General features: G+C 45.4%; 2 protein-coding genes across 3 annotated transcripts; one reads left to right on the top strand and one right to left on the bottom strand.

Annotated features, from left to right (window-relative positions):
- Nucleotides 1-28,657: 28,657 nt before the first annotated feature.
- FOXP3 (forkhead box P3) lies at nt 28,658-90,746 on the top strand. The gene is made up of 11 exons (XM_029607517.1): nt 28,658-28,836; nt 29,476-29,611; nt 29,950-30,184; nt 45,643-45,744; nt 58,319-58,406; nt 61,152-61,232; nt 62,529-62,700; nt 62,852-62,928; nt 67,684-67,785; nt 90,134-90,255; nt 90,460-90,746. Exons 1-11 carry the CDS (start codon nt 28,669-28,671, stop codon nt 90,533-90,535), a joined length of 1,359 nt encoding a protein of 452 aa, XP_029463377.1. The 5' UTR covers nt 28,658-28,668; the 3' UTR covers nt 90,536-90,746.
- Nucleotides 90,747-90,846: 100 nt separating this feature from the next.
- On the bottom strand, nt 90,847-136,471 carry CCDC22 (coiled-coil domain containing 22). 2 transcript variants are annotated; one of them, XM_029607493.1, is made up of 17 exons: nt 136,295-136,471; nt 118,380-118,557; nt 116,219-116,351; nt 115,865-115,971; nt 115,683-115,767; nt 115,255-115,424; nt 98,415-98,621; nt 98,103-98,174; nt 97,838-97,957; nt 97,592-97,711; nt 96,199-96,315; nt 96,004-96,105; nt 92,508-92,615; nt 92,271-92,366; nt 92,051-92,110; nt 91,868-91,942; nt 90,847-91,401 (listed from the first exon to the last, which is right to left on the bottom strand). In XM_029607493.1, the coding sequence occupies exons 1-17, from the start codon at nt 136,342-136,344 to the stop codon at nt 91,288-91,290; spliced, it is 1,914 nt and encodes a 637-aa protein (XP_029463353.1). In that variant the 5' UTR covers nt 136,345-136,471; the 3' UTR covers nt 90,847-91,287. The 2 variants fall into 2 exon arrangements, with proteins under 2 accessions (XP_029463353.1, XP_029463362.1); XM_029607502.1 differs by lacking the exon at nt 136,295-136,471 and having other exon boundaries at nt 118,430-118,557.
- Nucleotides 136,472-144,179: the final 7,708 nt, after the last annotated feature.

Raw genomic sequence — 144,179 nt, 5'->3', positions numbered from 1 at the left:
TTGTGTCCGTCGGTTCCCGACGCCCTCTCTCCGCCCTCCTTACCTCTTTGGCGCCTCCGTCTTCGACCGTGGGAAGATTGGCTGCCGCGGAGTCCTTCTGCCAAAGGCCTCTGGCGTCCCCAGACCGGATAGACGCTGCAACCCGCCATGTTTCTTGGAGGCCTAGGGGCGCGCGCGCGGCACAGCCCTGACTGAAGTACCGGCGATGGCACGAACCTCAGGGGCGTCCCCCTGAGATGACGTCACCCGCGACGGATATATAAGGTCTTAGAATTTGCTAACAGATTGAGTTAGCAAGGGTTACTCTATCTAAGCTACTCTGCCTCCTCGGACTTACCAGGGGTACCCGCTCCTCGGGGGCCTCGCTCCTTTGTTTTTCAGGTGACAGTCTGGCCCTCATTCCCAGACTTGCTCCGTATTCTCTTCTGCCTGGAAGTCATCACTGCCAACTATATCAGTGAGTTACCATCGCTCTCTCAGAGCTTTCCCTGGAACCACGCACTCGCTCCTCGAGGGCCTATACATTCCAGCTCCTGGGCTTCTATGAGACATTGTGTGAGTGTTACCATCAGGTTCGGTACATGAACTCTGCATACCCTGCCTACTCACTATATTTCAGTTTCTCTACAGCTCAGCCTCCAGGGATCGCTGTTCCAGTATCTGAGGGACTACAGTCCAGCCGGGCATTCCAGCTCACTACTGCCACCTCTGGTGGTTCAGTATACTGTCTAATAAAAAGAACTAGTGTGTGTCTGTCTCCTAACTCTGAGCCTGACTGGTGGTCCCTCTCGGGATCTTCCCCCGGGGGCGTGGTCATCTGCCACCGGTCCAAGGATCCACCCACAACTCTCCTAAATAACAACAGATTGCTAACTCCCTAGCAGACTGCTAACTCTGAACAGAACAGATTGCGAACTCCCTGCAACAGATAGAACAGATTGCTAACTCCATGGATCCGGCACAACTTAATGCCTTGCAGGCCATACCGGGCCTGGCTCAGCACACTTTGGAGCAGCAAGACACCTTGGAGAAACTTACTGCAGCATTTCATCAGCTATACACAGTACACACAGTAAGTTCAAGGAACAGCCTCCAACCAAGAAGGTCAGTTACAGGAGGTAACTTTGAAGACTGCTGTACCACTGGCGGCTCCAATCCACTTTTCCGGAGAAATCCAGAAGACCCAGGTCTTTTTGAACCAGTGCTGCATGCACTTTGCCTTACAGCTGTCTCTATTTCCTACAGCTCTCTCCAAGACTACCTACATCCTTTCATACCTGGATGGTAGGGCATTGTCTTGGGCATCTACCTTGTGGGAACGCAAGGACTCCATTTTGCAGGACATAGAAGGATTTATGGACTTATTTAAATCCGTCGGAAGACATTGAAGAAAATCTCCAGAAGGATTTTACTTAACCATCAGAGTCGCCAGCTGGTGCGGATATTTCTTTGGGGGAAAGGTAGATGATACGATACCCAGTGAATGTTCTGCAGTATGTCAAGACCAAGACAATACACTAACCAGTGAATGTTCTTCAATATCTCAAGACGAAGACAATACACTAACCAGGGAATGTTCTTTAATATCTCAAGACGAAGACAATACACTAACCAGTGAATGTTCTTCAATATCTCAAGAAGAAGATGATACAACTCCTAGTGAACTATCTTCTATATCTCAAGACTCACTTATCTTCAATACAGAAGACAAATTAGAACTCAAAGTCACAGAGATTCTGGATGTTCTTAAAAGAGGCAAGATTTCTGAATACCTTCTAAAGTGGGAAGGTTTCGGCCCCGAAGTAATCTCTTGGGAGCCTCAGACCAATATCCTGGACAAAGAGATGCTTTGTCAGTTCCACCTCGCGCATCCTTCAAAACCTAAGTCTGGTACCCAAAGAGGAAATCGCCCTTTGAAGGGGGGTACTGTTGTGTCCGTCGGTTCCTGACGTCCTCTCTCTGCGCTCCTTATCTCTTTGGTGCCTCCCTCTTTGCCCGTGGGAAGATTGGCTGCCGCGGAGTCCTTCTGCCGAAGGCCTCCAGCATCCCCGGATTGGCTAGACGCTGCAACCCGCCATGTTTCCTGGAGGCCTAGGGGCGCGCGTGCGGCACAGCCCCGACTGAAGTACTGGCGATGGCGCGAACCTCAGGGGCGTCCCCCTGAGATGATGATGTCACCCTCGACAGATATATAAGGTCTTAGAATTTGCTAACAGATTGAGTTAGCACGGGTTACTCTACCTAACCTACTCTGCCTCCTTGGACTTACCAGGGGTACCCGCTCCTTGGGGGCCTCCCTCTCTTCTTTGTTTTTCAGGTGACAGTCTGGAACCGATACTCGCTCCTCAAGGGCTCTCGTTCCCAGACTTGCTCCGTATTCTATTCTGCCTGGAAGTCATCACTGCCAACTATATCAGTGAGTTACCATCGCTCTCTCAGAGCTTTCCCTGGAATCAGGTACTCGTTCCTTGAGGGCCTATACATTCCAGCTCCTGGGCTTCTATGAGACATTGTGTGAGTGTTACCATCAGGTTCGGTACATGAACTCTGCACACCCTGCCTACTCACTATATTTCAGTTTCTCTATAGCTCAGCCTCCAGGGATCACTGTTCCAGTATCTGCGGGACTACAGTCCAGCCGGGCATTCCAGCTCACTACTGCCACCTCTGGTGGTTCAGTATAATGTCTAATAAAAAGAATTAGTGTGTGTCTGTCTCCTAACTCTGAGCCTGACCGGTGGTCCCTCTCGGGATCTTCCCCCGGGGGCGTGGTCATCTGCCACCTGTCCAAGTATCCACCCACAACTCTCCTAAATAACAACAGATTGCTAACTCCCTAGCAGACTGCTAACTCCGAACAGAACAAATGCTCTTCATTCGGACCAAGTGGGGAACGTGTCATATGGATTTGATGGCACTGAGGCAGAATGGCAAAGCACCTCGGTTTTACAGTTGCAGGCGAGAACACAGAGTATAAGGCAGGGGAGAATTCCAGATGATGACCGGCCCAGGGATTCGCCACCCAGGCCGGCCCAGGAGATACCACGTGGTCTGCCGAGCATGGCAGATCCCCCGATAGGCCAATCCACCCTAGTAGAAGGTATCAATGCACTGGTTCTACCGTGGCCACTAGGGATTCTCTTTTATGTATTTTCTACATGGCCATTCTTGGGCAAGGTGTTACTATGGATAGAGAGGCATTTGGGCAATGTGATTCTAGTGGCGACAGAGTGGCCTCGTCATCCGTGCTTCATGGACCTAGTAAACTTGGACAGTCCATTTCGGGACTACTTTGCCAGGGTCCAATATTTTTGGATCCTGCAGATCGCTTCTGTCTCACGGCTTGGCTTTTGAGAGGAAATGCTTGAGATGGAAGGGTTATCCTGAAGATATAATTGCCAGAAGACCATCCACATCCTTGGCCTATGTCAGAGTGTGGAAGGTTTTTGAGGCTTGGTGTGTCAGGTAGGGCATGGAATCTATTCGAGCTTCAGTTTCCCATATCTTGACATTTCTGCAAAAGGTTCTAATGAAAGGACTAGCCTTTGGGTGCAAGTGGCAGCTTTAGGCTGTCTTATGGGAAAGGTGCAGGGATTCTCCCTGGCATTGCATCTGGATATGGTTCGGTTTCTTTGCAGGGTGAAGCATTTGCAACCTCCCGTGCTGAAGCTATGCCCTTCGTGGAATCTTTATTTGGCTCTGAAGGGAATTGTGAGGCATAGTTTGAACAACTGAGGAAGGCAACTCTAAAGAATTTAACCCTGAAGGTGTTTTTTTGGGTGGCGAGTTGTTTGGCCAGAAGAATTTTAGAACTTCAGGGATTGTCTTGAAGGGATTTGTTTCTACAGATTACAGAGTCTGGGGTATCATTACCCATAGGGCCCTCCTTTCTTCCGAAGGTTGTTTCGGTTTTCATCTTAGCCAGAGAGTGGAACATCCCATGTTTCCTGATTTGGATTGATCAGCATGACATGCAAAGGAGCTTTGTGTGTTGGATGTACGGCGTGCATTGTTATGGTATCTCAAGGTGACTAATAGTTTCTGGAGATCGGATCATCTCTTCGTAGCTTACAATGGGCCCCAGAATTGGTGCAAGTTGTCCAAAGCTATGACTGGTTGAAGGAAGCAATTGCATCGGTGTACATTTGCAGGAGTTGTCCCATACCGGAAGGGTTAGGGCCTCATTCAACTCAGGCACAGGTGACCTCTTTGGCTGAGTGTCAACAGGTGTCTCTGTAAGAAATCTGTAGGGTGGCTACTTGGAAGTCATTGCACACTTTCACTAAGCATTACCATTTAGATGTTCGAGCTCTGGACTCCATGGGATTTGGGGAGAGTGCCCTGTGAGCGGGGCTATCATGTTCCTACCCAGTTTAGGGGAACTTGGGTACATCCCAGAAGCCTGGACTGATCTGTGGTATGAACATTAGAAACAGGAAAATTGGTTCTTACCTTCTAATTTTCGTTCCTGTAATACCACAGATCAGTCCAGAGCTCCACTCAGTTAGGACAGTCTGCTCATATTGGCAGTATGATGCTTGTTGGGTTCAATGGCATTCTATTTCAGGGTCCTGGAAGAACTAACTCCTTGGTGACTGCCCCACCCCTGGACCCCCCATAACTTTAGAAGAAATCCCTGGTGTCTTGTGGGCTCCAGGGCGCACCCTAGGCTCTGGGCCAGTCAATGACATTTTATAAAATGACACGGACCGGCCTTTGCCCCACAGGGGCATTTCACCCTTGGAGGGGAACAGCTAGTTTCTGGGCTACATTGGCCACATGGGCCTTTAATTTCAGCGTGGAAGCATCAGGATGTGTTAATGTCCCATGCTCCCATTGAAAAATTCTCTACAACTCTTAGCTACAACTCTTGTAGCTAATTTCTTGACAAATAATGCAGCTCTGGCAAGCTGCATTTTATTAGCATAGGATTAGCTATGTAGTAACTGCTTAGCTACTTTACATGCGTACAATTTTCTAATGTATGCAAATTTCAATAGGGGGTGGTTTTTAGATGAAAACATTGTGTGATAAACACTGTTTTTTTTGTGGCTTAGTAAATCTATCTATAAGTTTGTACCTGAGGCAATGGAGGGTGAAGTGACTTGTCCAAGATCACAAGGAGCAACAGCAGGATTTGAAACCTGGCTTCCCAGGTTCCTAACACGCTGCTGTAAACACTAGGCTATTCCCCCACTCCACTTCCATTGAAGAAATTTGCTAAGCTGGGCTTGATGGACCCTTGGTCTGACCCAGCATGGCAATTTCTTATGTTCTACTATCTCAAGGAGACAGTAACTTTGGAAAAGCAGTTCTACATGGCCCGTTCATCCAGTAGTCCACTCTTCGTCTGGTGGGGCTCGGTTGTCTTGTGTAAGTGCTTCCACTCTACAACTCTCCGCTCAGGTCTCCCCACGTGTAATGACTTATTCGTACCTGTTTGTCAACGGAGAAAGCAAGTTTCTCCTTAGCAGGATGAATTAGCCATTCTTAATACCCGCTTGCCTCCTTGGAGAATTGGCTACCTCACTGAAGTTTAAGCTCTGGAAGAGACTGCTGGACTCTTGAGGCAGCGTGTGCACGCAGGAACCCACACACATGCTTTATAAAGTCTTTACTGAGCTTTGAGCGTTGGGGCTGTGTCGTCATCTGATGACATCACCCACACATAATGGCTAATCCATCTTCCTGTCTAAGAAGAATGCTGTTTACAGGAAAGCCAACTTGATTTTCCAGGGCAACCCATCCTGTGTTTCATTGGCAGCTATTAGATTCTTAATACTTAGAGCTACTCCTCCCTGACACCTGTTCTCTATTGAAAGAGATTGTAGCCTGGGATAATTACATCCCTATCCTGATTTCCATTATACCAAGACTTCGTGATTACAACCACGTTAGAGTCTGCCTCTGCCATGTTGGCCTGCAGGCGGGTGCTTTTAAACACACAACCCTCCTGTCACCCTCTCTTTTGATGTCCTCTGATACCCTACCTGTCCTTTTCCATCTCCCTGTCTCCCTTTCATGCATCATTTCTCATCTCTTTTCCTCTTGTCCATCATTTAAACAGACGATGATGGCAGATAAGGCCTTGTAAGGCCCATCTAGTCTCTGCCCAGTGTCATTCCTGTTGCCTGGCCCTAGACCTTGGCGGATCTCAGTTCTTCATAGCTAGGGGCTATTTATGCACACGTTCCTCATTCTCATCTTTTTTTTTTTTTTTGCTTTATTGCTCTTTACTTCTCATTGCTTTTATTCCTTCTTCCCTCCCCTTTGCCGCTTTCTGTTTCTTTATGTCCCTTTTCTATCCCAGGAACTCTTTTTTTTTAATAGACTCAGAAGCTTGTCTTTTTTTTCCTCAGTCTCTCTTTTCTTCATCATAAAACCTTGCAAGCAGAGCTGACCCGTCCCAGGGAAGCATTCATGCAACAACGCCTGGCATTCTTAATTTTCTGTCCAGCTGTCGCCGTGTCTGAATACAGCAAGCAATTGCATAGAGTCTGAGTCAGTCACCTTAGCTGTTTTATTTAAAAAAGAAAAAAAACTCCATTGAACATTCTCTGCTGGAGGGGAATAAGCACCTACAGATGGGCTTATTTTTGTTTCAAAGTGCTGTTTTTTGTTTTTTTTTCTGTTGCTTGTTTTAAAGACTGAACTGCTTTCTGGGGTTTCCGCTTATGTTATTGTCACAGTACATTTCATGTTCAGCACAAAAAAAAAAAAATCACTAAAAGTTCATCTGCTGGTAAAACATAGCCACAGTAGCTCCACGTTTACTTAAATTGATAGAGGGGAAAATAAGGTGACTCTTTTACTCCGAAAAGTAGCCAATTACACAGAAGCAGTTGCTGTGAAAACACGGTGGCGGCTCGCTTTCTTGAGCGGCTTCAGTTACCGCCTGCGCCTTGGTCACACGTCATTCTCTCCTTCCCGCTCTCCGCGCCAGGCTCTGCGGCCGGGGCGCGCGCCATCTCTGACCTTTCAGCAGGATGCCACCCTGGGGCTGGGGGAGGGTAGAAATCAGCACATCTCAATCATCTAAGACTACTAGTATGTCTTCAGGCTGATCGGAATGAGCGAATGGGCCCAAGGTACTTCGTATGGTGTGAAAGTGATACCAGCACAGATACAAGCATTGGTACGGTGCCAACCCTCACGGCGCCGAACAAATTAAAGCATGCCTACATTCGAAAACAGGGTCACTGTATTTTTCTCCGAGCCTAATTTGGTGCTGTATAGAGGGGGATTTTGACGGGCGCCAAAGGCACAGTCCGCATTGGAATTGTAGCCCTGAGAGCTGCATGGACAGCCTTGCTCTTGCAAAGGCACGGGCAGGACTTGGTTTAGGCAAGGCAAGAGAGAACAGGAGAAGGAGAGCGACAGAGGCTAGGCGAGAGGTTTGTAAGGTAAATAAGACACAGCTGGGAGGAAACGAGGGAAAAAGGAGAATAAGCAAGAGAGGCCAAGACAGGCAAGCAGACAGTGAAAGGGAAAGAAAGACAGACAGAGAGGGGTAGAAATAGAGTGTTTTCCTTCTCTGGTGTGTCGTTTGGCAAAAACTGCCATCTTGGATTTGGGTTGCTTTCCCCCTTGATGCTAACTCCCTTTTGGTGTACATCAGCTGCCCTCATCTCTCTTCCCCACCACAGATAGTAAGCATTAAGGAGCAGCAGACCTCTGGAGCATGCGGTCCCACCTCCTCCTATGTCTCTTGTTTTGAGTTCCCCACTGCCCAGAATCGGATGGCGCTCACTGAAGGAATAACTGACCATGCTGTACCAGGCGCAGCAGGTCTGCCATTCAGTCCTTTGCAGACCACAGACGTGCAAGGTAAAGACATTTCCAAGGACTAGGGCTGGGCAGGCTAAAAGTATCGGAGGAAGAGGAGGGAAAGGAAGGAGGGGAGGAGAGGAGCTGGTTTTCGGGGACACAGAGCTGTGCCCCCCTCTCTGCGAGGGGGAGCTGGTAGAGGAGGAGAGGTCTATACGTCACAGCCTGACAGGATGAAAAGAGACCATTAAATAAAAGAGCTTGTTGTTTTTTTCTTTTCAGCTCTGCAGGAGCCCACATTTGTCAGAAGCTGCTGGTTGGGACGGGTTGCCCCTGCTGACATACGTTATGGAGTCAGTGCGAACAGGTCCCCTACGTGGAGCTGCAAGCCAGCCTGCAGCCGGCATGGTTTCCAGCAGGACAACAGAACAGGCGTGCGATGATGTGATGGGGGCTCAAGGGCTGCGCCAGCCCCCATCTGCTGAGGTGAGGGGGTGCATTTTTTGGGGGGACATAAAAACACTTTTTTGTCACTCCAGGGTCTGAAATGGATCCTGCCATGGTAAGTTAGAGTGTCTGGGTTACTAAGAAGATTCTCCCACAGCAAGGCACATTTGTTTTACAGGGCTTTTAAAAAGAAATGCATTATAGTTTTGTGATTGTACTTGAGGGTTGCAATAGGAGAGTTGACACCTCTACTCAGAGAGAATAAATATCCAGTGTCCCACTCAATGCCATTAACTAACACCAGTAGAGGCTGCCATGTGCCGACTGCTCTGGGGTCATTTATGCCCCTTCACCCTGAATCCTTTTTGTAAAGTATCTTCCTTCAGCTCCACATGGAGCATGTGAGAAAGATTCGAGGCTGTTTCAACACCTTCCTACTGCTCTCCAAGTTAGAGTGAAAACATCAACGGGAGGGATGCAAGGCATTGGCCAGACATGGAAAGAGCATTCTCTAGCAGTAATGAAAGAGCAACCAGAAGATCAGGAAGGAAAGCTAGACTCCCCCATCCCACCCTTCCTTCTCTGTCTCCTGCTCAGCCCGCAGGGTGAGAGAGACATATGCCTAGCACACAGCTCAGAACTGATCATTACCCAAAGCTAAGAATATAGATTCTCATCCCTCTGAAACTCTGCGGATACACTGTGGAACCACAAGGGAAAGGAGATGGAAACTGAGGTCTCCCATGTATTCACAGGACAGGTACAGTGGTGGAGAATGGGAAGGGAAGGGAGGCTAGCAGCTATGCCTCTGCCTCCAGCCAGCCATGGACCTGAGAGGGGTATTCGGCCTCCAGCAGCAGCCCACTCTCTCCAGCCACTCTGCTAACAGCCCAGGCCCCATTTGGCGCTGACGGCCAAGGTAGCGGCTTTGCCATCAAGCAATTAAACTGAGACCACGTCTATCAGGGCAGCAGACTTTGGGCCACCACTAAGGTTGAACCCGCTTGCTGGCTGCCACCAAGAGGCGACAGGCTAGGGATTCCAGCCAGCTCAGTCCCTCAGACGTGCTTCTCTCTGCACCTTTTACAAGTTGTGTTTTATCGCTAACGTCTTGGGTTTGATGGTATGAATATGCACTAGAGGTCTTTTTTTTTCCCTTATATGGTAACAGCAAAGGCTTTGCTGCTTGAATAACAGGTAGAATATGTAGCAGACGTGCTAATTCTCTCTTCCTCTACATTACTTGGAAATCACGCACATGCCCTTATTATAGCTGCAAATATAGCTTCCATCTGCCTGCCGCATGCACTGACCCAGGAGATGAATCCTACTTATTACCGAAATTCCCCTGTCACTACATGGCATGCACCGTGGAATTTCCCTGCCAATATACAGCCCCCCCCAGCCTGTCCTCGGAGCACCCCTGTTCATACATCACATAAAGTATAATTCTTGTCTTATGTAACACTATGAAGCTTTTAAAGATTTCTGGTACAGGCCAGAGAAAACGCCCGGCACAGATTGGGGGAGAATGTCTGGCCTCACCAGTGGGAGGCCACAGAAAGGCCGTATTCATATAATCGTGTGGGCAGTTGCCAGAGTCAGAAAAACAGCTGTCACCAGGGCTACTGACATTGTAAAGCAACTAGCTGAGGGAAAAGAGTGTGTCACAAAGTCTGGTGACCTCACAAAACAGTTGTCACAAAGACTGGTGACCTGCTGCTGTAGTAATAAGTTTACAGCAGAATCGCTTATGATTTCATAAAGCCTTTAAAACATTCTTCTGATAATTCCTCTCAGGCCCTGGGACGTTCAGGACAGGTAGAGCTGGAAACATCCCACTCTCTCAGGACTTTTTATATGGGCTGTGGGGAGCCCAGTGTCTGACGCTTACGTGAACAGAAGGCCTCGTGATGCTGAGATAGTGATTCTCTGCCCACCCGTGAATAAAGCCTAAACCTTTCTTTTGCTTTGAGCCTCATTATATTAATCTGATAATAGCGAGCCTTATAACGCTAATGATACAAGTCTTGCTCACGGCTGCAGTTCTTGGAGAGCATATGTGACAAGTTGCCACCAGCAGCTTGTAGTGCAGCAGACCTATCCCATGTGCCCCGAGACCAGCCTACCATTCCTCGACAGCACCTGCGTGGCGCCCTCTGTCGTCTTTATAACTAATATTGGGAAACAGCATTTCAAATAATGTTCCAGGGACTCAGGAGAGGGTAGCACTGTCCATCCTTTGTCTTTATTAACAGTACTTGATTTCATGCCAGAATCACCCACAAACTTCTAAAAGTTGGAGAAGAAAACCTAAGAGAGAGTTAGGGTAGAAGGGAGACATTAAGGTATATTTTAAAAAGCAATCTTTTGAGACCCTTTCCTCCAGCAGCAGTCTGAAGCCGAAGGTCCTTGTGTAGGCCGGGAGGAAAGAGCACAGGCTGAAAATGGAGAATGAAGGTCCCCTTGCCTTTCATTTTGTATAATGTCAGTGGGAATCTCCAGACCTGTCTGGAGGTAGCGCAGGAACTCATCAGCCTAATAATGGCTGTTACATGCACCATGTCATGGCACTTCATAGTTTATGTTCACTCGACCAAGTAGTTTCTTATATGAAATGGTGCAAGCTGGGCTCTTCATCAGGAAGACAATAGGGCTTATTTATTTGTTAAATTATTATTATTATTATTTATTTATGTATTTATTTATTTTTAGCAGGAAGTTTAGTGATCATGCTTTGGCAATGGTCATAATCATAATATTATCTTGTCCACAGTGGGGTCAGATAGCAGGGTTTCAACTTCTCCCTTCCTCCCTCAACAGCGATTGTCATTCAGCGGGCAGGTGAGCAGGGAAATATACCCGATTAAAGTTACCCAAATAGTTGTGCGGGTAGCTTCAGGGCAGTTATTTTTCTGACCAGACGTACCTGTCTAACTTAGCTAGATAGAAAATAGAAATAAAACAGTAGTGCTGAATACCAGCTCTTACCATCTGAGAGCCAAGAAAGCCTCCATCACTGCCTTTTCTTTTTCTGGCTACATTTTGTGCAGGTATTAAGTTACCCAGACAAAATTTAGGCGGATTGCAGGGGGGGAATTGAAATCTCGGGCTTTGTCCAGGTAACCCGAAAAGTTACCTGAAGAAACCCCCTGTGAATTTTGACCTCATAGTGTACAGATTCTCAGTCTAAGCCAAGGGGGCAAGAAGGGGCCGACCTTAGCTCATAACCCAGACCCCGTGCTTGCATCTTAAGCCAAAAAGAGGCCAAGAAGCTATGAGGTTCAGTGGCAGGACTGAATACTTGGCAACAGCTAGTGGTGTGTTTTTAAAGTGGAGGACCCCTTGACCCCCTTGACCTTGTGGCAGCCAAGAGTGTAGGTCCTCCAAAACGTTATTGAGTTTGGGGCGTGAGTGGGATGAGGATGAAGAGAACAATGCCCAAGTTAAACCAGGCTTGCTGGACCCCAATGCATCATTAACTGGTTTTGTAAAATGTCATATTTTTCTGTAACCCTGCCGCCTCTCATTTTTTCAAAACATTGCCTCTAGTGGTCTTTATTTCCAAATAGCTACTTGAGGTGAGAAGGAGCTGTGGGGCACGTCCAGCTGTCCATTTTAAGGATCCTCTACTTCAAGACTGTTGGTTTTCTTTAAGCAAATGCCAATTTTGACAGAGTGACACGTCTTCCCTCTTTCTTCTCCCTTTTTTTTCCTTTTGTAATTGAAAGTTTTTATTGGATGTCAGAAGAGCGAATACACAAGAAAAGAGAACGGAGTGTACAATGTGAACATCCCCAGTTTCCATAAGAAGCTCCCCCACCCATAGCCTTCCCAAATACTTGCAAGCAATCCATATGCATACATACAAACAACAGGGTATGACAAATACTTTCAGCGTCTGAAATATGAAGGAAAAAGACATCAAGCATTGAATGCCTGCGGGTACATATAAAAATAATATGAAAAGTACTAATGCAAAGGTATCTCTCACTTCTATCCAGCTCCCTCGAGAGAGCTTTAAAAAAGCTCAAGCACATAACGGAGAGACAGAATAGGCTTCAGGAAACAATAAAACTAAGTCTTACAGCGTTGGGAATCCCACCACTTGATACAAGGCCTCCCAGTCTTTTCAAAAGATGGCAACTGGTTATGACGTGCAGCTGTAAGGTAAGCCATATGATAATGGGCATGTAGTGTACGGATCACCGTCTGAACAGTGGGAACCTCTGGACGTTTCCAAGAAGCAGCAGTTTCACAAGGTGCTGCAATAAGCACCTGAGGGCAGAACTTTCTGACCATGTTTATCAAGGCCCCTCACATAGATCGGGCATCAAGCACCTTCCCCACGCTCCTTATATTTGAGACCCAATCTGTGATTTGCTCCCAAAGTGCAGAGACATCTTTACACTCCCACCAAATATGAAGTCGAGTGCCCGGTGCCCCACAATTTCTCCAGCAAGCAGCCTCTGCGTTAGCACGCATATATGCCAGAGTTTCCCCTTTATTTATTTAAATATTGATATTTCACAAGAGCTCTAGGGGACATACAAGCTAACACATAAATACAGGCAAGTAGAAAACATTAAAACACAGAATAAAGTCTTCCATATCTCTGGCTGCTGGAATAGATCATATATACCCTATTTCACATGACCTCAATGAAGTGGAGAGAGAGAGAGAGCAGAAACCACCGTGTGCCATTAAGTGACTGAGGTCTGTCTTATTCCTCTCCTCTTTAGACAGGGTTTAACCTTTTCTAACCATTTCCTCACTTGCCGGCTTACTCATGACTGAGAAGTCGGGGGATTTTTTTTTGGTTGTTGTTGAAGCAGGTAAAATTTTGTAACCTTTGTTTCATTTTGAGCATGGGTCTCGTGCGTGTGTGTGAGTGTGTGTGCTTCCTTGCCAGGGTGCTGGGGTTTGTCCGTGCAGTGTGCTGCCGTTTTGGCATGCCAGCGTTCCTGGCAGAGTGAATACTGAGATGTCAGGGTGGGTGGCCCGCTGCCCGGTCACCTCACCGTAAGCCACTCGTCGCGCTTTGCATTTCTCCCTTTCTCTGATCTTTGGGTTTGCGGTTTCTTAGACATGGGTCTTTCGCCGCTTACGTGGACCAATGTTGTCACCTCCCTCTGTTGTGGACTTTTAATTCTTGAAAACTTACCCGCACGCCCCGTCCAAAGCAAAAAAGAGGAAATTGAAATTGTGTTATTTTCATGTCTAAAAGGACAAAATTTCAGATTTCCGTTTAAGTCAGAGCAAAACCCACAAGAGAAACTTGCCGCTGATAAGCGAACAGATTTATTAAAGGTTGCGGCTTTTGTCTTGGGTGGGGGAGTGAAGGGGTGTTGGTTTCTCTATAAAAATGGAGTTGTTTTTCTCAGTTTTTTTTCACTGCATGCCTTGCAGTGTCCTGATCTGGGTGTTGCAGGCCAGGGGAGGTGAGTTCTCAGTGCCAGAAGCACCTGGCTTGAAGTTTGGCGGGGGTGAGTCAAATCTGTTAAAGGTTTTTTTTTTTAATTTTTTTTCAAAGAAGAAGAATTGAAAAAAAATGAAATGTGTATTTTCAACCTGCCTTTGCAATCAGGGGCAGATCTCCTCCAGGTGCCTCCTTTTCTTTCTGCTCCCTAAATGTAGCTTCTGTGCAGCACTTGGGATGTGAGGAATTTCACTGCCTTCTCTCTGTTCAGGCTAGTTCTTTTCTTGAAGGAACAAATAGGAAATGCATATTGCATATTGCTTCGGGCTGTGCTTTAACTGTTGGGGATTTCAGGGGGTTTGATGGCTTCAGGGCAGAGGCTGCCGTGCCCTTGAGAAAGTTTTCTCCCCATCTCACTGGCACTTTTGATGTCCTGCAAGGTCAATGTTTATTTCCTCTGTAACAGCTGGGGATATTTTAGGAACACTTTTCAAAAAATAATTTTATTATGCATTTGGAGGCCCAAGTTTTCAACAAGTGAGCAGCAACTCACACATGCACTGCCAACAGATTATAGGCACAAACCTTTTCTTGTATATCCTATCCCTGAAATATTTGTAAATGTTAAAAAAAAAAAAAAAGCATCTTTTCTGTTTAAGCCTCACTGTAGGTTGAACAATTAGTAATTAGGATTTTTCAAACATTTTTCATCCTAGTAAGTTTCTGAAGGTCTTTACCAGTGTACTGCTTCAGCAGCATGGATGCAGCCACCTCTGAGGTGGAAACTCTGGCCAGCAGTTTTGCATGCTTTGACCCCCTCCAGATAAAGGCAAAAACTCCAGGAGCAGAGGAAGTCAGAGTCTGTTCTTTGTGATCACAGATTGTGTACTACTTGCTGTAAGCATGGATAAAGCTATCTAGTGTAGGGCTGTTGGGGGAGGGGGGTTTGAGGTGTGGTGCTCTATCAAAACCATAGTTCTGCAGAGACCTGTCATAAGAAGTGCCATGCTGAGTCAAATCAATGATCCACTCAGCCCAGTATCCTGTCTCTGACATTGGCCAGTCTGGGTCATTTAGAAGTACAAGCAGATCCTAATGGGAAGATCCGTTCCCTGGTGGTCACCCCCAGCTCCCTAAAGTAAGAGATGGCTATGCCAGGCCTAGCTGGCTAATAGCTACTAATGGTCCTGTCTTCCAGAAATTTGTCTGAACCTTTTTTTTCTTTTTAAAGCCAGCTATATTACTGGCCTTGACTACATCCGTTATCAACGAATTCCACAGCTTGTGTGTTGACTGAAAAAAAATACTTTGTTGAATCTACTACCAGTTGGTTTCATAGAGTGTCCCCTAGTCCTAGTGCTATTTGGAAGGATAAATAACTGTTCCCTATTTACCTGTTGAATCCCACACATAATATTATAAACCTCTATCATATCCCCCTCTCAGTCATCTCTTCTCCAAGTTGAAGAGCACTAACCTGTGTAGCTTTCTTCATAAGGGAGCCATTCAGTTCCCTTTTATCATTTCTGTTGCCCTTCTCTATACCTTTTCTAATTCTGTATATCATTTCTATGTTCTTATGCTAACTACGCCTTCAGAGGTGTAGTTAACTTTGTTGTGTTAATGTAGAAAAGGTAATAGCAAACAGATAACCACACCGCCATAGGTGGCATCCTATAAAAATGCACCTAGATACGTCACATGATTGTTGTCGGAATGTTTGCTGCAGAGCCGTACTGCTGCTCCGATGCAGGACTAGAAACCTAGTTAGCTCTTTACCGACAGCTTCACTTTATAAGGTAGCACAATGTAAGTGTGTATGTGTGTGTGTGTAAATATATAATATATGCAGGTGTGTGAAATAAGAAGTGCCTAGTCCACCCAGTCTTCCCGTTAGTACCTGCATCCTATGCTGCTGGACCTTAGTTGATCTCTGGTCTCCTTCCTCTTGTCAAGATCCCTGTGTGTATGTGTGTGTGTGTATATATATATATATATATATATATATATATATATATATATATATATATATATATATATAAAATATTAATCTGAGACTTATCTTTGTATCTATCTATACATATCTATCTATACATTTATAACTATCTCTATATAGTGTATGCGTTGGAGCACTTCAGATCATTCAGTACAGTGCTTCCAGCTTTGGCATCAGAAATAGAAATATAGCAGTGTAGGCTATGATGGCAGATAAAAGCCTCCAGGCCCATTTAATAACTGCCCCATGCTCCTTTCCTGTTGCGGTATTGCACACCCTGCTTGATCTCCAGCTTTATCCCTCACTCCTCCACTGCTGAGATTCCTTTGTTCCTATGCCAGGTTTTACCCCTCATTCCCCCACCAGGGAGGATCCTCTGTGCCCATCCCAGGCTTTACCTCTCATTCCCCCACCAGGGAGGATCCTCTGTGCCCATCCCAGGCTTTACTCTATCACTCTCCCATCGCTGAGGTTCATCTCTATGAATTCCAGCTTTACTTCTCACTCCCCCACTACTGAGGACCCTCTGTGCTAGCACAGGCTTTACCTCTCACTCCGGCACCACTGAGGTTGCTCTGTGCTAGTCCTAGGCTTTAACTCTTGCTCCCCCAATGCTGAGGCTCCTCTGGGCCCATTCCAGGATTTACCCCTCTCTCTGCCACTGCTGTTCCAGGCTTTAGCCGTCACTCCTCCACCACTGAGGATCCTCTATTTATTTTTTATTTTATTTAATAATGTTTATATCCCGATTTTTCATGTGAACATATCAAATCAGTTTACAGTAGTTGGCAAATATTCACTTAAAAATATTTGCATTTCCAAAAGAAAAAAAAGAAGTAGATACATAGTTTCATAATGTAGATAAATAAAATAGTAAACTAAAAATAATAGGATAAATAATCATAAAATTTAAACAATTAGAGAGGCAGTATAGTAAGAGTGGAGATAATAAAATAAACATATATATACATTACCTTGGTATAAAATCAGTGGTTTGAAATCTGCCTGTGCCAGGCTTTACCCCTCAATCCCCTCAATCCCCCATTACCAAGGATCCTCTGTGCCTGTCTCAGACTTTACCTTTTGCTTCCCCACTGCAGAGGATTCCCTGTGCCTGTCTCTGGCTTTATCCCTCACTCCCCCACCACCTCTGTGCCACTCCCAGGTTTTACTTCTCATTTCTCCACAGCTGAGGCTCCTCTGTGTCTGTCCCAGATTTTACCTTTTGCTCCCCCACCATTGAGGATTCTCTGTGTTTATGTTTATTCAGTACTGATTAATTGCAAATCTTAAATCAATAAATCAATGCAATTTACAATAAAATAAGATTAAACAACAAAACATTTTATGTAATATATAATGTACATTTCCCAGGCTTTACCCCTCCCTCCCCTACCGCTAAGGATCCTCTGTGCCTTTTTCAGACTCTATGCCCCACCCTTCACTACTGAGGATCATCTGTGCCTGTCCCAGACTTTACTCCGCCATGACTGAGGATGCTTTGTGTCGGTCCCAGGCTTTATCCCTCACTCTGCTACTATTGAGGATTCCCTAGGCCTCTCCTAAGTTTTATCCCTCATATCCCCTGCCCTGGGGATCATCTAAGCCTGCCCCAGACTTTACACCCCCTCCCCCATTACTGAGGATAATCTGTATCTGTCCCAGGCTTTCTCCCTTACTCACCCACCATTCAGGATCCTTCATGCTTGTGCCAGGCTTTACCTGTCAATCCTCCACTACCAAGAATCCTCTGGGCCTGCCTCAGACTTTATCCCTTCCTCCTCCACCACTGAGGATCATTTATGCCACTCCCAGGCTTTTCCCCCCTCACTCCCCCACCATTAAGAATCCTCTGTGCCCTTCCTGATTTTACTCCTTACTCCCCTGCTGATGAGGATCCTTTTTTCCCCTTCCAGGCTTTCCCTCACTCCCCCACCTCTGATGATTGTCTGTGCATATCCCAGGCTTTACCACCCATTGCTCTATGGCTGAGGTTCCTCTGTGCTTCTTCCCGACTTAGCCCTCACTCTCCCACCACTGAGGATGATTTGCGTCTGCCCCTTGCTTTACCCCTCACTCTGCTACTATTGGGGATTCTCTTTACCTCTCCCAAACTTTATCTTCACCCCCCCCCCTCCTCACCACTGAGGATCCTCTCCCAAGTTTTCCCCCTCACTTGTCCACTACCGAGGATCCACTGTACCTATTCCAGACTTTATCCATCACTACCCAATCACCAGTGATCCTCTTCCAGACTTTAGTCCTCCACCACTGAGAATGTTTTGTATCTGTGCCAATGTCATGTAATGCCACAGCGCCACGCCTAATACCCACATAGGGTAACCCTGTGGCCACCTGGAGGGTCCTGCCAAGCACTGCACAGGCCCCACCTGCACACGTGTTCCTATATTGGCAAACTCCCACCTGCTACCTAGGGTTCCTGTTTGCCTTTGGGGAAGTTTCCCACCTGCAAGCTTTCCTCAGGTGGTTTCTAGGGACACTGGGACCCGACACAGTGCAACACAGTTCCTAGAAAAACACTGCATACCAAATACACACAATACCAGGATCATTAGTCAGTTCAAGACAGGCAGAGCTAACAAACTAATAAGTTTATTAAGAAAAAGTGGGAACAGTAAACAGATAAAAGATTTAAACTGCAAACAGAAACAGGTGAAACAACAAAGATTGAATAGTAGAAACTAGCTAAACACTTTTCACTACTTAATTAGTGCCTGGGGAGGAAAGGAAAAAGGCTGTCCACAGGAGCTGAACAGGGCCTTAGCACAGAGATTTGCTCTTTCTGTACTCCCAGCCGAGACTGGAGTGTTCTTTGTCTCCAAGGCCAATCAGAGCACACAGTATTAAGAGTTTGCCGATGGCACTGCAGGGTGTTTCAGTGTTACATATACTCAGGACTTCTGGGATGTACATGCTGATCAAGCCACCTTCAGTCAAGGCAGCATCCAAAGCCTCTGCTTGAACCACAGTACAGAGGTCAAACACCACCTGCAGGCCAGCATACAGGAAATGAGGTCTCTGGGGAAAAGTGTCACAGAGCAGAAAAATAAACTACAAAGCATACAAAAACCCTTATTCACCACTGCCAGGCTTTACCCCGCACTCTTCTACCATTGAGGGTATTCTATGACTCTCCCAAGTTTTACCCCTCTTTCCTCCTGCCCTGAGGTTAATTTAAGCATGTTCCAGGCTTTACACCTCATTCCCCTATTGATGAGGATCCTTTCTGTGCTTTCCAGGCTTTACCTCTCAGTCCCCCTCTACTGAGGATCCTCTGTGTCTGTCCCAGGCTTTCTCCCTCACCCGCCCACCCTTCAGGATCCTCTATGCCTTTGCCAGGCTTTATCCCTCAATCCCCTGCTACCAAGGTTTCTCTGTTCCTGTCTCAGAATGTATCTCTTCCTCCTCCACCTTTGAGAGCCCGCTGTGCTTGTCCTAGGCTTTACGCCTCGTTTCCCCACTACAGCACATCCTCTGTGCCTTTCCCTGTCTTGGTCCCTCACTCCCCTACAGCTGAGGATCATCTGAGCCTGTCACATGCTTTACCTCTCAGTCCCCAACCACTGAGGATCCCCTGTGTCTGTCCCAGGTTTTGCTTCCTCACTCCAGACTTTAGCCCTCATTGCTCCACCGCACAAGATCCTATTGGCCTGTTCCAGGCTTTACTCTCACTCCCCCACCTCTGATGATTGTCTGGGCATATCCCAGGCTTTACCCCTCCTTGCTGCACAGCTGAGGATCTTCCGTGCGTCTCCCAGACTTTACTCCTCGTTCTCCCACCACTGAGGTTGCTTTGTGTCTGTTCCAAGCTTCACGCTTCACTCTGCTGCTATTGAGGAGCCTCTTTGCCTCTCCCAAGCTTTACCCCTCACCCCCCCCCCCCCCCACCGCTATCTTCTATGCTTCTGTCAGGCTTTTCCCCCTCACTCCCCCCACCACTGAGGATCCCCTGTGCATGTCACTGACCTTCATTTCCCCCAAAGCTGAGAAACACCTGTGCCTCTCCCAGGCTTTATCCCTCATTCCTCCACTGCTGAGGATCCTTTGTTCCTGCCTCCGATTTTATCCTTTTGCTCCTCCCCTACTGCTGAGGATTCTTTGTACTTATTCCAGACTTTACCCCTCACTCCCAGACTGCCAAGGATCCTCTGTGCCTCTCCCAGGCTTTACCCCTCATTCCCAGACTGCCAAGGATCCTCTGTGCCTCTCCCAGGCTTTACCCCTCATTCCCAGACTGACAAGGATCCTCTGTGCCTCTCCCAGGCTTTACCCCTCATTCCCAAACTGACAAGGATCCTCTGTGCCTCTCCCAGGCTTTACCCCTCATTCCCAGACTGACAAGGATCCTCTGTGCCTCTCCCAGGCTTTACCCCTCATTCCCAGACTGCCAAGGATCCTCTGTGCCTCTCCCAGGCTTTACCCCTCATTCCCAGACTGACAAGGATCCTCTGTGCCTCTCCCAGGCTTTACCCCTCATTCCCAGACTGACAAGGATCCTCTGTGCCTCTCCCAGGCTTTACGCTTCACTCTGTGCATTTCCCAGTCTGTATTTCTCACTCTTCTACCACTGAGGATTCTCTGTTCCTCTTCCAGATTTTACTCCACCACCACTGAGTATGTTTTGTGTCTATTCCAGGCTTTACCCTTCACTGCTGCTATGGAGGATTCTCTATGCTTCTCCAGAGTTTTACCCCTTATTTCCCCGCCCTGAGGATTTACACTTCACTCCCCCATTGCTGAGGATCTCCTATGCCCATCCCAGGCTTTACCTCTCAGTCCCCCACTACCGAGGATCCTCTCTATGTCTGTCCCAGGCTTTACCCCTCAGTTTATTTTATTTATTTATTTATTTAGTAAATGTTCTTATAGTCCACAGCTTCCTCAGTGTTCAGTGCAGATTACAATCTTAACAAACATACAGCTCGATCCAGTAAAGTCCGCGGGAGAGCGGACGAACGCCCGCTCTCCCGGCGCGCACACCGGCCCCTCGCCGGTGCGCGCTATCCAGTATTTAAATGAGGCGACGCGGTGCAAACGGGGAAAAGGAGGCGCTAGGGACACTAGCGCGTCCCTAGCGCCTCCTTTTTGTCAGGAGCGGCGGCTGTCAGCAGGTTTGACAGCCGACGCTCAATTTTGCCGGCGTCGGTTCTCGAGCCCGCTGACAGCCACGGGCTCGGAAACCGGACGCCGGCAAAATTGAGCGTCCGGTTTTCGGCCCGACAGCCGCGGGCCGAATTCAAAATTTTTTTTTATTTTTTTTTTTACTTTTTTTTACTTTTGGGGACCTCCGACTTAATATCGCTATGATATTAAGTCGGAGGGTGCACAGAAAAGCAGTTTTTACTGCTTTTCTGTGCACTTCCCTGGCGCCGGAAGAAATTAGCGCCGACCTTTGGGCGGCGCTAATTTCTTAGAGTAAAATGTGCGGCTTGGCTGCACATTTTACTTACTGGATCGCTAGGGAATACCTAATAGGGCCATCAACATGCATTTGCATGTTGAGGGCGCTATTAGGTGCCGCGGGCGGGCCGCGTGTTTTCCTCCCCTTACTGAATAAGGGGTAAGGGAAAACACGCGTCCAGAGCAGGGTGACAGTGCGCTCCGACGGAGCACACTTTACTGGATCGAGCTGATAGTTTATTAAAGTAGAACAATTAATAAAACAAAAAACACAATGCAATAAAAAACAAGATTTAAAAAAAAATTACAAAATTCACATATTAATCCCCCACTACCAAGGATCTCTGTGTCTGTCTCAGCCTTTATCCCTTCCCCCTCTACCAATGAGGATAGTCTATGCCAGTCCCAGACTTTACCCCTTGTTCCCTCACCACCGAGGTTCCTCTGTGTCCATCCCAGGCTTTACCTCTCAGTTCCCCCACTACCAAGGATTCTCTATATCTGTCCCTGACTTTATCCCTCCCCCCCCCCCCGCCCACCCCCACTACTGAGGATCCTTTGTGCCTGTGCCAGTCATTACCCCCACTCCTTCCCATGGTTGAAGATCCTCTGAATGCAAATAATATATAGTTATGAATTTGGCCAATACACAGCACATATGGAGCTAGAGAAAGATAACTGACTTGTTCTGATGGAGCTTAAGTGTAGACAGATATCTACTGTCTCGCTATATAAAGCATGTGTGCAGCTGTAGGGGTTGAGGGATCTTCTGCCGCTGTATACAGATGCAGTGGAGATCTCACACACAGTGATGGCGTAGTGGATAATGTAAGGTCATTCTGCCCCTGTAACACAGCTAGGCTGGCACGGAAAGTGTCATGTCGTGTCAGCGAAAGTGGCACCAGAGTGAAAAAGCACAGTGCTGCGTAAATAAAATGAGAGTTCCAGCAAGTGGAGGCACGGAACGGGAAAGCGCAACATCTCTGATTCTAGCAGGGTTTACTTTTCTGAGAAATGGTGCACAAACAGAAGAGCCTGGTGCAAGCGAGCCCATCCTTCTGCTAATCAGCTTTTCATGGGTAGTCAGCAATGCATGAAGGAGATGTTCCACTGCACGTCCCCCATCACGCGTCAGAGTCTCAGTGATGGCACCGCTGTACCAACAGAGAAAAGGGCTGCAGATAAGGACTACAAGGTGCTTCCAGTCTGCCTTTTCCCGATGCAGTACTTGTTGTTTGGTTCTTGCTCTCATTTTCTTCTTCCCCTATGCTTATCCCAGGTTTTCTTCAATTCTCTTACAGTTTTGGCCTCCACCACCTCTCCTAGGAGGTTGTTCATGTATCCACCACCCTTACTGTCAAGAAATATGTGCCTTGCTTGATACAAACCCTACTATGCTATGACCTTTCTGTGTCATATATTTCTGATCTGTTGTAACATGCTTTGAGCACTCTTGATGGAGAAGCATGAAATATATAAATGATAATGAGGTTGATATTATTCTTGAATCTTGTTTCCGTTGAGCCGTGACCTCAATTTCTAGAGCTTTTTTTTCCATTGGAAAATGTTTGTGTCTTATGCCTTATTCATACCTTTGAGGCATTTGAGTGTTTCTGTCTTATCACCCCTATCTTGCTTCTCTTCTGAGATTGATACATTATAAGTCTCATCCCATAGTGCTTTTGGTGCTGAAGCTGCACTATTTTGGTAAGCCCTTCTCTCGACTGCCTGAATTCTTTCTGTATCTTTTTGGAGATACAGCCTTCAGATGAAGTTTCACCAATGATCTGTACAGAGATGTTATCACCTATTACTGGATTTCAATTTGGGGCGCACACTATATTTTTGTATGCGGATGACATTTTGATTTACTTATCAAACCCGAGGGTGTTTTAGGTCCGGCTCGAGTGGATGTGCTGGTGAGTTTTGGTGCTTTTGTCGGGTTACAAAGTTAACTATGAGAAGTCAGAGATCTTTCCCATTGGATCCAAAGTAACCATCCCAGTGTGCATGGAGGGATTTAAAGTTGTGAGAGAAGGCTTTGTATACTTGGGGGTGTATGACTCTAACAACTTTAAAAGCCTTTATTCACAGAATTATGACAATTTAATAACTAAGGGGAAAACTGATTTGCAGAAATGGGTGGGCTTGCCGATTTTTTTGGGCTGGGCAAATTCATCTTATTAAAATGAATGTTCTTCACAAATTTCTTTATTTGTTTCAACACATGGCCTGTGATATACCAGATAGGATATTTGACAACCTACATGACTGGGTGTCCCAATTTATCTGGAACTATCGTCGAGCATGTGTAAAGCTAAGTCAGTCGTGGCTTCCTAAGAAGCAGAGTAGGATGGCACTTCCTAATTTTAAAGTTTAGTATTGGGACACCCAATTAGTATCTCTTAAAATGTGGCTTGAGCATATGGAGGCATTTTGCCCACATCTGGAAAGATTGCAATCAGATGCTGTTGAGTTACCAATGTTACAGTTTCTCCAAACATGTCCCCAGTTCGAAGGCGAGTGACCAGAAATGGTCCTGTTCTAGCACATTCCTTGAAAGCATGGAGCCAAAAGTTAGAAGAGGGGAGTTTTGCTCCCCTGGCTCCTGTCTGAGTTAACTGTAATATATCAGGGCTTGCTTCCTGGCCCTTAAGGAATGGAGAGACTGCGGTTTGTGTAGTTTAGCTCAGCTTTCGGATGATAGACAATTTCAGACTTTTGAGTCCTTAAGTCTAGGAATCTGATCTCCCTGCATGTACACATGTAAATTACTTGCAATTACAGTAGACGTTATCTACAATTGTTGATCTCGATGTCCCTCCTTAAAGCACTTAATAGTATGGAAAAAATACCTTTCTGACCCGGAAGCTTCAGCGAAGGGCATTACTCTTATTTACTGGCGTATATTGATTAGGCAAGTTTGGGAACGAGACATCTGAGACATTAATCCATAAATGGAATGAATATCTGGGCACATCCTTAAGTTCTTGAGCGTGGAAAGCGATTTGGTTGAACGCACGCGCCACAGGTTCTTTATGTAAGCGCTGTGCTGTTCTTGAGGTACGTTTGCTTCACAGAACATTTTGCACGCCGATTTTCTATTCTACCTTTTCCCCAGACTATAGCACACCATGCTGGAGAGGATGTGGGAAAACTGGTTCTTACTTAACGTACGTAGTGGCACTGCCCAGGAGTCAGGCAATTTTGGAATAAAGTAATGGAAGAGATAGCAGAGATAATCTGTAAACCCTATTTAGATAGAGCCTATTGCTGGCTTATTGGGCCACTGGGAGGGTTCATTGATACCTTGTAAGCATAGAATTTTGGTTAGTCAATTATGACTTGCTGTGCATTTTACAATAGCCACCTTTTGGCAAAGAAATCCTTGTATTAAATATTGGCGTTTGCAAGTGCAAGATATGCTGATATTGAATGTTTACGCTGCAGTTTGAAACATGAGCAATGTAAGCACAATGTCATCTGGGGTCCTTTCCAACAGAACCTTGCAGAACAATGTAATGTCCTGCTTCCTTTTTGAGCGATTTGACTAATTGCCATGATGGTGTAATTTACCTCCTTCTTGACCGTCTATACTTCTTCAGTGTGATACATGGTGTCAAATGATATACTGTGTATAGTTGTATTTCGTGTTATGTTTGTATGCCAGAAAACTTTGTAAATAAAAAGTTATTTAAAAAAAGAGATGTTACCACCTCCTTTTTACTACTACCAGGACTGCTATTCCACTTCGGCACCTTTGACCTTAACATTGTTGAGTGCCTTTCTCTCTGCCACTGTGCTGTGCTTCATTGGAGCTCGAGTCCCACGCTTTTCGTTGGAGACCTGCCCCTTCTGATGTCTTTGGCAAACGCCCCTGTGTAAAATGGAAGCAAAAATGCCGGAGGCGCTTGCGCCTTTGGTGGCGCGCGCCTCTGTTGTGTGCACAAAGAAGCCTGCCCCTTTGTGCGTCCCTTCGGGCGTGCATGGAAAAACCTTTATTTTCTCTGTGCTATTCGGAAAGAGCTAAGTTTTAACTTTGTTTAATTTTATTTATATAATTTGATTTTATTTTAAGTAATTTTTGTCCTGTCCAACATGAGTGAACAGATTCCAGTGATATGGGGGGAGGGGGAGATATGCTGGGATTTCTTCTAAAAACTATACTAAAATGAATAAGGTGTTAGCTGAGTTCAAAAAAGATGCTTCATATTCTCAGCCTTAGTTCAGTGCCTTCTTAATTTATCTTATAAATATTCAAGTCATTCGAAAACAGATTCCCATTGTTACTGATCTAATTCAAAAATTTCAGCCAGATTTAGTTTGTATCACTGAATTTTGGCTGTTGGAGTCTGATGCATTTTTGTTGAACCAGCTTCAAAAAAATGACTATCAAATTTTTCTCAGCCAAGATCTTATAAAAGAGGACACATTTTAGACCTAGTTTTTTTTAAGACACTTTTTTCCCATTTTGATTCTTTTGGAGTAAAATGTGAGAAAGCCACTTGGTCAGACCATTTTTTAATTGACATTCATGCTAGAGTAAGGAAGTGTAATAGTGTTGCAAAAACTCCTAGTCACCCAATTAGTAAAAGGAAAAGATTCGAAGTTGATATCTTAAGAGATATTCGGAACCCAAAGCTTTCTGTCAAGACTATAGCTAACATTGAATATGCTGTATCATTATGGACTCTATCCTTAAATAATTCCTTAGATCAGATAGCTCAAATGTCAAAACTTGTACTTCAGAGGCACTATAAAAGTACCTTGGTTTGGACAGGAAATTATTACTAAAAAAAACAACTCAGAAATATAGAACGTAGATGGCGAAAATCTAAGTAAGAGATTGACCGAATAGCTTATCTAGCTAAACTAGATGACTATCAGAGAGAATCTGTTCAGTTGAAATGTCAATATATCTCAGCACAGATACAAACTGCACCTAAATCAGCCTCAAGAATTATTTCACATTGTGAAATCTTTAACATCTAGTTCTTCACACCAAATAGTACAGACAGAAGTAAATGCTCAAAACTTGGTTGCTTTTTTAAAAAATTTGAGACGATAATTACATCATTTCCTCACAATTCCTCAATAGAAATTAGTGATTCAGATATCCATTGGGAAATGTTTAAAACTGTAGGGTGATCTGAAGTTTTGGATTTTGTCAACAAGTTGAAGTCTAACTTCTGTCCATTAACTAGCTGTTCAAACGCTTCTTTTAAGTGTCTTCAGGCTGAAATATCTGTTTTTTTGAGTAAAATAAATTGTTCTTTACAAGGAGGGCATTTGCCAAAACCGTTAAAATCAGCAGTGGTTAGGCTTATATTGAAAAAGACTGCTTCTGATCCAAATGATGCCAATAATTATCGACCGATTTCTAACTTGCCTTTTCCAGCTAAACTCATTGAAAAAGTGTGTTAAATAAATTTCAGGATTTCTTGGATGCCCACCATATGTTGGATGACCATCAGTATGGTTTCCCTGCCAGTCATAACACTGACAAACCAAAATTACTTGGCACCTATAAATACCTTTTGGACATTCAATAGATAAACACTTCCAACTCTCTAAATAATGTCCAATCTAGATGTAATTTACTTTGTTTATTTAATTTTTTCCTTACTGTTATGAACAGTAAGAAAAACACTGAGACATTATTATCTATTTTTGATATTTTTAGGCAGGGGTTCGATTGTGGTACTGGATTTTTCCTTGTTCTCTTAGATTTAACAGCAGCTTTCGACACTAATGACCACTCTATTTTACTAAAACATTTATCCAATATCAGTAGCATGGGATATATGTAGTTTTTGGGTACTTGCCAGGTACTTGTAGCCTGGATTGGCCACCTCTGGAAACAGGATGCTGGGCTAGATGGACACTTAGTCTGACCCAGTATGGCAATTTCTTATGTTTCTTATATTACTGTTTTGAAGTGGTTTTCTTCTTTCTTGAAGGATCAAACTCAATCAGTCTATATCTAAGGAAAAAAAATCTGGTGAGTTTCAATTGATACAGGGGGTAATAGCTAATAGCCTCATCAACATGAATTTACATGTGATGAGCGCTATTAGCTACGCGCTGGTTTGGACGCGTGTTTTGGATGTGCTAATCCCCTTATTGCATGAGGGGTTTCGGAAGCGTGTCCAAAACGCGCATCCAAGCCCATGTAAAGCCATGTGCTCAGCCAAGCGCACTATATTACATCGGCCTGAGGGTGCACGGCTCGTGCATCTTGTTCACTTCTCTTATCAATGGGGAGGGAAAGAAGCCCGGTTTTGTGTCATTGAAAGTTCCCCAAGAGCATTACTACAGAGGCAAAGGCAGTGCAGCAGCGAGAGTCACTCATCCCAGCTGCGTATGCCCTGTAGGGACTGCCAGGCCTTGCTTGCAGTTTTTAAAGTTCTCACTGAGAAATGTTGTAGGTGTAGGGTAGTTGATGCTTTCAGAGTCAGAAGCACAGCAAGGTCCTTGGATTCTGAGCAGGGAGGGGGCAATCCCCTGAAAATATTGTTGCTCTGTAGTGTTGGGTCACTGCACAGAAACTGCAAGGAGTTTCCTGAGAGCTGCTTGGGGACAGAAGCCATCCACAAAGAACTGGAGGTCTGGTCTGGGGGGGGGGGGGGGGGGGGGAAGAGGGGTCCGTGGATGTGGTCGGAGGGTCGGTAGTTTTTGGTCTGTAACTCCGCAGCACTTGTCAAATCAGAAAAAAGGAGAGCGAGGAGGATAAGGGCTCCAGAAGCAAAACTGCATGAAATCTCTTGAGCCTATTCTCGATCAGGGGATTAGAATAAAGGGATAAAGAGAGAGTGACCACTTAGCACAATACAAGTGACAAGTTAAAGTTAGAGGGCATTGAAATAGATTTTATCATTGGGGGAAGGGACATGGACCCCTGCGTATATTACAAGTCAGCACCCTCAGTACTTGTGAATGAGGGGGTCTCACTATTACATATACGACAGGGTGTGCTGCACAGATGTGCAGCAATCTGTAAGGAGCTGTGATGCAAACACTTCCGCTCTGGTCCCAGAACTGGGCTGAGACCCCACCAACTCATTTCACATAGACCACCTCTATTTTTTGGCCCAGCAATTCCTTACTGCTTCTTTGGGCTTCCAGCACAAACAGGAGTGGGCCTTTACTATGCCTCTCCATGAGTCTTCATTTACAACTGCTTGGGGAGGGGGGAGAGGGGGGGATCCCATATTTTTATTTCGCCTCCCATCTCAGCCAGGTCATCATGACAGCTGAGAACCACAAACCAGGGCTCCCTTCGTAACCCTCTGATCATGGATCCAAAGTCTGGCTGCTAGCCGGCCACTGGTGGGTGATGACCAAGGCTCTCTCTCCCCATCCTTCTCCCCACCAGGGGCTTTGAACTCTGCAGCATCCCCAGCCCCAGCCCATGAAACAGCAGACCTGGTCCAAGAATCAAACCCAAGTTCTCCATCTGAACGTGGCACTGACACTGCCACCCATCCCACCGTTTTAGGCATTTGCTAACCTAAGCTAGATCTGAACCAGTGACTTAGAGATCAGTGAAGAGGACGGATACTCATACCTGCAAGGGTTCCTATCCTGTTTTCTCATTACAGCTGATTCTACAGCCTCCATGCCAAGCTCCAACCAGAGAACAGCACTCTCCCCTCCGTCCCAGGCTGCGCAGCCTGAGCTCGACTGCACGGTGGAAGGGAAGCGGCGGATAGGCCAAGATGAGGCATTGCGTAGCCGAGCCACTGTGGTTACCTCTAGCAGTGCCGTGATCTCCCAGCCACAGCAGGTACACCAGCGGCGTGGAGGGGGGGGGGGGGGGAGGGCTCTGGCCTAGGACCTCAGCACACAGCGGGAAAGATGGCGGCGAGGGGAAGTCTCTTTCTTTCACTTGCTGTGTAGGAAGCTCTGTTGGTTTCCAAGGCAAAGACCAGAAACATGTCTCGTGCAGATCTACGATGCATCTCCTGTTTCTTTCCCCTGTCTGCCCGGTGCTCCCTGCAGCTCTGGTGGGACTTGCTGCGGGAGGACAGCAAGAGGAAGACAGGCAGAAAGAGGAGCTTATCCTCTTTTCAGGCTTTGCTTCATTCCCCTTGCGGCCCATCCTTTTCCCCACCCAGAGGAGGAATAGCTGTTTGTTTAATAGGAGGTAAAGCTCTTTCAGAGAAGGGGCACAAACAGGAACAAAGTACCGAAATTGTATATTTCAGAATGACTGGGGGCTCTTTCTTGTAGCTCTCTCCCCATCTTGCAATGGTCACATCTACAGCATACTTCAGTGCCTTTCCACACCTCCAGGCAATGCTTCAAGAAAACCAGCAGTGGGTAGGTACTGTCTGCCTGTCCTGTGGGGGATTGGGGGTCTCTGCTGCACATCTTGGTCTATCCTGTTGTTGTTCAGTCACTGCTCTGACTGTGCTCTTGGCAGGTTTCGTCAGATGCCGGTTCTCGGCCATCCGTTCTCCAGGTGACGCCCCTCGCTCACCCGGCGCTGGTCAGCTTGAAGCCACCCCGAACCTTCCCAGTCAAAGCAGAGCCTCCGCCCCTGCATGTGCAAACTCAGGGTAATTATAACCACCATAAGGAGGATCTTCAGAGAGTCGCAGAAACTGTACAGCTGGTTCTTTCCTAACAGGCGAGACAGGCCTGCATCCTGGGTCACAGAATCCTCCCACCCGTTTCTCTGCTGGCCAATACCGTCAATAGACTACCCCCCCCCTCCCCTGCCTGCTGTGTCTTATGGATTTCTCAAGCATGCCACCGCGCACTTTTCAGTCTGTTCATATCCACCTCCGCCATTACTTTCTCCTGGACTGTCAGCTGTCACTGGCAAGCTCTCTTCTTGCTCTCTGCGGCACAGCAGCTGTCTCTGAGGCCCGTCTCTTCTTTATCTCCTTTGCAGGAATTAAACTCACCAACTTGGAGTGGATTCCGAAAGAGGCTTCTCTGACAGCACCCAGGGAGAGTGTCCTAAACAAGAGTGCGGCAGCAGCTTCCTCCTCTATCTGCTTCCTAGCCTCTCCACCCACCGCGGAATCCTGCAGAGTCCCCGCAGAACCCCAGAGGAAATCCCCCCTAGCTGGCCCTCGCAGCACTGGCAGTACACAGGATTTCAACCAGGAAAAGAATAAAGAGAGGTCAGTACTCCTGGACTGCTTAACCACTCTCTTAATCCAGAGCCCCACCATTTATCTCACCTAACATTCCTCCCGACATCCTTCTTAATATTTTTATTTTGCCTTTCTTAGGTCATTTAATGTACGTTTCTTTCCTTTCCGAGTCAATCCTCTCTGGAATTAGCATATTCCATTTCTGAGAGCGTGTTAGGATATGTGGGTGTGTATGGAGGTGGGGGGGGGGGGGGGGGGAGAGGAACGTAACATCTTTGGTTCCCAAACTTATTATCCCAGGACAAGCAGGATTCTAGCCCTCACATATGGGTGACATCATTGATGGGGCCCTATTGCGGAAAACTTTCTGTCAAAGTTTCTAGAAACTTTTGATTGGTTCTGTGAGGCCACTGAGCATGCCCAGCATGCCATGATATTCTCTGCCACAGGGGTCTCTCTTCAGTCTTTGTTTTCCACGCTGCTGTAGGCATCGCGGAGTAGGAGCCTTTGTGAGTTTCCTCACAGTTTTTTTGTCTGACTAAAATTCACATTTCAATTCATTTTCTCCCACATCGGGATCTCTCAGGTTTCCACCAGCTGGTGAGTAAATCTTTGTCTCGTTTTTACTCTCCGAGTAAAAATTTTTTCCTCTCACGTTTCCTTCTCATTTCATCGATGGCTGTCGACTTTAAAATGGCCACAGGATTTAAAAAATGTCCCATCTGTAATCGGACAATGTCCATTACAGACCCACACCTAGAGTGTGTGCTTTGTTTAGGGGAAAAACACGATGTAACAACCTGCCCCAAATGTGCAGAAATGACCGCAAAGGGAAGAAAGGCCCGCCAAGAAAAGATGGAGCATTTATTCCATCTACAACTTCTGTCATCTCCCTCGACATTGACTAAATTGTCTCCGGCCGGAGTCTCTAAATGCATAATTCTGAAAAACCGTCATCCAGAAGGGTCGGGGGACCTTCCATCGCCAACATCATCTATAGCATCGACGAAGTCAGTGATCGAACACCGTTCGAAGCACCGCCATCGGCACCGACACCCATCAATACCAGAGGCATTTCTCTCCCCAGAGGAATTGACCACAAAACGGCCAAGAATCCAGGAAACACCGGTATCTCCGACGCCGAAGCCTGCATCCCATGGAGACGCACCAGTTGTCGAACCTCCAAAGGGCTCTGTGAAAGGAACATCGACACCACCACCGGATACAGCTGCTCTGCCTGCACCAGCTGTTATGCAGGAATTGTCGGATTTCATCCGTCAAGCGGTGCACCAGGCCTTAAAGGATCAACAGATGTCTATTCCGGTGCCTTCACCGATGCCGGTGCCTGCACCGATGCCGGTTCCCGAATTGATGCCGGTGCCAGCACCGATGCTGACAACCCCGTCGAAGCCAGTGCCTGCACCGATGCCGGCACCACATCCTAAGTCGATGCCGAGGCAACCATCGATACCAACGCCGATTCCATCATCGATACCCGACCCGATGCCATCGATGCCGATGTCACCTGGGGCTCCAGGACATCCTGAATTGGCGCTGTACCAGCTTCTCATGAAGAGATTTGATGAAGTAGTCAGTGCTCTTCCATCCAAGCCATGAGAAGAGATTCCTGGACAGATAGCCCTCAATGATCCGCAGCCAGGTCCTTCAAGACTTCCTCGTCCACCAAGATCTTCTCCAATATCTCCACATCAGGATGATCCATATGATACATGGGATGATGGGCATGCAGACACTTCCTCTGAAGAATTTATGTCCGATCCTTCACCTCCAGACCAAAGGAAGAAATCTCCACTGGAAGATTTATCCTTCACAAACTTTGTTCAGGATATGGCGGACACCATACCCTTCACCTTGGTAACTGAGGAAGATGCCAGACAGCAAACATTGGAGGTCCTCCAATTTGTGGATCCTCCAATACAAGTATTAGCCATACCTGTCCATGCAGTCCTCCTAGACTTACAGCATAGACTCTGGGAGCACCCATGCTCAGTGCCGGCTGTCGATAAAAAAATGGATACAACTTATTTGATACAGTCTGTTCCTGGCTACCAAAAAGCACAGCTTCCACACCAATCAGTGGTTGTGGAATCCGCACAAAAGAAATCAAAAAGGATAAGGCCGCATTCCTCCACTCCTCCAGGAAAGGATCATAGATTCTTGGATTCCCTGGGGAAGAAAATTTATCAAGAAGCCATGTTAAATACAAGAATCTCATCTTATCAGTTATACATGACTCAATATCAAAGAAACCTGTGGAAACAGATGCAAGAATTGTCAACTTCATTACCACAGCAATATCAAGAAGCAGCCCAAGCAATCATTCACAAAGGACTTGAAGCTGGCAAGCACGAAGTCCGAGCTGCTTATGATAGCTTTGAAACAGCCTCCAGGGTAGCGGCCTCTGGTATAAGTGCAAGACGTTGGGCATGTCTTAAGGCCTCAGACCTCAGGCCTGAAGTCCAGGAAAAATTATTCGATTTACCATGTCTTGGTGACAACCTTTTTGGTTCTAAAGTGCAAGATGCTATAGCACAATTAAAAGAACACACAGAAACCCTGCGCCAACTTTCGTCAATTCCACAGGATTCTGCTACCCAGTCATCTCGTCGACCTCCAAGAAAGGAATCTAGATGACCCTTCTATCGGCAGAGGCATTATTATCCTCCAGCATCAAGGGGCAGATCTTCTAGGCCGCAGCAAAGAGCCCAGCCCAGACAGCCTAGGGCGGCTAGGCCTCAACCCCCGCCGCAGACGGGACCGGCTACAGGCTTTTGAGGCCTTTCCCAGGGACCAAAACCATCTCTTCAATCCTCATCCAGAGCTTCCGTTAGGAGGCCGAGTATCCTCCTTTTACCACCATTGGAAATAAATAACAACAGACCAATGAGTACTTGCAATAATATCTCGAGGATACCAACTCAATTTTGTCTCAATTCCAACGGATTCTCCTCCAAAATATTTTCCATTAAGCGAAAATCACATAATTCACCTACAAGTAGAATTATCCACCCTTCTGAGAGCCAGAGTGGTAGAGCCGGTGCCCCGGACTTAGCAGGGCAGATGATTCTATTCCCGTTATTTCCTCATTCCAAAGAAAACCGGAGGCCTACGTCCCATCCTAGACCTCAGAAATCTCAACAAATTTCTGAAGAAAGAAAAGTTCAGGATGGTTTCTCTAGGCACCATGCTTCCACTTCTTCAAACAGGAGATTGGCTTTGTTCTCTGGATCTGCAAGACGCTTACGCTCACATTCCAATATTCCCTCCTCATCGCAATTATCTGCGCTTCATGGTAGGTCATCATTTCCATTACAGAGTACTACCATTCGGACTTGCCTCTGCTCCCAGAGAATTCACAAAATGTCTGGCAGTAATAGCAGCACACTTACACAAGGAAAGTGTCCATGTCTTCCCCTATCTAGACGACTGGCTCATCAGAAGTCAATCTCATCAAGGAGCTCTAGCTTCTCTCAGTCGAACAATTACTCTACTTTACTCCATGGGCTTTCTCATCAATTATCAAAAGTCCCATCTCATTCCATCTCATCTACTTCAATTCATTGGAGCAGAATTGAACACCATCCTCTCAAAAACTTTTCTACCCGAGGATCAGGCAGACACACTTTCCCTATTGGCAAACTCGCTACACTCAAAGAAACAAGCAACAGCTCATCAGTTTCTAACCTTACTAGGTCACATAGCCTCCACAGTTCATGTCACTCCTATGGCATGGCTTGCCATGAGAGTAACCCAATGGACATTAAGATCACAATGGATCCTAGCCACTCAACCACTGTATTCTCCAATTCAAGTAACCCACCAACTACATTCATCTCTACTTTGGGCGAACAAGGACAATTTGCGCAAGGGCCTACCCTTCCAACAACCAGTCCCACAGATAACGTTAACTACAGATGCATCCACCTTGGGCTGGGGAGCTCACATAGACAATCTCCAGGCCCAAGGTACTTGGATAAAACTCGAAGCGACATTTCAAATCAATTTCCTGGAACTTCGAGCTATACGTTATGCGCTGCATGCGTTCAAGGACTGCCTTTCACACAAGACTGTTCCTATTCAAACGGACAATACAGTAGCCATGTGGTAATTGAACAAACAGGGTGGTACGGGCTCATATCTCCTTTGTCAAGAAGCCGCTCAGATTTGGGACTGGGCCCTAACACATTCCATGTTTCTCCGGGCCACTTATTTAGCGGGCATCCACAACATAGTTGCAGACCGCCTCAGTCGTCAGTTCCAACTATACGAGTGGTCCCTGGATCCCTCAGTAGAAACTAGGATATTCCAACGTTGGGAACAACCAACAATGGACCTCTTTGCATTACACCTGAATCACAAAGTGGACAGATTCTGTTCTCTACACAAACAGAAAAACCAGCCAGCCAAGGACGCCTTTGCTCGCCCTTGGAACTCAGGCTTTCTATACGCGTATCCTCCGATACTGCTCATAACCAAAACTCCAGTGAAGCTACAACAGGACAAGGGGTCCATGATACTCATAGCCCCATATTGGCCTCGACAAGTATGGTTTCCCATACTTCTAGACCTCTCGATCACAGATCCAATTCGCCTGCGTGTAGCTCCCACTCTCATAACTCAGGATCAGGGTCGGTTGTACCATCCCAACCTTCAGTCCCTATCCCTGACAGCATGAATGTTGAAAGCTTGATTTTACAACCACTCAATCTTTCAACCAATGTATCTCAAGTGCTTATCGCTTCATGTAAACCTTCCACATGAAAGAACTATTCTTCAAAATAGAAAAGATTTACTTTGTGGTGCAGGTAAAAGAGTATTGATCCTTTCTCCTGCCCCACAACTTCTCTACTAGACTACTTATGTCATCTTTCAGACTCTGGTCTACAGACTTCATCTATTAGAGTACATTTAAGTGCAATCTCAGCTTACCATAACAAGATGGGAGATGCACCAATATCCATACATCCTCTTGTCAGTAGATTTATGAGAGGTTTAATTCACCTTAAACCACCAATTCGGCCACCAGTCACAGAATGGGACCTGAATCTGGTCTTAACAAGGCTCATGCATTCTCCCTTTGAACCCATGAATTCCTGTGATCTTAAATTTCTCACATGGAAGACTATCTTCCTCATAGCCAATACATCGGCTAGAAGGGTTAGTGAGTTACAAGCACTTGTCACGTATTCACCTTATACAAAATTCCTACATGACCGAGTGGTTCTCCGTACACATCCAAAATTCCTCCCCAAGGTAGTTACGGAATTCCACTTGAACCAATCCATAGTTTTTCCCACATTCTTTCCAAGGCCTCATTCTCACCAAGGAGAATGGACTTTACATACCTTGGACTGTAAGCGTGCACTAGCATTTTACTTAGACCGTACTGCAGTCCATAGGAAATCCACTCAGCTCTTTGTATCTTATGATCCAAACAAACCGGGTAAAGCAGTGGATAAACATACTCTATCCAGTTGGCTAGCAGATTGCATACAGTTTTGCTATGAAAAAGCAGGCCTTCCTCTCCAAGGGTGAGTAAAGGCACATTCAGTGAGAGCGATGTCAACCTCAGTAGCACACTATCGTTCAGTGCCAATCCTTGACATATGTAAAGCAGCAACATGGAGTTCTCTTCACACCTTTGCAGCTCATTACTGTTTAGATAAAGAAGGATGACAGGATTCAGCCTATGGACAATCTGTCTTAAAGAACTTGTTTCCAGTTTAATCCCAACTCCTTCTACATCCAACCTGCTGTGATCTTCGGCTGCCTCATTTTCACCAACAATACTTCAGTGTTGCTTCACTACAAAATGACTCAGCCTCTAGCTTGCTAATCACTCATATGTGAGGACTAGCATCCTGCTTGTCCTGGGATAAAGCAAAATTGCTTACCTTGTAATAGGTGTTATCCCAGGACAGCAGGTAGTCCTCACGAAACCTACCCGCCAACCTGCGGAGTTGGGTCCGATACGGTTTATTATTTTATTTTTGCTAAAGCTTATTGCTACACATGAGACTGAAGAGAGACCCCTGTGGCAGAGAATATCATGGCATGCTGGGCATGCTCAGTGGCCTTACAGGGCCAGTCAGAAGTTTCTAGAAACTTTGACAGAAAGTTTTCCGCAATAGGGCTCCATCAATGATGTCACCCATATGTGAGGACTATATCCTGCTGTCCTGGGATAACACCTATTACAAGGTAAGCAATTTTGCTTTCTCAGGGAACCAACAGCAAGTCATGTTTTCTGGGTGTCTCCAGTGAATATGTGGCAGGCTACAAACCCAAAGATAAATCATATTAGTAAATATAATTTCTCTTGTGGTTCTCCCCACCCCAAGCATAGAGCTAATTGATAGTCCAGATCAAGGGGGGGAGGGGGGAGGGGGGCCCCCACACAGTGGAGGCACTGCTGGGATTGGAAATTTTTTTTCTTTGCCTAAGCCACAACAAGACCAGATAAGTAATATTCAACCACCCTTTGTGACCTACTGTAACCATGGCCTTGCAAATTCTAGAAAACTGGTGCAAGGGGGAGGAGGTTGATATGAGTAGTGCCTTTTTGGTGCAGCGTATCCCTTTGGGCACAGCATTGCAGGAGATTGCCAGCATTATAGAAACAACAACAGGTTGGCACAGTATAAAGTGATAGGCTAAACCTGCGACTCTGCACAGGAGAAATTAATGGCTTTTTGTATGCCATCACACTAACTCAGTCCAGACCCTCCCCATGAGATAAGGCCCATAGAAGGGTCCACCCCCATAGAAAATTACCCTGCAAGGGGCCCCTAGTAGAGAAAGTGATTCAACATCACGTGATAGCACTTTTGCAGAGGAGCTCACTGACTTTGGCTCACAAGGGAAAAACAGTTACAGAGATTAAGGAAATGTTTGCTGCAACAGAAACTGTTCCACAAGACCCTGCATCTCTTATACTGGCTGTAGGCAAAGTAATAGAGACAGCAAGAAAGCCCCAGAATGACCATAGCTTTTACAAACGATTGAGAACATTTTCTGGTAAGATACCTGTCCCTGGAGCAGGGCCAGTGCAACCGGTGTGCATACCGTGCATTTGCACAGGGCAGCACACCTGGGGGGCGGGGGCAGCAGTGGAAGCAGGCAGATTCATGGCAGCCTAATCCTCATCCTCCCGAGTCCTGCTTGGTCAATGTATTGAAGAGTGGCGCTCGATATAGTTAGTAGAAGCACCGAGTCATGGTGTAAAAATGCCTTGGAAAGCATGCCTCTCCCCCTTCTCCCGTCTGCCACTGAAGCCAGAATTTTTATTTTCGATTTCCCTGAGCCTCCCCAAAGCCTTGGCTGCTGCATCCAGCAGAGACATGCAGAGCAGCATCGCATAACATCTCTGAGCAGCTTGTTTTGATCTGCCAGTTCCTGTTCTGTGCCACTGGTGCCGGCTGAGAACAGCAGGGTAGGCAGAATTGTTTTCAGGCCTATTTAAGCCTGTAGGAGGGCTTATCCTGCAGAGGAACCGGTCAGAAGATTTAAAAAAAAAAAAAAAAAAAAGTAGGAGCAGCTGCAGAAGTTTTGAGCAAGGCGGGGAGCCCAGTAAAAAGCAGAATGGAAGCAGTAGTGTGTCTGTGTTTCTGTGAATGGAAGTCTGCCTGCGTGGGTTTTGTGTGTGTGTATATGTATGAATGGGAGACTTCCTGGGTTGTTTGTGTTGTGTGTGTATTTGTGTGAATGGGAGCCTGCCTGGATTGTGTACATGTGTATTTGTGTGAATGGGAGCCTGCCTGGGTTGTGTGCTTGTGTGAATTGGAGCTTGCCAGGATTGTATGTGTGTGTGTGTTTTGTGTGAATGGGAGATTGCCTGGGTTGTCTGTGTATTTATGTGGCTGGGAGCATGCCTGAGTTTTGTGTGTGTGTGTGTGTGTGTGTGTGTGTGTGTGTGTGTGTGAAGAAAAGTTTGTGCCTTCCTCACTAATTCACAATAAGCTCAAGGTAACAGTATATCACATTTTTTCAGGTATGGGGGATTTTTTCATTCTTAATTAGTTTTAATTATTGGGTATTTGATGTCTCTGTTATTTTGAAATATTTTATTGCTGTTTAGAAAAATTATTAACTTTTTATATGCATTCTTAATTATTGGATGTTATTCTATTTGTCAGCTCTTTGGTAATATTCTTTTTATTAGTATGGTTTATTATGCTTGAGTTATATTTTTTTAATTTATTATTTGATGACTTATGAGGAATGTTTCTGTTTTTCCATTGCTGCATTGCATAAATGGTCTGGTTTGTTGCAGTTTCCAGTTTGGTTTCTGTCTATCCATTACTATTTATTCTTTATGGTCTCTTTATTCTGTATTTGGTGAGGGGTCTGCCGTGTTCGGCATCTGTGACCGAGGTGACATATTCTGCTAGCACAGCAATTCTCAACCGGTGTGTCACGACATACCAATGTGTCGCCAAATAGTTGTGTCATGGCTCCCGGTGTCCCACTGCTTTGGTTGTGCTTCCCTTCAGTGGCTACTAAGGGAGGGCAAGGGGGGCGGTCCGCTCCGGGTGACAACAGGGGGAGGGGTGCCATTGCCACCAGCAGGAAAGTCCCGCGGCGGCTTGGAGAAGTGACGTGCCGGCGGGGTTCCCACTCCCCACAGCAAAAGCGAGGTCCTGCATAAGAGGCCAGCAACAGATGAAGACGAAGCTCTGCGGTGCTGTCGGCATTTCCCAGAGCCAGCAGCAGAAAATGAGGCCCTGCTGTGCAGCCAGCAGCCGAAGAAAAGCTCCAAAATGCACATGACAGAACGAGAGACTGGCCCTGTGAGAGTAAGTGCCTGTGTATGAGAGGGTGCCTGTGTATGAGAGGGTGCCTGTGTGTGTATGTGTATGTGTGCATATGAGAGGATTCGTGTGTGTGTGTGTATATGAGAGGCTGAGTGTATATAAGAGTGTACCTGTAAAAAAAAAATTATATATATATATATATATATAATGGCACATATGGGTGCATATGTGTGAGAGGGAGCCTGTGGGTGTGTATGAGAAGAGACGGCTGAGGGGGGATATGATAGAGATGTTTAAAATCATGAGAGGTCTAGAACGGGTAGATGTGAATCGGTTATTTACTCTTTCGGATATTAGAAAGACTAGGAGGCACTCCATGAAGTTAGCATGGGGCACTTTTAAAACTAATCGGAGAAAGTTCCTTTTTACTCAACGCACAATTAAACTCTGGAATATGTTGCCAGAGGAAGTGGTTAGTGCAGTTAGTATAGCTGTGTTTAAAAAAGGATTGGATAAGTTCTTGGAGGAGAAGTCCATTACCTGCTATTAAGTTCACCTAGAGAATAGCCACTGCCATTAGCAATGGTAACATGGAAGAGACTTAGTTTTTGGGTACTTGCCAGGTTCTTGTGGCCTGGATTGGCCACTGTTGGAAGCAGGATGCTGGGCTTGATGGACCCTTGGTCTGACCCAGTATGGCATTTTCTTATGTTCTTATGTTCTTATGAGAGGGTGCCTGAATGCGTGCAGGGGTAGGGGTGAGAGAGAGGAAGCATGTGTGTGTGGGGGACAGGAATCGTGAGAGATACAGTGGAAGCATGTCTGTGTGTATGGGAGAGACGGAGGAAACATATGTGTCTGTCTCACATATGCGCACACATACACACTCAAGCTCCCTTTGTCTCTCACCAAGTGTGTATGTGAGTGAGAAACAAGGCCTGGTCAGGGAGGTGACTGGTGTGTGTGTGAGGAAGAGACTGGTTCTGGGGTCTAATTGGTGTGTGTGTGTGTGACTGGTTGTGGGCCCTAAGGAAGAGTACCGTGAGGACAGAGCTTCAGCAGCCACTACTGCTTCTGGTGAATGATTTTGGCCTTCAAGGGAAAGGAGTAGGAGAGTTGCTGGGGAGGGTAAGAAAAGGGGGCTTTTAAAGTTTATTTTTCTTGATTGACTGCCATTTTAATTATTGGGTATTATGTGATGTGTCTGCTGTTTTGAAATATTTTATTGATATTTTTATGAGTATTTAATTGCTGGATGTTATTCTGTTCAGCTGCTGTTTTGTAACATTTTTTGTATAGCTTTACAATTATTTCTGTGTGGGGCTCTATAGCAGCTTGGCTTATTCATTTTTCCCAATAGGAAATGTATTATTTTTATATTCCACATTCAGGTACTGTAGGTATTTCCCTATCTCCAGAGGGCTTAAAATCTAACAGGCCGATACAATACAGTGCGCTCCAGCAGAGCACACTGTTAACCTGCGTTTGGATGCACATTTTCAACGTGTTAGCTTTACCCCTTATTCAGTAAGGGGTAATAGCACGTCAAAAACGCGCGTCTAACCCCCCCCCCCCCCCCGAAACTAATAGTGCCCGCAACATGCAAATGCATGTTGATGGCCCTATTAGTTATTACCGCGCAATTCAGTAAGTAAAATGTGCAGCCAAGCCACACATTTTACTTTCAGAAATTAGCGCTTACCCAAAGGTAGGTGTTAATTTCTGCCGGCACCAGGAAAGTGCACAGAAAAGCAGTAAAAACTGCTTTTCTGTGCACCCTCCAACTTAACATTCCAGTGGGAACACTGAGAGGAGAGGATCACCTTGCTGGTGGCTGAAAGGAATCAGTAAGTTTTTGCTTAGGACATTGTCTTTTTTAAAAGTATTGGGGCAAAGTTAACTATCTGGGAATATTATTTAGTGTGTTTGTGTGTTTTTGCCTTTAATAGTCAGAAAGGCAGTGAATAAACAAGTTAGACTGTTTGTATTTTTAAATAGTCAGTCAATAAGGTAGCTAGTAAGCAGTAGGTAGTGTGTTTATTTTTAAAAGTCTGCAGAACTGAGTGTTCTGCAGACTTTTAAAGAACTGAGTGTTTGTATTTAATACAAACTGAGTGTTTGTATTGAAAAAAAAAATACCCAAAAAGTAGCCAGAAGCTAGAAATAAGCTAGGAGCAGTGTATACCTAAGTAAAAAAGTTGAATAGTTCAGCTCAGTTACTCACCTTGGAAAGGTGTTGAGGTAGTGTGATTGGGTTTGAATAGGGACCAACATTTGTTAATCAAGAGAGCAGTGAGTCACTCAGGAAAACTAACTGAAATGTAAATCTCTAAAGGAACTGTTTTGTATTAATTTACCTTAGAAGCACATTATAAATTAGAAGGGAAGAACTCAGTAACCCACATTCCAGTGGGATAACTGAGAAGAGAGGATCACCTTGCTGGTGGCTGAAAGGAATCAGTAAGTTTTTGCTTAGGACATTGTCTTTTTTAAAAGTATTGGGGCAAAGTTAACTATCTGGGAATATTATTTAGTGTGTTTGTGTGTTTGTGCCTTTAATAGTCAGAAAGGTAGTGAATAAACAAGTTAGACTGTATTTTTAAATAGTCAATAAGGTAGCTAGTAAGCAGTAGGTAGTGTGTTTATTTTTAAAAGTCTGCAGAGCTGAGTGTTCTGCAGACTTTTAAAGAACTGAGTGTTTGTATTGAAAAAAAAAACCCCACAAAAAAACAAACAAACCCCAAAAAGTAGCCAGAAGCTAGAAATAAGCTAGGAGCAGTGTATACCTAAGTAAAAAAGTTGAATAGTTCAGCTCAGTTACTCACCTTGGAAAGGTGTTGAGGTAGTGTGATTGGGTTTGAATAGGGACCAACATTTGTTAATCAAGAGAGCAGTGAGTCACTCTGGCTGACTAACTGAAATTAGACTGTTTGGATTTCCCAACCCTTGCACCCCTTGCCCACCCACCCCTAGCTCATCCCTTAATTTATAGGCAGGTGCCACTTTCACAAAAAAAAAAATCAAAATTTATTGAGAATTCGATCAAACCCCGGTAGGTCACTACCAGACACATAGTGAATTCACTAATACATTTAAAGGACGTTAGACACATTCCTACTCCCATAGCAACCTAAAACTTAACTAGGAACTGATCAAAATTGAGATGAAGGCAGCAGTCCAGCAGTAAGAGGGTGGCTTCCCAGTCTTTTGCATAGAGTGTCACATGTATGATTTTTTACCCACCGGTGAGAAGTTGTACATGTACATGCGATGCAAAGAGCTCCTGGCTCTCAGAGAACGAGTCCGATCTCTGGAGGCTAGAGTGGCAGACCTGGAGGAGCTAAGGCAGACAGAGAGGTATATAGACGAGACCTTCAGGGACATAGTAGTCAAGTCCCAACTTCAGACTGGCAGCCCCGTGCTGCCTTGGAGGAAGAAGGTCTCATGATGGGAGAGCACCAACCAGGTGCAGCAGGAAAGGATCCTGTAGCAAGGACCTGCTCTCCAGGTGATGCATTGTCCTTTCACACTGAGGATATCTCCCCAAGGCCTACTGCCCAGGAGGGAAGGGTTAGGTTGGCCGTCATAGTTGGTGATTCATTTATTAGGAATGTAGATAGCTGGTGGGCGTGAGAATCGCCTGGTAACATGCCTACCTGGTGCGAAGGTGGCGGACCTCACGCGTCACCTAGATAGGATTTTAGACAGTGCTGGGGAGGAGCTGGCTGTCGTGGCACATGTGGGCACCAACGACATAGGAAAATGTGGGAGGGAGGTTCTGGAAGCCAAATTTAGGCTCTTAGGTAGAAAGCTTAAATCCAGAACCTCCAGGGTAGCATTCTCTGAAATGTCCCTGTTCCACGCGCAGGTCACCAGAGGCAGGCAGAGTTCCAGAGTCTCAATGCGTGGATGAGACGATGGTGCAAGGAAGAGGGATTCAGTTTTGTTAGGAACTGGGGAACCTTTTGGGGAAGGGGGAGTCTCTTCCGAAGGGATGGGCTCCACCTTAACCAGGGTGGAACCAGACTGCTGGCGCTAACCTTTAAAAAGTAGATAAAGCAGCTTTTAAACTAGAACAAAGGGGAAAGCCGACAGTCGCTCAGCAGCGCATGGTTCGGAGAGAGGTATCTTCAAAGGATACTAATGATGCATTAGAATTAGGGCATCCCGACAGTGAGGTTCCAATAATTAGAAAAATAGTCCAAGTGCCTGTAACTAAAAACTCACCTGAGCTAAAAAAATTCTAACTTATCCCTATCAATTAAAAAGCAGAATGAAAATACAAACAAAAAACAAACTTTGAAATGTTTGTATGCTAATGCCAGAAGTCTAAGAAGTAAGATGGGAGAATTAGAATGTATAGCAGTGAATGATGACATAGACTTAATTGGCATCTCAGAGACATGGTGGAAAGAGGATAACCAATGGGACAGTGCTATACTGGGGTACAAATTATATCGCAATGACAGAGAGGAGCACCCGGGAGGAGGTGTGGCGCTTTATGTCCGGGATGGCATAGAGTCCAACAGGATAAACATCCTGCATGAGACTAAATACAAAATTGAATCTTTATGGGTAGAAATCCCTTGTGTGTCGGGGAAGACTATAGTGATAGGGGTATACTACCGTCCACCTGGTCAAGATGGTGAGACGGACAGTGAAATGCTAAGAGAAATTAGGGAAGCTAACCAAATTGGTAGTGCCTTAATAATGGGAGACTTCAATTACCCCAATATTGACTGGGTAAATGTATCATCGGGGCACGCTAGAGAGATAACGTTCCTGGATGGAATAAATGATAGCTTTATGGAGCAATTGGTTCAGGAACTGATGAGAGAGGGAACAATTTTAGATCTAATTCTCAGTGGAGCACAGGACTTGGTGAGAGAGGTAACGGTGGTGGGGCCGCTTGGCAATAGTGATCATAATATGATCAAATTTGATTTAATGACTGGAAGAGGAACAGTGTGCAAATCCAAGGCTCTTGTGCTAAACTTTCAAAAGGGAAACTTTGATAAAATGAGGAAAATTGTTAGAAAAAAACTGAAAGGAGCAGCTACAAAAGTAAAAAATGTCCAAGAGGCGTGGTCATTGTTAAAAAATACCATTCTAGAAGCACAGTCTAGATGTATTCCACACATTAAGAAAGGTGGAAAGAAGACAAAACGATTACCGGCATGGTTAAAAGGGGAGGTGAAAGAAGCTATTTTAGCCAAAAGATCTTCATTCAAAAATTGGAAGAAGAATCCAACAGAAGAAAATAGGATAAAGCATAAACGTTGGCAAATTAAATGTAAGACACTGATAAGACAGGCTAAGAGAGAATTTGAAAAGAAGTTGGCTGTAGAGGCAAAAACTCACAGTAAAATCTTTTTAAAATATATCCGAAGCAGAAAGCCTGTGAGGGAGTCAGTTGGACCGTTAGATGATCGAGGGGTTAAAGGGGCACTTAGAGAAGATAAGGCCATCGCGGAAAGATTAAATGATTTCTTTGCTTCGGTGTTTACTGAAGAGGATGTTGGGGGGGGTACCCGTAATGGAGAAGGTTTTCATGGGTAATGATTCAGATGGACTGAATCAAATCACGGTGAACCTAGAAGATGTGGTAGGCCTGATTGACAAACTGAAGAGTAGTAAATCACCTGGACCAGATGGTATACACCCCAGAGTTCAGAAGGAACTAAAAAATGAAATTTCAGACCTGTTAGTAAAAATTTGTAACCTATCATTAAAATCATCCATTGAACCTGAAGACTGGAGGATAGCAAATGTAACCCCAATATTTAAAAAGGGCTCCAGGGGCGATCCAGGAAACTACAGACCGGTTAGCCTGACTTCAGTGCCAGGAAAAATAGTGGAAGGTGTTCTAAACATCAGAATCACAGAACATATAGAAAGACATGGTTTAATGGAACAAAGTCAGCATGGCTTTACCCAGGGCAAGTCTTGCCTCACAAATCTGCTTCACTTTTTTGAAGGAGTTAATAAACATGTGGATAAAGGTGAACCAGTAGATGTAGTATACTTGGATTTTCAGAAGGCGTTTGACAAAGTTCCTCATGAGAGGCTTCTAGGAAAAGTAAAAAGTCATGGGATAGGTGGTGATGTCCTTTCGTGGATTGCAAACTGGCTAAAAGACAGGAAACAGAGAGTAGGATTAAATGGACAATTTTCTCAGTGGAAGGGAGTGGACAGTGGAGTGCCTCAGGGATCTGTATTGGGACCCTTACTTTTCAATATATTTATAAATGATCTGGAAAGAAATACGACGAGTGAGATAATCAAATTTGCAGATGACAAAAAATTGCCCCGAGCGGGATAGGCCCCGCTTGCAGCACAACATGGCTGCTCTTCAGCACCCCCTACGGCTCGGCATCCTAGGCGACTGCCGAAGTTCGTCTAATGGACACGCCGGCCCTGCTCACGCTCCAAGACAGCACAGGTTGAAGGTCCTTGAGCCCATTGTCGCCCTGCTCTTTACCACATAGCATTAGTTCCTTCAGCCAAAGGTTATATGTCGAGCTGTGCTGAACCTAGATATAAGATACAAGCATGGCATGACAATTTATGACTGAGACACTCAATAGGAAAATCAGCTCATAGCAAAAGAACCCCAAGTGCCCCGAATCCTGTCCCTGGCAGGCATGTCCCCCATGGATGGGTAATTTTCAGCTATGATAAGTAATATCTGCCTTTCTCACTTCTTTGCAGCTCTCTTCTCAATGCCAAGTTTTTTCATCCGCTGTTTGCTAGCGGTGCATGCAAGTGGCCGGGCTGTAAGAAGATCTTTGAAGAGTACATTCAATTTTTGAAGTGAGTGAGTACCACAATCAGCAATAAATATATTGTCCCGAAAGGCATAAAGCAGAGAGCAGTCTGGGGAAATAATGGTCAAGATCTGGAAACATGGGTGACACGAAAAGGAAAATTGAGCACAGACAGAACTGGCACACCATAGTTACTTGCCAACTTTCATATCAGAGACGTCACCTGATAATGGTGAATGACACATGATGTGCAGTGCAACCCTGGCTACTCACATTTGTCCTCTTGCTGGTCTGTTCTCTCTTGGCTGCAGGAATGCACACTCTGAATAGATCAGGGGTAGGCAACACTAGTCCTGGAGTGCCAAAAACAGGTCTGGTTTTCAGAATATCCACTACAACTATGCATGAGATAAATTTGCATACAATGGAGGCAGAGCATGGAAATACATCTTGGGCATACTCGTTGTGGATATCCTGAAAACCAGGCCTGTTTGTGGCACTCCAAGACGGGAGGTGCCTGCCTCTGGAATAGATGCTCACATCTGATTCCCTTCCATTACTTTGGAGGGGAAGATGTGAGGGAAGAGGTGGAGTTTTCTGCTTTCTTGAGGTGTATCATTAAAACAAGATATTGTTTACATGTAGCAGCTTCACAGGGCATACCAGTGTGTGACTGTGTTGCAGACTGAAGAGACCAGAGAGTGGTTCTTCTGGGCTGGTGGTTCTCAACCTTTGCCATACAGAGTCCCTTGACAACTGCCTTTCAGCTATGAGCTTCCTCTGTTCCCTGTACCTCTCTCCTCTAAGAAAAATATGAAAAATGAGTGAGAAAAGTACAAAAAAATAAAAGCAAAAAGAAGTTAGACAGGACAGACATACCACATCTAGACAGAAAGACACAGACACAACACCCCCAGATAGAAGACAGACATGCAGAGGCAGAGCGAGAGAGGCATAGATACAACACACCCAGACAGACAAACACAGGCTGACGCAGCACCCCCAGACACAAAGAGAGACAAAGGCAGCCATTTTTTATTTCCCTGAATGTGCAGCCATTGTGCTCCCCTTCAGGATTGTTCAAGCTCACCCCGATCTAGAATTTCAGCTACTTTTCCTGACTCAAGAAACTTTGGATTTCTGTTTGTCAGAATCTTCTTCATTTTGGAATCAAATAAGCGATATCCTTTTCTGTTTATTTTATTTTTTTTTTATAATAACCAACAAAGTTTGTAGGTTTGCTCTTAACATCTGACTTCTTTGGATATTGCTTTGGAATCCAGGCATATATGGGACATCCAAACACATTGCAGTATCCCCTGGTTTTCCTGTAGTTCATGGTTCCTAAACCTGAACTGGGGGACTGCCAGCAATCGGGTTTTCAGCATATCCACAGTGAATATGCATGAGATAGATTTGCATGCACTGCTTCCATAGCATGAACACTTTCTCTAATGAATATTCATTGTGGATATCCTGACTGGCTGGGAGTTCTCCAGGATAAGTTTGGGGCCCTCTGATCTAGTTTTTCCATACTTCTGATGATTTTTCTTTCAGTAATTTGCTGTTACAACAGTTTCTTACATAAATAATTATATTGAGAGCTTCAGCCCAAAATGTAATAGCGTTCAGGTAGCATGTTCTGCAATTCCATTTTGGAATGGTGAATATGAAACTGCCTTCTCATAGTGAACTACATAAGCCTTCATGATATTCTCAAAGTTATCTGTGATAAACTCACTTCCATTGTCGATATGGACTTGTTTCATCTTCTTGGCTGTTTGGTGTTCTGTTTGGTGAAAATATTCAGGACTTCATCTTTGTGCATAAGGAAAACTTAATTCATGTCTATACATTCATTTATGATGACAAAAATACAGTGACTACCATTAATAGAATCCACTGACTTGGGGGCCACATAAGTCCATTATATTAGCTCCAATGGGTTTTTGCTTAGTTTATTGGCAATAGCCTTAAATTATTTTCTTGAATGTTTATCCCTGATGCAATCTTCACATGTATCTACAACTCTTTCTTCAAGTGAATATTTTTGCTTATAGATTTTAGAGCATCATAGTTCAAATGTGCAAGGCATTCATGCTGTAGTGTAGCATTAACTGCTTATGTGGTATTTGCGTGATCACTTACTTGGTGTAGCCTTGGTGTTCATCCGATAAAATGCCAATCTTTTGCTGAAGTGAACAAAAGTTATTTGTCCTTTTTTACTTTGCAGCTGTCTTTTTCAAAAATCGCTTTAAATTTAGCATCTTTTTATTTGGAAATATAAGATTATCAGCTAATTCAGGTACATCTTCATTTATGACTTTCTGGTTGCTGTCTCCAGATGGCTTGAATTGAATACTTCTTATTCTCACTACTTTCTTGGACCATCTACCACTGTTACAGATCTATCCTGTACTGAAGCGAAATTCATACTGTCCAGTTAAATGACTTGAGGCACCATAATCTACTGAAAGTGGCTCTGTCAATTGTCTCTTGATCTATATGATTTGTTTTTATGTGAAATGCATATTCCTCTGCACTCAAGCAGGCCAATCCACACAAGTGGGTTATGCACCTCTACCAGCAGATGGAGAAGGAGTAAAGCTGACTCTCTGATGTCACTGACATATAGCCCTGCCCTGACATCATCCTGCTAATATTCAGAAGGTGGGTATGCATCTCCGTACAGGGGATTGCTTGTAGTTAAAAGAAAGGAAAGAAGAAAGTTAATAAATCTTTCAGGAAGTCTGATCGTCTGTTTGTGCTCCATGGTGAAGGTAAACAGGGTGAACCAGCAACGTGGGCAACTATTGCCTGTTGGGTAAAAGAAGTCATCACAGCCGCCTATGTGGATGCTGATGTCCCATTACCTAAACAGGTCAGGGCGCATTCCATTAGGACTCAGGCAGTATCATGGGTGAAGCTTCAGTTGTCTCCTGTCAAGGTTTGCTGGGCAGCGACATGGTCCTCCTTACACAATTTCTCCAAGCATTACCAGTTGAACTTGCGGGCCCAGGAGGATGCGGCCTTCGCGCGTGCAGTGCAGTATTGAGACCGCGGGCAGCCTCCCGCCCTGTTCGGAAGTAGCTTGGGTACAGACCACTTATGTGGATTGACTTACATGAGTGCCGAGGAAGGAAAAATTGCTAATTACCTGTTAACTTCCTTTCCTCTAAGGTAGGCAGGCCAATCTACAACCTGCCCTGGGCTACCTACTTGTTTTTAGTTTGTCCCTTAGGTCGGACAATGAAGAGTGTTATTTCTGTAATTTCATTTGCTGGACTGGTAAGTTACATAACCAGCCTCTACGGTTAGTGCATGTTAATTCTTTTAACTGAGTTCAGTGTACTTATTTGGTTAAAATCATGAAGGGTTGTCTTTTAATAGTCATGTTCAATTATAATCAGTTTGTCCACAGTTTGGTTTTTCCAGAGAATACTGGTGGGCCGATGTCGAGGCAAGGCTATATTTCCGTGATGCCAGGGCTATATTTCCATGATGCCAGCTTTACTCCATCTCCATCTGCTGGTAGAGATGCATAACCCACTTATTTGGACTGGCTTGCCTTCCTTAGAGGAAAGGAAATTATCAGATAAGTAGCAATTTCTCCTTGTTTCTTGGTGTTCTCATTATTAGATGACTCTTGGCTATTTTTGCTCTCTGATTATTTTTTCTTTGATCCCTTTCACTGCTTCAAAAATATGATGTCAATTTTCAAAAACCCTAAAATGGATAATTTATCTAGTTAAAGTTAGCCAGATACATTATCAGGGATATTCAATGGGATAAACATCCTGCCAAATATCTTTGAATAAAGCTATCTGTTCAAAGAATAGAGCTGGTTAAGTAGCAATCCTCTGTGCAAACAAAATGAAAAAGCTCCCAAGCGGGTCCACTGGCCCGATCCCCCACCCCAGTGAAACCAATGCCAGACCTGCTAGCTGAACCCCCCAAAATGTACTGAAAATGTGCAGACTTATAGGCCCAGAAAGCCTTCGTCCCCTGAATAGTAAAAAACTAATTTAAATGAAGGTCCTCCCTTCCCTTTCCCCTCCCCTCTACCACTGTCAACTCTACCCTAACTCTCCTGCCCCTCCGGAATCTCCTAAACCCCTTATTCTGGCCACCAGCTCGGAACACATTTCCAGCTCCCAGCACATGCAGCATTGCTCTGATAGCAACCCTGGTAGCTTAAGCAATTTGGGGGGTTCCGGTCGGGGCAGGAAGAGGATGCAGTTCATTCGGATTTCCACTCCCCATATGCATGACTCTGCACTTCTTGGCATTGAATCTCAGCTGCCATATCTTCGACCACTCTTCCAGCTTCCTTAAATCCCGTCTCATTCTCTCCACTCCTTCCGGCGTGTCCACTCTGTTACAGATCTTAGTGTCATCCGCAAAAAGACAAACCTTACCTTCTATCCCGTCCGCAATGTCGTTCACAAAGATATTGAACAGGACTGGTCCCAACACCGATCCTTGCGGTACACTGCTTAAAACCGCTCTCTCTTCAGAGAGAGTTTCGTTTACCATCACACATTGTCTTCTGTCTGTCAACCAGTTTGCAATCCAGGCCACCACCTCGGCACTCACTCCTAAGCTTCTCATTTTATTCACCAGTTTCCTGTGCGGGACCGTATCAAAAACTTTGCTGAAATCCAAGTAGATGACATCTAGTGCTCTTCCTTGATCCAATTCCTTGGTTACCCAGTCAAAAAAGTCAATCAGATTTGTCTGACAGGATCTTCCCCTGGTGAATCCATGCAGCCAAAATCGATCGTTAAGACGATCGATCACACGATTCACACCCCAGGTAGTTACCAGCCTCTTCTCTGTTTCCACTCTTGTGAAGCGGGACCAGCACCGCTCTTCTCCAATCACTCAGCACCACTCCCGTTTCTGTCATTTTCTCTTAAGTGTCTCTGCCTGCACTATATGCTAGTTCAGTATCTGCTGCTCTTCTTGTAGCAGTGCATGATGGCCTCTTTCTGAGCTCAGTTCAGACATATAGTGTACATAGCAAAATTTCTGACCACTCCATTGTCTGCTTGAGGAAGTCCTTGAATTGCTTGTGATGCAACTTCTTCCTTCTCAATTGGATCTCCTAGGGTTCTGAGTTGTTCAGGCAATGATTCTGCAGGTTGCATGGATATAGTAGCAGGATCTTCTTTCTCCCGTTTCACAGTATTTATTTCACGTTTAAGGTTCATGTTTTCTTTTTCCCAAGGATACGTCTTCTATTTGCCTGTTCCAAATGTTGCCTGATGCCTTTGGCTTTAGTTTGATTAATAACCTAACTTGTTTGTGAAATGCTTAATATCTGGACAGATTTTCTCATGGTGGCCTGTTAATTTTTCATCTAGGCATTTATTTCTTGGGTAGCTGTTGGATCGGATTCTATGACTGTTTAAAGTCCCTTAGTTTTTAGAAGAATGATCACCTTAAATCTCTGGGTTGGATTATTGTTGGAATTCAATGTGGTTTGTAGCATTTTCAGACATTTTCTAGTTACTTTTCCCTTTCAGTTTGTTCACAGAAAATCTCTTCTAGACAGGCTGCTGTTTAGCAAATTATCTCTGCAACTCACAAAAAAGAAATCCTTTGTAGGGGTTTCTCTTTGCAGCTTGCTTTCTTTGCTTTGTCTTTACTGTTTGTTTTTTTCTTGTTTGGGAACTTAATCTCACTCTGCTGGGATATCTTCATCTGGGCCTGGCTTCCTCTTTTATCTTCTTTTACATAGCTGAGGCCCCTAACCTGATATGTGGCACCATGGATAAAAGAAAGCTTTCTGAAGAAAAACAAACAATCCAGGGAAGTTTTCTTCTTTAGAAGAATGGTAAGACAGCACTGCTTTCATAACAAGATATAATGGGTTGCCAGGTAGTCATGAAAGAACAAGCACTCTTTGCCAAAAAAAAAACCAAACCAAAAACCAAGCCCAAAACACATGAGATTAAAACTACTTTTGTTAGAATGTTTTGTATACACAGAAAACACTTTAAAAAATAATTTTGTAATTGTAATGGAGGAAATACAGAGGCTTGCAAAAGTATTCCATCCCCTAAAATTTATTTATTTATTTAGCATTTTCTATACCGACCTTCATGGTTAAATACCATATCAAATCGGTTTACATCGAACAGGGATAGAGAACTGTAACAGAACAACTTTTTTTATAATCAGAAGGAAAACAAAAGTTACAATAAACAAGGACTGTAAACTTGGAAGCTTGGACAGCTGGAAGAAAAGGCCCGAGGATGGCAATAACTTATGAACAAGAGAGTCATAATGGAATCCGGGCTAGTGCTAGATAGCTTATTAGAGGAGGTGCTAATGTATATGAAGTACTTATAGGAGGAGCGAGGTTCCATAGCTCGTGAACAGGTTAATCATCTAATGTGTATCCAACGGATCCGGGAAGGCTTGGCGGAACAGCCAAGTCTTAAGTTTTTTCTTAAATGTTAGGAGGCAAGGTTCCAGCCTGAGATCTGTGGGGAGGTTGTTCCAGATGGCTGGGCCTGCTATCGAGAAAGCTCGGTCCCTGGTCGAGATGAGGCGAGTAGCTCTGGTTGGAGGGGCTTGTAGCGCTCCTTTGTGGATTTCTCTAATCGGTCTGTTGGAGGTATGAAGTTTGAAAGGGATTTCAAGGTCGAGGTGAAGGTGGTTATGGATGGACTTGTGTATCAAGGTGAGTGATTTGTGAAGGACTCTGTGGTTGACTGGTAGCCAGTGTAGGTTTCGGAGGATGGGAGTAATATGTTCTCTCTGGTTGGTGTTGGTCAAAATTCTGGCCGTGGCGTTCTGTATCATCTGTAGTGGCAAAATGTCAGATTTGTGTGGATTACAAATGACACTTACACAGATTGTTCCAGACAGAATGTTTATTGCAAGCCAGTATGCTCTTAAAGTACATTTTCAAAGTCACAATTCATTCTTCAGTAATGGCTTCTTTCTAGCCAGTTGTGTGCAGAGCTCTTGATATGGGTGACTGGTGCACCTCCACAGCCACTCTCAGCCACTGTGGCTCCTTCAAAGTGATTGTTGGCCTCTCTGTGGTTTTCCTCACAAGTCTCCTTCTTGCTCTGACAAAAACATGTCAGGTATTTTCTGGTGACTGAAATCACAATTTTTTTCTAGCATGGCACTTTCATCCCATCTCTTCTTCATACCCCCAAATCACTCCTCAAGTACAACAAGCAGATGAAAGACATTCAGAACAGAAATGGCTTAGTGCGTGAATGATTTTCAAACTGTTCTGTGCAGTAAAACAACATTCGAGAAACCTTTTTGTTATTGCTAAATTCATAAAGGAAGGGTATGCGAAGCTCCTAGTATTACGACGCCTGAAGCCTTTACTTAATCAGAGTGATTTCCGTACTGGGTTGCAGTCCCTACTGTTTGGTAGTTTAGACTATTGTAATTCTTTGTTTTTAGGATTACCTGCGTCCACAACTCGACCTTTACAGGTTTTACAGAATGTAGCAGCTCACATTCTGACCGGAAAAAAGAAATCCGACCATATCACCCCAACTTTGATCAACTTACACTGGTTGTCAATTGTATCCAGAGTTAAATTTAAATCAATTTGCATTTTGCACAAATTAATTTATGGTGACCAGGTGGACTGGCTAAATGCTGCCATCAAATTACATGTCCCCCAGAGAAATTTACGTTCTGCCAATAAAGGTTTACTTACTATTCCAGCAGTACAACCAGCACGGCTGAATGAAGTGAGGGACAGGGCTCTGTCCCTGGCAGGTCCTAAATATATGGAACATACTCCCTGTAGAGATTCGAATGGAGACAAACTTCTAACAATTTAAGAGGGCTCTAAAAACTTGGCTTTTTAAGGAGGCCTACCCCAACCCATCTTAAATTCTGTTCTTATGTCATGATTTTACAGTTTTAACTATTTTTACCTGGTTTTATAGAAGGTGGGTTGGGTGTTATTGTTTCCACCATACATTGGTCATAAGATAGGAGGAGGGAGGGATAGTGGTTTGATAAGTTTATTTAATTGTTTTATGAGTTGTTTTTATTTGAATGGTTGTAATTTGTTTTATCTTTTAGTCCTAGGAAGTTGATTTTGGTATATTTATTGTGCATTATTATTTATTGTTGTGAACCGTTACGATGGAACCCGAGTATACAAAAACCAATAAATAAATCCCCCTTTTACCATAAGTGCATAAAGTGAGATACATTACATGTATTAAATTAGATCCTTCTCTTCACCCACCCCCCACCCACTGAAAAAAAAGACTAATAGTAGGTTGTAAATTTACAAATAAGAAAGTAGTACTGCCACACTTCCACAACTGGTTTTTTTTGTTTGTTTTTAACTGTTCACCTCCCTCCCTCCACCCCCTCCCATCCTCTTGCCTCTGCCGGCATTGCAATCATTTAAAAAAGCAGCTAAGCATGGTAGGGAAAAAAATCCCTCAGCCCTGGTCTCATGCGCACATGTGACTCCTCTGCCACCAGAACCGCCACATGCAAGGGAGCTCATGCACTGACCTTACTTGCTGGAGGCAGAACTCACATTGCTGTCACCTCAGCTGAGGGAGAACCACCGCAGGCCGGAGCACAAGAGAGAGACCGGAGGACCTCTGCTGCTTAGCACACGCAACATCTGTGCCGCCATGTCCACTTCCCAGCTCTTTCGCCCGCTGTGGAAACCAGAACCGACGGCGGGCCAGCCACTTCCAACCACCGCAAATCCCTGCAAGCGGGATGGCTCGCAGGGGTCCCAGGAAGATGCAGGCACTGCCTATTGGACAGGCCTCATTGGCAGAAGCAGCCAATCAGAGGTGACAGGAACAGCCGGGCAGAAAGACGAATTGCCAGATTGGTCAATTTGATTCACATGGAGATCCCCTTTTTTTTTTTGCCTCGCAGCAGCCAATCAGGAGGTGATAGGTTCAACAGAGCACAAGTCCCGCCCACCAAGCCCAAAAAAACCCACGATTTTGGGGGGAAAAAAGCCCAATAATAAGCAACCTGTGAACTGAAAAAATAAATAGCGAATCTCTATAAAAGCAAGCCCCAACTCACGGGAAATAAGCGAGGTTGGCAACCCTGAATTCAACTCACAAGAAGCTAGCAAGCATAAATGCAGAGCAGTATGGAAGCCCTGAAAAAACAGTTCAGTACTAGCTAACTCAATACAATCTCCCATAGTAACATGAGATATGCTTCCGACACCCACCACTATCTTTCTCATCGTCCAGTGGCCCAACCCCTTCAGCTCTCCATCTCTTTCTCAATTGCACCTTAGCCCTCTAACTCTTACTGGGTATTTTTCTCCCAACCAAGCTCCTGTTCTCTGGTTTCCTCCCTCCCAAAACTTCTACTTCTCTAGTTCTCCCTCCCCCCTTATCCTCTCTCATGACCTACACCCCGTTCCCTCCCCGCCACTGTGCTTTCTTTCACATTCTCTCCTCCCCAGCATGCCCCCTGAACTTTCTTTCTCCCCTTCATCCTTCATCCTTCTCCCATCATCCCCCCTTCCCCTTCATGCCCTCTCATGCTTTGCACCCACTCCATGCTCTTTAATGATCTCTACAAAAATTTCAAATAAACCCAATATATACAAGAAATGAGTAAGCACAAAATGATGAGATCTTGCTCATACCATAGAGCTATCTATGCAAAAATAGACTATGTAAATACTTGTTTTGATATCTAAATCTAGACTATATGAATGCTTTTTATCATCTCAAGTGACCATCATAAACCTCAGGTGGTTCATCAAACATGAATTTAACACACCCGATTTTTGTCTTTCAGGTTTATAATCATCAGTCACTTACTTGAGATGTATTATTGTTATTTACTATTTTTGTTGTTTTTTTATATATATGTTAATCGACAGTCACGTAACTTCGAGGTGCTGTATTATCTGCAACCTTCCTCATTATGTAGATTTCTTTTCTTCTCCGTGCACGTCATAAAGCTCAGGACACTAGGAGAAGAAAAGAAATCTACATAACGAGGAAGGTTGCAGATAATACAGCACCTCGAAGTTAAATGACTGTCGATTAATATATATAAAAAACCCAACAAAAATAGTAAATAACATTTATGGTCACGGAGGTAGGGAATATTTTCCAACAAATGGCCATGAGGGGGTATCTGGTGCTGTGGTCAGTTGTTTGATAATTGTAAATTATTGTTTCTCTCTCTCTCTCAGATAATGAATATTTCCAAACTTGAAGCATTGTGTTTTAAGCATAATACGGATAAGGGGCTTATTTCTAATATATATCAATGGCTAGGATCAGCACCTTCTGTTCCCAGTCTGAGTCAAAAGAAGTGGGAGAGAGATTGGGGGTTAACCTGGAATGAAACAATGGTCTAGTTGCCATATGAATATTGCCAAAAGCTCTATATCTGCTAGTGTTGTTGAAACTAACTATAAATTGTGTTATCGCCACTATCTCTCACCTGCTGAGCTGAGTAGGATATACCCTACTCGAGATAATAAGTGCTGGAGACAATGCAATCAAGAAGGCTCCTTCTAACATGTTTGGTGGCTGTGCCCTAAGATATCATTGTACTGGAGGTGGATTGAAGGAGTGCTTAAACAGGTGACTTCCATGGATGTACCATTTGTTCCTCAAACCTATCTTCTTTCGGCCTACCCTAGGTCGTGGGCGCCGAACTCGAGAGCCCTTATCAATCAGATCCTGTGTGTGGCTCGACAGGTGATTGCTAACCATTGGCACCAGATATCCTCACCTCCGGCGGAAGACGTGATACACCGGCTTTGGACTGTACATTATTGGGATTATTTGATAGCCACCCAGACTGACACAGTGGAGAAATATTTTCAAGTTTGGGAGCCGTTTTTGCGATGGTATAATAGTCTTTAATTCTTAAGTGAAGCGCCAGGCGTTCTCCCAGAACTTAAGCCGTACTGTACTCCAGATCCGTAAGCAAGAGGAGAATGATCTTTTTTGATGATCTCTTTTGACAATCTTTCATATAACATATTTGGCTAAGCCCAAGCTAACAAATATTACTATATTAGGGTTCTTACTGGACTTGTGTGACCATGTACATAAACTGGATGCCAGACCTCTCTCTACTAGAATGAGCCTGCTCAGAATCGAATCGAGTTGTGCAACGGAGGGAAGGGGGCACGAGGGTAAAATAATGTTCTCGTATTGGCGAGTTGTTGGTGGTTTAGGGAATAATAACATATGTTGTGTTGTGATATTGTGTTATATGAAAAATAGAGTTAATGTATACATTAATGCCAATTTGAATAAAAACTTCAATAAAAAAAATTAGTAAATAACAATAACACATCTCAAATAAGTGCCTGATGATTATAAACCTGAAAGACAAAAATCGGGTGTGTTAAATTTATGTTTGATGAACCACCCGAGGTATATGATGGTCACTTTGAGATAATAAAAAGCATTCATATAGTCTAGATTTAGATATCAAAACAAGTATTTACATAGTCTCTTTAATGATCTCTTTCATATTTGCTCCACCCTATCATCCCATGTCACACTCTCTATCCCAACCCCCTCAGGACCTCTCTCTTCTTCCCCTTTCACTGGTTCTCTCTTATCCCCTTCATTGTATCTTGCACTTACTTCCCCCTCCCCTAATCTTCTCTCTCCAGATGATGGCTTGCTCTTTTTCCACCACTGCAAATGGGCTCCAGATCTTTCCCAGGACAGCTGGGACCCTAACACTGGGGCAGCGGCTTGAATATAGAAGAGTGCGCCACATGCACTCAGGGTCCATTCATTGTCCTCCCCGTGGCAGACACTTCCTATTTAGAGAGGAAACACGCAGTTATAAACCGGGGCACTGCAGAGACTATGAGCACGTGTCTTTGTCTGTCCCCATGCTGCCATTGCTTAATTGAAATAAGTAGACCGAGAACTGGCTGCTTGCAGCCCAAGGCCGGTGCTTCCATTGGACAAACTAGGCGGTTGCCTAAAGAGCCAAAATTTGGAGGGCGGCAAAGACTCAGAGCCAATACCACTAAAGGGAGTGCTGTGCTGGAGCTACCATTGCTGGTAGGAGGGAGCGCTGTGCTGGAAGTTAATTGGTGGAGGTGGGGTGAATGACTGAAGGTTTGCCTAGTACAGCAAATACTCTTGCGCCTGCCCTGTTGCAGCCCCAGTGTTAAAAGTCCTGGCTGACTCGGGAGACCTGGGGTGGCAAGCGAGAGGAGGTGCTGACACATCTGGAGTTTCCTGGCAGAATTTGAGAAATGAGCTGTCTGCTGGTGGGGGGTCCCCTTTTGGGGTCTTGAGCAATTCCAATTGCACAAGTTATCCCACACCCCCAATGCCAGTCCTGGGCTGCACAAGCCAGCGGTCCCTTCAGATGGCCCTGGGGCTGTCATGTGCTCCCCCCCACCCCCAGTTTGAGAACCGCTGCTGTGCGATAACGGTTGAGGACTGACTGAATAAGTGGACTTGTGGTGAATGGTCCCTGCTAGGATAAAGGAACATAAGATGGGTGGTCCTAGTTAGGAGGAAGCAACCTGAAGTGGTGGTCCTTACAGTTGAAGGCTGACTTCCAAGAAAAGAGGAAACTGAAGGCGATATACTGACAGCGGTCTGACCATTTCTCTGCTTTTTCCCCAGACATCTACACAGTGACCACCGATTGGATGATAAGGGCACAGCACAATGCCTGATCCAGAAGGAAGTTGTTCAGAACCTAGAGCAGCAGGTGAGAAGAATCCAGAGTCAGAACTTAGAAGTTAACCTAGAAAAGTCAGGGTGAGAGGTAAGACAGACCCATCCCTCTGGAGAGAGAATTCCTAGGGCATTAACTCATTATAGAGAAAGGAAAAGAGAGAGAGCCCTAAATATTTCTCACCCTCCATTCCCCAGGTCTTTTTCTCCTGAAGTTTGTTCCCCAATCAGTCTTGCCCCTGAAAGAATGATTCTTACACAGATAGATGATCCTTGCTTTCTTGACATCCGCTCAGTCTCCATTGACAAGACTGAGGCCCTTTCTTCAAATTAAGTTGAGTGAGATGGCAACAACTGTTGGTAGCCAGTGGTATAAGCAGCTGGTGCTCCTAGTCTCACTCTTGCCCTACAAATTCTCTTTCATATGCAATACCTTCTACAGGCCCAGAGTAACTAAGCCAAAGATGACCTTCTAACGCAGCATATCCCTTCTTCAGAAGTCAGATCTGTGTGGTCTCAGAAGATCATCTTTAGCTTATCCTTACATTGAGCCAATACAAGATATCACAGCGTTGGTAAGGAGAAGGGTGATCTCAAGGAATTGGAAGAGAGTAAATTCAAAACTGGGATAGGAAATGGAGCAAGATCATAGAAAGGGAGATACTGTTGGTCAGATGTAGAGTCAAACACGTATCAATGCAAAAGAAATGGAGACAAATCCCTAAAAGATCCAAATTTTGTGCAGGAATGAAGTAACTATGAAAGCATGCCACTGATTGAAATGCTTTGGGGGGTTTGGGAGTAGGTAGTGGGGCAGGTGAGGGATGAGGCTGAATGTTAACTCATTACTGGGAAACAAACTGGTGCCCTAATGGAGTCCTCCAGTATGTATGCTCGCTTTTACTATCGGGCCGATACAGTAAAGTCTGCGGGAGAGCAGGCGAACGCCCGCTCTCCCGGCGCGTGCACCGGCCACTCACCGGCGCGCGCGATTCAGTATTTAAATTAGGTCTGGCGGTAGATCCGGGTAAAAGGAGCGGCGGCTGTCAGTGGGTTTGACAGTCAACGCTCAATTATGCCGGCGTCGGTTCTCGAGCCCGCTGACAGCCACGGGCTCGGAAACCGGACGCCGGCAAAATTGAGCGTCCGGTTTTAGGCCCGACAGTCGCGGGCCGAATTCAAATTTTTTTTTTTTTTTACTTTTTTTACTCTTCGGGACCTCCGACTTAATATCGCTATGACATTAAGTCGGAGGCTGCACAGAAAAGCAGTTTTTACTGCTTTTCGGTGCACTTTCCCGGTGCCGGAAGAAATTAGCGCCAACCTTTGGGTCGGCGCTAATTTCTGAAAGTAAAATGTGCGGCTTTGCTGCACATTTTACTTTCTGTATCACGCGGGCATACCTAATAGGGCCATCAACATGCATTTGCAGAGTGCACTGTACTGTATCGGCCTGAATGTTAGCATAGTTAAGGATGAGGCTTTGTTATTGTCAGACTTTGTATGCAAATTTTCATTAAGTCATGGGATATCAGTTATGTAGTTGAGATGTTAAAACAAAGTATTAACAGAAAAGGTGGTGGATGCATGGCATGCCCTCCTGCTAGGTGGAAGTTAAGACAAGAATGGTAATGGAATTCAAAAGAGCTTGGGATAAACACAGAGGATCCCTAGTGGTTAAAGGAGGGAAATGAAGGTAAGGGGTAATCTGCATTGGGGTAACCTGCAGGGAGCAGCAGTTACTACATTAGAAGAATAAAGATAAATAAATTCAAATAATAAATAAATAAAGCTTGCTGGGCAGACTGAATGGACCACTTGGGTCTTTTTCTGCTGTCATTTACTATCGGGCCGATACAGTAAAATCCGCAGGAGAGCTGGCGCTCCAAGGCGAGCGCCCACTCTCCCAACGCACGCCCAGGCCACTCTCCTGGGCATGCGATCAAGTATTTAAATGAGGGTACGCGGTAAAAGGAGCAGCGGCTGTCAGCAGGTTTGACAGCCGACGCTCAATTTTTATAGTGTCGGTTCTCGAGCCCGCTGACAGCCACGGGTTCGAAAAACGGACGCCGGCATAATTGAGAATCCGTCTTCTGACCCGTGGACCGTGGGCACATTTTACTTTTTTATTTTTTTTTATTTTTGGGGCCTCCGACTTAATATTGCTATGATATTAAGTCGGAGGGAGTACAGAAAAGCAGTCTTTTCTGCTTTTCTGTACACTTCCCCAGTGCTGGCCAAAATTAGTGCCTGCCTTTGGGCAGGCGTTAATTTTTGAAAGTAAAATGTGCAGCTTCACTGCACATTTTGCTTTCTGTATCGTGTGGGAATGTCTAATAGGCCCATCAACATACATTTGCATATTGCAGGCGCTATTAGTTTTGGGGGGGGGTTGGCCGTGCGTTTTTGACAAGCTATTACCCCTTACTGTATAAGGGGTAAAGCTAGCGCGTCGAAAATGCACGTCCAAACCCGGGCTAACAGTGCGCTCCACTGGAGCGCACTTTACTGTATCGGCCCGTATGTTACTAAGTAAGTATAATAGAGTTTCTGACTGTATATCTGTTGTGCACTTAGATTTAATAGAAGGCAAGTTAAAAAAAAAAAAAAAAAAAAGATATAATAGTGAGAGAGAGTTCAGCTTTTCATTAGGACCACTGGTAAATTGGGAACTGTCAGGCTGCAATGTCCTGGATGAGATTGTAAGGTATGAAAGTGCTCTCCCCCCCACCCACCCACCTAGGAGTTCTGAATCATTGTTTTTCCCTTCTTTTTACAGCTGGCCATGGAGAAGATGAGGCTGCAAGCTATGCAGGCTCAGTTGACAGGAAGGTTAAACGCACACAGGCTGTGCTTTGTGGTGAGCAACACTCCTCATCCGCTTTATTTCATGCTTGTGTCTCCTCTACTCTTGTGTTTGCTTTGGAACAGTTTTCCTGCATGCACAGGCGGTCGTGTCCACTTGCAGTTCAGGGATTAGCTAAACATTGCTGTGACAAGTTAATGGCACCGTAGCTGAGGTGATGACAATATCTTGCCGCGAGGAATTTTTCCCTTCGGGGAGCCTTGGCTGAGCCCCTGGTGCGGCGAATCCTTGTGACTGTGGTGCGGATGCGACTCATCTGTTGTAAGGAAGCTGGAGTTGCCTTGCAAACAGGGGCTATATCTGGGGCAGTACAGCCCAGGCAGACAGACGGGCCGATACAGTAAAATCGCGGGACAGCGTCCCAGCGCGTGCACAGGACACTCTCCTGTGCGCACGATACAGTAAGTTAATTTATTTAAATTAGGCCTGGCGGTAAAAAGAGGCGCTAGGGACACTAGCGTGTCCCTAGCGCTTCTTTTTTGAAAGGAGCGGCGGCTGTCAGCGGGTTTGACAGCCGACGTTCAATTTTGCCGTCGGTTCTCGAGCCCACTGACAGCCACGGGTTCGGAAACCGGACGCCGGCAAAATTGAGCGTCCGGTTTTCCCAGTCATCAAGCAATGGTAACACCTATTGGCTGAGCTTAGCTTCCATATTGCTGTGTCCTGGAGGGAGCTATGGCTGTGTGGCCTCTGGCTAAGGACCATTGCTCCACTGGCTGGGTTGAGCTAAGCAAGCAGGCAAAAAATAAGGGAATAAACCTGCCAGCCGCAGGCCCATTTAAAATTTTTTTTTTATTATTTTTTACTTTTTTAAACTTTCGGGACCTCCGACTTAATATCGCCATGATTTTAAGTCAGAGGGTGCACAGAAAAGCAGTTTTTACTGCTTTTTTGTGCACTTTTCCGGTGCCCGGAGAAATTAGCGCCTACCTTTGGGTAGGCGCTAATTTCTGAAAGTAAAATGTGCGGCTTGGCTGCACATTTTGCTTTCTGAATCGCGCGGGAATACCTAATAGGGCCATCAACATGCATTTGCATGTTGCAGGCGCTATTAGGTTCGGGGGGGTTGGACACGCGTTTTGGACGCACTATTACCCCTTACTGAATAAGGGTTAAAGCTAGCGCGTCCAAATGCTGGCTAACAGTGCGCTCCATTGGAGCGCACTGTACTGTATCAGCCTGAGAAAAAGCTGTACTGTATCGGCCTGAGAGAGAGCTGAGGTCCTGCCTCCTTAGGTCTCCAGAGATGATATCTAGACAGTTTCATGAAATTCTTTCTTTCCTGGTCAGAAATCTACAGAGCAGCGTGAGAGAGATGTGGCTTTCTATCCAGGGTCTATCGCAGTATCAACCTTGCCACCTCCGCATGCACCACTAACCCATCAGGACGGCTTCTCGGAGAGTTTCTGTGCTGTGCGGAGACACCTGTGGGACTGTCATCATGGAGCCACTCTCTTCCCAGGTTCATTCTCTTTCCTTTCCATAACAGTGCAGCAGCAGGCTTCACGTACACACATGCAACCAAAATGCAAGACCAGAGATGTATTCATATGATTCACCTGACGAACATTGTACTGGAACATTTTTCTGAGTTGTCTTTTTCTTACTGACAGATATGGCTCATAGTGTTGAATATTACAAAGTGAATACTGCAAGACCACCATTTACCTATGCCTCACTAATCAGCTGGGTAAGTGTGAGAGCTGCAGTTGGAGGGAAGTTGCTTAGGGATTGTGGCCATCAATTGGCTTTTACAGGGTTCCAAATTTGGCATGTATCCCTCCTGGGCTAGAAATTCAGTGGACCTCTGGGGGTGGCCAGTGGCTCAGTGTGGAGGACTTGGCTTCCATTCCCTGGGCAGGACTCTGCTCCACAAACTGTCCGGGGCCAAGGATGTTGCAGATGCAGCATTCACTGCCCCTGGGGAGGGGAGGGGAGGGGGGGGGGGTGAGAGGGGATATCCCAGTCATCATGCAACGGTGACATCTAATGGCTGAGCTTAGCTTCCATATTGCTGTGTCCTGGAGGGAGCTATGGCTGTGTGGCCTCTGGCTAAGGACCATTGCTCCACTGGCTGGGTTGAGCTAAGCAAGCAGGCAAAAAATAAGGGAATAAACCTGGGTAGTTGCGTTTGGAGGCTCGTGCTGCTGTATCCCAATAGAACTAGGTTCCGATTAAGGCAGAAACCCAAAGAAGGAGGAAACTGCTGCTGTCCTTTAGCCACCCGACACACACACATATGTATAGATAGATAGCTACTTTAAACATCATGTTTCAGTAATATCTTCTTCTTGTGCTGATGATAGTAGCATTTGCTGCTGTGTAATCCTGGGCCATATTCCATTTATCACAGCTTTAAGGGGGTTCTGGCAGTTGCACTGCTCAGGCGCCTGCTTTTCTGCAGAAGAATGTATTTATTTCTGCAGAATCTCTCCTTTATAATCTTTTCATATTAAAATACAGTTATTACATCAATAACTAAATTTGATTAAAAGCAGAACATTTCTCAAAATTAAAAGGATTCTGCAGAAACCAATTCAGCATTTCCAGGGACAGCAACAGGCACCTTTTAGCACATATATAGACGGACTGAACAGGCAGCCCAATTATGAGCATCTTAACAAAGCACAAAACTCCCTTCTCTAAAAGAACTAGAATGGAAGATTAATGCACTTAAAAGCCTAGAAGGCAACGGATGAAGAAAAAATAGAGTTTAAAATTAAATAATGCTTAATTTGTATACACAGCAACATTGAATGAATGTGGACACATCAAAGCAGTCTGCACTTCTTGGAGATCTGTATTTAAATACTATGTTAAGTTACATTTTCCCCCAGTTAAACTAGAGAGAGTATTTAAAGCAAACCCACATAGATCTATTGATTAGATTAGCTGTTCTTAAATAGCTTTAATAACTTAGCTTTCAATATTTAGTTAATAAAGGGAGCATTTTCCTTGTATGCAGTATCCCTGTATACTAATAGCAAACTCACAGGCCGACGCAGAAAGGTGTGTTCAGTTGAATGCACATAAGAACATAAGAAATTGCCATATGGGTCAGACCAAGGGTCTATCAAGCCCAGCATCCTGTTTCCAACAGTGGCCAACCCAGGCTACAAGTACCTGGCAAGTACCCACAAAATAAGTATATCCCACACTACTGATGCTAGTAATAGCTGTGGCTATTTTCTAAGTCAACTTGATTAATAGCAGGTAATGGACTTCTCCTCCAAGAACTTTTAAACCAGCTATACTAACTGCACGAACAACATCCTCTGGCAACAAATTGCAGAGTTTAATTGTGCATTGAGTGAAAAAGAATTTTCTCCAATTAGTTTTAAATGTCCCACATGCTAACTTCATGGAGTGCCCCCTAGTCCTTCTATTATCCGAAAGAGTAAATAACTGATTCACATCTACTCATTCAAGACCTCTCATGATCTTAAAGACCTCTATCATATTCCCCCTCAGCCGTCTCTTCTCCAAACTGAACAGCCCTAACCTCATCAGCCTTTGCTCATAGGGGAGCTGTTCCATCCCCTTTATAATTTTGGCCGCCCTTCTCCGTACCTTCTCCATCGCAACTATACCTTTCTTGAGATTCGGCGACAATTTCTACTTGCACTTAAGAAGTTTTGCACGTTCTTAAATGGGAACTGCTTAACACCCTCTCCTGGAAATCGCATGCATATGAGAGCAGGGAGATTGCAGTTGGCCAGCACCCCCTTTTTAGCTCTGGAAACTTAACTCCCAGGTCAGAGCTGGAGTTAACTTTCCAGCGCTACTAAAAAAAAAAAAAAATGGAAAAAAGATAAAATAAGGGAAAAAAAATGTTAGTAACACTCTGGGTAAGTGCCAGCAGTCACTGCCACTTAACCAGTTAAGTAGTGGATAAGTACTGAACTATCCAGTTAAGTAGCGGGAACTGCGCCAGATAGCCGCATAAGTACTGACTTATCCGGCTCTCTGGCAGCTGCTTCTCACTGCCAGATAAGTCAGTTCTTATTTGGCTTAAGTGGCAGTGGCGGCTGCCACCACTTACCTGGATAATGCCCTGTCAGGGATGCTTCCCACCCACCCCCCACCCCCCTTTCCCGAGTTAAAATGTGCGTTCAGCTTGTGCTGATTGCACATTTTAAAGTTTATGCAAATTTTTGTGTTTTTTTTAACGCTTGATGTATTTGCATAGCATTAGCTTACTGCAGTGGGAGTTAAAAAATATTTTAAGCTGCACACAATGTTTTAATGCTCAGCTACCTGCATTGGCCTTTCACAGGTCAATGCAATAGCCTGTGCATTAAGAGCCTGTGCGCTGAATTTCTGCACACAGTTTTTATGCACAGATTAAACATTTTTTCAACTCCCAATGCAGTAAGCTAATGCTATGATAATGCATCAGGAGTTAAAATGTGCATACATCAAGTTAAAATGTATGTTCAGCACAGGACAGGCGAGCCACCGCTGCCTGTCCTCATGAGTTGGGGGGAGCCCCAGCGGTGGATCCAGCATTAGAAACTTTACTCCACCTCCACCAGGAGTAAATTTTTAGCATTAAGAAAATGTGTGTGCTGCAAGCTCATCTCTCTGCATTGGGAGGGAATGTTTAATACCCTCATTTGCATGGAACTTCCAAGTGAGGGCACTGAGCTGAGTGCACATTTTGAAACATATTTTGTGCAGATAAAATTCCTTCCTGCACAAAATGTGTGTAAAACTGTGCGTTCAGGAGAATGCACTTTATTGCATTGGTCTGTCAGTCTTATGTGTGGACACCATTGCAGGTGACTTACTATGGTCACAGAGATATTAGCAAGGTGTCAAATTAAAACATGGAACATGTAGGTTTACCACAAATTAGTAGTTTTGCAAAAAATGTCACAGGATCACTGTTTGTCCTGGAGGGGAGAGAGATCCAAGCTAGGTGCCCAGGACCATCCTTGTGAAGGAGAGGTATGTGTGTGTGTGTGTGTGTGTGGAGGGAGGGGGAGCAAACTGGGATAATTGCCCCATGCTTTGCACTTTTGGACATCCCGCACGATGCTTTCCTCCAGCTGCAGGAAGAAAGACACAGCATCATTAGCCATTCTTCAGGAGGGTCAACATCATTAGCCACGTGTCGGTAGGTGTGGCATCAGTGTGTGTGTCTGCCAGCACAGAGGAAGGGGGCAGTGGCATCAGCGCACATCTTCCCACTTGGTGTACAGGAAGGGGCAGTGTCATCAGCTGCACAGAGGAAAGAGATGGACTGTCACCACCAGGTGCCTGGGAGAGAGGAGGGAGTGCTTGCTGGGGTCTTGGAGCCTGAGAGGAGGGGAGAGTGCTTGATGGGATCTAGGTGGGAAGAAAAGGGGAAAGGGCTTTATGGGGTCTTTTGCAGGGCAGCGAAATTGCATGGGAGGGAAGGGGAAAGGTCTTGATGAGGTCTTTTATGGGAGTGGGAGAGTGCAACCTCAGTCTTGAGAAGGGGGAACCTCTCCTGCTCTGGCTGATTCTCCAAGGGCTCTGCACCTCTCTAAGAGAAGCCCTGCAGGTGCCCTTAGCTCCAAGGAGGGGAGAGAGCTGAGTGCTCCAACTTCCAGGGAGGGAAGCCAAATCTGATCTAGGGCCTCTGAAGTCCTGAGATAGCGCTGTTATAAGGAACAGGCTAATCCATTTCTGGTTGTACCCCACTACATGCAAGGATTTGTAATTCTGATGTTCTTAAGGAAATCAGTGGGACAATCAGCACTACAAGTCCATGTATACAATAGAGTAAAACCAGGATTGGATGAGCTTGTTCCTTACAGCATGAAACCAAGTGGAAACCCCGTTATCCTGGAAAGGGAGAGAGATCTGAGGTCCCCAGAGGAAAGATTCAACCTCTTGTGGAATTAGTTGTGCCCAAGCTTCTGAAGCAGGACGTCAGACCATCATAGACCCTCCAGTCAAGGTCTTGTGGCATCTCCAGGATGATTATCTTATCTGTAGTTTTACTGCTTGTACTCCACTTTTTACCACTTAACAATAAATCTTTCTGTGAAGTTTTGTAGGTTTCCATCTGTATTTCACTATTTACAAGGCCCAGTCACTTCAACAACTGAACTTAGTGAGCTGAAATGATTGGAGAAACTGTAATTGCCATCTCTGATGCAGGGATTTGCCATTCTTACCTTCTTAGAGTCTGTGAGGCATGTTTCACCCGTGGAACATTGTTCCATAGAGGTGGATTTGCGTTCCTCTGTATCACCATTGTCAAGTCATTGCCTGAATGTGGCTAGCTTTGGGATGGTCTTGGAACCAAACTATTTAACCCCCTCACCCTTCAGGCAGGGGCAGGGTTAAGGAAGCATTGCCCAGAACCTTCTCCCCCCATCTGCAGGTCAACCATCGTCTCTTTCCATGACTTGATCCTTCCAGCGTGCATGCTTTGGCTTTTGCACTGTGCTGAAATCCTTTTCTTTCGCAGGCAATCCTGGAATCCTCTGAGAAGCAGCTGACATTGAGTGAGATTTACCACTGGTTTACCAGTAGGTTTGCTTACTTCAGACACAACACAGCCACTTGGAAGGTAGGATGGAAAACAAGATGTATGAACATTTCCTGATGCCTGGTTTCTTTGTTTGAACATAGGCAGTAACCAGTGACAGAGCAGTTTTTAAAATGCCTCCGTGTTAACCAGTGGCATGGCATCTTTAAAACAAATCCTTGATGGCATCATAGTATGCTTATCTTATCAGAACCAGGGCTAAAAACGAGCAACACAGTTACCAAATCCAGTAACTTTATTATTATTATAAAACCCCTGCAGTTATATTCATGAGGCATAACCAACTAAGACCTTCTTCTAAAGTACAGCAATAAAATATAGAAAGCATACCATGATCAGGAGTGATAAGTCAAACCAACCCCTCTCCTGACTTTTGGGAGCGCTGAAATAGCCGGAGGTCTCTGTGATATATATACAGTTTTCCTTGTGTATTACCCTACCTTCTTGTACTTTTTCACCAGCTCGCCAACCAGCCTCCCTCTTTCACTCCTCTTGTACCGGGCCATGAATTGTCTATAGGTCAGGCTTATGTACTATATGCAATTATTTCTTCAGCGTGCTACTGTCAGATTTGTGGTCCAGAGCATTCAAGAGACTCTTTCCTCCCTGCGCATTTTCTGCGGGATCTGCTGGACTTCCTCCAAGGTCACACAGCGGGCCCGGTCCGTAATTTCAATCAACAAAGCACATTGTAGTCTTAGCACTCCCCCCTTGATGAAATCATACCAGGGAGTATGTGTGAACCTTAAAAGCGGAGCTCCAGAATCTCCAGTCAGCAAAACGTTCACCTGACACAACAAAACAGGATAGTAGATGAGCATTGTGCAATGACTAGGCAACAAGAGATGAAGCAGACATTGCTTGACTGCATGAGCTGACAGAAAATCCCAGCAAAAACCAAAGTCCAAGTATGTTGCAACTGAAAAAACTCACAAAATTCAAAAAAATCGTGTTGCTGAATTAAATCATCAAAATTGCAATAAATAAATAATTTGTTTTTATAAGTTTGTTTTTGTGAACGGACCTTCATACCATCTAAGGAAAATGAAAAATTGATGTTCGTGATAACCAAGCTGGGTCTCATATAATCATCGGACCGAAAGATATATAATGTCTTGAAATCATGCCTCAAATAAATTAAATTAAATATACTTCCCCTTGCTTCCTTTGTTTTTTTCGTTTTTCTTTTCTAACACGATACCATGTTTCGCTGTCGCTTCTTCAGGAGCTATCTAAGAAACTTTTTTATAAACATAGATCTCAACGAGACAATTTAATTTTTTTGAATGCCGGACCAGTCTCTCAAGCGCTTTAAAGGATTTGAGGCATGATTTCAAGACATTATATATCTTTCGGGCCGATGATTACATGAGACCCAGCTTGGTTATCATGAACATCAATTGTTCATTTACCTTTGGTGGTATGAAGGTCCGTTCATAAAAACAAACTTATAAAAACAAATTATTTATTTATTGCAATTTTGATGATTTAATTCAGCATTCCCATCAGAGAGCAGTGACAGCAATCACCAAATCATTAGCAACATTTGTGGGCAATAGTCCTGTTACTGAGGTGTTCATGAATTTGGTCAGATTACCCACTTTTTCCCACAAGGGCTCAAGATCCAAAAATTGAGTTTCTTTTCAGAGCTTTTCTAAGACCTAGGTCAGAGATTTGACTGATAGGGGAGTTATAACAAGTCAAATCTGATATAATAAAAGCCAATGTGTATCTGTGTGTCATACTCCCATAAAAGGAGCAAGGCACCCTTACTCTCGAGTTGCTGATGGGCTGGTGGGAGGAGCACAGAGATGCATGCAGGGTGGCTGGCATAACATTGGCAAGAACATCAGCCCGTAGGAGTCAGCATGGAGGCAACGGCAGTAGTGAAATGTAGGGGAAAGAGGCAGGTGAAGGATCTCAGGGAAAAAGAAAGAGGGTGGTAAGGTGGAAAGAGCTGAGAGAGATTGGTTGGAAAGAGAGGGGAGAGAGACTGGGGAGACTGTTCAGGGGCAGTGACATTTGCATATACTAGCAAAAAGAAGAAGATTGGCCCATGGGGGTGGCATAGTGGTGGTGAGGGCGGCACGTGGGGGAGAATGGTGGGAATGGATGTCAGGAAGAGAGTGAAGCTAATGGGGGAAGAGAGATGAGAAAGAGGCCAGCAGCAGGGGGGGGGGGGGAACAGGGAAAGAAGAGGGGGCAGGGAAAAAAAGAGAGCGGGAAGATAGTAAAGGGAGAGAAGCTGGTGCAAGCTGCAGCATCATTGCCTGCTGTCCTGCCTCCATGCTTAACTGTGAAATCCTGGGTCATTTTATCTGCTTCTCTATAATCCTATATAATAGCCAGTGTCTGATTGTTTTTCATGCTCTGAGAAAAGAAGTCTTGTACCAAACCCACAATGGGCTGGGGGAGGGGAGAACATATGCAGAGGCCAGTGTGGTGGCAGCGGTGGTGGAAGCATGAAGCTGCAGTCCTTGGAATAGCTGATGGTGCGATTCAGTACCCACTTGGGGAAGGTTTTCTTTACCTCAGAGAGAATGAGCAAGTTACAGCTCAGGTGCAGCAGCTATTTCGACTGGCGGTGCACATGGTTTGGGATTATCTGCACGTCCTGGAGTCTACGGCTTCTATGCTGTAGTTAGTTCCATGAGCGTTTGTTCACATGCAGCCTTTGCAGTGAGTTCTTGTCTCCCGTTGGAGTCCTTTGTCAGAGGAGTTTTACCTGCCTTTACCACTTCATGGAGGTGTCAGGTCCAGTCTCTTGTGGTGGCTGTCTCTACAGAACCTGGAAAGAGGGGTGGATCTCGAACTTCCAGATTGGGTGGTAGTGACCACAGATGCCAGCCTCAAGGGTTGGGGGCTATATGCTTAGGGCAAACGCTCAAGGTTGGTGGTCACCAAAGGAAGCGACCTGGTCTATCAACCATTTGGAAACGAAAGTGGTTTGCAGAGCATTGGCTTCCTTTCTTACGCAGATCCGAGGTCAGATAGTGCGGGTATTCTCGGACAATGTGCGATGGTGATGTATATCAATCATCAGAGCGGAACAAAGAGTCGCTGGCTGGCTCACGAGGCCCTGGTTTGTGGATACAATTCATCTAGCAATGGATGGACCTATCTAATTCGGTCATCGGCAAGGGCCCATATTTTCAGATTGGGCAGATCGTTTTTGTCTCGCAGCTTGGTTTTTGAGAGGAAGCGATTGCGTCTGAAGGACTATTCGGAAGCAGTGATTGCTTCCATGCTTCAGACTAGGAGACCTTCTACCTCTCTGGCTTATGTCAGAGTATGGAAGGTATTTGAAGCTTGATGTGGAGAGGAAGGTATTGACCCTCTGTAAGTGGAAGTTCCTCACATCTTGGCATTTTTGCAGAACAGTTTGACCAAAGGATTGGCTTACAATTTGCTTCGTGCTCAGGTGGCGGCCTTGGGTTGTCTTCATGGTAAACTTCAGGGAAGACAGCTGGCCTCACACCTGGATGTCATTTCTTGAAGAGGGTGAAAAATTTGAGACCTCCGATCCACAGTTGTGTCCCATGTGGAACCTTAATTTAGTTCTGCAGGGACTGTGTGGCTGAAAGCTGGCCCCTTTCAGCCTTTCCATCAGGCTTCTTTGAAGGATCTTACATTAAAGACAGTTTTCTTGGTGGCTATTTATTCGGCCAGATGGATTTCAGAGCTTCAGCTGTTGTCATGTAGAGATCCGTTTCTGCAATTTACAGATGATGGAGTTTCATTGCATATGGTTTCTTCCATTTTACCGAAGGTCGTCTCTTCCTTTCACCTCAATCAGGTGGTAGAGCTTCCTGCTTTTCGACGTTTGCTTTCTGCTTTCCGCACAGCCTGCCTCTGTTCCCTCCGAGGCCGCTCTGAAATTGGAGCGGCCTCGGAAGGAACTTTCCTTCGCCCTCCCCCCCCCCTCCCCCCCCCCGGCCCTATCTAAACCCCCCTACCTCTATCACGAAAGTTACGCCTGCTCAAAGCAGGTGTAACTTTTCACGCGCTGGGCCGGCTGCCGCGCTCCATGTTCCAGTCTGGGGGCTGGTCCGGAGGAAACACCACTTACCCATGGTGTCCAGCAAGCGAGGGTCCTTCTCTGAAGGGGCCAAAGTGCAAGACCGTGATCTTTTAACTTGTAAAAACACTGTCTCCACAATTTTAGAATCTGGAGGTATCTGGGAGAGAGAATGACCAGGGCTGGACCTTATACTTGACGTCCACTGACTTAGAAACTGGAAAACCAGTGAAGGGCATGGACAAGATTTTCATCTGAGCAACCAGTAGAGCATCATGGATGGGAACCGTCCTAGTCTTCTTGGGGGGTTGTAGGAACTGAAAGACACCTTCATATGTCTTAGCAGGCACCTCCTTCCCAAAAAGATTGAAGCCATTAGCTGCGACCAGCTTGGCCAGGAAGAGAAAGTAGGTAGAATCATCTAGTGGCATAAACCCACCAGTGACATCCAGGGAATCCAAAGCTGGAGAGCATACAGGAGAATAGTGTCCAATGAGTCCAGACTTCTGGACCGCAGCCTTGGCTGAGATGGAGAATGTATGGATGATGGCAGAGGCCTATCCCAGTCTGACAATCTCTGAGAAAATAATTGAGGTAGAGAAGGAGATAGAGTTGGCACAAGTATGAAGCGAACAGGTTGGGTGCAAGGAGCTGGCAAAGATGGAGCTAAAGGAGGCTCTGGAATGTCCAGGAAGAAATGTCTAAAAAATGCTGCCAATGAACCCTTGTGACAGGGTCCAATAGGTCTGGCAGTTGATGCTCCTTGTCCAAGCCATGAGATGAAGACAACAAGTCTGACAAATGACCCAAAAGTGCAAACCAGTCCTGGGCCATCTCAAGGACAGGCTCCACAGGAACCATGGGCCAGAATCCAGGAGAAGGTTCATAAAGTGAATTCTCAGGAGATGCAGGAGGTATACCTCTCACCTGCTTGCCTATGATATCGGTATGCAGATCCAAGGAAGCACCCCTGTGAGAATAGAGGTAGGCAGTACCTTGGACAGCACAGTATCTTGTGGCATCTGGTGCTTCAGCCCATGTGGGTGCGCATGTTCTTTTGGTGCCTTCGATGGCATAGAGGTCTTTATTTGAATGCCATTTGGCAGCGCATGGTGCACCGATGTTGAAGGAATATAAGCCTTGAGCTTAGAGCCTGTATGTAGCCTGGATGACTCTGAATCTGTTCTTTGAAGAGGAGGTGGAAGCATGGGCAGACATGGACACTCTCAGAGCTTAAGAAGATGCCAGATTCAAGCCATGATTATTCTCCCCCTCCTCTCTCATTCTCTTTCCTTATCCTCCCTGAACCCCCTATCCTCTCTGTCCTCCTCTATCCCTCACCTCTCTACTCTCCTCCCTAAGATTCCTTCTTTCTTTCCCTCCTATACAGTTTCTTCTCTTCCCAGTCCCATATCCCTTTCTCCCTGCCTTCCTTGCCCCAATCACTAATATCTCTTTTCCTCTAATAAAGAACCAAATAAATGTATTGTACACAGTAAATTTCTATTTGTAGAAAGTAAAAAAACAAACAACCCCCCAAAGATTATTTAAATTGCAAATATATGCAAAATTATGTAAATTTGATACATAATTGCCACTGTTTTTTCCCCACCAAGCAAGCTTTATGGATTAATAGCCTATTACCTTTACCCTGTATTTGAAAAGAAGCAGGATAATCAAAGAGAACTCCCTCAGGAAGAAAGGAAATATTCTGCCCAAGTATGGTTTCAAAGAATTCCCGAAGCCCACTCCAAAATTTTTTTAATGGGCTTGCAGGCCCTGAACACATGACCCAAAGTCCCTCTATCTCTGTTGCATTTCTGACAGATATCAGTGATGATTATTCCAGATGTTCGGATAATAGAAGGACTAGGGGGCACTCCATGAAGTTAGCATGTGGCACATTTAAAACTAATCGGAGAAAGTTCTTTATCACTCAACACACGATTAAGCTCTGGAATTTGTTGCCAGAGGATGTGGTTCGTGCAGTTAGTGCAGCTGGATTTAAAAAAGGTTTGGATAAGTTCTTGGAGGAGAAATACATTAACTGCTATTAATCAAGTTGACTTACGGCCCAATTTTAAATGGCTGGTGCATGTAAAAAACGGTTACGCATGTGGCCCGAAGGTACGTAACATTTAAGGGGTGGGGAGGAGAGGGGAAGGGGAAGGGAGGTTAGGGTAGGTGGTAGGGAACTGGGGAAGGCCATGATGCGTCGCCACGTGAAACTTGCAAAATTCTACCCCCCCTCCCTTGCGTGTGCCTCCCCGGATTTTATAACATACTTGTGCTGGTGCGCGCATGTTATAAAAATCACGTCCATGTGCATGCGCAGGGTAACGCACGCACATGGACGCACCCGCGTATGTTTTTAAAATCTACCCCTTAGGGAATAGCCACTGCTTTACTGACATCCGTAGCATGGGATTTACTTAGTGTTTGGATACTTGCCAGGTACTTGGTAGCATGGATTGGCCACTGTTGGAAACAAGATGCTGGGCTTGATAGACCCTTGGTCTGACCCAGAATGGCAATTTCTTATTTTCTTATCTACATGCTCTTGTAGGAGAAATGTAAGCACGTACTAAAAACTTAAATTGTGTTTCCCTCAGTCTCACAGAGGACACTAAAGTCTTAATGAGACAAAATCTGGCCCTCAAGTGGGCATCCATAAGTATAATGGAAAGATCAAAATTCCATTTGTCAAGGAGAAAAGCTATAGACCTTGACAGCTGGATCATCAGTAAGGATTTTTAGAGCCGGGAAACTCTCGTCCTCCTAAAATCCTTAATTTGAACGAAATCTTCCAACTGATCACAAACAGATCGATCCAGTAAAGTGCGGCCGCGTTTACCCCGCTCCTAACTCGCGTTCTACTCACTTTCCGGCCGCGTTAGCCCTTCCTGCGATATACTATCCCCTTTAACCTACTCCTACCGCGTCCTAAAATCCCCGGGCAACCCCTCCCGCACGCGGCATGTATACTGCATGCAAACGATCGAATTAGCTATTCCCTACCCTCCAGTAACGCGCGCCCCGACTATCCCTTTTTTACCCTGCCGTTTTGCCGCGCGTTTAACCTGCTAACTTTCCGCCTACCCCTACCCCTGCGTTAGAGGCAGGGGTAAGGGTAGGCGGCAAACGTTTCCCCAGCCCCCGCTCTCCTGCCCTGGCCGCGTCCATGGGTGCTGGTCTCTGGGGCAGCCCCAGTCCTCTCCCCTCCTCCCGAAGCAACAAAAGCAAAAAAATCGAAAAAAAAAGTTGCAAGAGAGAGGGGGAGAGAGACGGGCAATCCTACGCTCGGGATGGCCAGTCCCTCACCCCTCCTCCCGAGGCAAGGCGCGAAAAGCAGCCTTGCTCCGGGAGGAGGGGATAGAGGACTGGCAGTGTGAAGCGACCAAGCGACTTACTTTTTTTTGCAGCCCTCCGGAGGAGAGAAGGCCATCAGCAGAAATGGATCGCGGCTCCCCTCCCCTGCCTCCCTGCGAAGATGGACGCCTGCACGGGGGACAGCAGCCCCTGTGCGTGCAATTGGCCGCTCAAGACGTGATGTCACATGTCGTGATGCCAAACGTCGTGACGTCACGTCTTGAGCGGCCAATTGCACACACAGGGGCCGCTTTCCCCCGTGCAGGCGTCCATCTTCGCCGGGAGCAGCGATCCGTTTCTGCTGATGGCCGTCTCCTCCGGAGGGCTGCAAAAAAAAGTAAGTCGCTTGGTCGCTTCACACTGCCAGTCCTCTATCCCCTCCTCCCGGAGCACGGCTGCTTTTCGCGCCTTCCCTCAGGAGGAGGGGTGAGGGACTGGCCATCCCGAGCGTAGGATTGCCCGTCCTCTCTCCCCTCTCTCTCTTGCAACTTTTTTTTCGATTTTTTTGCTTTTGTTGCTTCGGGAGGAGGGGAGAGGACTGGGGCTGCCCTGGAGACCAGCACCCATGGACGCAGCCAGGGCAGGAGAGCGGAGGCTGGGGAAAAGTTTGCCACCTACCCTTACCCCTGCCTCTAATGCAGGGGTAAGGATAGGCGGTAAGTTAGCAGGTTAAACGCACGGCAAAACGGCAGGGTAAAAAAGGGATAGTCGGGGTGCGCGTTACTGGATGGTAGGGAATAGCTAATTCGATCATTTGCATGCAATATACATGCCGCGTGCGGAAGGGGTTGCCCGGGGATTTTAGGACGCGGTAGGAGTAGGTTAAAGGGGATAGTGTATCGCAGGAAGGGCTAACGCGGCCGGGAAGTGAGTAGAACGCGAGTTAGGAGCGGGGTAAACGCGGCCGCACTTTACTGGATCGATCTGATAGTGCCTTAAGTGCATATAAGCAAAATGATCCCTATCCATGAGATCAAACATCTGTTTTAGTTCTGAGAAAGGAAGTATCTGCCCATTGGCAACCAGCACTTGTTGCAAATGGGTAATACATTTGGTTCTCCAAGAAGTAAATACCCTGTATTGGGACCCAGGCAAAAAATGTGGATTTCCACTGATCGGCAGATATGGAGATATCGTTGAAGAACACCCCCAACTGGGCACACAATATGTGCCAAGTCTTCCGAACCGCCAAACAGAGAAATCCCAGCTTAAAAGAAGGCTGCAATTCACTATTCTTAACATGTAAAACAGAACGTAGGTATAAGGGGGTAGCCAGAGCTTTCTCCATCTCTAAAGGAGTGTAATATGTCATATCCCCTATCCAGTCTTTAAGATGCCGCAACTGACATGCCCAGTTACACCGCTCTATGTTTGGAAATCTGATCACCCCATTTTCCCAAACAGGTTAGTTTTAGTCTAGATTTCCGTCCCTGCCTTAGAAATTTGGATAACATCCTATATAAACACTCGAGTATCCTTTTTTAAAATTTGCAGTGGCAATACCTGCATCATATATAACCACTTGGGAAAGAAAACTATTTTGAAAAGATTCACCCTACCCACTAAGGATAGAGGAAGATTTTGCCAGAGAGTTAACTTGGCTTTCATCTGAGCTATCATAGGTGGAATATTGAATTTGTAAAGCCTAGTAACATTTATTTATTTATTTATGAACTTTTAATATACCGACACTTGTAGAACACATCACGCCGGTTTACAATTAACTCAAAGAAAGGAAAATTACATTTAACAGGGGGGGGGGCGAGGGGAGCAGGAATAAGAGGGACTAAGAGTAGAGAACTGAAACAAAGTAAAGAGGAGAGAGTGGAGAAGAACCAAAATAGCTATAGAAACTTACTATATTTACATCATTGGGAGAGTACATAAAGTAACTGGGCTAGCTATATACATAAATATATATTGGAAGGCGAGTTCTGCGAGGCAGGGTGAGCCTTGTCTAGGTTTGGTTAGTAGCTGGGTAGTATCTGATGGAATAGTGATCCCCAGATATCTAAACGAATCCCCTGCCCATTTCAAAGGGAAATCCTGAGCCCAGTAAAGCTTCACCCGCGGGTGTAGTGCTTATAGCCTCAGACTTGTCTAGGTTAAGCTTCAGTCCCGAAATAGCTCCAAACTCAGCAAACTCCCACATTAGCACCTGCAAAGAATCAACAGGGTTAGTCAAATGCACTAACATATCGCCAGCAAATGCGGCCCCAATAGGAACTCCCTGAATTGCAGCTAGATAATGAAATCTGCCTCAGCAAAGGCTCTGGAGAAAGAAGAAACAACAAAGGAAAAAGTGGACCCCCTTGGCAAGTTCCCCTCTGAAGGTCAAACTCCTCAGTCCTCCCTCCATTAATCAAAATAGACGCTCGGGGCGCAGGGTATAAAAGTTGAAACCATTTGCAGAAAGGGTACCCCTTATCTAAGTTTTCTGTCTTTTAACCAGTTCCCAGTCCACAATACAACATTGCCTCTATTCCATGACTTTTAGTTTTCTCAAGAGTCAAATGCTTTCTGAAAATCCAGATCCACTACATCCTCACTCTGGCTCAGCTTTATCCACATGCTTATTCACGCCTTCGAAAAAAATGTAGCAGATTGGTGAGGCCAAGATTTCCCTTAGCTAAATCCATTTTGGCTTTGTCCCATTAAACTATTACTATCTAAATGTTCAGTAAATTTTTATTCTTTATAATACTTTCAACCATTTTCCCAGTACTGACATCAGGCTCACTGGTCTTTAGATTTCTGGATCACTCTTGAAACCCTTTGTAAAACAGGAGATTTGTTGACCATCTTCCAATCTTCAGAAACTGTACCTGATTTTATGATGGTTTACAGATTATTAATAGCAGATCCGCAATTTCATTTTTTTTAGTTCTTCAGCACTCTTGGATGTATACCATCTTGTGCAGGTGAATCTGCTACTCTTTAGTTTGTCAATTTACCCTATTACAAGCTTCCACTGAGATTTGTTTCAGTTCCTCTGAATCATCACCTTTCAATATAATTTCTGGCATGGGCATGTCTTACATCTTCCTCAGTAAGGACCGAAGCAAAGAAATAATTTAATCTTTCTGCAATGGCCTTGTCCTCCCTTAGTGCCTCTTTTACCCCTTGATCTATATTGTAGATATTTCCCTATCCCTTGAGAGTTTACAATCTAAGGGGGTTATTTACCAAGGTTTTTCTCTCATTCTGTATCTATGGGAAAAATGCTTAGTAAAACAAGGCCCTGAGGCAATGGAGAGTAAAGTGACTTGCGCAAAGTCATGATTGGTAGTGGGATTTGAACCCTGGTTTGCAGTCTGTTACTCTAACCACTCGGCTTCTCCTTCACACATACCCAGATAACTGGCTGTATTCAAAATGTAGCAAGATACATATATTAAATAAACTAATTCTGGGTCTTTAGGCCCAGCTCCCTCAACTCCTCTAACCCACAAAATTAAAAAAAAAGTGCATCTTTTTTTTTTTATTTTAAGGTTGGGGGGGGGGGGTCAGACACTTGCAGGCACATACTTTAAAATATGTGAGACAGAAGGCTGGCAGATTGAACTGAAAGCCCAGAAGGTTTCTTTGTTACCTGAATAATTTCCTGAAATAGATGGTAATGTACCCAGCTAAGTTCAGAAATGTCCCAGTTAGGTTTAAAGTTTTTTAGGTAGAATTACCCAGATAATTTTAGGCAAATATATTCTATGGGAGACTTGTCCTGCTGAAACTCTATCACAAATTATATAGCTACCTTTAAATGGATAACTTGTCCGCCCCTCACTTTTCTCTGCAAACATTTTTTGGGTTCAGCTATTCTATATTAAATGCCAGGAAAAAAAAGAGATGGGAGGGTGTAAACTCATCTCTCATTCACTCCCATTCCCTTCCCCTCTCCCAACGTTGCTAGTCCCATCCCACACCTCTGTTTCTACTCCTTACTTCCTCCCTTGTTCCTCAACATCCCCTTCCTCCCACTAGCAGTTTCTGTACTTTTTCATCCTGCAAGACCTGGACTCCCCGCCACCCGCTACTCACTTTCCCCAAAACCACTGACTCTATGGCTGGCAAGGCTTGAGCTCATGTCCCTCAGTGCCACTTGTCTTGGTTGGCAGGGTCTGGGCTGTCTGGGCTATCTGGCCAGACTGAAAGGGACGCTACCTCCTCCTCCTCCTCTCAACAGTATTTTTCGTAGAAGGCAAGCACTGCTCGGCAGGAGGAGCAGCATCTTGTTGGGCCCGCCCCCTTAAAGGCACAGGAGTAGGAATCCAGTTCACCGCTACATCTTTCCTGTGCAGTGACCTGGATACTGCTGCTCAGGCTGAATGGCACCTGAGAGGGCCACGTGCAGCGTAGGAGGTTCCCCTTTCAGTGAGGCACTTCCTCAGGAGAGGACGGGAGCCTCTAGCCACCCCCATCCTTGGAGGGGTGCCCCTTCCTACACCTAAGGCCACCCACACAGGTGAATCCAGCCCTAGCCCTGCCCCTGGATACTTTTGCACCATCTCATCAACCAGCCCCCCTTGTGTCTGGCCGTGAATTCCTCACGTGCCAGGCTAATATGCTACCTGTAATTTCTTTTCCTGTGCATTGTTTTTATCCTCACAATTCAGAGCATCCTTTCCCCCATGCACATTCTCTACAGTAGTTTCTTCAAGGTCACCCAGCATATCCAGCCCAGAGCTGGGATTTCATCACCAAAACACAGTATACCCTAGCAGTTCTGATCTCCATGAGATTTCAACTGAACTGGCATGTTTCCTTATCAAAAAGAAAAAGCAAGAGTGATTAGTGTTGGGGCACATGAAAACTATGAAGCAGGTCAGACTTTAAGGTTCACGTTACAAGGATGCAGAAGGAGCTGTGGTCTGTGGCCCCTGGCCGAGAACTGTTGCTACAATGATTTTATTTATTATTTATTTTATTTATTTAACATTTTTCTATACCAACCTTCATGGTAATAGCCATATCAAATCGGTTTACATAAAACAGGGAGGAACTTAACAGTAAATAAATAATCAATTATCATTTAACAGAAGGCGCAAAAGTTACAATCAACAAGGAGGCTAAAACTTGGAAGCATAGGTAGCTGGAAAAAAAATGGAGTAGAGGAGACAGATAACTGAGCACATAATAGTAAACAATAGAGAAGCATACAACAAATAGATCAGAACATAATAACAATACAGATTAGAATATTTTTATATTTTAGCTCCTTAGGATGGGCTAAATAAGGTGGGAGAAATATTAAAAAAAAATAGGGGGAAAACCCCAAGAAGGCTCCTGGTGCTGTTGCTCAACTAAGATGGAAACCAAAAGGAGCAAGAAAGAACTGCCAGGCAATCAATAAATAAATGAGAGACATCTGCCTGTTCCATGACATGGACCACAAAGGGAAGAGTAAGGATGGAAGACAATGGTGGCTCTCTGATGAAAGCTGGATGTTGAAGAATACAAACAAGGGCCTTATAATGGAAGAAAATGTAAAGAAAGATAAAGAAATATAGATGCACAGAGACAGACTTAATCCGTGCAACGTTTCCTGCTCACCTAGTATTGAAACAGAAATGCATTGCAGTTTGGTATTTTACAAGTGATGTCAGGGCATTAAGAAAACCTTGTACTGCTTTCAGTTGTGTGTTTTGGGGTTAGAATTTTTATTCTTTACATTTTTTTTTTTTTTTTTTTTTTAACTGAGCAGCATATGAGACAGCCGAAGCCCTAGGCATGAAGTTCAGAAAGGGCGCAACTAGTGAAAGTGAAACAGGTAGGCCAGAAGGGAAGTGAAAGTCTGACTTACTGCAGGGAAAGGTTACGGGCATTCAGACAGCACAATACTATGCGCTACATAATCCCACGGCCTAGGTCACAGGGGGAGGGTTTGAGGTTCAGGCCTTTGAGAGTCAGAAAGTGAAGATGCCAATGTTGTGGAGAGATACCATGGAAGACGACACTGGATGGATTCGCTGAGACCCGGCTCAAGAGGCTTGAACGCATAACAGGAAAACCCAAAAGTAGATATGCAAAAAAAAACAAAAACCCTTTCAGAGACACTAAACGCTTTTCAGCATCTTAATAAGCCTTTTTTCCTCTGTCTCTCTCTCTTGAGCAAAGAGGCATAATTCAGTTCATGATTCTTGAATAATATTCATTCGAAGCAGAAAATTAAGGTTTATTCCTCCCCCTTCTCTTATCACAAGTGACATAAGCATGAGCAACATTGGACATAGTACAGATTATAGGTGACAGGACACAAATGCAGCAATTAGTACTAAAGGCTTTTTCTTCTTTTTTTTTTTTTAAAGACATCACAGTCCATATGAATATAAGCTACCCCCACATTATCTCACCTACATCGTGAACTCTGCAGCCCCAGTTCAGCACCCACACAGCATATCATAACCTAGGACCTGCAGATTTTTAAGGAAAGAGAGGACTGCATGTTAATAAAGCTGCAGGCTCTCTCTATTTCTCAAGTACATAGGTGGCCAGAGGGCTTTGGCTTTTAATTACACGTCCTTCCAAATCTAAGCTCAAGGTAAGCTATAAATTCAGGTACCATGGATAGGTCGCTGCCTAAGATCTAAGTTTATATATACACCTGAGGTACCGAAAGGTGAAGTGACCTGCCCAAGGTGACAAGGAGTGGCAGCAGGAGAAGCAGGGATTTGAACCTTGGCTTCCCTGCTTCTTAGCCCACTAGCATCACTCTCTACTTTCCTCCTCTTCACCATTTGCCAGCTCTGCCCAGCGAACATGCCTTGCCCCTGCCTGTGAGAATAAGCTGCATTGTATTCCATGGCATGAACCTTGGGCATAGCCATATTCTAGTCACAGTAAGCCCAACTTGCTATCCACCGTACTCCCGTCTTGGGAGCGTTCCATTTGCCACATTATTATAGTCAATGGCTACAGACTTTGAGAAAGTTTTCCTTGACCCTCAAGAGTTTTTTCAATCCACCCACCCATGCGTTATGTATCTCTGCTCTAATATTATGTTCAGTAATAACAGTGCTAAGTGCAGCACCTCGCCCAATTCAACCCACTCAGGCTGAGCCAGTCCTTGTGTTACCCCACTGGCTGTAGGGAGATGCAGTTCTACATTTTTTTAAATTTTTTTTTTTTTTTTTTTTAAGGAAAATCAGAACTGTCTGTGTTTAGTCAAAAACCAAGTCCAGATCAGCCTGTTCAGGTTGACCTGTGTGAAGTGGCAAGTTACTTAACCTGGGCAATAGGAAGACTTGGCTGCACTGCTCAATGAATGGCAAACGGGAACAACCTCATTTCGGTGGACGGGTCTCCTAAGCACCTAGGGGGGTGGAAAGAGCAAGGAAGGGGGATAAGCCAGAGGTGCAGGGGCAACGGGGCAGTTTGGGCCAAAGGCTTTTGCCAGCATAGACTATGCTGCTTTGTTAACGACGTAGCTACATCCTGCCTCAGTTCCTGATAAGCAGGCCAGCTGGCTCCATTTCTGCAGCTCTTCCATCCAACCTTGATTTTGCTACATTGCATGCGTGGGCTTGTACTTCTGCTTACCCTAACAAAAGCATAGTTACATAGTAAATGATGGCAGAAAAAGACCAAACTGGTCTGTCCAGTAAATAAGCATATAATAAAAGTCCTCTATTCAGCCCAGCACCAGCTCCGCCTCATGCATGTCCCCTGCACCTGAACTCTCAACCCTTCCCAGCACCACCCTACACATAAGCTCCAAGCATGCCCAGAATCCAAAGCACTGGCCACCTCCACCCCCTCCAGCAGTTGGCTATTTCAGAACTTCTCATCCTTCTCTGTGATTATTAAAAGACCAACACAAAATCTAACACACAGGTCTTCTTGTTATCAAACTTCCCCCACCCCCTTCAAACCAGTGAAACCATTGTCCCACATGACTGGCCTTCTTCATTCTTGCTGAAGTTTGGTTTTAACCATGGTCATTTGACACTGGTTATAGAAAAATTGATTCTTACCTGCTAATTTGCATTCCTATAGGACCACAGATCAGTCCAGACTTGCAGATTTTGCCTCCTTCCCAGCAGATGGAAACACTAATCATGATCCAGTGTGCCACCTGCAGTCCCTCAGTACTGACCTGTACCCAAGCCAAGATGACAGCAACAACCCTAAATTTCTAAGGAAAGTCCCTCCCCCTCCAATGAGCTGGAAGAAGGTGAAGTTGCCCAAAAAGATACATGTGAGAAATGAATTTTCCATTAACATAAGTAATCAGTACTGAAAACCTTCAACACCACTGCACTATATACAAAGCAACAGTGTAAAAGGCAGGCTCCCCCCCAGTAAAAGGGCGGGTCTCTGATCTGTGGTACTACAGGAATGAAAATGAGCAGGTAAGAACCAATTTTCCTTTCCCTGTATGTACCCAAATCAGTCCAGACTGCTGAGATTTACCTAAGCTCCCTCTTCGGTGAGAGTGTTCTACTAACGGAACTCTCCCCTGGAGAGTTCCGTTAGTAGAACACTCTCACCAAAGCACAAGAAAGCCAAAGCCCCAACATCCAAGCGATAATGCCTAGCAAAAGTATGCAATGACTTCCCAGTAGCTGCCCAGCAAATTTCACGCGGAAACACCTGTTGTGATGCCGCTGAGATCACCTGAGAATGCGTTGACTGTGCCCCTAAACCCCACGACAGCGGACGCCCTTTAGAAATGTAAGTCGACTCGATCACTTCCTTCAGCAACCGCACAATTTAACCTTCAACGTCTTACTTCCCTTCTTTGGACCACGCCACAGTACAAAGTGGTGATCTGATCTATGGAAATCATAAGTGGCCTTTAGATACCTCAATAATACACATCTCCCATCTAAGAGCCTAAACTCCCTCGCATGAGGCATCAAGGAATCCAAATTCGGAAAAGTTGGAAGCTCCACTCTAAGTTGGAACACTGAGATTACCTTAGGCAGAAAAGAAGGCACCTTGCATAAAGATACCCCCGAATCTGATTGCTGTAGGAAGGGATCTCGATACGACAGCTTCTGGTGCTCCAAACATTTCCTGGCTGAACAAATAGCCACCAAGAAAACCACTTTAAGAGTCAAGTCCTTAAGTGTACCTCTCTTTAGTGGTTCAAACCAAGTCTCACACTATCTTCTAAGGATTAGATTCAAAGACGGACAAATGTTCCGCTCCTGAGGATGCACGTTTTTAGCTCCCCATAGGAACTGTATAACATCTGGATGTGCAGACAGAAGATACCCTTGCACCTTACCCCTTAGACAACCCAACATCACTACCAGCACTCTCAAAGTTAAAGGCCAGTCCCTTAAACAGAATCTTTCTACGACATCGTAGCCTGAGCAGGCTGAGTCTGCACTCCATCAACAGCAGACCAGGATTTGAAGATCTCCAAATTTGCATATATGTCAAGGATGTAGAAGGTTGTCTAGCCTGAAAAAGGTGGAAATAACTGCTTCAGAATGTCCCCTCCATCTCAGACATCTCCTTTCAGAAGCAAAGCCACAAGACAGAAGTGAGCCGCCTGACCCAAAAATATTGGGCCCTGGTGGAAAAGAGTCTACTGATGTCTGAATCTCAGGGGCCCGTCTCTTGCCATGTTGATCAGATCTGGGAAGCATGGTCAATGTGGCCACTCGAACTACGTGGATCATGTTGCCTGGATGTTTCTCTATCTACTGTAATCCCTTGTCCACTAGAGAGCATAGAGTGAAGACAAAGAAGAATCTCTTGAGTCCACGGCAACACCATAACTGATTCTTTCCATACCATGTTCTGTTCAGCAGCTGTAAAACTGTAACAACTTAGTGCTCTTTGGTCAGGATACCCCCATCTTCTAAGAATGAGACACATCATTGCCTCAGACAGCTCCCATTTCATAAGGTCTAACTTTTTCTGAGAAAATTTATTTTATTTATTTATTTAATATATATTTCTATACCGGACTTCACGAATAGAATTCACATCAGGCCGGTTTACATGGAACTTAGGGGAAAAACAAGAGTAACCAAAAAACAAGAAGGCTGAATCAAGCAAAGTTACATAAAACAAGGGCATAGAACTTGGGGGCTAAAGTAGCCAGGAAGAAAGGTAGAGCGGAAATTAGCAACAAATAAATAATATATAACTGGTTATGAGATAAGGAATTATCTCATTCCTTAAGCTGAGTCCGAAATCCGCCTGAACATTGCTCACTCTGGCAACATGAAAAGCTGTCAGCTGTTGCAAGTGCTGACGTGCCCAGAAAATCAACTCCCAGGCCTCTCAAGCCACTGCCTGGCACCTTGACAGGTGATATAGGCTCCATCGTCATATTGTCTAATAGGATCCATACTGGATGGCCGTGTAACCTTGACAGACAGGCAAGCAACATGAAGTGCACCGCTCTCGTCAAACCAATTGATAGACCAAGAGGCTTCCTCTTTCGACCATTGGCCCTGTGCTGGCTGATCTTGCCACACTGCCCTCCATCTGGAGAGGCTTGCATCAGTGGTGACTATTACCCAATTCAGAACCTCCAATTCCACACCTCGCTCAAGATTGGTGCGAATAGGCCACCACAAAAGGCTGTCCCTGGCTTTCCCTTCTAATGGAAGAGGAAGATGAAACTCTTCCAATAACAGATTCCAACAGAAAAGAAGAGCCCCCTGCCGAGACCACATATGTGCGAACGCCCAATGCATTAATTCCAATGGAATGCCATAGAACTCAGGACCTCTAAATAGTTCCAGAACCTGGGCACCGAAAACTCTAGCAGAAGCCTAATCTGACTCTGCACTACCTCTGCCAGTGTGTTGAACTGACCTCTCAGATACTCCAGAGTTTGAAATAGGACTAAATGGCTTGTTGCTAGATTCACCACCCATCCTAGACTTCAAACACATTGGTACCTTTTGTACTAATTGTTGACAGAGGTCCTCCGATTTTGCATGAATGAGCCAGTCGTCCAGACACAGATGTACCAGCACACCCTCTTTTTGCAATGCGGCCGCCCCCTCCACCTTGGTGAAGGTACATGCACCATTACCAGCCGAAGGGAAGGGCTCAAAACCGAAAATGTCCCCTTAGGACTATGAGCCCCAGGAATCTCTGATGCTCCAGCCTAATGCTATGTGCAAATACGCCTCTATCACGGCAAGAGATGCCAAGAACTATTCTTTGCATACCGTCACTATGATGGACCTCAAGAGTTTCCATGCAGAAATGGGGAACCTTGAGAACTGCATTTACCTTCTTTAAATCCAATATCTTGAAATAGATACAGGGGGTGGGGGGGGGGGAAGAAATAGGATGCTTAATTTAAAATTGACCTCCAGCCACACTAAGCGTGTTCAGAGTTTGAGCCAACAGACTCAGGCCACGCCGAGTGTGCTCAGGATCTGAACCAACAAACTCAGCAAGATATCTCTGTGAAAAATGAAAAAATCTGAGCAGAGTCCGAAGCAGCTCTCAATCATATGCAATTTCTCCCTCTTCTAGAAGTGAGAAAGGCAATTCCCCATCGAAATTCTCCAATGTCCCATGCTCCACATTCTCTTGAACATTACCAGGGATTAGCCTCTCTGTGGCATTTGCCCGCCATGATTGACAAATGGGAAGCCCGAGCACACAATTCCTACATAGTAGGTTGCTTCGCTGTCGCTGGGCACCTCTGCAGAAAGATTTGCAGGCCTTGGAAACATTGCACCCAGGAGGAGAAGGATGGATCAGTACTGGAGCACATAGGCCCAAAATTGCTCTCTCCAACCGCTCTCAGGGAAGCTTCTGCCCTGGGAATAAGGGAGAAGGAGAACTGACCGTTGCCTCACCTCCTACTCCACTCCCGAGACATCATAGGCCGAGGGGATGTCCCAACATTGACAAAAGCTGTAGTAATCAAATTGCTTTGAGCATCTAAATATCGTTGACACGAGAGTGAGAACTGAATTGCTATCAACGTGAAGTGCACCGCCTCACAGATAGCAAGGCGCTTGGACTCATTCATCCCCAGCACCTAGCTCTCCTGAACTTTGACACTAGACAGTCTCCTGCATGCACACCAATGCCACCTGGGCATACACAGACACTCCTCCAAGATGCACGCATACTCGCTCAAGGGTAGGTCGCAGTCATATGTGCACAAGTACCTGTGCAAAAATATGCTCCAAATTTAGGTTGCAGCTTTACACATTCAAGTCTAGGCCACAGGCGTATGCACTCAAATCTAGGCTGCAGCCTTGCATGCACAGGTCCCCACGCATGCAACTGTCACATGGCGAGAATGTATGCACATGCCTATGCACGCGAGAAAAGAGCTGCTGCAGCAGCCTACCATGCAGTTAAGCAAAGCCTGCTTGCTCCTTCAGCACATTTAAGTCTGGATTCGTTCAACATCCAGCATCAAAAATCAAAGGTCTGAAGAGCTTTTCAATAGCTTAGGCCTCTTGACCAGCCGAGAATCTGCATCCCCTGCTGCTTGTTCCACTAAACAAGCTTTGCACATAAGCAAGTTAAAACTGGCAGAAGACCTCTACCAGAATCAGAGACTCCTCCTCAGTGCAAGTGCCTCTCTGCAGGACAGAGAACTGTCAGCGATAGCTGAGATTCCCCTACCTCTTCCGTCGACCCTGCTAGGGAATCGAAAATGGCTGCCATTTTCATGCTAATGGGGAAAGCCTCAGCACTAGCCCATCACCCACAAGGCTCGTTTTACTGGTGTGGCCATGCTCGATGCAGAACCCCCCCCAAACGCCATGCCACTTTTGCCTCATGTGCACACTGTTCATTCCCGCACCTGCGGCACCCTCCAGCACCTCAACGGCAAGCAGGGCAACAGTCCCTCACCGCATGGAGCTGATATCCGATCTCCTCCGCAGGCAAAGAAGCTGCTGAAAAACCCAATGTTGAGCTCCCCAAGCTGCTAAGGAAGCTTCCCCCTCAGAACCTCACTGCTGCACAGTCATCTAAACTAGTTCCTTTTTTTTTTTTTTTAATTCTTCAAGAATAAATAAAGATACATAGAATCCAATACTTTCCTTTAGTGGAGAGTTTGCAGTTCCAGGAGTGCAGGCCACATGGCAAATCAGAAGAGAGCCAGACTTTAGAGACCCAACCCAGGACAAACCATATAAAAGGAATAAATTTTCTGCTCTACTGGGCTTGCAGTGCAGAACTGCCAGCAGGTCCCACCGCTGTCTCATAGGGGATGAGGAATCTGGACCACCAGATGTCCACCCCACGAACCTCCAGACCGAGCTATCACAAGGGTCACCAACTCCCTGCTCATCCACCTCAAACCAGGGGGGGGATGGCCCCACCAGGACCTCACAACTTCCTGGAGGATCCAGAAATTTTGTCCTTTAATCTTCTTTTTCTTTTTATATATGCCAGACTGCAGGTTTTACACCATCTATCTTCTGCTGGATCCAGAGATATACTGAGGGACTGCAGCTGGCACACTGGATTATGTACAGTGTCAGTGAAACTCTCTCTGTCTCCATCTGCTGGCAGGGAGGCAAAACCCAGGAGTCTGGACTCATCTGGGTATGTACAGGGAATGTCCATGTTTCTTTGGAATCCTGATGCTGCTATACCACTGCTGTTAGGCTTGTAATCGCCACTCCATGTAGGTTACTCCATTGCTATCGCAAGGCCGGTGCAGTCTTACCACTGCTGTTTGTGTCACTGCCAATCCATGCTAGTTACTCCCACACCTTCTTGGAAACAGACTGTTTGGATCTGCAGGCAGCTACATTTCGTCTCATCTCCTGCCAAGCCAAGGCATAGGTGCCATGCACTTCACCTTCTAAGCCAAAGCCCTGCCCATGAGTTTCCCCACCACCTCGCCCCCTTCTGACTCGCTGCCTCACACTTCATTTCCTGATCCACTAGCCCTTACATCTCAGCTCTTGACACACTAGCATCTCACCTCCTTCTGGACCTGGAGGTGCCTTGCTCCTCACTTTCTGATCAGCAGGCCCATCCACAGCTGCTTTGTGCCTCCCAGCTCACCTCCTAGCAGACTACCCCTGAGCTTTATTGCACCTCACCCCCTGACGAGCAGCTCCTTGTGACCCACCTCCTGGATCTGTAGCCTCACTGCTTGGGACACCTAATTGGTTGGAAAGATGGGGGCAATTATGAGAAGCGACAAAGTTTGTGTTGCTCAGAAGGACTCACTGGCAGCTATTTTTGTTTGGTGGGAGTGCTTCAAAGCTACGATCACACTAGAAGTAAACAAATGAGTTTTTTCCCCCCCCAATATCTGTCTTGGGACAGTTGACTGCACGAGATTGGACTATAGTCTTTTAATTTAAAATTGATTATTTTTCTGGAAATTACATTCTGCAAGCAGGAGAGGGATATACAAAGGTGCACAGTACCCAAGAGCACCTCTTGCCCTCTTATTATGCAGTGCCATGGACCCTTTTCCATTCACATTACCCCATTAAAGCTAGTGTCAAGTCACAGAAATCTGCACACCACCTGGTTTTTTGCCAAAACTGCACTCCCATGGATTTACTGCATAACAAACCCTCCCCAGCCACCAACACTATTATAGGGCCTATACCATGTTGATGTCAGGATGGGCACAGTTCCTGTGGTTACTCTCCCGCCACGGTGTTCGGGAGTGGACAACCACAGGCGCTGTGCCCATGAGTCCTGTAATGATGTTGCTGGGGGGGAGCGGCTATCAGGGTTATGTAGTAAATCCATGGGGGTGCAATTTGACAAAGAACAGGTGGTGTTCAGTTGACCAGGTGCATCTCCTAGGGCTGCTCACCATGCCCAGGGAGTGTGAGCAACTCATGGAGTTGTTTCTTGGTCCCCACCTCCCCCAAGTGTTGAAGTGGGCACATTTCCTTGGGTTGCCCTACACCCCTCAGTTTTGGGGAATAGGTACAGCTCACCCCTCCCCCCTCTACAAAGGGGCATAGTCACAGATCCTTAAGTTGCCCCCATCTTAGTGCTGCAAGACAGTAATGTTTCTTCCTAGATTCTCAGTCTCATTCATCTCCCCATCTGCAGAACGCTGTGCGTCACAACCTGAGTCTTCATAAGTGCTTTGTGCGAGTGGAGAACATGAAGGGGGCCGTGTGGACAGTGGATGAAATGGAATACCAGAGGAAGAGGGGGGCAAAACTGAGTAGGTAAGAGGAACGCTTGAGGCTTTTGGTTTCATGTGGTATATCAATTCTCTCTATTGTGTTTGTACTGGCACATACACATTCCATATGGTGCAGAGCACACTCGCATGTACACACTCATATTTTAAATGTCCTGAACTAAATGTGATCTTGTGCACATTTTATAGATCCTGGAGTTAAGATGTTTTCCCGATTTTGTCTGTCTAGGGACCAGGAAATGAAGCGGTATCTGTCCTCACAACTAACCACTAACATCTGGCCCCCTGCTACTTTTTCTCCATGATGATGAAAACTGGTGCCAGTGTATGGTAGCTTCCATCTTCAGCTTGAGCTTACGCCACTCGGCTCAACACCATAACCAAAACTGTACAGCCATCATCTGAAGCCACCTTCCCCAATATCTCCATCTCACTGCATAAGCATGTGTCTGCTCTGTGCGTCTTTAGTTACTGTACCGTTCGAAATGATGGCAGAAGCTCAGACTGGTTCCTAAAACAATCAGTGGAAGTCAGGCAGAGGTCCTGCAAGCTCAGCTCACACAAAAGGGGGAATGCACTGAACTCCCGTAGCAAAAGAGGTTCATGAGCAGATAACTTTCCTTTCCTTCCAGAGATGGGTTTTATTTTGGGGACACCAAAAACATACAAATTGTTAATTTGTAGCAAACATACAAATTAATAAACTCCAGCTATTACTTGGACTTCCTGTGCTCCCAGTGAACAGAGGGACTTGCCTTACAAAGACTGAGTGTGCATACAATTACATACATACTCACAGGTATCCAAATTTGATGGGGAGGAGTATGGAAAATTGAGCACACACACATATATATAAGAAAAAGTGGAACTATGCCCGCCTGCATCAGAGATTAGAGAGAAAACTGCCAGAATGATTGTCCATCCAACCACACTATAACTGGAGAGCACAGTTGTCAATGCTGCTGGCTCCTCCGCTTATAGTGTGGTCAACAGAACAATCTAAAAGACATACAAGAACATCAATCGCCTGTAGCTCTGGGTGCTGTCTTGTCCATTATCAGGCTTCTCTCACACGTGACAATAGGGCACAGTTCTCTTGTTTAATGCATTTATAATCTTCCAGAATCTTCTCCAAGTTACTCAGGGTCCTTTTCCCAGCCTCAGTCTCAATCTGGGGAAAGAAATGGATAGGGAGTAGTCAGTAGGATCTGGAAGGTGTGAGATGTCAGTGCTACCAATAAGAGCAGGACAGGCCTTGGAGGAGAGAAGAAAAGAAAGATAGGAGGAAGGACAGAGGTTGCAAGGGAAGAGAGGGCATCAAAGAGGCAGCCTTGGATGGCAAAGGGGAAGAGACAGCCTTATAGTGGGCCAGACAATCACTAATGGACAAAGTGGAAACAAAGGAGGTAGTCTCAGATGGAGAGAGCACCAGCTTTTGGGGGGGTGGGGGGGGGGGGGGAAGGAGATATGATGGGCACAGGATAAGAAGAAAGGGGGCAAAAGTAGCACATAGGGTGGGGTGGGATGGAAAGTATGCTCATTTTTCACTTGGTGGAGGTGAGGGTGGTGTCAGTTGACCTAGAGCCGATTCTGGAGACAGACTGAGGGTGGGGCGTCTCAGGACTTCCTTTAGTTACCTGTTCCTCCAGGTCTCGGATTCCTCGCATGATGGTCCCTGTGTCCTCAATGGTCTCTATCAGCTGGCTGCAGTTCTGAAGGTGAGAAATCATCACAACTATTGCATATGTAACATGCTCAGACAAATAGATGCGCATGCATGTATGCACACACACGCCGTACACACACACACACCCCCGAACCTCATGTAGTGCTGCCAGGTATTTGTAAGCTTTCCTCACTGCCTCATCACGCTTGGCATCCTGCAAAAACACAGAAACAAGCAGTGAGCTAAGACTGCAGGGAGCTCCCCCTCTCACAGGCCATAGATCTTTCAGGAAGGGAGAATAGATCAAAGATGGCATGCACAGCCTGGAAGCCATAAGGGCTGCAGCCTTACGCTGAGTGACAGGGTAAGCTCACCTTATACACCAGTTCATCAGTCACAGCAAAGGTACGGTCCAGCTTCCCGGTGAGGTTATTAATCTCCTTCTGAAGCTCCTTTGTGTCAGACAGAATCTAAAACCCAAAGCAAAAATGGCAATAAGGGAGGGAAGCGCAGACAAAAAATATTCAGTGGGAAGACGTAGGTGAAATGATCTCCTCATGAAACAGAGGTCAGATACCAGCTTCACGAAGGAGGGGTGTCTGCGATATTACCTTAGTGATCTCTTCCTTCTGTTTCTTAATATTGCCCACAATTTCCAAGATGCGCTGAGTGTAAGCTGCTCGAGAAACATCTTTGGGGAGATTCTCATGGTCTGTCAGCTGCATGGAAGAAATGGTATCATCAAACTACCAACACAAAATTCAAGCCCAAACAGACAAACTTCCTCTTCATCTCTCTCCAATCCTGCAACACAACTTCACTACATAGCCTCCCCCACTCTCACCACACCTCTAAACCCTCATGTGCCCCTAACTGATGACAAACCCCAAGTTCCCTTCATACCCAGAGCAGTCCAGATTCCTGGGTTCCCCCCCCCGACAGCAGATGGAGACAGTGGGAAAACGTTTTACTGACGCTATATATAAACCAGTGTGCCACCTGCAATCGGTGGGGGGGGGGGGGGGGGGGAAGGAAAAAAAAAAAAAAAAGAGGGAAAATAGTCTTCAGGATTCCTTCCAGGGAGTTGTTAGGTCCTGGTGGGGCCATCCTCCCTGGTTTTGAGGTGGACAAGCAGGGAGTTGGTGATCCTTCCGTTAGCTTGCTCATCCCTTCTTTGGGGCTGATAGCTGGTAGGCCGGTTCCCTCTCCCCCAGGAGAACCCGCTGAATCCGTATTAGGTCTGTTGGATGGCCAGCATTTGAGGAAAGTACTTGAATTTTTTCTTCTCTTGTTACTGTGCTCAGCCATTAAAGCTAAAAATAAAATTAAAAACCCACATCCCAACAAGAAGAATTGTTAGCCTAAGTGAGAGATCGGGTCTCTTTTTGAGCATGCAGTCGCGTCTTTGCTGGTGCTGCTCAGCGATCCGGGGGAGCAGGTGGTAAGCACGCCACATGGCTCCTCTCTGCATGCAGCTCCTGGCCTATCGGACCACCACACAGCTCCTGCCTGAGATGGTTATGGCGTGTGACCAGATCATGTGGAGAGTCAAGTGAGCATCTCTCCAGAGCTGGCCTGTGTTCCCGATGCGTCTCAGGAGGGGAAGGCAGTTAAGAGGTAGGTGCTACAATGGCTGCACACAAGACAGCTCTGAGGGCATCAGGGTCTACAGTGGAAGTTTCCCCCGTTAGCGCAGGAACAGCAGTCATTTTGGGGAAAGTAGCAGCGGTGGCAGAGGTTTCTGCAGAAACAAGAGATTCCCTATTTTCTTTATCACCAGGTGTGCAGGTCTCCGGGGAAAGGCAGGGAGCCTCTGAGACATAGGAGGATTCAGATAATTCCTCTGCCTTTTCTTCAGATTTCATCTTGTTTTTGCACAAGGCTTATTTGGCCAGGAAAGCAGGTGATAAGATGTCTCATTCCCAGAATCACCCTAAGGGTGATTCTGGGAATTCTTGTCACCTGGTGATTCTTGTCACCTAAGGGTGATTCTTGTCCAATAAAAAGGCCTAAGGTCTCCGGGAAGAGGAGACCTTCTGGGAATATCAACTCACCCAGATAATTCCAGGGAGGATTCTGATGGCTCTGAAGTTTCAGAGGCTTCACCAGATGACTCTCCTAGAGCAGGATCTACTCCGGATTTGTCTGGGATGGATAATGGTCCAGAGGAGGTGCTAGTGGCCAAAGGGGACAACCCTAAGGTGGTTTGCTTTTCTGTAAGGAAGAACTCTGTCCCTTGATTCCACATGTTCTTAAGGAACTGAGCATCAAGATTCCACCAGATGAGTCAGATAGAAGAAGCAGACCTTGTTATGGTTGGTTTGAAAGGTCTGGCAAAGGCTTTTCCTTTCCACAAGTCAGTGAGGAAATTGGTGTTCAGGGAGTGGGACACTCCTGAGACAGACCTGAAGGTTGGTAGAGCTATGACTAAATTATATCCATTGCCCGAACAGACACTTCCAAAAGTGGATGCTTCGATGTCGGTTGTGACCAAAAAGACCACCATTCTGCTAGCTGGCTCAGTTGTGCTGAAAGATGTTCAGGACCAGAAATTGGACGTCGATCTCAAGAGAATTTTTGAGGTTTTGGCTTTAGGCATACACACTGCAGTTTGCAGTAGCTTTATGCAAAGCTTGTTTGCTTTGAGTCCAACACTTGCAGGAGAAGGAGCTACCTCTGCTTCTGCAGAGAATCAGGCAAAGCAGTTGGAGGCAGCAGTGGCATATTTGGCGAATGCCCTGTATGACCCAATCAGAACGTCTTCCAGGATTATGTCAGTGGTGTTGGTCAGGCGACTGCTTTGGTTGAGAAACTGGTCAGCTGGTGTATGGTCCAAGTCAGTCAGGAGGCTCTCCTATTCAAGGGCAAATTCCTGTTTGGAGAGGACTTGGATCAACTTGTAAAGCATCTCGGAGAGTCCAAAGAGCATAAGTTGCCAGAGGACAGGTCAAAGGGTGGAAGAAGATCCTTTCCCACATGTTCTTGTTTTCGGAATAATATTATTAGAAGATTTCACCAAAATAAGGCCTCCTTTTGGCCCCAAAGACAGAGTTGAAGCAGAGCGCAGTCTTGGGGGGCAGTCCTTTCATTGTGGATGGAAGTCAACCCTGGTCAGGGAACCGGAGGAACCAAGTCACAGTGAAGTGAGGCCAGTCCACTCTTACATTAGAGCCATTGGGGGTCATTTGATTCTTTTTTATGAGTGAACCCGAAGGTTGTTTCTGCGTTGCAACTTAATCTAATGGTGGAGCTTCCGGCCTTTCCAGATTTGGATTCATCCGCGTCTCAGTGAAGAAACATTGGATGCTGTATGTACAGTGGGCATTGTAGAGGTACCACAAGGTAACTAATAGTTTCCGTTTATCAGATCGCCTTTGTGCTTTGGAATGGTCCGAAGAAAGAAGCTATTGCCTTGGCTTATATTTGTAAGGGTCACCTTGTAGCAGAAGGTTTGAAGGCTCATTCAACTCGCTCTTAGGCGACTTCCTGGGCCGCGTGTCAACAGGTGCCCCCCGCAAGAGATTTGTCTGGCGTCTACTTAGAAATGGCTGCGCATTTTCGCAGGCATTATTGTTTGGATGTCTGGGCTCCTGATTCCATGGACTTTGGTTGAGACTGTCTCAGTCCCACAGAAGCTTGGGTACATCCCAAGAGTCTGGACGGATCTGAGTATGAACAGGAAAGGAAAACTGGGTATCTTACCTGTGCTCATACTGATATTTAATGTATAATGCAGAGTTGTTGAGGGATTCAGTGATGTTCTCCTTTGTTGTTGGAAAGGCTTGCCGATTTCTGCCTTGGAGGTTTCACCTTTTCCCCTGCTTTTTGTGGGGGGGTTGGAATCTTACATTATTACTGTTTCAGTCTAATCATCTTGGCTTGGTTGCAGGTGAAACACTAAAGAGACTGAAGTGGCACACTAGGTTATATGCAGTGTCAGTGAAACTTTTTTTCTGTCTCCATCTGCTGGCACCAGGAGACTGGACTGATCTGTGGTATTACAGGAATGAAAATTAGCAGGTAAGAACCATTTTTCCTATCCCTGCACCTGCCAATGATGACCTAAAGCCCAGTTATTTAATAAATAAATAAATAAATAAAACTTACCAGCTGTTTGTACAGCACTTCCTTGCGTTTGGCTTCTTCGGCTGCTGCCCGGATCTGCTCATGTACTTCCTTAATATCTGAGAGTCTGCGTGAGGATTCCAGCTGCAGGGACAAACAGGTACCTGTAAACAGGATGGCGGACTAGGGAAGAGACAGTTTTGCTTCAACAGGAGGGTTCAGAAATATGCAAGTTACCTCTCTGCTGTGGTGCAGCTTCTTCAGCTCACGGTGCTGCTCGATAAGAGGTACTCGATGCTTCTCCCACTGGCTGGCAAGATGGACAATGCGCTTTGTGCTGCTTTCCACAACCAACTGAAGACAAACGACACTCGTTAGCAAAGGATCCCTCGGGAGACACCCCATCTGCACATAGCCTGTCCCGACCCCGATAGCCCATTACTATTTATTTCATCATTTTTTATTTATTTCAGATTTTTATATACCGGCATTCGAGACAGCAGTCACATCATGCTGGTTCACATAAAACAGGGGTGCATAGTAAACATAACTATAACAATGGTGCGGAAAAGGCAGTTACATATAACAGGGTGATAAGAACTTGGCTGAGAAGGAAGAGAAAGGACAGGATTAATTCACACAGGTAAACGATAGAAGATAAGGTTAACCATGGAGTAGTTGGAGAATAGTTAACCATGTTGGAGATTAATTAACCATGGTGTAGTTGGATAGCATCTTCCCTGCCTTGACAAAGGCCACCCAAGGTGGCGAATAACGAATTATCAAAAAACAATAACCAAGTGGTGTACAAAGTGAAAGCAATACATAATAAAACAAACAGAAATCCCAGCACTGCCAGTTAGGTGCCAACTCCACCCCATTACTTCCCATAGCTACCAAGGATAAAGCCAGATTTTAACCCTTTTACAGAAGGCCAAATAATCCCCTTCCTGCCTAACCTGAAGAGGAAAAAAAAATTCCATAATGTTGGTGCCACTACAGTAAAAGTTCTGGCACCAACCCTTACCCCGCCCTTTACCACCTTAAAGGATGGGATATTTAACAACCCATCCTGGCTTCAACGCAACTATCTCTTTGGCTCATACCAGCTCAGCACCTCTCAAAACACTAAAAACAGATGTTTCACTGGAAGCCAAATGTAAATTATGTAATACTGGAGTAATGGGGCAACGGGCAGGAGGAATCAGACCTATCCTTGCTGCGGCATTTCGGACCACCTGAAGCTTATGCGAGAGTCTCACAGGGAGACCAATGCACAGGCCATTACAGCAGTCCAACTGAGATCTAATAGTCGCTCACATTACCGCCTTAAAAGCGGTGAGATTTAGGAAAGGTCACAGTCTTCTAATCAACCTTAATTTAACAAGGCATTTTGTACTACTTGAGATACATGCGTCTCCATGCTTGGCTGAGCATCCATGTGCACGCTCAGATTTCTCACCTCTAAAAGCTGATGCATGGAGGTCATTAGGCACTGGAATAGAAATAGGTAAAACCTCTAGGTCACCATTCCCAAGCCTCAAAATATCAGTCTCCAGAGAATCCCTCTGCCGTCACCGCACAGCCCATAGCCTCACTGAGGCAGCTGCTCTCCAGATGCAGGCCGTACCTGTAATTTATTCAGATTGTTTTCCGCGTCGGACAGAAGATCTGCAGTCTGTCTCTTCACCTTCGCCGTGTCTTCCTTCTCTGCTAAGCGCAGCTCCGATTGCTTTCTTGTGTCTTCGACCTGCAGGAGGAATGAAAAGCCAGAGAGAGATCTCTCAGGAACCCCCTTTCAGAGCTTTGTTTCTCTGTGCCCTCACTCTGTTTGTTGTAAGTACCGCTGTCCGCCCCCCTGCTCCCCTCTTCTCACCTGCATCAGACTGAGGTTCAGTTTCTTCACTTCTGCTCCCGCTTCTTCGATCTGCGCCGACAGATGTTCTAGCTGCTGCTGCAGCGATGTCGCTTCCTCTTCCTGCTGCGTCCGATTATCCTAGAGGCAATGCAGGATCAGGAAACCAGTTACAGGCATTCATCCTGCAGTGTACAGTGTGCCCACTTTGCACCCCTCCCCCCCTTGCCCACATACTTAGCATCATGCTAAGGCTGACGTGCTGGTCTGCTTGCTCAAGGTTTACCTGATCAGGCTTCCTGCTGGAGGGGAGACTTTCCACTGCGACTGGCATCATACCAGCTGACGATGCCAACTCCTGTCGAGAAAAGAATCACAGCTAGATAAGACTCACAAGACGACAAGAGGAGGGGAGAGAAGGGAAGGGCAAACCAAGAGAAGAGGAGAGGGGAGACATGAAACCAGCAGGAAAGAGAGGTGGTAAGATAACCATGAGAGCCAAAGAATGAGAAATAAAGACAGCATATCAGGAAGAGAGGCAGGAAAGAATGAAAGCAGGCGAGATGGTGATTTGGGGAGGGGGGGGAACTGGATTTACCGATTTGAATGTGAACCTCTCGGTGCGTGTAAAGCGGGACCCCTTGCCCTGCTCTTGCTTGCCTCCGCTGCCAAAAGATTTGAGAGCAACCTTGAGGTCTTCAGAGGCTCCTGTTGAGAGCCGAGAGTCTGTGGGGCGCTGCGAGCACTGGCGCAGCTGATCCTGAACTCGCTTCTGCAGACGCAGACGCTTTCGCTGCCAGTACTCCTGCAAGGAAGGGAAAGAATGTCAGAGGGATTTGCCCGTGACCCCCAAAGGGGGGACAAAGTGTAAGGCAAGCATGCACAGTTGACGAACCTGTGAGGAGAGAATGCAAGGGGCACACACTGCCCATAATGATACACTGAGCTACCCATTATCTGCATATTGCAATAACCTCAGGTCCCATAACTCTTCACACTCCCCCTCCACTACCCCCATCACCTTAGATAGGGCTGGAAAAAAAAACAGGGCACCAAGTCACCCAAACTTCAACAGCTGCTGCTGAGCTGCAGACAGAGAGAGAGAAAGCAGAGGAGAAAGGCAGAAGAAAAAAGGGAAAAGTTGGAAGAGAAAAGCAAAAATATCTACTTTTTTAAATGAAAAAAAAAGTTAAAATCCTCCCCAAAGCAAAAATAAAAAGCCTAGGGGGAAAAAAAAAAAAAAAAAAAAAAGAGGCTACAGTTTTTGGATTTTTTTTTTTAACCCTGGCTAAGAATTTTAACTAGCACCAAATCTTTCTAGAAATGTTTCAACATCTGAGCTCAGGACTCGCAGCCTATCCCCTCCTCCTCCCTCCATCCATTACATTTTATTTATTCGTTTACATTTGTAAACCGCAAAATTGCAAGGCATTCAGTGCCATGAACTGCATATAACAGACAATAAAATATTATTATAATAAAACATATATATATATATATATATATATATATATATATATATATATATATGAGGAGTCTGTCTGTGGCCTCCAGCTGGCACTCTGAACAGTGGAAGTATTGTGCTGACATGATGCTCTGTCTGTGAAGGCGCACACACACACACGCATACACAAAATCTCACCCCAAACATACTCATGCACATACATGGGGCCTTTTCTTCAGCCACCGCTATCCTCTTTTCATCTGACACAGGATAGGGCAGAGTTTCCCCAAACTAGGGGTCAAGACACCAAATGGGGGTCATAATCTTTAGCTGGGGGCCACAAGTACCTCAAAGGCCAGAACTCTTCAGTAAAAAGCATTAGTAGAAGTTAGCATGGGGCCTTTGAGCCAGTACACATCACAAGCCTTGTGGAGGCCCTGCCCTTGCATGAATTTCTGGGCTAACAGGAAGCCCTGCACGAGGAGAGATCAGGACCACTGCAGGGCCTGTGAGCTTGCACTGGCTCACAGTCTCAAAGCTGACTGTCATTCTTAATGTTGTTGCCACTTGCAGGTTACAATCAGGTTTGGGACCAGCCATGAGGGGAAGGGTGGACTGAGTGTGCACAGGGAGACTGCCACTCCTTATCCACTACTGAATCTACACAAGAGAAAAATATTGCCCCTGTCAGTAGCCAGCCCTCTCTTCTTACCAGTTGCCATTCACTTTTGGCCCAGGGTCAAAAGTAAAATGTTGCCGCTGACCCTGACAAGGGGGTGTGTTTAGAAGAAGGGCTGTTTGAAGGGAGGGATCAGATGCAGGAGGGGTTTGAGGGTTGGATCGGCTATGGAAGGTGAGGGGGTATATAAGAGAAGAGCCAGGAGTGAGAGGAATCAATTGGAAGGGCTATGAAAGAAAGGTTGGAGAGGACGAGGTGAGGCTGGAAGGTGAGAGAGAGAGAGGAGATGGACTAGAGGGAGGGGATAAAGGATCAACTGGGGGCTATAAAAGAAGTGAGTGTGTGGATCAATTGGGGGTTATTTTATTTATCTTCGGCTTTCCAGCACTTCAAAGTGGATTACATTAAGGTACTGTAGGTATTTCCCTGTTCCCAGAGGGCTCACAATCTAGTTTATACCTGAGGCAATGGAGGGTAAAGTGACTTGCCCAAAGTCATAAGGAGCAGCGGTGAGATTTAAACCCTGGTTTTCCTGGTTCATAGCACGCTGCTCTAACCACTAGGCTGCTCCTCCACTTATAAAAATGGCTGAGAGATGAGAATGGATCAGCTGAGAGGATATGAGAGAGAGAGAGAGAGGATGGGGTGAGAAAGTAAGAAAGTGAGAGGTGCTCAGTTACAGGGGCAGAGATTGAGAGAGGAGGTCCTCTGGAGGGGATAGAGGATGAGAGAAAGGATCGATTGGAGAGGGTGGAGGGTAAAAGTGAAGTGATTATTGGAGAGGGACTGCACCCTTGCTAATTTTGTTTTTGTCGACCTCTAGAGTCATTTGAATTTTCAAGTTCTAAAATGGGCTCAAATGACTACAATTTTTGATGGGCTAGGCTCTGGGGAAACCCTTTTCTTCTTTGGCAGCTGTAGAATGGGATCCCACGGCAACCCTCTATTTCTTTGCCTGCTGTGGGGTGGGAATATCTGTGGCAACCATTCTCCAGGCCCTTTCAGCAGCCACAAGATGGAGTCCGGCAGCAGCCAGCAACAGGGGAAGTCTAATATACCGTCAATGTACTTTAGAGAGAGATTCTCTAGCTATCAGGCCAATACAACACTGTGCGCTGGCCACGGAGCACGGCTCAATGCGCGTTTTGGACGTGCATCCATAACTCACTATACAAAACGGGGGTTGGGGGGGGTCACATGATGCAGTGCTGCTCCAAGGCCCCACTCCCTTTATCTGAGGCCATTGACAACCCCCCCGCCCCCCTCCCCAAGGCAATTAGAGGCATCTTACATGCCCTGCTGTCTATTCTGGTAGCTGGGGATCCGCCAGTCTTTTTTCTCATGCTTCTGAGAGCAGCGGATGGCGGCTAAATCGATCCGCAAGGATAAGCAGAAAACCGGGACAATTCCCAATATGACGAACCACCCAAGCGCTTCTCCGTCGCCGCAGAAGACAGCAGGAGACTCAGACAGCTTGGCAGCAGTGATGCTACCGGCGATAGATGACAGACTGAGTAAGCTATACTCCCGATTCAATGAAATTCAATTTTTACTTACCGATCATACCCGGTGGCTTACTGAGGCGAAGCCAAGATACAGGTCCGAGTGCGATTTTACTGCGGCCCGGGCAGAGTTGACAAAAATATATGAGCTAAAAAGCTAGAGGATTTGGCGAACTGCGCGCATTGCGGCAATATTAGAGTCATCAGGCTCCCTGAAGCTATTTCGGAATGCAATTTAAGGAGTCTCTTAGAACAATGGCTGCCGCGATCACTGAGCTCCGGATTGAGTGTGTGCACCGCGTGGGGAGTTGCTCCGGAGATCAGGATAGGCAGAGGCCAGTATTGGCCAAGATCTTGAATTTTCACCACAAAGAGGAACTTTTGAGATTGTTCCGGCAGCACAGTGCGATAGAATATGAGAGGCACACAATTCTTCTGTTCCCAGAATACTCCCCAGTGGTATCAGCGTGACCGAGAATTCGCCCTATTATGCTCTCAGCTAGTGTAACACCAAATTAAAATTGTACTGTAATACCCAGCGCGACTCAGAGTGACCCACGATAACAAGGTTCATTTTTATGATTTAGCGTGGGAGGCGCAAGCTTTCTTTCACACAAAGCTGAAAGAAACAGAAAGGCCAGCAGTCAGTGCTACTTGAAGTTGGGGGCGATCTGGTGATTTGCCACAGCGAGCTCTCTGCTATGGAGATTTGCAGTTGACAGTATCCAGCCTTTTGTTGATCGCACTCATGACTGGACAGAGTTAAATGTTTTATTTGGGAGCTCCTCTGAGGGCCAGTTGTAGGCCCATGACGGGAGGGGTGGTTGTGGTGATGGGAGTTCATTTTTTCTGTTTTTTTCTTTCTAAGTGGAGCCCTAATGCAAAATATGCAGGGGTCTCCCTTGTTGCTCATGGTTGAGCTTGCGTTGTTAAAAGGGGTTATACTCTGTGGGGGGCTGGAGGAAGGGAAGGGGGGAGGGGGATAGAAGCCCTGCTCTGCAGAGGATTTTGGTTGTCCCATTATTCAGAGAGACTCCAATGCGTTTGGTAAATTCTCCGATGGAGCAGACATTCTGGTTAGGGTCTAGGCTGGGGGGGCCCTGACTGGTTCTTCTTTTATATGTTTGGCAACAGTTCCATTTTCTCCGAAGCTCGATTGGGGGTGTGTAAATGGCTGCAACCACACAGTGCGCCACGTGGAACGTGTGTGGTATAGGATCCGTAACTAAGCAGTTTAAAGCACTGCAAGCTTTGCAGAGATGGAAGGTACATATAGCAATGCTGCAGGAAACTCGGCTTGATGCCACTGAACACCCAAAATTATGTAGGCAATGGGTGGGAACGTCATGCTCCGCCCAATCAGATTCCAAGAAAGCGGGGGAGGCAATTTTAATTGGGAAGACAATTGCTTTTCAAGAATCCCGGGTCACTGCTGATATTGATGGCCATTATGTCACTGTTGAATGTAACCTATATGGGAAACTAGTGGTACTATGCAATATATATACCCCAAAAACTATGACCTTGTGTTTTTCCAGACATTTGTGAAACTTTTGGCACCACATCTGCATATCCCAATGGTGGCTGGGGGATTTTAATGGATGCCAGCTTGGACATGTCACAACCGGCACGGGCACTGCCGCAGGGTTTAAGGGGATCCCATATCTGTGTTCTGCGCTAGATTTGGTGGATGCTTGGCACCCTTTAAAGAATTTACACATATTTCTAGGACGCACAATACCCAATCCAGGATTATTTGTTAGTGGATAGGGGAACTTTCTCTAAGGTGGTGGAAGCACAGATTGGGCCCCTGATAATATCCGATCATGCGCTCGTCTGGTTTGATCTGAAGGGATTTAGGCCAGATCAGATGAGCCATATGTGGGATTTTCCTAAATCTTTATATCATGATCTACAGTTCCACACTTATCTACAGAAAAAGCGGGATGACTGTCTTGATTAATCGGGAACACCAAGTCTTGCCGTGCTTCTGGGAAACGGCAAAGGCGGTGCTATGGTGGGTATATTATTTCATACCTGGCAGCCAAGAAGAGGTCCTTAACTATGGAAATGTTTTCTATGGAAAAGCGTCTTTATGACGCAAAAAAAAGATATGATCTCAATCTGAGTGCAAGTACGCAGCATCAGTTTTTTGACATACAAGTGGCTTTAAATATGCGGTTACACCAGAGAGCAAAGAAGGAACTGATGTACTATTAAGGGGAATTTTTTCAACATGGCAGCAAGATTGGTAGAACCTTGGTGAAGTTGACCAGGATGTTTGGTGAACTCTGGGCCGGGCATTAGCAAAATTTTCAGGGATTTTTATCAGGACCTTTATATGGCGACCCCAGGCTCTGAGCCGGAGATCTCTGATTATTTGAGTTCTGTGGGACTACCTCGGCTAACAGATGACCAACTGAGGCAGCTTAATCAACCTGTTCAGCTACAACAGCTCGCACAGGAAATTAAAGCAGCAAAGCTCCTCAAGATGCCAGGGCCGGAAGGCCTTCTCGATGAATTTTACAAATTATTAGTGATAAAACTGATAAAGCCCTTGGGGAAGATGCTTTTGCATTTAGTCGATGCACAGAGGTTTCCTTTGGTACCAAATAGCACCATGATAACTCTAATACCTAAAGAAGGGTGTGATTTAACTGTTCCGGATCTTTTCGTCCCATTTCACTTATTAACTTTGATATAAAACTTCTAGTGAAGGTTATGGCCAACAGTCTAGCAAAATTTCTGCCAGGGCTTATTGGATCCGAGCAAACTGGTTTGGTTCTGGGTTATTATATTGGTACAAATATGCGAAAAAGTATAGCATCCTTGATCAGCAGTAAGCATAATAAAACTCTCGTCCATGCTGTTCAGTCTAGACGAAGAAAAGGTGTTTGATACGTTGGAATGGAACATTATGTTTAAAACACTAGATGCCTTTGGCATTTCAGGGTATTTCCTCCAGGAGATACGTACTTTGTATCATGACCCCCGAGCTTACATGTCAATTAATGGGGGCCTATCGAAAGAGTTTTCTCTGGGTAGGAGGTCTAGGCAAGACTGCCCTCTGTCGCCATTGCTATTCATCCTTTCTTTGGAGCCCCTTTTATGTTGGATCCGTAACAATGGAGATATTGTGGGGTTTCCCATTGGGGAGCACTCCCGAGCCTGCTTTAAAATCTGTTTTTGTGGACAATATTTTCCCGCGTGTATTGGAACCATGAAAATCCATGTCAGCCCACTTAACAGAGGTGGAGGCATATGGGAACCTAGCTGGTTTTAAGTTGAACTTAGGCAAGTGTGAGATTCTTCCAACTGACCAGAATATGAGGCTGAATTGGGAAAGAAGCTTTCCGATGTGATGGGTCTCTGATTCTTTCACATGCTTAGGTATTACTTTAATTACTGCTGATCTGGCACACTTATGTAAGATTAACTTTCAGAAACTGCTCCAGTTGACCAAAAAGGCCCTGCAGACTTGGCAGATTTTCCACTCTCTCTGTTGGGCAGGATAAATTTATTTCAAAATGATTACTCTACCCAAGTGGCTTCATCTGTTTCAAATCATTCCATGTTATTTCACATGTGGCAAATGCATCACGTGCAGTCACGTATTGAAGATTCAATTTGCTTTACCCAATAACACCAGAACTCATTACCTTCATGGACATCATACATGCAACTCCAAACAGGTAACCTATGCTATAGTATGCCCCTGCAATAAAAATTTACCTTGGTCACACTAAGAGGGGCTATAAAAAACCAAAATGATCCAACCTGCAAGTTGCATTTGTATCAGGAAAATGGAAGCCCCGGTGGTTCAGCATTGGACAGAGCACAATCAATCAGTCCGTCCAAGATTTAACATTTTTTGTTATATAGCAATTCAATTTGACAAGAGGGGGTGATATTTCCTTTCAGTTATAAAGAAGAGAACAAAGATCCATCTCTACCAATGGGTCACAGGTCTTCCTAAGGAGTTAAATAATACCACTGAATGGGAGGCATTTTTTTTTTTAAATAAGACTGCTCCTTACTATAACCCTTAAGTATAACAAAGTCCACATTCATCACCATTATACTTAAATTGCTAACTCATTTGCTGGGTCTTTATCACCACATGGAAACAGTATAGATGGCTGGGGAAACATCCTTACCTGCAGACAAGAAAAGATTCTTAGAACATAGTGAAACCAAATTGGCAAGATCACAAATATACAACGGGAGGCAGTACTCTTAATGAGTTCTGTGGTTTGTAGCTCTCCACAGGGGTCAAGAAAGCTTTATACAAACTGATCTCCAGGAGCCCTATGTCTGGAGCTCTCCACAGAGATCAATACAGGTCTATACAAATTACCACCAGACCCAAACAGCTAAGAGCCCCGATGTGACACTAACAACACTGCGTTCCTACTGCAAGGAGGCACTGAAGTCTGCTAGATACAGCTCTGGCAAACAGACATGAGAAGGTTTCCAACACGCTGAGAAGGTACTACAACTCTATGTTAAAAAAAAAAAAAAGTGAGGGGCACAGCTTCATAATTCCTTGTTTAAACTGAAGTCATGCATCCGAGCTTGCTATGGATATAGCTTTGGTAAATAGATAAAGAACTGTCTATTTAATGTGCTGAGGAGGAACTGCAACACACTTAAATTGACAGCAACACTGTGGCTACCAGTAAAAAGTGAAAGGCATAGTTTATGGTCTTGAACTTTAAACATTTAATTGTTCTCAGTTACGAGTTCAATCAAGCAGGGATTTCAGAATTAACAATTAGATATACATTTTTGCTTTCAGTCATTGGAAATTCACATAAGGTTATGCTGTATTTGGCAAGCTGCTAATTAACAACAGTTGAAGTCTTGGGCCACTGAATTGGCAAATCGACAGATAAAGGTCAGATAAATATTTGCTTAAAAAGATTGGTTTGCAAAACCTTTTATACAATAATAACTGATACAGGCATTAATACCAGTACTTTGTATAATATCTCATTTTTCCAGTAGAACCAACAATAAGAGATCACATTCTCTTCACTAAATACAGTCTAGGGTAAGAACGCAAGAATAGCTATAAACCATAATTTCCCCTGAAAAAGCCTGTATGGTGAAACAGAGGGACAGAGAGCGACAGAGAGACTACAGGACATGGCAGAAGTGTAACAGCAACTACATAGGACAGGAAAAATCATTGGGACACAATACAGGACACAAATATTAGTGGAACCTATATGAAGTGATAAAGATATGCACAGGACTCTACACAACATTCCTGTGAAACAATTACAAAGTGTCCTTTCTTGTGGTTCAACTGTATCCCTTTTTTTTTTTTTTTTTTTTAATGAAGGTGCCTTTCTTGTGACTCATTTGCAATTCACAAAGTATCTTTCTTGAAGGTCAACTCTATTGCAAGTTTGTGTTTCATTACAAGCACTCTATATATTTTGGCAATGTTTTATGTTGGTATTTATACATGCTATAGATGCATAACACTAAAGACAATTTAGAAGTGGTGTGAATGAGGAATGATTGACTAGGCCAGTTGATCAATATATGTGTGTTACTGTGCCAGTCTTATCTTTTGAATAGTTTTGACATTCTTTGCCATTGTGTAATAAAGCTTGCAACATTAAGCATCTTTCAAATCATTTAACACATCTGTGGTGTTTACCCTATTTTCGGGTTCTCCAACGAGTACATGTGCGCAAGCATGTGCACATGTTGTGTGCATGATATTTGCATGTGCTGCCTCCACTGTATGCAAATCTCATGCACATTCATTTTGGCTATCCTGAAAACCACACTCAGAGTCATATTCTTCAGAAAATAATATATCCACTCCAGGGCTGCACTAGTAATGCCTCTACACCATAATCACTCAAGAGTAGCATGGCTTAGCCTATCAAATGCTAAGATGAAATCCATCAATCAGTATATACGAAAACTGGTTCTTACCTGCTAATTTTCCTTCCTGTAATCCCACAGATCAGACCAGGCAAGTGGGTTTTGCATCCCTACCAGCAGATGGAGGCAGAGAATAAGTTTTCAGGCACTTCTACATAACAGAATACTAGCTGCAGTTCCTCAGTATTCACTTGTACCCAAGCCATGTAGAGTGAAAAAAAGGAAAATTGGTTCTTACCTGCTAATTTTCATTCCTAGAATACCAAGGATCAGACAAGATTTCTGGGTTTTGCCTCCCTTCCAGCAGTTGGAGACAGAGAAAGTTTTACTGACATTGCCATATAACCTGGTGTCACCTGCAGTCCCTCAGTATTAACCTGTACCCAAGCCAAGATACATACCATAAAAACCCTAATGTAATTAAACAACTCCCACACAACAAGGAGGAGGAAAGCAGAACCTCACAATGGAAAAATCTTTTTCAATCTTAGGAACAGGAGAGCAATCCTGAAAGCCTCAGGAATTCTTCAGCATATATACAAAAGAAGTATGCGAACCCTCCTCAACAACCAGGTTGGGTCACTAGACTGATCCGTGGTAGTCCAGGAACAAAAAATTAGCAGTTAAGAACCAATTTTCCTTTCCTGTTTATACCCAGATCAGTCCAGACTCCTGGGATGTACCTAAAGCTTCCTTAACTAGGGTGGGTCTGAAAGAGCCCTGCTCGAAGAACACTCTCCCCAAAACCCCTGGCCTCCAGAGCCTAGACATCCAAACGATAATGCGCAACGATTTTCAAGTGGCTGCCCAACAAATCTTCTGCGGCGACACCTGTTGGCACTCAGTCCAAGAAGCCGCCTACGACCAAGTAGAGTGAGCTCTCAATCCCACAGGGACTGGACGCCCCTTACAGATGTAGGCTGAACCTATAGCTTCCTTCAACCACCGCGCAATCGTGGATTTTGAGGCTTTCTACCCCTTCTTAGCCCCACTCCAAAGTACAAAGAGATGGTCAGACACCTGGAAGCTACTGGTGGATTTTGAGGTAACGTAAAAGAGCCCATTTTACATCTAAAAGCCACAGATCCCTCACGTGCAGTGTTGACATGCCCAAATTTGGGAAAGCCGGAAGCTCTACCGTCTGACTGAAATGGAACTCTGATTCAACCTTCAGAAGAAAAAAAGAGGGCTCTGTATGCAACGAGATCCAGTAGTCCGAGATCTTCCAAAAGGGATCTCTACACAACAATGCCTGAAGCTCAGAAATTCTTCAGGCCCAACAAATCACCACCAAAAAAAGTACATTCAGAGTGAGATCCTTTATAGTTGCCCTCTTTAAAGGCTCAAAACAGTGCCACACACATCCCCCCTTAGGACCAAATTAAGAGTTTCTGCATTGGATGATGCAAGTGTTTTGCCCCCTGAAGAAATCGTACCACATCCGGATGAATGCCAAGGACACTCCATGCTCCTTGCCTCGAAGACAGCCCAAAGCCACCACCTGTACTTTGAGGGAGTTAAAAGCCACCACTTTCACCAGCTCTTTTTTTTTTTGCAAAAAAAGGTTAAAACATGCGACATGGATGACTAAGTTTTACTCCCTGATCTGTACAATAGGACTCGAAGACCCTCCAGATCCTCACATAAGCCAAGGAAGTGGACATCCTTCTAGCCTGCAGCAAGGTGGAAATGACATTGTCTGAATATCCTTTCCCCCTCAAAAGCCAAGTCATGAGACAAAAGCGACCCGCCTGATCTGAAAATATTGGCCCCTGATGAAGCAGCTTCAGCAGATGCACGAGCTGCAACTGTCCACCTACCGTCAAATTGATAAGGTCCGCTAACCACGGCCATTGTGGCCACCAGGATTACCTCTCCCAGATGATTTTCTGTTATAGCAACTTGCCCACAGTGGCCATGGGGAGAACACAAAGAAGGATCCCTCAAGGCCAAGGCAGAACCAAAGCATCAACTCCCTCTGCCCCATGCTCCTGTCTGTGACTATAGAAGCGAGGCATCTTGGCATTTCGTTGAGACGCCATCAAGTCTAAGTGGGGAATGGCCCACCTGTGATGGAGAAGACCATTGCCTCCTCTGACAGTTCCCACTCTCCGGGGTCCAGCCGCTACCAACTCTGGCCGAGTTTCGCCACCATATGCGTGGCTGCCTCAGGGGCTACAATAAATTAACAAAATACAAATGTTTGCAGAAGGGTTTAGTATAACTTGCTGTTCTTGCTGCACCTTGCACTGAGTTATATTATCTGAGGGTACTTATTCTTTGGGCTATATATATATATATATATATATAAAATTTATATTTCTACCTGTATCATGCCTATGTTTCCTTTGTTCTAAATATGAATGTGACATTTTTGACAAATTTCTTGAAGATTCATTATACCTAAATTTTTCTACAGGTGTCCTATGTTAAAACACAATAATAATTGACAAGTCCAGTATTGTACGTATACAGGTAGAATTTTTCTATTATACCACTGTATTCACCTAATAAATTTTTCTAAAAAACTTTTCCACTGATACTATAGTTTTTGGTGCTCTATGCTTTGATGTTTTCTCATTTGTTTAATTCATGTAATCAACATATATATCTGTTACCAATTTATATGTTTTTTGTCAGTCTGAGTTTCATTTTATATGGTTTTTGTAAGTTAAAATTTGATTTTTGTTTTTATAATTTATAAATTTGAATTAATGTATTTCTTTTATAAGTATTTATAAATATTATTTTGTTCATTTATTGTAGCCCCTGAGGCAGCTACGCATATGGTAGCGAAACTCGGCCAGAGTCGGGCAATTTTAGTATATTTCATCTCCATCAAAATAAAGTATATTCAAGGACATTTGGCATCTATTCTACTTTTTGTTTACCCTCACGGCTTGTATAGATTGCCTTCCTCATTGCTTTCTGGGTCCTTACAAGGATAGGCCAAGAAAATAGCTTCCTCCAAACACCTAGCATGTAGCCTTGGATGCTTTGTTTCCTTTCTTAGCTCCACCAAATAAGACAAACAGATGATCTGAATGCCGAAAGCTTTTGTTAATGACCTTCAAATAGCATAACACGATCTGTCTCACATCCAAGTGAAGCTCCTTAGACTGTGACATCTCCAAAGCCCAGAAGCTCTACCATCTGGTTAAGGTGAGGGCAAAAATGAGGGCACCTTACGCAATGATACCCCATTCTTCGTTATCCTCAGGAAAGGCTCTCTACAGGACAAAGCCTGCAGCTCCGATATCTGCCTAGCTGAACAAACTGCCACCAGGAAGACAGCTTTCAAGATAATTTCCTTCAGGGTTGCTCTCCGCATCGGCTCAAAGGGCTCTTCACAGAGCACTCGCAGAACCAAAATTCAAGCTTCATGCCGGACACAACCTGCGCACTGGAGATCTCAAATGGTTGGTCTCTTTAGAAACCCCACCACATCCAGGTGAGACGCCAAGGCTCTCCTGTGCAGCTTATTCCTGAGACAACCCAAAGCCACCACTTGAACGTGAAGCGAATTATAGGCCAGCCCCTTAGCCAAGCTTTGTTGCAAAAATGTCAAGATGTATGGAATATCCACTCGCAAAGGATCCAACCCTTTAACACACCAGGACTCAAATGCTCTCCACACCCAGACATAAGCCATGGATGTGGACGGTCTTCTAGTCTCGAGCAAAGTGGTAATAACCAACTCAGAGTATCCCTTCAGCTACAAACATTGCCTTTCAAAAGCTAAGAAGAGAGACAAAAGCGATTCTCCCAATCCAAGAAGGCTGGTCCTTGTCACAGCAAATCTGGCAGATGAGTCGATCATACAGGCCCATCTACTATGAGCCAAACCAGGTTAGCGAATCATGGGCGATGTGGCCACTCCAGTGCTATCAGTACTATCCTGCCTGGATGTCTCTCTATACACTGCAACATGCTCCCTACCAGGGACCATGGAGGAAAGATGTATAGCAGGATCCCTGTTAGCCAGGGAAGAACCAGGGCGTCCAAGCCCTCAGCGCAAACCTCTTTCCTGATACTGAAAAAGTGAGGAACTTTGGCATTTTTCTGAGTTGCCATTAGATTTATCTTTGTGTTGCCCCACCTGGCATGAATCAGGTCGAAGGCTGTGATCGACAACTCCCATTCCCCTGGATCCAACTGTTGCCTGCTGAGATAATCCGCCTGCACACTGTCCACTCCAGTTATATGTGAAGCTGCTATCCGCTCCAGATACTGTTCTGCCCAAATAAAGCGTTCCTGGGCCTCAAGAACTTCTCCATGGCTTTGTCCCGCCCTGACGATTGATATAGGTCACCGCTGTGGCATTGTCCAAGAACACTCACACGACTTGCTCTCGAACCTACAGGAGAAAACACTGCAACGCTCTGTGCACCGTCCTCGTTTCTAGATTATTGATAGATCAGGCTGCTTCCACTTGTGACCACAGAGCTTGGGCAGACCACCCCTGCCAGATCACTCCCAAGGCTGGCACTGTGGTCGCCACCACTCAGTCTGGAGTCTCCAGATTCACCCCTTTCTCCATATTGCGGCAAGAAAGCCACCAGGACAGACTAGATCTGGAGACCCCCTGAAGTGGTAACAGCCGTTGAAAATCCTCCAACAATTGATCCCAATGGGACAGTAAAGATCTCAGGAGAGGACACATGTGGGCAAAGGCCCACTGAACCACTTCCACAGTAAACGCCATTGAACCCAGCACCTGTAAATAATCCCAGGCTCTGGGGATCGAAAGGCATAATGAAGTATCTGTGCCTGCAACTTCGCCACTCTCCCCGGGGTAAAAAGCACCTTGCCAACCCGGGTGTGGAATAGCGCTCCCAGATACTCAAGAGACTGGATTGGTGCCAGATGATTCTTTGACAAATGTAAACACCCAGTTGAGTGTGCGCAACATTTCCATGACCCTGAGTGCATTCCATCTGCAACTTTGCTCGGATAAGCCAGTCGTCCAGGTACAGATGAACTAGAATCCCTTCCCTTCTCAGGGCTGCTGCCACAATTACTATCACTTTCGTGAATGTCTGTGGCACAGTCGCTAGCCCAAAAGGGAGAGCCTGAAACTGGAAATGCTGCCCTAACACCATGAACCACAGAAACTTTGGGTGCTCCAACCTTATGGGTATATGCAGCTATGCCTCAGTCAGGTCCAAGGATACTAGAAACTCTCCTTTTCACACTGTTGCTATTACCATCCGCAACATTTCCATCTGGAAGCACGGCACCCAAAATGCTGAGTTGACCTTCTGAAGACCAAGAATAGGCCTGATCATGCCCTTCCTTTTTGGGCACCACAAAATAAATGGAGTACCTGCCCTTTCATCTCTCCGGAAGCACTGGCACAATCGCCTCTAGCTCTTGTAGACAGAACAATGTCTCTTGGACCGCCTCCCACTTGCTTCAGGATATGCAGTTGGACACCAGAAAAGCAACAAGAAAATTCTAAGGCGTAGCCATCTCTTACCACCTGTAGAACCTACTGGTCTGACGTGATCTTGGTCCACTCCTCAAAGAAAAGGGTTAATTTCCCCCTTACTGCTTCCACAGAAGAGTGGACAGGCCTGACTTCATTGTGAGGTCTTACTGGCTCCGTCCCCTTAATCAAAACCCTCCCGAGAGTGCTGCGGGCACTCTGAAAAGACTGCTGCCATGCAAAGTTCTGCTTCTGCTCTGAGGCTAGCGCCCTCCTTGCCAAACCAAAAATGTTTCAAAGTCTTGGAAGTGAGAACGTGTTGAAAAAGTCTTTTTGACTACTTCCTTGTCCTCCTGAAGCTTATTCCCCTTAGACTCCCCTAACTGCTTCATCAGCTGTTCCAAATCCTCTCCAAACAGCAGAGTTCTCTTAAAGGGAAGATTACACAATTGCGACTTGGATCAAACATCCACCGCCCAATTGCGCAACCACAGGAGCCTGCGAGCCGCCACTGCCGAAACCATGTTCCTGGTCGAAGTGCGCACCAAGTTAAAGAGCATGTGCCACATAGGCCACCCCAGCCTCCAATCGGGCTGCCTGCCTGGAATTGTCCGCTGCAGCATGCTCCGACTCCTGCGCCATCTGCAACCAATGCAAGCAGGACCTCTGCACCAAGCTCCCACAGATGACCACCTGGAGACTCAAATGCTGAAACCTCAAACATTCTTTTTAACTGGATCTCCAACTTTCGGTCTTGAACACCCTTCAGCGCAACCAAACCAACTACGGGAATGGTGGTCTTCTTAGTGACCATCGATACAGCCACATCTACCTTAGGTAGTCTCAACAACTCCAAGGTCTCCTCAGTCACTGAGTACAATTTCGCCATTGCCCTGCTGACTTTTAAGCCAACCTCCAGGGAATTCTACTCATGGTTCACTAACTTCCTTAGCTTCTTGGGCAATGGAAAAGCCTTCAGTGGCCCCCTAAGTCCATCCAGGACTGGGTTCACATTCTCATTGTCCTACTCCTCCTGGGTAACAATCCCAGCTCCTCCAGGTCCTGAGGAATGAGAGGTCTCAACTCTTCCTTCCAGAACAGCCGTGCAACCCTCAGGTCATGCCCCTCCAAAACTGGAGCTTCATCCATATCAGTTGCGTGCTTATCAGTCTGTGGGATGGCATCTGGATCACTATCTGAAGTATCATCCTCGGGACCATGTGCAGGGACCCCCCCCCTGCACCTAGTGGATCATCCAAGTCCACTCAAGGTCTGTGACCACTTCCCTCATCTCCCAGACCTAGGCAATGCAAGATACTCCTGGACCCCTCTTTTGGAGCCACTCTAGGCCTCTTTGGGGGTTACTGCTACCTTACTGCCAGGAACAGAATTAAATCTGTGGAAAATTCCTCCACATCAGAGGGCTCATCACAAGGCATGTCCCCTTCAGGTTCTCCTTCACCAGCAAATTCCTCAGAATTATTCAGGCTCACAAGAGACAGAGGAAGAGGGGAATCCCTGGGTTTTTCCCGTAGTTGTTTGCCTTCTGCCATGTGCCTCCTTAGAAACTGCGGTGCTTGCAGCCCTTCCAAGAGCCTCTGGCACTGGGCCTGCCGACTGTGTGACTCTGCTCGAGCCTTCCGTCTCACCAGAAGATCCCTCCCCCGCCCCCGAGGCACAAGCCATGCAGAACGCTGCCGAATTGAGACACCACCGATGCAATCCGCAAGCCTTACAGGCTGCACCACGATGTCGGCGTTATTGCCTTGAACACGTGGCACAGAGCCGCAGCAGCCACACTGCACAGATCCAACACAATCGGTCCGAGTCCCTGACACTGAAAGCCCAGGACCTCTGCAATCCTTCTCCCTCCTGCAAGTCACAACTCTCGGGCACCACCCGACCGGCCTGTTTCCCTTTTTTTTGTCCCCTAAAGGAACAGCAACCTTAAAAAGGAAGACATACTTCCCTGTTCTTGCCATTGTAGAAGGAGAGAATGTCTCAAAAGGAACGAGGGAGCCAGGACCCCTGGCTTTCGGACCCTCTGGATGATGCGGGCTGAGTCAGCCAAGGATCACCAATCCCCCATTTGCCCGGCTCAAACTGAGAGGTGGCCCATGAAGGAGCCCAACAGCTCAGAGAGCTCTTCAATCATTTTTTTTTCCACACTCTCACACTGCAGGTTTGCACATCTATCATCTGCTAGAGACAGAGAAATACTGAGGGACTGCAGGTGGCATTCGCTCTTATATAGCAGTGCCTGAAAAGTTTTTATTCTCTGCCTCCATTTGCTGGTAAGGATGCAAAACCCACTTGTCTCGATTGATCTGGGTATGAACAGGAAGGCGTTCTAGCTGCCATTCATATTTCTTCTCAAAATCATCCACAGGTGCAGTTAAAACTGGCCTGATGGGGGTCAAGATAATCATTTCCTATAAAATCATGTAACTGTTGATTATAATAGATTCAATGACCCCTCACCTCAAGAGAGAGACGAGACATGAGACCTTGACTCTTCCATTCTGCCTCCCGCTCTTGAACACTGCTGACATCTGTTGCACTGCGCTCCAGAATGGATGCTGCCAGCTGAGCATGCTGGGAAACCTGAGCTGTCACTGCTGGCAGATATTTCTCATAGAAATCTCTGACATCTGAAGGAAGAGAGGTCAGATACATCGTCATGCATAAGATATACACACAGCATTCTCACCCCTGTGGACTCTAACCCTATCTCTCCCACTCCCCCCCACCCCCAAGGGACCATACTGCTGTTCCCATTGGCTCTTACCTCCAAACACCAATAGTCCCATTAATAAAGTCATCATTTCTATCCTCCCCACACTGAGTGATCCTTAGCAACGCTTGCATTGACTCTGACCTCCCTCCCACAAGCAAATGCACACACTTACCAGGAGAAATGGTTTCAGAATCAGACTGCCATTGCTCTGGCAGTGCCAGCTTCTGGGCGTGGAAGCGTCTCATTAGAGAAGAACCCTTAGCAAGCAAAGAGAGTACTCGTAACTATGAGAGATTCCAAAATACAGATGGCTGCAGCCCATGTGCCCAGACAGTTTCTGGCAGACCCACTCACCTGCATGCGTTGCAGTCGTGCTGTACGGCAGAATGGGGGCACCCAAGGTAGTGAGAGCTGCTCTCTGATTTTTGCTGCGATTGCTTTCTGCAGTGCTCCGGATTTCCCTGGGGGGAATCAAGAATAAACTCACTGCAGAACCCAGCACAAAGAGGAGTCAAGAAAGCTCCTCCGGACCTTGTGCTGCTTCTACCCCCGAATTGGGAGTCTCTCACTGTCTCCAAGCTGAGATCTTGATGGATCCCCCAGCCCCTTAATGAGGTCCCTCACTGTTGACCACACTTCTGCACATATGCCTTTCAAGCACCTAAAGACATCCAGCTCTGTCTAGCTTTGACCCTGGACCTCAAGTACCTATAGGCTGATCGGTGTCCTCAGAAGAGTCCCGTGGGAGTTTTTCTGCCAGGAACATGAGAAGCTGTCGGATGTCAGGCTCACTACTGTACAGAAAAGTTTGATATCCAATCTCCCCTTGAAACCCCAGGTCCTGGAAAAGACAGAGATCACATTAACACTGAGAAGTCTCTGAGTTCCCCCTGGTACCCCAGATCCTGAGACAGGTACACATATACACATACATTAGCAAAAAGAAATCTCTGATACCCCCCCACCGCATGTACTTAGAAAGACAGACACACACATATACACAATTGTGATCATAAGTTTACATACCCTTGGCAGAATTTATGACGTGTAACATTTTAAGAAAACATGAGTGATCAGACAAAACATGCCTATTATTTTTAATGTGTTTCAAATTAAACTATTATGCATCACAGAATAGCACAATCATTAAACAAACCATAGTAACAAGAGAAATGATAAAATGGTCCTATTCAAAAGTTTGCATACCATTGAATGTTTGGGCTAATAACATACACTCAAGCTGAAACATATAGGTTGAGATGGAAATGACCGGTAGATATCCACACCTGTGCCTTGTATGATTGTAATTAGTGTCTGTGTATAGATAGTCAATGAGTTTCTTAGCACTTGAGAAACCCTTGTGCATTTCATCCAGGGCCAACTTTGGTGATTATTGAAGCATGAGGAAAGCAAAAGAACTGTCAAAGGATCTGCGAGCAAAAATAGATCAACTTTATAAACCAGGAAAAGGATATATAAAGATATCCAAAGATTTGAAAATGCTAATCAGTACTGTTCAAACTCTAATCAAGAAGTGGAAAATTATGGGTTCTGTTAATACCAAGCCACAGTCAGGCAGACCAAGAAAGATTTCAGACACAGCTGCTAGGAAAATGTGTCAGGATGCAAAAGAAAAATCACAAGCAACTTCTACTGAAATACGGGCTTCTCTGGAACAAAGTGATATGGGTGTTTCAGCATGCACAATAAGGAGATACTTGAACAAAAATGGGCTACATGGTAGAATTGCCAGAAAAAATCCATTGTTGTACCAGTACCACAAAACAGCCCACTTACAATATTCCAACGGTACCTAGAGAAGCCTCAAAACTTCTGGAACAAAATAATTTGGAGTGAGGAGACCAAAATTGAACTTTATATTTACAACCATAAATGCTATGTTTGGAAATGAGTAAACAAAGCCTATGAAGAGAAGCACACCATCTCTACTGTGAAGCACGGAGGGAGATGCCTGCTGTTGTGTGGGGGCGGGGAAGATACCGTGACACAGGGAATTTAGTCAAAATTGATGGCAGGATGAATGCAGCATCTTATCAGAAAATACTGCTGGAGGAGAATTTGCATTCATCAGCCAGGAAGCTGCGCACGGGATGCACTTGGACTTTCCAACATTACAGTGATCTGAAACATAAGGCCAAGTCAATCCTTCAGTGGCTGCAGCAGAAGAAAATGAAGGTTCTGGAATGGCCATCCCAGTCTCCTGACCTCAACCTCACTGACCCACTTTGAGGAGAGCTCAAACATGCAGTTCCTGCTAGACAACCAAAGAATTTACAGGATCTGGAGGCTTTTTGCCCAGAGGAATAGGCAGCTTTAACACATGAGACTATAAAGGGCCTCATTCACAACTATCACAAAAGATTGCAAGCAGTCATTGACGCAAAAGGGGGCAATACAGAATATTAAGAATTAAGGGTATTCAAACATTTGAACAGGACCATTTTATTATTTCCTTTATTGCTATGGTTTAATGATTGTGCTATTCTGTGATGCGTAATAGTTTAATTTGAAACACATTAAGAATAAGAGACATGCTTTGTCTGCTCACTCATGTTTTCTTAAAATGCTACACTCCTCTATTTGTGTGTATATACACACACACACAAATAGAGGAGTCTCTTTCCCTCTCCCCTACTTAGTGCCCCAGGTCCTCAGGGACAGACACATACATATCCAAATACTGAATTGTCCCTGTTCTCCCCCAGCACCCCAAGTCCTGAGGGAGTGACACATGCTCATCAACACCGAGGAGTCTCTGATAATCCCCTAGTACCCCCGGTCCTGAAGGAAAGCAGGGCCTGCATCACACGTGATGGCATCTTTCCTACACTTGCCCACATTTCTTCACCTGGCACGCCTGGGCAAGGCTCATTCCAGTGCGGAAGCGTGCAGACATGCCTGGGGGCAGCAGATGGCTGATTCCGCTGACCAGGGTTGGATCAATGACGCGCAGACATCGCACCACAGCTTCCACGATCATCTCTGTGGTGAATTCTCTCAGACCCTGCAGCTCATCTGGAAGTTCCCTGTAGAATCAAATTGAACATTCATTGCTCAGCAAAAAAAACTCTCACTGCACGCTCCCCACCCCCAATCAGTACATGCAACATCGGAAGCATATTCAACTGTAAATCCTCCCAATTAAGTGTACTGCCACCAGGTCACTCAGATACATGCATATCCTAGCACAAAAAAATCTGCATGTACAAACTCATATGCACACACACACACAAACGGTTTTTTACATATACACTCGCATAAACTGTTCTACAAAAAAACATGCTTGCGTGTACGCCTTCCACTAGAAACACAGCCATATATAGGAAAATTGATTCCTTAACTGCTAATATTTGTTCCTGGAATACCCCTGATCAGTCCAGACAAATGGGTTTTGTATCCCTACCAGCAGATGGATCAGAGAACAAAGTTTGACAAAGTTCCTCATGAGAGGCTTCTAGGAAAAGTAAAAAGTCATAGGATAGGTGGCGATGTCCTTTCGTGGATTACAAACTGGCTAAAAGACAGGAAACAGAGAGTATGATTAAATGGACAATTTTCTCAGTGGAAGGGAGTGGGCAGTGGAGTGCCTCAGGGATCTGTATTGGGACCCGTACTTTTCAATATATTTATAAATGATCTGGAAAGAAATATGACGAGTGAGGTAATCAAAATTTGCAGATGATACAAAATTATCCAGAGTAGTTAAATCACAAGCAGATTGTGATAAATTGCATGAAGATCTTATGAGACAATTGGGCATCCAAATGGCAGATGAAATTTAATGTGGATAAATGCAAGATGATGCATATAGGGAAAAATAACCCATAACACAATATTAGGTTCCATATTAGGAGCTACCACCCAAGAAAGAGAACTAGGCGTCATAGTGGATAACACATTGAAATTGTCGGTTCAGTGTGCTGCGGCAGTCAAAAAAGCAAATAGAATGTTGGGAATTATTAGAAAGGGAATAGTGAATAAAACAGAAAATGTCATAATGCCTCTGTATCACTCCATGGTGAGACTGCACCTTGAATACTATGTACAATTCTGGTCGCCGCATCTAAAAAAAATATATGGTTGCGATGGAGAAGGTACAGAGAAGGGTGAACAAAATGATAAAGGGAATGGAACAGCTTCCCTATGAGGAAAGACTATTCAGCTTGGAGAAGAGAGTGCTGGGGGGGGGGGATATGATAGAGGTCTTTAAAATCATGAGAGGTCTAGAACGGGTAAATGTGAATCGGTTATTTACTCTTTCGGATAATAGAAGGACTAGGAGGCACTCCATGAAGTTAGCATGTAGCACATTTAAAACTAATCGGAGAAAGTTATTTTTCACTCAACGCACAATTAAACTCTGGAATTTGTTGCCAGGGGATGTGGTTAGTGCAGTTAGTGTAACTGTGTTTAAAAAAAGGATTGGATAAGTTCTTGGAGAAGTCCATTACCTGATATTAATTAAGTTGACTTAGAAAATAGACACAGCTATTACTAGCAAAAGTAACATGGGATAGACTTAGTTTTTGGGAACTTGCCAGGTTCTTATGGCCTGGATTGGCCACTGTTGGAAACAGGATGCTGGACTTTATGGACTCTTGGTCTGGCACGTTCTTATGTTCTTACATAACCGCTGCAGTCCCTCAGTACTGACCTGTACTCAAGCCAAAATAGAGCGAAAATTTCAAACTCAAATCAAACTTCCCTGCCTAGGGCGAACAGAGAACCTAGGATTGGAGAACCCTGAACTGGAGCACCCTTCCCCCACAAGAATAAAGGAACCAAATCATTTCAATCTTATAGGTTCAAAATATATATATATATATATATATATATCCAAAAATCAGCAATGTGTGTATCTCAATGTGTGCTTATTGTATTATACAAAAATACCTCCCAAAAGCAAAATTTTGGAGAAAAGGAAAAAAGCACTTTGACTTTCAGACAAATGCCATACAAAGATTTTTTTTTTTTTAAATATATTAAAAAAATGTATTTCAAATCTATTAAAACAATTTGTCAGTTTCACTTCTTTTTCTGTAAAAACATTCACATATAAATATTTCTCTCTGAAGATACTATAATTTTCAAAGTTCTCAACATGTACATATGAATATTTATAGCCCTTAACGCTATTCTACCACTAAACTGAATCTCTCCCTAAGATGTAGTACATTTTCAATTCAGTCATATGATATTAATCACTGCTAACAAAACACTACAATCTCGTGTGGCTGTTGGATTATTTATTTATTTATTTCGTAGTTTTTTTTATATACCGCGGCACGTTAATAACATCACCTCGGTTTACAGTAAACAATATTTGTACATTCATCAACATGGCAGTGCTATTGTTTCAATTTAACAGTTTTTTTATGTAGTGTTTTAACCACTATTTATAATCTGCACTGTAACATGTAGATGTCCAAAATATATGGGTTTAAACATTTACCCCGAGATGACCGGGACGGCTGATGAAAAACAAGTCAGCTGCGAGTTTTGAAACTTTGAGTATATGGAAGTATTACCATTTAGAACTGAGGTATGTAAAGGGTTGCGCATGATGTGTAAGGGGGAGGTTTTTTGGGGGTTAATAAAAAATCGATGGCTTTTTGTTTGAACCGTGTGATCATAATCTCTTTATAGGCAAATCACAAAGGGGAAGTTCAAGAAAGGCTCAGCCTCTGGTATAAAATTTCTTGGCGAGACTCTCCGACCGACAAGTTGAAAAAGTTGCAGAGTGGTCTAGTTAGAAATACAGATCGAGGGGTACACATGGGCGTTGCCTGACATAGTAAGGTCTTTTGAATATTTAGTGGAAATAGATCGTTATTTTGGAGAAGATGAGAAACAGAGGATAGACAAAAAATGTTTATTAATAATTTTGCAGGTCAATACAAGGGTTCGGGATTCAACTAAAGGGTTGGAAAGAGAGAGTTGTGAGATAGCACCGAACCCAGTGATTTTTATGATCCACTCAATGTTCAGGTAGGAGTGAGATCAGGCTAATATATTTTGATAATAAGATAATTGTTTGTCATTCAGTTTATTTATTTAAGTTCCGTTTATACATATAAAAAAAAAATTTTTAGACAATGTATAAAATGGATGATACAGTAATGGTATGATTTCTTCATTACACATCATGTTTTACATAACATATTAACATATGTCAGAGTAATGATAGCGATAATAAACTGTATGATAACTTGTGTTTAAGGTAATATTGTTAAAGATCAATGATATATTATACAGTTTACCGTTTAGTAATTTTAATTTTATGTATTAATAGAATCAAGAGGTGGGGTTGATTTATTCACTGTTGATCGGTTCGTTTCGACTTATTTCCCCTGAAGAAGCCAAGAAGGTGAAACAAGGGCCTTGTTGGGAATGAAAATAATTCAACCAGGAAACACTACAAATGAGGGCGTTTTAATGTGGTATATTTTGGACATCTACATGTTACAGTGCAGATTATAAATAGTGGTTAACACACTACATTAAAAAACTGTTAAATTGAAATAGCAGCACTGCCATGTTGATGAATGTACAAATAATTCAACAGCTACACGAGATTGTAGTGTTTTGTTAGCAGTGATTAATATCATATGACTGAATTGAAAATGTACTACATCTTAGGGAGAGATTCAGTTTAGTGGTAGAATAGCGTTAAGGGCTATAAATATTCATATGTACATGTTGAGAACTCTGAAAATTATAGTATCTTCAGAGAGAAATATATGTGAATGTTTTTACAGAAAAAGAATTGAAACTGACAAGAAATTAATTGTTTTAATAGATTTGAAATAAATAAATTGTTTTTATATATTTAAAAACAAATCTTTGATGTATGGCATTTGTCTGAAAGTCAAAGTGCTTTTTTTCCTTTTCTCCAAAGTGTGTGTGTGTCATTAACTTATCACATCAATAACAGTCTTTTGAAACCCAGGGGACGGACTTCTGGACTGATCTGTGGTATTCCAGGAACGAAAATTAGCAAGTAAAAACCAATTTTCCTTTCCTGTCATACCCCAGATCAGTACAGACAAGTAGGATGTACCTCCCCTACATTGGGCAGGAACCCTAAAAATCTGCTCGTAACTCTCCCCAAATGCAGTGAAGACCATGTTGATGCCCTACAGATTTCCTGCGGTGACACTAGCTGACACTCTGCCCAGGTGGCTGCTTGTGCCCTGGTAAAATGTGCACACAACCCCTCTGTCGCAGTCCAACCTTTACAGAGATAGGCTGAAAAAATAGTTTCCTTCAACCATTGTGCAATCGTGGCCTTGGATGCCTTACTACCCTTTTTGTTCCACTGAAACAGAACAAACAGATGATCCGAACACTGAAAACTGTTAGTGACCTTGGGGTACCACAGAGTCCTACGAGCATCCAATAAGCGAAGCTCTCTAGCATGAGCTGCTTCCAACAACAAATTTGGAAAAGCTGGAAACTTCACCATCTGGTTGAGATGAAACAAGGCGACAACCTTCGGTATAAAATGAAGGCACATACCTCGACGACACCCTTTCATTCGTAATCCGCAGGAAAGGATCTCTACTGGTCAACGCTTGAAGCTCCGAAACCCACCTGGCCAAACAAATTGCCACCAGGAAAGAACAGCCTTCAGGGTGAGGTCTTTCAAAGAAGCAAATGCTCAAAAGTGGGTCCAAATAGAACCCGCAGAACCAAATTAAGGCTCCGCGATTGACACATTCTACGAACCAGTGGATGAAAATGCTTCACCCCTTTGAGAAAACGCACAATGTCCAACCTAAGGCTGCCACTTGCACCCGGAGCGAATTATAGGCCAGTCCCTTTGCTAGGCCCCGCTGTAAAAAGGCCAAGATCTCAGGAATGTCTACTTACAACGGCTCTAGACCTTCCTCCAAACACCAAGATCAAACAAACACTCTCCACACCTGAACATAGGCCAGCAAAATGGAAGGTCTCCTGGCCTGAAGCAAAGTAGCAATAACCAGCTCAGAGTACACTTTCAACCTTACCTCCTCTCAAAAGCCAAGTTGCGAGACAAAAGTGATCCACCTGATTTGAAAAGATGGGCCTTTGCCGAAGCAACCCCTGCAGATGAGTCAATCTGAGGGGCCCATCTATTGCGAGATGAACCAGATGCACAAACCACAGATGGCACAGCCACTCTGGTGCTACCAGAACCACCCTTCCTGTGTGGCACTCTAGATGGGGGCAACACTTGAACTATGAGGGGCCATGGGGGAAACACGTATAACAGGATCTCCGTTGGCCAAGGATGGACCAGTGCATCGATTCCATCTGTTCCAACCTCTCTCCCTGCAGCTGAAGAACCGAACCACCTTGGCACAGGCTCCTGACGCCATCAGATCCAGCTGGGAACTGCCCCACCTGTCTCGAATGAGGTTGAAGGCCTCTGCGGACAATTACCATTCTCCCAGGTCCAAATGTTGCCTGATGAGAAAATCTGCCTGCATATAGTGTCCACTCCGGCATGAAATACCGCTATCCCTGCCAGATGCTGCTCCACCCAGACAAACAGTACCTCGGTCTCCAGAGCCACAAGGCGACTCTTCATCCCGCCATGATTGATATATGCTATTGTTGTCGCATTATCCAAGAAAACTCTGAATTTTCTTGGATTATCGGAAGGAAAGAAAGCAACGCCCTGCAAACAGCCCTCATTTCCCAATGATTTATAGATCAGGACACTTCTATGGCTGACCACAGATCTTGAGCCATCCGCCTCTGACAAACAGTCCCCCAACCTTTGAGGCTGGCATCTGTGGTCACTACCACCCAGTCCGGAGTCTCCAGATTCACTCCTCTCTCCAAATCGGGGCAAAATAGCCGCCACAAAAGACTGGATCTGAAACCCCCTGAAGTGCTAATGGAAGATGAAACTCAGACAACAGCAGATTCCAACGGAACAAAAGCACATGTGAGCAAATGCCCATGGAACTAATTCCAGCAGAGACATCATGGAACCCAAGACCTGCAAATAATCCCAGACCCTGGGCACCAAAAGTCACAGCGGGCGAAGAACCTGAGACTACCATCTTTGTCACCCTCTCCGCAGTAAGGAACAGCTTGCCTATGCGGGTATCTAACTGGGCCCCTAGATACACCAACAACTAGGACAGTGCTAGGTGATTCTTGGCTAGGTTTACTACCCATCCAAGAGCTGCAACATTTCCATCACCCGCTGAACTAACAGACACTCCATTTCCGACTTTGCACAGATGAGCCAGTGGCCCAAGTAAGGGTGAACTAGAACCCCTTTCCTTCTCAATGCCATGGCCACCACCACCATCACCTTGGTGAACGTCCATGGCGCCATAGCTAACCCGAACAGAAGGGCTCAAAACTTAAAATGCTGTCTTAGCACTATAAACTACAGAAACATCTGATACTCTGAACTTATGGGGACTTGCGGATAGGTTTCTGTTAAATCCAATGTCAAACTTCCCTTTGCAGACTGCTGCTACTGCTATCTACAACATCTCCATACAAAAACGCGGAACCCGTAGCCTTCTGGAGATCCAGAATGGAGCGAAGGGTGCCCTCTTTCTTGGGAACCATGAAGCAAATAGAGTAACTCCCTCAACCTTGTTCCTTCCGTGATTCGGGGACAATGGCATCTAGAATTTGCAGGTGTTGCAACATCTCTCCAACCACCTCACATTTGATCCAGGATGTGCGATGGGACACCAAGAAAACTTCTCTGATTAGTCGAGAAAATTCTAAAGCACAGCTGTCTCTTATTCTCTTATCACCTCAGGACCCACTGAGCTGATGCAATTTTGATCCACTCCTCGTAAGAGAGGGATAGTCTCCCCCCGACGGCCTCCAAGGAAGAGTGGACCAGCCTGATCTCATTGCAAGGACTTTCCTCCTCCGGCCCCCCCGACTGGAAATATCCCGGGAGGGTCTATGGGTGCCACGAAAGGGCTGCTGCCTTCCTGAGCCCTACTTCTGCAATGAAGCCGAAGTACTCTTGCCAGAGCAAAATCTCCTCATATCCCGGAAACAGGAATCGAACGGAAAAGTCTTCTTGCCGTTCTCTTATCCTCCGGCAGCTTACTCCTCTTAGGCTTCCCCAGATGCTTCATCAGCTGTTCCAAATCTTCCCCGAATCAGCAGTTTCCCTTTAAAAGGAAGATTGCACAATCCCTACACAAAACCTACTGCTAGAAGAATCCCTCACAGAACATGGACAAACCCTCAGCAAATACAGAATGAAGGATTGCAAACTAGAGTTATGCCAAAAAAAAAAAAATCAGACATGGAAACCCCAAGCAGCTAGACTCAGAGGATGGTGTAACACTGGGAAATGACAAAAATGGATTGCCTCCTGCATTGTACCAACTACTAAATTATCAAGAGACGCACTCAGTCCCAAAGCCAACATATTTCAATCATTAAGCTGGACAGAAAATGCTTTTTTTCTACCTTTACCTGGATATTTTATTTTTCTAATTAAACTGGTACTGGTCTTTTTTTTTTTTTTACACTTTACTTTTGTAGGTCTTCACCTAATTTCTTTTCCAGATTCTGGTTTTTTTTCTCCATTTCTCCTTATATTGATCCTTTTTATTTCAATTTTCTCTATTGCGCTATTTCTGCCTCTTTATCCACTCCAGTTCTCCTCATCTCAACTCTACATCTCCCTAGCTCCCTTGTCCTTCTCTTCCCCCAACCATCTCATTTCTGGCTCTCAAACCCTTCCCTCCACTTCCTTATCGTCATGCTGTCCCTCTCTCCAACCACCAGCTCTCACTTCTTCAAACCACTCCCTTAGATTCACACTCCTTTCCAAACATGCCCATTCCCTCCAGCCTCAGCTCTTATGCTCTCCCACCCCCATCTCTTTACCTTTCCCTCGTCATCTTTCATATCTTTTGTCTTTCACCCTTCCCATCTTCAGTCTTATTCCTCCAACCCCCCATTCTTATGCCCACTAACCTTTCCAGTCTCCAATTCTTTTCACCTCTTGCCTACCTACCGGCTTTCCACCTACCACTTTCCCCGCCTCTCTCCTTCCCCAGTTCTCCCATGCTCCATTTTTCACTGGTTTCCCAGCCTATTTTCCCTTTGTCTTTCACACACTCTGTCTCCCAATCTGCAGCTCTCCATGTCCTTCACAAATCTCAGTCCCTCCCACATTCTGAGTCCCCACTAAATCCCCCCCATTCTCCTTTCAGAGCTTCAAAGCTGCCCCTCCTGCCTTCCAGGGGCTCTCTCCCCTTAACTTCCAAACCCTCTTTGCTGCCTTCCAGCCTCCTCCTTGCCTTTCATCTCTCCTTTGTTCCCTCCCTTCCTCCACCTCTGCCCACACTGTCTGTCCAGTCCAGCCCCTCTGACAGTTCAGTTCTGTGGATCCGACAGGTCTATCATCGGTGCTTCTATCGCCTCCGTGCAGGTCACTGTTTGAATTGTGTTAAAGGGAGAGAAGGGTGCTAGCAGCAGGAAGAAGCACCAGGTCTGACCCACAACTCTGCTGTCGACAGGGGCAGCAACAATTCTTCTTTGCATCATGGGTGGCTAGAAAGGGAGACAAGAGGGTGGCAGCAGCAATTTTTCTTTGGCCTCCAATGGCCCTATCAAAAGGGAAGTCATGGCTCTTTTTCAGCCCAGTGACGACATTAGGAGGTGGCATCTGCACCCACTACTGCTTGGTGCCTGTACAACCACACAGATCGCACACCCAAAAGTCAGCCAGCTGGTGGAACTTTAGAATCCCTGCCTTCTATTATTTTTGTTGGCCTTCTCTATCTTTTCTAGCTCCACTACCTTATTTCAGATGATGCACCAAGCTGCCCACAATACTCAAGTTGTGATCCAGCATGGATCAATACAGAGGCATTATGATGTTCTCTATTTTATTCTCCATTCCTTTCCAGATAACTCAAAAAAATTCTATTTGCTTTTTTGAAAGTTACCATGTACTGAGTTGAACATTACAAGATATTATCCATGACAACTTCAAGAACTTTTTCCTGGATGGCAATTCCTAACATGGAACCCATTATTGTTACCTAGAATTAGGGTTATTTTGGCCTATGTACATCATTTTGCAATTTGTCCACATTAAAATCCATGTGCCATTTAATATGCACAGTTTCCCAGTCTTGCAAAGATCTCCTGCAATTCCTCCAAGTCTGCTTGTGCTTAACTATTTTTAATAATTTTATTTGTTCGCCTGCACTTGAACCTTTATTAGACAAATGGAGGGCTAAGCACTCACTTCATTTGTCCGAGAAGCAACTGCTCTCTGCTTTTGGTAGAATCCCCAGATTGATAAGGAATGCAAATTTAAGGGAATTTAAATATAAATTTTTAATGCAGATGTATTTGCCACCTGTCATGCTCTTTAAGGTGGGTTGATACCATCTGATCTACACCTTAAATGTGTTACGAATAGAGGTACATTGGGGCACTCTTTTTGGTCTTGGTCAGTCATTCAAGATTTTTGGGATAAATTAAAGAGATATTTCGGCGTATTATATGGGCCTCTGTATCCCTCTCTCTTGAGGAAGTTTTATTTGACTGTATGACAGTACAGCCAGGGGTGGGCAAAGGGGGGATCACCTCTTTTTACGAAAGGCGTGGTTATTGGGGAAGAAGGCTGTACTTTCTGTCTGGTGTACATCGGAGGCTCCTCCCTATTGGGCATGGAGGAATAGTTTACATGTATTAATGCAAATGGAAAACTTGGATACTACTAGGTCTTTTAAGAATAAGCAGCAATTTGTGTCCATGTGGGACAAATATATTCAATCTTTATCCCCGCAGGCTAGAAGCATGGAGCTTAATTATCCCTGAGAAGTTTGGAATAGATATCTATTGCATATCCCTTTGGTTTTCTTTCCTGCTCCATGGTTCTGTTATATTTTTGAGCATTGGAGGTGGGGGGAAATAACATTTGTAAGCTGTGATTCTCTTATTTGTTTGCCATAGTGCACATCAGTGTCAAATGTGCACCAGATTTTATATTTGATGTGGTTTGCTTACAATAAAAACTGTTTCAGACTAAATATTATTTGCAAATCTGATCAACTTGTCTCTTTTCTAAATTATTAATAAATGTATTGAACAACAGTGATCCCACTGCAGATCCCTGGCTCACTGACAGGCAGAAGGAAATGATACATTGAGTTCACTGCAAGTAAAGGAGGAGGATTAGTGGAGTACCTCAGGGATCTATTCTGGGGCTTGTTCTGTTTAATATATTTGCAAACAACATTGCAGAGGGACTAGTAGCCTTTTTACAGATGACACCAAGATTTGCAATTTGGGGGAGCAGACAGAAGTAATCTAAGAAAGCTTGAAGAGAAGTCATGTGTCTTGGCAGTTATGATTAAATTAAAAAAAGATATGCAGCTTCTTGCATTTGGAATGCAGAAATCCACGGAAGCAGTACACAATGGGGGTGAGATAATGTTTGCCAAGAAGGAAAGAGACCTTAAGGTGATCATGTCTGGTGATCTCAAGGTAGTAAAACAGTGTGATAAGGCAATGGCCAGAGCCAGTGGAATGTTAAGGTGAAAAGAAAGAGCACACAAAATGCCATGATGTCAAACCAAAGGTCCATTCAGCCCAGCATCTGTCTGACGGTGGAAGCACCTGGCAAAGCAGTAGAAAAAAAGGTGATACTGCCTCTGTGCAGATAACTGGCAAGACTTCACCTAAAGCGAGTCCAATTCTTTGGGGAGGGGGGGGGGGGCATATCTCTGAAAGGATACAGATAGCCTTATTTTGGACTTCCTACACCCTATCAAAATAGTTCAGGGTCTGGACCAAAAGCCCTATGACGTGAGACAAAAGAAAATTAGGTCTTACCTTGGTTAATTTTCGTTCCTGTAGTACCACGGATCAGTCCAGACTCCTGGGTTTTGCCCCCCTCCTAGCAGATGGAGACAGAAGTTTACAAACCAAACTCCGCCTTAACTAGGCTGGTGCCACCTACAGTCTGGCAGTCTTACTTAATGTCAAAGCAGATGAAGCCCCAAATCTCACCACAAACGAACTATATATAGAAACCTACCAACCAACCACTGGCTCACCTATTCCCCAAATGGGACCAGAACCCGAGCCATTGATAAACACCAACAGACAACCGAAACAGGACAGAGAGAAAGAACACCACACGATAACGGACTCTCCCTCATCATAGCAGATACGGGCGGGACTCTGGACTGATCCGTGGTACTACAGGAACGAAAATTAACCAAGGTAAGACCTAATTTTCTTTTCCCTGTACGTACCCGGATCAGTCCAGACTCCTGGGATGTACCAGAGCTACCCTACTTGGGGTGGGAACCGGAGAGTCCCGCTCTGAGCACTCCGGCACCAAAACTGCTCGTGCTGGAATCCTGCACATCTAGGCAATAATGCCGAGCAAATGTATGCAAAGACTTCCACGTTGCTGCCCTACCAATCTCTTCCGTAGAAAAGTGGTTGCACTCCGCCCAGGACGTAGCCTGGGAACGAGTCGAATGGGCTCTTAAGCCCACTGGCAGAGACCTGCCCTGGAGAAAGTACGCCGAACCAATCGCCTCTGTTAACTAGCGGGCAATAGTCGTCTTGGCCGCCGCCTGACCCCGACGATGACCGCCCCACAGAACAAAGAGATGGTCTGACACACGAAAAGCATTTGTAACCTCCAAACAATACAACAATGCCCTTCGCACATCCAACCGACGTAAGTCACGCTGACCCGGAACAGATGTATCCGCGGGAGATCCACAGTCTGATTGAGATGAAAAGCAGACACCACCTTAGGCAAAAGGACGGCACCGTACGAATTGAAACACCGGAATCCGAAATCCGCAGAAAAGGCTCCCGACAAGACAAAGCTTGAAGCTCTGACACCCGTCTTGCCGAGACAATCGCTTGCCGAGACAATCGCTACCAAAAACACTACCTTTAGAGTCAAATCCTTCACAGTAGCCTTACGAATGGGCTCGAAGGGAGCGGCGCACAACGCCCTCAAGACCAAATTCAGGTTCCACGACGGACATGGAGAATGGAGCGGCGGACGCAAATGCTTTGCTCCCTGAAGAAAACGTACAACATCCGGATGGGAGGATAACCTCCCACCTGGGCCTGGGCCCCGCAACAACACCAACGTCGCAACCTGAACCCGAAGGGAACTACAAGACAACCCCTTCGACAAACCAGCCTGGAGAAAACGTAAAATCTCCGGCCCGAGGTCCACGTAGTCCGCAATCTTTGCTCAAGACACCACGACTCAAATACCTTCCAAACGCGTACATACGCCAGCGACGTGGATGCCTTGCGGGATCGTAACAGCGTCGAAACAACCGCATCCGAATAACCCCGTGCCTTCAGCCTACGCCTCTCAAAAGCCATGCCGCTAGACAAAAGCATTCGACCCGGTCGAAACAAACGGACCCCTGATGGAGTAGGTCCGGCACATACGGGAACCGGATGGGATCCTCCAGCGCCAGATTCTGGAAATCCGCGAACCACGGCCTCCGAGGCCACTCGGGCGCGACGAGCACAACGGGCGTCGGATGTAGTTCTATGCGTCGGATTGTCCGTCCGATGAGCGGCCATGGCGGGAACACGTAAAGAAGTACTTCCGTCGGCCAGGGAAGTGCCAGGGCGTCCACACCCTATGCTCCCGTTTCCCTACGGCGAGCAAAGAACCGTGGAGCCCTGGCATTCCGAAATATCGTCATCAGATCCAAGGCCGGTGTTCCCCACTGAGCACAAAGGAGCCGGAACGCCCCGTCCGCGAGCTCCCACTCGCCGGGGTCTAGACGATGACGACTGAGGAAATCCGCCTGAACGTTCTCCACTCCGGCAATATGTGACGCCGCTAGACACTGTAAGTGCCTCTCGGCCCAGTGCATGAGCTGATGAGCTTCGGCGGCCACCGGTTGACCCGGAGTACCGCCTTGACGGTTGAGATACGCCACAGTCGTCGCAGTGTCCGACAGGAACCTACCCCGCACCAGCGGAAGAAAACGCCCGGAGAGCCAAACGCACCGCCCTGGTGTCCAACCGATTGATGGACCAAGACGCTTCCGTCGGTGACCACGTGCCCTGGACCGACTGTCTGAGGCACACCGCGCCCCAGCCCTACAGGCTGGCATCTGTGGCAACCACCGTCCACGAGGGAACTGCCAACGAAACTCCCCGTGCCAAGTTGCCTGGACATAGCCACCAGGCCATGCTGGAGTGCACCAACTGCGGTAGCGGCAAGGGGAGATAAAACTCTTCCGACACCGGATTCCTACGGCTCAGCAACGCCCACTGTAAGAGACGCTTATGAGCGAACGCCCAGGGAACCAATTCTCGGGTGGACGTCATTGACCCCACCATTTGCAAGTAATCCCAGACGACTGGAATGGCCTTGCTCAACAACCGGCCGGCTTGTCCCTGCCACTTGATCATTCGCTCCTGCGTTAGGTACACCATGCCTTTCCGAGTGTCGAACAGAGCTTCCAAAAATTCCAGTGATTGCGAAGGCTCCAGATGACTCTTGGCCAGGTTAATAACCCAGCCAAGCCTTTGCAGTAAACCGACCACCCGTTGGACCGCTAACCGACACAGTTGTTCGGACTTCGCCCGCATCAACCAATCGTTCAGATACGGGTGGACCAGACACCCCTCCTTGCGAAGGTGGGCAGCCACCACGACCATGATCTTGGTGAACGTCCGCGGAGCCGTTGCCAATCCGAACGGTAGAGCTTGAAATTGAAAGTGCTGCTCCAAAACCGCGAATCGGAGGTACTGTTGATACTCCTTGCGGATTCCGATATGCAGATACGCCTCCGCGAGATCCAGAGACGCCAGAAACTCACCCTGTCTCACCGAGGCAATTACCGACCGCAGAGTTTCCATCCGAAAACGGGGAATCCGCAAGCACCTGTTGACCCCTTTGAGGTCTAGAATAGGCCGAAACATGCTGAATATCGACCGCTGCGAAGCTTGTGCGACGGCACCGGAACGATCGCGCCTAGCTCCCGCAAGTGACACATCGTTTCCCGCAGCGCTCGCCTCCTTTCCGAAAACCCGCATGGCGACACCATGAGACACGGCCGGGGCCGCCGTGCAAAATCTAATGCGTAACCTTGACTTATCACCTCTAGGACCCACTGATCCGAGGTGATTCTGGCCCACTCCCCGTAAAATCGCCCCAACCTGCCGCCGATTTCCGGAACCGAGGAGTGGACCTGCCGCCCATCCTTGCGAAAGTTTACTGACCGGCGCCCCTGTACCGGCGCCCGGTCTGCCAAAACGGCGCCCTCGAAAGGACTGCGCATACGACTGTTGCCTAGAAGCATTGTGTCGAAAAGACGAGGTGGTCTACGACCACCCCTGAAGCAGAATCTCGCCGCTGGGGCCCCCCTAGTCCGCGGTCTATCCTCCGGTAAACGATGGACCTTGTTCTCGCCCACCGACTCAATTAAATCCTCCAACTCTTTCCCAAAGAGCAACTTTCCTTTAAACGGTAGGGACCCTAACCTAGCTTTAGAAGATACGTCTGCCGCCCAATGTCGCAGCCATAACAAGCGCCGCGCCGACCCCGCCGACACCATGGCACATGCCGAGGTGCGCAGCAAATCATAAAACGCATTGGCACTATAAGCAATCACCGCCTCTAAACGACCGGCCTGCAGCGCCTTCTCCCGCGACAGAGCTTCCTTAGCGGAGAGCTGCTGAGCCCACCGAAGTCCTGCCCGCAAAGAGAAATCGCTGCAAATAGCCGCTCGAACCCCGAGAGCGGAGACCACGAAAATCTTCTTGAGCTGCACCTCCAGCTTGCAATCCTGTAAATCCTTAAGGACCGTCCCACCAGTCACCGGAATGGTGGTCCTCTTTGTCACGGCCGCCACTGCCGAATCTATTCTCGGGCTTTTGAACAACTCGAGCGCATCCTCCGTAAGCGGATACCATTTATCCATGGCCTTAGCAACCTTCAACCCCAAATCTGGGGTGTCCCATTCCTTAAACAGCAGATTCGATGCTGAAAAATGCAACGGAAACTGATCCGTGCGACCGAGCCAAGACTCCTGCTGCGGCAACTCGATAGCTAGTTCCTCCAGGATAGCCGGAATCAACGGCGCGAGCTCGTCCTGGCGAAACAAGCACACTAACAAGCGTACTACCTTAGGGTCATCCCCGTCCCCGTAGCCAATACTGGGACCAACTGTTCCCGGATCCCCGTCCCCCTCAATGCCTCGCGGCTGGGACGGCGGATCCTGCTCGTCCGGTTCATCTGACTCAGATTCGGTATCCGGGTCCCCCCGTGGCGCTCCCAACCGGAATGGTCGGACCACCCCCGAGGGATCCGACACCGGAGTGGACCGGACTCTCTTCCGGGATTCTGACCTCTGGCCTGCACACAGCGAACCCCGCGCACTTTTCCTGGCCATGTGCCGCGCTCTAAAAGCCCTGTGCATCACCAACACGAACTCCGAATTAAAGGAGTCTGAAGAGCTAAGATCCGGGTCCTCACCCGGCACGCTCTCCACCGCCGGCCGCGGTGCCGCGCCCCCTTCAGGGACTGACCGCTGTGGGGACAACGTGGGAGGTAAATCCTCCCTCCCCCTCCCTGCCTCGGACGCCGCCTTTCTCGGCCGTGCAGGGGACAAAATGGCGGATTTTCCCGCCACCGACGTCGCCGGGCTCAAAATGGCGCCCGTTCCCGCGCTGCGCAGGGACGGGCCAGCCTTCACCCCCGACGAGCTTCCCGGAGCCTCGGCTCGTGCCTGCCGTGCTCTCCGCGGCGGCGGAGCAGCTGAGCCACCTTCCCCCCCCCCGAGAGACAGCCGGAACCGAGGCTGTCACGGGAGAGGCGCCGGGCCGCGCCGCAGGCCCTGCACACAGGACGCCGCGGCATGCTCCCAACTCTCCCGGCGACTACAAAAAACAAAAACGCAGCTGCTCCCCGTTCCCTTCGCCCTCGCGATCACGAACGGCGCGCCCGAAGGGACAGAAAAAGACAACAGAAAGACGGCCAGCACGGTAAACCAACACACAAATTAAATAATTTTTTTTTTTTTTTTTTTAAATACCTCTGGCTCCGGGACCACCTGGGGGGAGTGAGCCGGGCTCCCCGGTATCACCCCCAGGCAGACAACACGCTGGCAAGGGCCCTCAGCCCACCTTCAGCGGTCTCAACCCCCCAGGGACCTGGGAAGAGGGACGGGCGGACCAGCAGGCACCCCACTGCGGTCTCAGCCCCTACTTACCTACCTAAAAACTCTCAAAACAAACTACCAATCAAAAATCTGATCTCTTACTTTTTTTTTTTTTTTTTTTTTTTTTTTTACTCAGAAAACTAGGCCTCAGCTCAGACTGTAGGATTTGCACCCCCTCCACCTGCTAGGAGACAGAAGAAGACTGCCAGACTGTAGGTGGCACCAGCCTAGTTAAGGCGGAGTTTGGTTTGTAAACTTCTGTCTCCATCTGCTAGGAGGGGGGCAAAACCCAGGAGTCTGGACTGATCCGGGTACGTACAGGGAAGGGCCTACATACATTAAAAACATTCAAATATTTCAAAGGAATAAATGCAAAAGCAAATCTTTTTCAGAGGAAAAAATGCTCTAGAACAGTGGTGCATAAACAGGAGGGGACAGGAAGCACAAATGATACTACACAGGGTGCAGACATCAGCCAGCCAGGAAATGAGTGACAGGCTGGGAGATCAACAGCACAGAGGTATGTTAAGTGAGTGAGAGGGGAGGGGGAAGAGAAAGAGGGAGAGACTGGTGAAGCTGGGGTGGTGTGATATTAAAGACACAAATTTCAAATCATATGGGAACCATTTCACTCCTGGTTGGCAAGGAACAATGTTTTGAGTTATAGTTTGCTACTGCACACAGACACGTTTAGAAGAATATAGTGATTTTGTGTACAAGGTGTGTGTGTGTGTGGGGGGGGGGGGGGGGGGGGGGTTCTTAAGGGACTGTTTTTTAAATATGATCAATCATAAATTCAGTGCAGTGTGTTTGCAATATCTTTCAATGAAGACAACATTTAACAAAAATGTAACTCCAAATCTTTTGCATATTTTAACTATCAAAATTAAACTGGGTGGGAAACTTTTTTTTTTTTAACAGAATATGTAAAAATAGTATTAGGCAAGGTGCCAGTTTTGTGGGTGCAGTGGATGCTTGAGCACAGTAAACTCCTTCACTGTGGCTAGGGAAGGATAATTTAGCTCCCCCAATCATTTGGAAAAGGTGACTCCATGATTGCGAGCACATCAAGCCTGGTTGCATCACTGTGGAAAAAAAAAATGTGGATTTAAGTGGGGATAGGATGAGTGCCCCAACCACTAGTATGAATGAAAATGGCCAGACAGCTTGAAGTTTGCTTACCATGCTCTAGAACAACAACTAAAAAAGGTATAAGATTCTAACAGATAACTTCAAGAGCAACATCAGATTATTTTTCTTGGCCAGAAAGGTTGGTGGATACAGGAAATGGTCTCCCGAGTAAGTTAGTGTAGATAAAAACAGTAAAAGAATGGAAGTAAACCCCAGCTAAGCACAGCTGATCCTTAGTTGCAAATAAGTGAGGGAAAAGACAGATCGACTGGGAGGTCTATAGCACCACACCAATAAAGAAAATGTGCAGTCTGGATAGGTCTTATCTGCTACCGTGCCCCTGTACTTCTGCAGCAGTATATCGCTGCTCAGAAGCTGAGCAAAGTGCTGGAGCAGCATCCGCTCCACTCTAGAAGTCTCCCACTAGCCATTTGTCACCCCCTCTCTCTCGATTTCTTACGCTCCACACATCCGCAGGGTGCGGATCAGGATCCTGTCCGCATCCTCCATGCTGGGCCAGAAACAGGAAGCAGAAGAAACGTTCCCGCTATCAGAGTCCCGAAACTAGCACCGAGTCAGATGCGCTCCAAATCACGGGGCGGCCGAGGGAAGGAGGTAGGGCTCGACGGGAAATGTAGTCCGTAGGCCAACACATGCGCAGAAGTCCGTGCTTTCCATGACGTCACAGGAAATGCGTGTTTGGGTTTTTTTAAAGGTTATACCAAGCAGTTTATTTGTCCCACACCTTAACTGTGTTTCATATAGGTCTCTTAAAGTCAGACTGCATCTGTCACGGCTTCATATGAGTATTTATAAGATATCCTGTTTCATGGGTATAGATAGATAGACTTGCGACAGTCTCACGCCAAACTTCAATTCCTAGAATGCAACTGGCAAAAGCGCGTGCCACAGACTATTGCCGAATGGCAGGAGCTAAGTGAGGGAGTTGCGCCATCCTGTGAATAAGGGCGGAATGTCAGGATTGTATTCGCTATATGTTTAGCATGTGACCTTTTATAAGCGAGGGCAACCGATGACTTGTATCCTGTTGTACTTATTGTTGTGGAATGATCTCCTATGCTTCACGGGCAACCATAAAGTTGAAATACAAAGGCGCAGCAAAAACAACTGGAAAGCATAAGAAGCCAGGCACTCTATGTAGTGCAACAATGAAAAAACTGAACCATCACCATTCCTCAAACATCAAACAATAAAATTAAGAAATAAAATAAATACATAATCATAACACCAAAACATACTAATAGTATTATTTCAAACTCATATAAAAGATTTTTTAAATGTCCCAAACACCAGTAAAATATTTCAAAACAGCAGAAACATCAAATAACACTGAAAAAGGAAACTAAAAAGGATTTTAAAAATTCATGCTCTCCATACCTGGGAACTTTTGATTTCCTGTTACCCTGAGAATGTCCTGAATTATCAGTAGAGGGATGCACACACTTTCACCTCTCTTTTATACACACAAGCTCATACATAAAGAAAAAGGCAGGAGCCTTTTAAAAAACGGTAACCGAGAGCGAGAGGCCCGCGACCGCGAGCCACACCCATAAACCTGACGTCACCAGCGCCAGAGCGCTAAGACCGCGACACCACCAGGCGTTGCACGCCGAAGGGGCACGACAAAGGGACACTCCACTTTGTGCACACCTTCGTGCAAACCGCAGTGCTCGCAGTACATAATCTCCAGACAACTCCCGAACGACCAAAGAATGGCAAACCATCAACCCCCCCAAAGTCTGTAAGAGCATCAGAAATGACTCAAACACTGACAACAATTGGAACGACAGACGAACGAAAACAAAAATAAAACTTAAATATCAACACTCAACCATTACATCAACAACAACAAATCTCTCAACAGCTACCTAACACTTTCTTTCCTACTCTTTAATGCTCAATCCATAATTAAAAAAATACCAATCATCAATGACCTTCTCCAAGATGAAAAACCAGATTTCATAGCCATCACAGAAACATGGGCAAAAACATAGACACAGTACTAATCAACCAAATCAATAACTCTACCTACAGAATTTTTTCTTTACCCAGACCTAAAAAGAAAGGCGGTGGCCTTATGCTAATCATAAAAAAAAAAACCTACAGATGAAATTAATTCCAACAAGCAATTGCTCTCCACTGGAAATTGCACTATTTGATTCTCCACATTTACAAATTTGTCTGGTATACTGCCCCCCTAATACTCTCGAAAAAAAACTGCTCACCACTCAATGAATTTTTCCTGACCAAAATATCAATTAATAAACCCATAATTATTCTTGGTGACTTCAACTTACACATAGACACTGCCCCCTACTCTCCTGCCTGCTCCTCAATCATTGATGCACTATCATCACTGGGTCTCAATCAAATTATCAATGGCCCAATGCACAAAGCAGGTCACACATTAGACCTAATCTTCATCAACACCAATTTTTAGTCAAACCACCAAACGAAGATAACAAAAATAAGAACATAAGAACATAAGAAAATGCCATACTGGGTCAGACCAAGGGTCCATCAAGCCCAGCATCCTGTTTCCAACAGTGGCCAATCCAGGCCATAAGAACCTGGCAAGTACCCAAAAACTAAGTCTATTCCATGTAACCATTGCTAATGGCAGTGGCTATTCTCTAAGTGAACTTAATAGCAGGTAATGGACTTCTCCTCCAAGAACTTATCCAATCCTTTTTTAAACACAGCTATACTAACCATGGTCAGACCACTCTATCATCCACGCAAAACTATATTCAAATTGTAAACTCACAACAAGAAAAAGCACAACCAAATCCTTCTCTTTCCATCCACCTTTCTGCATTGAAACTCTTCAAGCAAATCTACAAACTGAACTAACAAACATAGACCTATCAAACACAGAAAACGCAACATCATCCTGGATCACCATAACAAGAACCATAGCAGCTAAGATAAATCCCATAATAACGAAAACTATAAAAGAACCAAAAAATCAGAACCTTTGGTACAATGAAAACATCAGAGCAGCCAAACGGAAACTTAGAAAAAAAGAGAAATCATGGAGAAAAAACAAAACAACCACACTACTAAACGCATACAGAGCACAACTAGCAGAATACAAAAAACTTATCCATAAAACAAAAAAAGATTTCTACACTAACAAAATAACCAAATACCAACAAAACCCTAAGATGCTCTTCAACATAGAAAAAAGCCTAACCAAATCATCTTACGATGATCAGCCACAATCAACACCAAAGATCACTAGTAACGGCTTCGCAGGCTTCTTTAATGAAAAAAATCAAAATCCTCATAAAGAACAACCTAAAAGATGATTCACAAGACCAGAAATTACCGAACATTCAAACAAAAAGCTGATCCAACTTTGAAACAGCATCTTCTTTAGAAATCCAAATGATCATCAAAAAAATGAACCCCGCCAAACACCCTATTGATGCTATACCCATTACAACGATAAAAAATCTCAAACCACCAATAACTAAGACGATAACTGAAATCGTAAACCTTTCCCTCACGGAAGGAAACTAACCCAGAATGCCCAAAATCGGCAATCATCAAACCCATTCTAAAAAAGAATAATATTGATCCAGAAAACCCACTGAACTACCGACCCATATCAAACCTCCCATTCCTTGCCAAAATCATTGAGAAAGTTGTCCACACACAGCTCACTGACCACCTAGAAGAAAACAACATCCTACTATCCGCTCAATTTGGCTTCAGAAAACAACTGAACACTGAGACCCTACTACTAGCAATGAACGACTTCATACTCAAAGGTTTTGATAAAGGCCACAGTTACCTTCTAATCCTATTCGACCTATCAGCAGCCTTTGATACAGTAAACCACTTTATCATGATTGACTGTCTATCTGAAATTGTAGTTAAATAAACAACCCTACAATGGTTCTCCTTGTACCTATCACAAAGATCCTACCAAGTGCTACTCAATGATTCCCTCTCAAAGAAAATCAATCTAAACTCTGGAGTTCCCCAAAGATCCGCTTTATCAGCAACACTCTTTAACATCTATCTGCTTCCATTATACCACTTCCTATCAAATCTCAATCTGACCCACTTCATCTATGCTGATGATATTCAAATATTAATCCCAATAAAAAAATCACTAGAAGAAACATACAAATTAACAGCCACAACCTAAACAATATAAAAGAAATACTAACCAACTTAAAACTCATCCTCAACTTCGACAAGACTGAATTGATATTATTAGACAGAAGGAACAACTCTCCTCAGATACCACCACTCAACCTAATGAACCAAAATACGGTTATATCTCCAATCAATCATGCTCGCAACCTCGGAGTAATAATTGACAAGGAACTTTCTTTCAAAAACCATATCACAACAAAAATCAAAGATGGATATCATAAACTACTTACACGCCATCATTTAAAACCTTTTCTTTCCAACAATGACTTCAGATCAGTCCTTCAATTACTAATTTTCTCCAACATAGATTACTGTAACTCACTCCTTTTCAACTTACCTCTAAACGCTATTCACCCACTCCAGATCCTGCAGAACGCAGCTGCAAGAATCCTCACTGGATCGAAAAAGCACGACCACATCACTCCAACACTTATTTCACTTCACTGGCTACCAATAAGATTCAGGATTGAATACAAAGTACTATCCATCCTACATAAAATTATATATGAAAAACAAGAAAATTGGCTAAGCCCCTCTATAAAACTGCATACCCCAAACAGAAACCTTAGATCTTGTGTCCAGCTAAGTAAAAAGGTTTAACATAGTAAGCCAATCTGGGGGAGGCTATTGTCAAACGCAATAGCAGATACAGGGTCCTGAGAGCAACCTTGACCAAGGGTAACTGTTTAACTCCGTCCCACCCACTCCTGGGGTTGGGTTTCTGATATAATCTGCCTGCATACATAATTTGTCGACTATATAGGCTGGAAATTTGGTAATTCCTTAAGTGTTATTCATCAAATTTACAAAAATGAGGACTATCCAATGCACCTGCAGAGGAGCCTTTATATTGAGGGTAATCATATGGAAACTTAAAGCTTGCCTCATTTGTTCAGAACTCTCTACCTTGGAAAAGGAACTGGCTGAAGTTAAAGCTGAATTAGCTTCAATAAAGAAAGTCTCAGCCACCCTACATTATTCAGGAATTAATTTCCCATTACCACAGAATAACCAAAAGTCAAGGAAAAAGAGATTTACTGTGGGCTCAGGAAGGATAACAGACACCCGTTATTGACAGCTGTGCAGCCCACAACTCTACCCCCCCCCCCCCCCCACTCACACAGGGCATTAAGGAACTCAAAAATCAGTATTACAGTGGGCTCTGGTAGAATTAAACCAGTGATCAAGAGACACACACTGTATCAAGTGCAACAAGTACAAAATGCCTTCTCTGTATTAAATACTGAAGAAGTTCTTGAGAAAAAGATTGAAGTGTTATCTGAAAAGAGAGAAGAAATCCAATGCATACAGAAATTCCAGATCAGAAACCAAATAAAAAATCTCACTGTGATGGATGACTCTGTCATCAGAGGCACTAATCTTTTCCCTTGCACAAATGCAAAGGGAAAAGTGGATAACAAAACTCAACTAAAGAGGTCACAAAAGGAGTCCAGAAACAGCAGTAAACTGAACGAAGAAAGCTGGAAAGCTATGAGCACAAATGCTCATAGTTTGGGCAATAAAATCCCAGATCTGCAAGCCCTAATGGTGGAGGTGGACTTGGACGTTGTTGCTGTCATAGAAACATGGTTTACGGAATCTCATGACTGGAATACGGCAATACCAGGCTATAACTTGTTAAGGAAGGACAGAGAGGATAGGAAAGGGGGAGGAGTGGCACTTTATGTCAGAAACAATATCCAAGCATCTGAGCTGCAAGGAAGATGGGGTAATGAAGAAGCACTATGGGCTGACCTAAAAAAAGATGGGGCATCCATTTTTATTGGAGTGGTTTACAGGTCTCCAAACCAAAAGGAAGAGCTGGACAGAGATCTGGTTGAAGACATCCAAAAGATAGGAAAGAAGGGAGAAGTGGTGATCATTGGAGACTTTAATATGCCAGATGTAGACTGGAGAATCCCATCTGCAGAATCTAATAATAGTAGAGAAATAGTGGATGCCCTGCAAGTAGCTTTGTTCAAACAAATGGTAATGGAACCCACGAGAGAAGGAGCTAAACTCGACTTAGTGCTCACTAATGGAGATAATGTTTCTGATGTCCAGGTGGGCGCCCACCTCAGCACCAGTGATCATCAAACGGTATGGTTTAATATCACAAAAAGGATATGGAAAAGAAGCACAAAGACCCGAGTTTTGCAGTTCAAAAACACAGACTTTGATGAAATGGGGAAGTACCTGGAGGAAGAACTAAAAGGCTGGGAGAACGAGAGAGATGTGGATCAACAGTGGACCAATCTAAAAGGAGCAGTTACCAAGGCAACTAATCTATATGTTAGAAAAGTAAAGAAAAGCAAAAGAAAAATTAAACCTATCTGGTTCTCAAAGGAGGTGGCTGACAAAATAAAAGCTAAAAGAACAGCGTTCAAGAAATATAAAAGATCCCAAAGGGAGGAGCACAAAGAATAATATCTGGTAGAACTGAGGGAGACAAAGAAATTAATGAAGACATCAAAAAGTCAAGCGGAAGAAAGGATTGCCAAGGAGGTAAAGAGAGGTGACAAAACATTTTTCAGATACATCAGTGAAAAGAGAAAAGTTCAAAGTGCATCGACCCTGGTCCGTGATGTCTTCGCATCAGCCCTGGTGTCATGCCTTCAATAGCCCTGGTGTCATGCCTTCAATAGTCCTGGTGTCATGTCTTCAATAGTCCCTGGTGTCATGTCTTCAACAACCCTCATCTGTGATGCCGTTGCATCAACCTTGGTGACATGTCTTCATGTCAAGGCCCGTCTGCCCTCATCCTCAGGCCAGGCCTGCTGCTCCATGCCGATCCAAGCGGCAGGTCCAAAAGGGCTCGTAATGGTCGGAGGACCATTCACATTCCAACATCATGTTGTTGGCCTTGGGTGCTTGCAGGACCCAAAAAACAGCAGGGTAGGCGATCCAGTGATACCGTAGTGAAGCAAAAACAGGAGGATGCCAAAGAGCGTCTTTTTCAAACTTTAATCAAGGAGACGTAAAGGATCAAATAAAATTGCCCGACTCTGACCGAGTTTCGCCACCTGTGGTGGCTGCCTCAGGGGCTTGATAATCAAAGAACAGTGTTCAGGTGATGGTCCGGATAAAATCAACAATGTACATTCATATGGCGTGTCTGCACCAACAGTGTACGTCTCCTCTCAATACGATAAAGCTGCTTTATTTATCGTTTGAAAAAGACGCTCTTTGGCATCCTCCTGTTTTTGCTTCACTTGGGTGCTTGCAGGCCTGGCAGAGGGTAAGACCGTCTACCATGCTGGAACACGCCGTCAACCCTTGGTTCGGCCCTGGATCCATCTGGGGTCGGGCTGAGGCCCAAGGGCACTCTAAAACATCCCGTCACGTAACAGAATGCAAGGCCTTCAAGGCCACTCACGTAACAGGAAGTCCAAAAGTTAAAAATAATTAAAAAAAATTTAAAATCGGCCCACAGCTCGAAAACTGGATGCTCAATTTTGCCGGCAAAATTGAGCGTTGGATGTCAAACTCGCTGACAGCCGCCGCTCCTGTCAAAAAAGAGGTGCTAGGGATGCGCTAGTGTCCCTAGCGCCTCTTTTTACCGCAGGCCCTAATTTGAATATTTTATTTTAGTGAATCACGCGCACAGGCTACTCTCCTGGGTGCGCGCCGGGAGAGCGGGCGCTTGCCCACTCTCCCGCGAACTTTACTTTATCGGCCTGATAGTCTGGGTAAACAAATAAGCATGGGTGTAGCTTGCTTGTTACGCGGTTTCTACCCCGAATCAATTAAGCTTGATACTTCACTTAGATGCAGCTTCAGCACTGCTCTCTACGTCAATGGCGGGGTGGAAGGTAACTAGAACCAAAAAGTTACTAATAAGGGCCAAGAGTAACAGATAAGTATGAGAAAAAATAAGTGTGAAAGCTTGCTGGGCTGACTGGATGGGCTGTTTGGGCTTCTTCTGCCGTCATCATTTCTATGCTTCTATGTGTTATTTTGAGGAGAGACTGAACCAGTAAAGTCTGAGGGGCGAGAGAGCGGAACCTGCCAGCAGGCACACTAGGTAAAGGAAATCTTATTTTCTTGTTCATTTCCTGCCTCCACGAATGCTCCATTATGGAAATTTTAGAGCTGTGAGAAAGTTGCTAGCTCCCTGTCTCATTCACGGTTCTAAAATCTCCACTTGGTTCAAC

Source organism: Rhinatrema bivittatum, chromosome 1 (assembly GCF_901001135.1).
Source record: "Rhinatrema bivittatum chromosome 1, aRhiBiv1.1, whole genome shotgun sequence".
Classification (NCBI taxonomy): domain Eukaryota; kingdom Metazoa; phylum Chordata; class Amphibia; order Gymnophiona; family Rhinatrematidae; genus Rhinatrema; species Rhinatrema bivittatum.
This window is presented reverse-complemented; position numbering and strand designations above follow the sequence as displayed.

Bases quoted from the DNA above. Each gene is read 5' to 3' on its own strand.
- FOXP3 (XM_029607517.1), top strand. From the start codon at position 28,669: ATGCCAAGCTCCAACCAGAGAACAGCACTCTCCCCTCCGTCCCAGGCT. The intron at 28,837-29,475 runs GTACACCAGCGG...TGCTCTTGGCAG, and splicing joins TGATCTCCCAGCCACAGCAG to GTTTCGTCAGATGCCGGTTC. The intron at 67,786-90,133 runs GTAGGATGGAAA...CCCCATCTGCAG, and splicing joins ACAACACAGCCACTTGGAAG to AACGCTGTGCGTCACAACCT.
- CCDC22 (XM_029607493.1), bottom strand. From the start codon at position 136,344: ATGGAGGATGCGGACAGGATCCTGATCCGCACCCTGCGGATGTGTGGA. The intron at 97,958-98,102 runs GTAAACCTTGAG...CATTGCCTCTAG, and splicing joins CCAGCAGGAAGCCTGATCAG to GATAATCGGACGCAGCAGGA. The intron at 91,943-92,050 runs GTTCGGGGGTGT...TCTCACCTTCAG, and splicing joins ACCTGGCAGCACTACATGAG to AACTGCAGCCAGCTGATAGA.